This window comes from Gadus morhua, chromosome 7, assembly GCF_902167405.1.
Source record: "Gadus morhua chromosome 7, gadMor3.0, whole genome shotgun sequence".
Taxonomy (NCBI): Eukaryota; Metazoa; Chordata; class Actinopteri; order Gadiformes; family Gadidae; genus Gadus; species Gadus morhua.
Genome location: NC_044054.1, coordinates 16,582,984 through 16,705,918, shown reverse-complemented (window position 1 = coordinate 16,705,918; position 122,935 = coordinate 16,582,984). Strand labels below are relative to the sequence as shown.

General features: G+C 44.4%; 1 protein-coding gene and 1 long non-coding RNA gene across 2 annotated transcripts; one reads left to right on the top strand and one right to left on the bottom strand.

Annotated features, from left to right (window-relative positions):
- The first annotated feature begins 1,596 nt into the window (after positions 1-1,596).
- On the top strand, positions 1,597-120,658 carry jade2 (jade family PHD finger 2). The gene is made up of 14 exons (XM_030360219.1): positions 1,597-2,398; positions 23,494-23,557; positions 27,278-27,363; positions 50,052-50,203; positions 69,858-70,126; positions 73,581-73,792; positions 75,866-76,033; positions 79,468-79,584; positions 81,805-82,302; positions 82,658-82,822; positions 98,711-98,828; positions 110,470-110,601; positions 117,757-117,902; positions 118,476-120,658. Exons 1-14 carry the CDS (start codon positions 2,393-2,395, stop codon positions 119,304-119,306), a joined length of 2,964 nt encoding a protein of 987 aa, XP_030216079.1. The 5' UTR covers positions 1,597-2,392; the 3' UTR covers positions 119,307-120,658.
- LOC115546635 (uncharacterized) lies at positions 27,319-40,234 on the bottom strand. The gene is made up of 3 exons (XR_003977254.1): positions 40,146-40,234; positions 39,162-39,238; positions 27,319-27,404 (listed from the first exon to the last, which is right to left on the bottom strand). It is a non-coding gene; the product is annotated as an uncharacterized LOC115546635 (long non-coding RNA).
- Positions 120,659-122,935: the final 2,277 nt, after the last annotated feature.

The window sequence follows — 122,935 nt, the reverse complement described above, 5'->3', positions numbered from 1 at the left end:
TCTGTGTGTGTGTGTGATTGTGTGCGTGTGTTGGTAGTGGGGGAGGGGGGGAATCAAGACTTTATGGATTTGTAAATTTGAGTATGAGGAGATAAAGAGAGTCAGATTGTTGAACACACAGGCTTAGAGTTGCATGTGTGTTTGTTTCGGCAAGCGTGTGTGTGACTGCTTTTGTGTGTGTAGACGCACTTGCATTTCAGTATGCCTGTTGAAGTTCCAATAGTTCCACTTTCTTCTCTGAATGACCTTTGACCTTTACCTGCCTTGGTTCTCCGGTCTCTGGAGAGGTTCCAGTTCTTCTATTTTTGCAGGATTCCAACTCGAACATCTATTCAACTCTTCAGAATTCAAAAGGTCGGATACAAATAAATATCAGTCAAGGATTGGCTATAGTGAACTATATACGAAGACAAATAAAAAGTTGCATTAATTCATTAATGATATTTATTATTTATAAGCATTATAAAATGAATATGATATATACAATTATGTCCCAACATACAAAGGTCTATGTTGTTACTTTAGTTGCCTCTGTATCTTTCCTAAGCCTAACATTAATATGATATTAATATGATGTTGTGTTCAACTTTCAACTAAAGAATTATAGCTGATGTTAGAGGTCGGTTCACCATGTACAAAACACTGTGTGTGAGCTTGTGTGTAAGAACGTGTTGTTTATGTTAGTAAATTATGTATCTTTATCTTCTCTTGTTCATAAATTCGATTTTTATTATTTGGCATTGAAATGATTGATGCCAATTTGTCTAAATCGCTGTGTGCAAACTTCTCAGGTAAAAGGACTTTCATGAAGCAGATTGTTTAAACTTATGACCATAATGCAGCGTCCATGTTTCCCCCCTAAAAATATATATTTTCCACCCTCCTCTGAAATCTAAGTTCATAATACCCACATTGGTAAACAATCAATTACATCATAAATAAGAATGACTTATCGTTGCATTGAGCAGACATCCCACTCGAACACAGAAAGTCTGAGAGAACTTAACTAAACTATTTCGTCCCAAACAGGCAGAATACAACCCAAGTAACATTTTAGGGTTAGGGTTATAGCGAACTTAAAGTTAAGATAACTTAAAAAGTTATCTAAATTAATAATTAAAAAACTTTTTAGACCTTATATAGAATGTATACGATATTGACGATTATGTATAGGCCTACCTACCAACTATATCACACTCAGTTGTGTCTATGCTTCCCTGGGCCTATATATTTATTAAGATTCATTCAGCTTTCAAATTAGAAATCCAAAGTACACACGAAAACGGTCAAGTAGAAAGAAGATGGAAAGATGTTTATATTTCATTTTTAATGACCAACCGTTTTGTTATGTTATCATGGTCGTACTAGGCTACAACGATCTCTGTATTCTTACGTATAGTCCGCGTATGAATAAATAATAATAATAAAAAAATACTTTGAACCTAACAAACAATCCCATCAGATAAAGTACATGACTGAGATGTTTCTGTTACGTTTTCTTCCATCTTTAAAAAATGAAGAAGCTGTACGTGTTTAACTTTTTTCGCTGCAATACATTATGATATTATCCCCTTGTCGTCCTGTTCGAGGCGTCGTTCCCCTGTCTTCGTGAAGTAGGAAGCGCTCACACACTCAGCGCTGGGAATTAAAAGTACGCCATAAATATGGCGCCAAAAGAGTTCACAGGCTGATGATAGATCTAGTGAGGAAGCAGGACTGGTAGATGTAGTGAGGAAGCAGGACCGGTAGATCGAGTGAGGAAGCGGGACTGGTCTGGGGGTGTTCGTGCAGATAGCGGTGTTCAGGTCGGGCTCAGGAGCGACAGACCCAGCAACTAAAACAAGGCGCTGTGTTTTTTCGGAGGACCGTTGCGAAACTGGCTCGCAATCTTTTTCTGAGTCATCTCCCTGAAAGCATCTCTTCTTCTTCACCCTTCATCGGCACTGGGAGGAAACCAGTCGGGGCGCAGAGACCAGACCTGTCGGGTTCACACCATATTTGGACTGTTATGGAAATGCGACACGATTTCTGAACATCTTGCGCGCACCTCGCAACCTGCGAAATCGTAACGGACTACCGCCGCTTACCAGAGAAAATACCTTCTGGCCGTCTCTACTTTTCCCTAACCTCTGGATCAGGACTCTCCACGTCTCCGCAGATCGATGTGACGTGCTGTCACGGCGGACAGAGGGACGGTCCTGTCACCGCCGGGGAGTCAGGAGGGCTTCCACCGCCTAGCAGCGCTAGCAGGCGGGCACCGTGCATGTCAGGGTCCTGCTCTAAACTACATGTGGCCGGCTTCAAATGAGCTCCTAAACCCCCCGGACCCGCCCGCCGTCCACAGCCGAGGACGCTTCCCCGCTCCGCGCCGACTGAACGGGGTCACACATACATGAAGGTAAGGGCGAGGGTTTGTGTTTTTCAGACAAGTACAGTTGCTGTTAGCCCGCATGCTAGTTAGCAGGGGGAGTAGCATGCACGCACTTCTGAAACGGGTCGTCAGTCCCGGTGGTGTGACTCTCCACCAGCACCCGGTGCGTGTGTGTTCCTCCACCACCAGTGCCCGGTACATGTGGCCGGGTGCATGCGGCTCCATAGGGAGAACAGGTCTGAAGGAGAAGGTAGTTTGAAGGCGCAGGTTGAGATCCCAGGAAAACATTGTGTTTAGGGACCGGGGTGGAGGGTCACTTACAGTTTCAGTGTCACAGACGCAGCTTGGGAATTGGTGAATAACAGCGAACAGGGGCTCGTAAAGCCGAATGAAGGCTGCTCATCACTAATGCTGTTTATCTCTTACACTGTACATCACTAATACTGTACAACACAAATATTGTACATCACTACTGTACATCATTATACTAATTCACATTTCGACTATGTCCGAGTGCAGGAGGCGATCATCACAGTAGACTGTAGGATACATAAAATACCTCACGCAAACGCTCACGAAGTTATATGAAGGACCACTCGGAGATGAGCGTCATATTGAGCATGAATTGCAAAAACTTAACTCTGGAACTTTGAGGCTCATGAGTGTTTTCCAATGTGGCGCACGTGCATTCCGATTTATCCCCCGGCCAAGGGGAATAAATCGAGGACCTATTTCCTTTGGGAGGCTGATCACGCACACGCGTATAAAAGAATGAGAGCATCTCTCCCTCTCCGTTCCCTCTCTCCCGCTCCGTGCTGTGCTCACCGTGGAGGGGGGAGTGGCCGTTGTTTACCTCCTCATGGTTGCCTCTCCGAGCGCACGGGGCGGGACTCTCTATCGCTCACTTCTGCGCGCGGCTCATGCGCCCCTCACCTTTGCGTTTTTGAAAGGGGAGGGAGGAGGGGGGGTCCGTCCTATAACATGTATGATGCCTTATACCGTGGGTCACATCTCTGCTGCATGTAATATCATTTTGTAGTTATAATGAGCACCTGCAGTGCCAAGCCATTCATCTTGGGTATTTTCCCAAAGATATTCGCCTCCCCTATTATATTAGTTTATGATAAATAGTCAATAGGCATAGTCATTCACTATTTCTTGATCGTGCTTATAAATGAGACTAAACAGGCTCCAGTCTTGAATCAATTACGCCGGCAGTGTCTTGGGACTTGTTAACTGTTCCCAGTTGTGACAGCACACGCGCACACACACACACACACACACACACACACACAACACCCACACACACACACACACACACACACCACCACACACACACACACACACACACACACAACACACAGACCACAGACACAGAGCTCGGTATGAAGCCGGAGATGAGTCATGGTGTGTGTACTGGGCATAAGCGCTCAATTTCTGTGACTCAAATGTCTCCTCATTAAGTGTATATTTTTTCACTCTCTCTTTCTAAATCCCTTGCTGTGTCTGTATCTTCCTCTCTGCTACTACCGCCCTACAAGTGAGTAACTCATCCATCCATCTTTAAACTACACACATCTCCTCTTTCAGGCTATCTTCCTCTTTCTATGACCTCCATCAAAACAATCCCCCCTTCTCACTCTTTCAACCCCTTGTGGTATGAACCACATCTTCGGCTCTTAAAATCATCGGGTTTGGCGCGTTAAATATCTGTATGTTTGCTCTGTGGGTTCTGTTTTTGGCGCTAGGTGAGTGTGTGCACACGTTGGGCAGCGTGATTTATGTGTAGTGTTTGCGGAGGCAGGCGCGTGGCACTGACTCGCCCCTGAGAGGGCACATGTGCACACGCACACGTGTGTATGTTTGGGAGGGAGCGGGTGAAGAGAGCCAGTGGGCCGGTGTTGCCTCTTGCGTATGTACTGTGCTGAGCCCTGGGCCCTGATTGGCCGGAAAAAGGGGTAAGGAGCCTACGTCACACGTAGTATTGCATTAGCGGCTAGAGGGTGTAGGGCGGGGGGGAGGGGGGGGGGGGGTTGTGTGAGTGGCGGGGGTGGTGCTGGTTACTCATGAATGGACTGCTCCTACTGGACACACACACACACACACACACACACACACACACACACACACACACACACACACACACACACACACACACACACACACACACACACACACACACACACACACACACACACACACACACACACGCGCGCATAGTTGAATGTCTAATGGTCCATAGATGCATAAAAGATGCATGACGCATCCACACACTGCAGCCTCAATGTGCATGTGTTTGTGCATAACTCAGTGTATGTGCTCGAGAAATATGAGAGATCAGAAGCATTTTCCAACTGAGTGGAGGATTGCATGTGTTGCTGCCCTGCGGCGGGTTGGTTGCTTGGCTGTCATGTCACCAGCTTGTGCCACACACTATTCCGCTTACTAACTAGCTCACCAGCATGCTGGCCACAAGCCTGTTAATACTATAGCCCTGGCCCCTGGGCTTATGTTTAGAGAGGACTGTCTCAGGGTGACTGAAATGCCTCCCTTGTGTGTTTGATCCTTTTTAGTTTGTTAATTTCGTGGCTGTTCATTGGTTGTCTATTTTTTTTTTTTTATTCTGGTCCCTATAGACAAAATGTTGTGCTTGGGTAACCAACAGCACGATGAGTGCTGCGATGATAAGTACATTGGTGAAGAATCCAGTGGAATATATAGTGTTGTCTGTTTGTTATATCTGACTCTCACAATGTCACTCAATATATCATAGAACATGTAATGTGCCTTACTTCTGTAAAATCTAAGCACATAAAGATGCCAAGTCTTTCCATATGTTTTTGGTATTGTGAAGATGGACAACGGTGCAGATGGGTCTCTGTGAGGTCACTGTTTTGGCATTGGTTCCATAATCACAGTCTCGGATCAATGTTGATTGATCAAACCGGCAGATGTATATTCAGAACAGGAGGTTTCCTCATATGGAATTTGTAGATTAATCTAACAAAATAATATGTATTGATTATTCATTCATTCATTCTCTCAACATTGTTTCCTCATTTATGAAGAATAAAGCACTATCTGCTCATAGCCTCAGAGGCATGGACTTACTGGTTGCTTTTCTGTGTCAGATCATAATGATGAATTTTTTTTTTTTCAGACGAAGCAAATGCATTCACACCTTTTGATTCTGGCATCACCATGGATATTGATTTAGGATTGAAAACAAGTGATGTTATTGAGCTTTTCTATTGCTTGTTAGTATAGCATGGTCATGTAAGATTACACTCAAATGAAACCACAGACATACAGAATAAGAAGGGGAAACAAAGCCTGCAGGTGAACATTTTTGGAAGAGGAGACGGTACTGCAAAGTGAGTGAGGAGAGATATGAGGAGATTTAGGTAGGACAAGAGAAGGTGTGCGACGGTGAGAGAGAGATTGATAAACAAACAGGTGGCGCAGGGTCAACAGAAGTGAAGGGCAAATCCCTCGTTCCTCCACCTCCTCCGTTGGCTCATCTCTCTCTTCTCGCTCCTAGTAGCTAATGAACTCCTACCGCTAGATTAATCATCTATTCGTCTCTTACGCCTTCTCTTTCTGTCTCTATGTCTGTGTGTTCTTTATTTTGAGCCAACTCCGAGCCAAACGTCTTTCTCTCCTTGTCCTCTTTCCTTTTTTTTTATTATCTCCTTCCTTCATTTCTGTTTTCCATTGCTTTGTCCTCTTTCCTTCCCCTCTCCCTCTCTCACCTCCTTCCTTCTTCTCCCCCTCTCCTCTTCTCTGCAGGTTTATTGGCTGGGCTTCAATCTCTCCACGTTTGTCAGCAGATTTCCAGAGACCAGCAAAAAAATGGCTTGGTTAGGAAAAAAACAATTGGATCGCAGCCTCATCTTTTCTTGTTATTAATCCCTCTTTTCTGTGCCTCTTCCCTCTCTCTCTTCCTCCTTTAATGTAGTAGTAAGGGTTATTTATTATGTCTCTTGTTTCTCTCTCGCTCTTCTTCCCACAATGCAGCAGCAATAGTAGTGTTGTGGCAGCATCAATAAATATTCTGTTAATGTCCTGGAACAAGCAAGATGATAATGGAAATTGTGATTGCCCTGCCTCCTTTGTTTGGGCCACAGTCCTCTCTGAAACCAGGTGTGTGCATGTGTGCACTTCTTAGTTACTGCATCGTTTCCTGCAGCCTTCCTTTAGCCTACTGGCTCTTTTGTCATCGCTTCTTTACCTCCTCATCTTATCAGATCTTGTCCTATTGGATGAGTGATGGTATTTAAGTTATCATAATGTGTACTTGGCTCAGACTAACCAAACATGGCACCAGCCCCAGCTCTGTTGAAGCACAGCTTTTTAAAGGACGGTTTCTGATTGGTTCAAAAAGGTGCCGGATAATTTGGCTTGGCAAACAAACATTGCCTAGCGGTGGGGTCATAAATGTTTGGTGTTGTCCCAGTGGTTCAGCGGTTTCTTTGTTGTTCTTTGTCAACTCTTTACTATGGTAAGAAGTAGGGCTGCACAATATATAGGTTTTTTTATCGCGATGACGATATTGGCGTCCCACGATGACACGTAGTGTTCCCGCGATATTTTCGCCATATTTTTTTTTTACATATTTTTTTTTTTTTTTTAATTTAAATTTAAATTTTAAATAATGCATCCGCAAAAAAAAGAAAACGAAAGAAACGAGCCCCGCCCATGCAATAAACGCTCTACCTCCACTGCAAAGCAAACCAAGCGCTCCCTGTACACCTGTCTGCGACTGCGTGGGTCCGGCGCGAAGCGTGAAAACAGGGGGGCGTGGCCTGGCGGCAATTTGCCGCTGAGCACAGTGTGTGGCTCCTACCACAAGCGGGTGGTAGAAATTCGAAAGATTTTTTTTTCAATGAATAATCGTGGTAAATAATCGTGATATCAATATTGATCAAAATAATCGTGATAATCATTTTGGCAATAATCGTGCAGCCCAAGTAAGAAGCTCCGACTTTGTACATAGTCAACGTTGAAGAGTTGTTGTAACACAGAGACGTTGACGTCAGCAGAGTTGCCCGCACTGGGTGTACACAATCTATTGTACCACACGTATTGTACGGAGGCATGCTCTCCGATTCTGACTTTATACTAGAGGCCGGGTAAACTCCGGAGGGGCGTGTGACGTGTCGGACATTTGCGTTCACACATACAGTGCCGCCTCTTGGTATAATCCGGAGAATGTCCGCCTTACAATGTGAAAGGGCTCTGCTTACCATTACCACACATTGCAACACCTTGTGGATTCACCCTGACACTGTCAATGCCTTGCTCATTATGTGATGCGGTTATATTGTCAAATAAGATCAACGAGGAAGTCAGTCACAACCGAGCTCTCAATAACTATCCTCTTTAAAATTGTTATCAAGAAGCGATTCCTATTCAAATTCTTTCAAAATCATCTCCATCTCTTGGCTGTGACCACTCTACTGATGTGTGTAATAAAAATATTTTGCTATTGATGTGACAAAGGACATGCCGATACAGTGGCGAAACAAGGGGTGCAACCACATTTGTAACGGTGCCACCAAATGAAACCCTTGACCAGCGAACTGAATTGTTCAAATTCTTTTTTACTTGAACCGTTCCATTACTAGCTGGTACCAAATGCAAGCCATAGGCCAAGAGCTCCAAAGGCAAGTGAAGACAACTTGGGACTGAAAGACTGCTTTAGCCAACACTAAACCCCACTGCATTATATTTTTTTCTAAAATGTTCTTCGCACACAACCCAAATACTTAAATGTTCCGCCCAATACTGGCGTGAAACCATAACTAAATAGTCTAAATAGTTCAATGTTCTTTGGTCTGTGTCCACGCCGCGGTGCTGGTCAACTGATGGTTGAGTGAGCGTCCGTGACTAATTCGAAGTCGATGATGCCTATTTAACCTTTAGACAAACCCTGAACTTTTTCTTTACAGATTGACTAAACCAGGCATATATTTTTCAAGCAACTCATTTAGACTATCATTTTGTCAGTGATAAAGTGACACAAATGTTTTTTATTTAAGAGGTATCTTTTTTACTCGCAAACCTCTAATATAAATGAGCATGCAGGCTTCACATCGAGACTGCGGTAGGAACTTCATGTATTATCACCCGAAACCAAATCCCTGAAAATACAGATTATTTTCGTCTTTGTGTTTGTTTTGGCAAAATCTAAGCCGCTCTGGAAAATAAGCTGCAGCGACAGTTTTGGTTCTTAAAACCTGGATACAAGCCTGGCATACAACCTTATTTTCGAAAAATACAGTAGTTTGATTAAGTATTTAAACGTTTTAAATAAAATATTTTTATATATTTTTATTTTTAGAATATCTTTTTTTATTGAAATCAATTTACATTTAGGGAATTTAACAGAAGCTTTTATCCAAAGCGAATTACAATAAGTACATTTGTCATAAGAAATGAATTGTGTCGGCGACCCTTTTGTCAAAAGGGTCAAAACATCTTAAGGTTTCATTAAAGTGTGGTGAGATACTTGAACCTGGGGTCTAGGGCACTGCTCTCATCCAGGAACTGTTGAAGGGTCAGAACACCTTTCCTCTAGGCTGATGCTATCGCCGGTTTGGACGTCCTTCACAGTCTTGCTCTTTTGCACTTCATAAATGTCCGTATTATGTGTTTTTAGAGGAAGAATTACTGACACTGTTGGTTACTATTCAGTGCTCAGCCAGATTGGGAGTACCTGGATCAAATCTGCTGTCACAGTTACATTGTGCTCAGTCAGGGTGATTATGTCCTCTGTAATCTTTTTTTAGTCTTCTCTGTAAGTGCTGAGTACACAGCAGTTTGCTGCACCAGGTAGTGCTCCAGCATGTCATAACTTGAGTTCCTCCTTGTGGGCTCATCCGGAATTAACTTGTGAGACTGGAGATGAAGCGTCTCTTGTTTGCCTTGAGGATATCTGCTACAGTTGTGCCAAACGTGCCTAACCTTCCTCACTTTTCACCGATAGACAAGACATCTGGTTAAATCCCAGCTCCTTCTGTGGGGCCAGATTTATTGTATGGGCTGAACACTGTATCTGTGGTGACAAACCAGCCTCCTTAGTGCATTCACTGTGTTCCTGGCAACACCTGTCCCCGAGGGATGGTGACGTTTGTCCTACACAACTGCCATTCCGCCACTGCTTCCCTCAGCCCCTCTGCTTGATTCTCCCCTGTTTGAGCGTCATACATTGCTTGAGTTTGTAGAACTGGGTGTTATTTTCCCCACTGGTCTTTCATGTGATGAGCTGTGATCGTGATACAACTCCCTCTTGCTCTTGACGTCAACACATCTCTTGTCAAGGCTTTTAATTCGAGGTCCGTCTCAATCAGTGCTTTTGTAGTTGCTATACAGCGTGGGTAACACGTTTGTACTAGAACACCGTCCGTGTTTAATTGCTGTGATCCAGTCTTCTAAAACAGGCTACAAATTCTACGTCAAAAACCTTTTGCATTAGCTTTTTCATTGCCACTGTAAGTTTATTAGTACCTTTTTGAAGTTAATTGTAGCTTGAATAGAAGGTGGACTAAATGTGTTTCCTTCCACTTATTTATTTCCTTTGTGACGCGTATGTGACCTGGCATGTTGGATGTGTTACTGGAGGCGCTGTATCACACATGGCAAACGGTCATTTTCTTATCAACAACACACCCAGAATGACCAGCATAAATTGGCGCCTGACCGCTAATGGATTTCAGGGGCTGATACCCATGTTAGGGAGTAAAGACTGTACTTTATATATATAAATATATACTTTGTATATATATATATATATATTTTTTTTTTAAGTTCATAAAACAAAATACAACTTTTTGTTTTCATTAAACTTTCCTTTTAAACGGAAACCCAATCCCTGTACAATATCAATTAAGTTCCAAAATGCCAGAGATCTCTGTGACCCGTCTTGCCTTTTGAGCAGGAAATTTATGTGAATTCAGATAGATGGATAGATATAGACACATAATCTAGGTCTACTGCCATCCTTCAGCCTGATTAACCAAGGGATTGGACCGCGTCTTTAGTTGGAGAGAAGATGGCCTCTCTCGGCTATTTGTTTCTGCGTCTTGGCGACCCCTGGTTACATTTTGCATGGTCTTACCGTATCCTTTGGTGAGCTCTTCCTCCCCATGTTTACAGAGATCATTCACAGATATGCCTGGGCCTGGCTGCGTCACAGAGCACTTGATTTCCATTTTAGCTGCTCCCAGAGGTGTCCGGGGGGGGGGGGGCCTTATGGGAACACTGACGCTGATGACTCACCACTTCCCCACCATAGCTTCCCATCACTCAGGTGTGTGTGTGTGTGTGTGTATGTGTATGTGTGTGTGTGTGTGTGTGTGTGTGTGTGTGTGTTGTGTGTGTGTTTGTGTGTGTGTGTGGTGTGTGTGTGTGTGTGTGGAGTTGAAGGCTGCTGATCTAATAAAGTAGGACTATTGATTTTTTCGGTGCAGCACATACTCTAGACAACAACCCTTTTTCTTCATATCATGGTACTTTCTGTGTGTTTCTGACAAGGCCCAGGCTAGGATTGCACGGTCTGTGGCTCCCAGGGCAAACTTCATATCATCAGATGGATGTACTCCAAAATAATACCTTTTCTTGACACTGTAGCCCAATTCTTCCCAATATTTTTCCTGTGCACAGAAATGAATGTCCTGTATTGTTTTTAAGTCTGTTATGATTTTTGTTTGGCTGATATTTATCCGTGGAACTTCAACTATCTGTCCAATGTGCTTAAATAACATTTGTAGCATTCCCCAATCCTTGGATGTAGAATTTGATGTCTTAGGTACACAAAACATGCGTAGTCTGGACTCCAATGCTGCAACCAACGCTGCTTAATGATATAAATGGTCTTATTTTAGTTCCCAAAAGGAGGATTCAGACAAGCTTTGCACTCCATAGCATTTGGAGCATTTGCAGGATCTGGCCTGGCAAACTCGAAAGAGTTGCATGTACCAACAAAAAAAACACAACAATTATGAGAAAATACACACATTTTCTTGCATAAGGGCCATATGTTACTCTGCATAATACTCAAACGGAGATGTAACACGGTTGTTTGGGTCCACCAAAATATGACCTTGTTATACCCAGGAGTGCGTTTAAACACTCTTTTCACCTTGAGTGTTGTTAAAGAAAGGAAGAAGTTGATAAAACCTCCTCTCCTTCTTCTACCTATGTGGTGGATGGTGTGCCTGTTGCTGCTGCGATGAGGGGGCCATCAGACAGACCTTCATCTACTCTAGTGTCTGCTCTGATGTTCATATCTGCGGTAAATAGATTAGATCCTTAGATCTCTAATTAGATCCTAAATTAGTGTTTAATAGGGAATGCTATCGAAATCACCACTGTAAAATTCACGTGCCGACAAATTGGGGTGCAACGTGTTATATCCGAATTCACGGCATGTCAAACCTTGTTATATCGCAGTTTAAGTATATGTTTCCATGAGTAGCAATTGGGGATGATTATAAACGACATCATCCAGTTCTTCATATGATTGATGGCGGGGTACCCCTCTATGTTGAAGCAGTGTGCGTCTGTTTAGAAAAGGTATGTGGTAAATTGAAACACCCACGACACAAGCAAGTTTTGCTGGTGCTTTCATGTTTGAGTAGATTCCACTGGTATATCACACTGCCATGAGCCTCTGTTGAGGTATTTTTTTTTGTGCATTGCCTTTCTCTGCGACCCTCTGCCCTCGTCTCTTCATCCGTCCTTCTCTTTTCTTGGAAGAAAAACAATCTTTGTATCTTTCACTCTTGTTCCAACATCATACTGTTTCCGTGGGTGTCCAGCCATACATTTCTCATGACCCCTTATTTTATCCCTCCGTATCCCATCCCTTCCCCAGCGTCATTCCTCCTTACTTTGATCCCTCCCTCTGGGGGATTACTTTATTTGGCTATTACTCCATAGCCAAATGGGGCCCACCTCAACCTGAAGGATGGATGGATAGATAGAGGATAGATGGAGCGTCAGTCCTCCACTGTGTTAATCACTTCTCCACCAAGATGACTGAGTCATGAAGGGGAAGGCTAAGGGTTATCACTTATTTACTGATACTCTTTCAGCCACCCTTCTTTTCCTCTGTATTTCAGTTTAGTGGAAAATGCCAGGGAATCTTTGTTCTCGAAAATAATCCAGTAACGTATGCATCTTCGTTGTAGTCCAAAAGCATCACAATGTCAAGCTCTTTCTCGATCAGTGCGTCCCTCATTCCAAAATCGTCCAACAGATATGTTGTTTGGTTGTGATGTTGTGATCACTGGACACTTTGTGTAAAGAGGTTTCTTCTCGTCATCCTCCAGACATTTCTGCTGTTTTAAAGAAAACCGGGTCTGCAGAAAGCCCCAGCACTGTCTGCTCACCGCTCTGGTTGAATCATCTTGTTTTGATTTCGTTTATCTGTAATTCACTGCGATGCATTTTCTGGTGGAGACGGGGGATCGGGACGTGGATGGCCATGCCCTCTGCTCCGGGGTGAGGTCCAAGGGGATTCACCATTGTGAAGCCGTCAAATGCAATCTCTGCCTTACTGGCCAGCCCAATATTGTGATGTTCCAACATGGAGGAGGCACTAGTAGTTAGTTAGAGGAGTAAGCCGAGATAACCATCTAAAATATCTTACAATAAAATGCTATCATAAAGCTAGCATTACCCTGCCTGTCTTACCCAGATTCAGACTAGACCTTTCATTCTTTATTCCTCATTGTGCGTCCAGAAAGGGGGCTTCTTGGTTAGCATTTGCCCTCCGTTAGCCACTGCCATTGACCTGCAGAGTTATAGTAGCCTACGGTTCACGTGAGGGGAATACATTTATATTTACATTCCAAAATTTTGTCTACAGTACAAACACGAATTCAGATCTATTTTCTGCGCTGTGATTGTAAGGGTCCCTGTGATGCGCCGCTGTTTGCCCCCCGCATGACCCTCCGTGACGTAACCCTCTGGTTAAACCCTACCCCTATACCCAGCCAGAGGCTTCGGATAACATAATGCAAGGTAGCCTAGTAATCACAGTGTTTATTCTCCCTCACTCTGTTGAAGGAGCATGTCTGTGGCGTCCCCATAATGATAGTCACCCTGCCGTTTTCCTCAGGTAAACCGTGGCTTCTTGTGCCGACTGCTATCGAGATAAATGATCAATACCTATAACCGATAGCGATAATGATAGCTCTATGAATGTAGTTTATCACTGTGGATGCAAAAGGAGGACTGTGGGTAAGAGACGGAAATAGGCTGTTACCTTCACAATGTCCTACAACGTGAGTGACCATGGTGAATATGACAAAGATACCTGGTTGTTTTGTCGGCCTGAATAGTGTCTTGTTCTCACTTCCATCAACAGCGGGTTTTGTTCTTGATTTATTTGTCGTTTATTTGTCCTTCCTTACGCAGCTTTTCTCTCACACTGTCTGACAGTAACTTGCCGCTGTCTCACTCGCTCTCTCTCTTGTTTTAATGCAGCTCACGGCCATAATGAAAATACAGCAGAATCATTGTCATTTGGAAATGAGGTCACATAGGGTTATGAATCGAGATCGCGATTTTAACCAGATTAATCGTTCAGGCCTAGTAGCTACTGAAATGTTTTGCATTGAAATGCACTTCATGACGGTCTCCATCTCCACTGACGTCCAGATGTCTACTGAGATGCTGTTGCACTGCACACTTTGTTGTGTTGGTCATTATATTTCAACTGTTTTGGGGAGGATATTCTGCGTTGTCATTTGCAGATATGGTCTTTTGATAATTGCCGCCTGCATATTTATGGTCGCATTAAACTTTGTTATTGCTTCCTCACTATCTCCTTTACACTGGGTGGTTTTGAAAACTCGTGCTTCTGCAATTATATTTTCAGGGCCAAGTCTACGTAGCTATTATAAAATACCATAGTGATTATTATGCTCTACTTAAGGCCTATTACTGCTCCAACATTGACCTTTAATTAAAGTGGTTATTATTAGCATGTATGTTTAGAAGCAGGCTCATTTTATGTGCAGTAAAGGCAATACACATTAGAAAAGCGGTTCCCCTGTATGGTAATGAAGTTAACAGGGCCTGGTTCCGTTATACTCTATCTTTGTTTCTAAATGAAGCAGTCTGCCATCCTTCTGTCGTATTCATAATGGATCTACATTATTGAGTTCTGGAGAATCTGGAGTATTTCCTACCACTGATTACATGGAAAAGTGCCACTGGAAGTAATTCAAAACTTTAATAATTTTTGAATACCAACCCGCTGAATTCATATGATGGGATACACAGATATCTGAAATTATATTGGTTCAACCCTAATATTAATGGATAATGCCGTCACATTATTGGTCCGATTCCTGGTTGATTACAAAAACGATCATCACCAACATCCTACTTTAATTAAAGGTGACATTTTGACATGAAATTTCTAAAGGAGTAAATCATTTAGTTGATGCTTGTTTTATCTTAAAACTAAAAGTCTATACTATCTTTAATGATAGAATGAATGTTGTCCTTCCGAAGCTAAGCTCTGGAAAAGGATATACATGACTAGATCTTTGTTGATCATGCAATAAAATAGGCATTTTAATAAGATGGAATCTCAGACACAAAGATTCAATGCAATCAACCTCATAATCAGTTTTATGATGTAAAAAGAGCCGACTTGTTGAAGCTTCCTCAGCAGAACATCCAAAGCCGTGCAGCATCTCAGTCAGTGCGTTTACATGGGACAGCTAGATCGGATTAAGCCTTATACTGATTTTGCTACTCGAACGGACCCTGTCAATTATCCTAACATACATGGCCTTTAAGAGATCGGATAATGGCCGGAGCATGGCTGATTCCGCTACCCTAGGTGGCGCTGTAGCCCTTACAACAAGTTGTTATAGAGCCACTTCCGGTTGACCTCTACGTCCCAGCAACAACAAACATGGGCGGCATTCGAGAAAGTTCACCAGTTCACTTCGGGTCCACCGTCCATGTCATTTCTCAGACGATCCACTGTTCCGACCTCTGGGTCGTTTGCGGACTCCTCCGGCGGCAGAGCAGCGGGAGGAGTTCAGCCGCAGGAGTCTGCATACGACCGAGAGGTCGGAACAATGGAGCGTCGGAGAAATTACAAACCCGGAGTGAACTGACAGCTGTCCCGCGTACGGCAACAATCCCTTTCTCCTCCATGTAGCGTTTCAATCTGGACTCAGAGTCAAAGCCAAAATTCATTCGCATTTTAAAAGTCCGGTTGAGGTCTTATTCGTTTCTTTATCCGAAAATGACTGCATGTAAACGCACTGATTGTGGGAAGTATATGATATGTCACGGACCAGGTGGATCCCCAGTGCAGAATAAAAACAAAGCATTTGAAGCATCGAGAGGAGGCAGGGGGAAGATGAATTGGTAAATGGAGTGCGAAATATGGGGAAGTGTGTTGGGGAGAGAGACCAGGATGAGGGGAACGCGGGAATATAACGGAGACTAGAAGAGATGGATGATAATCAAGGCAGATTAATAGAAGTTGAGAGTGAGGGAGCAAAGGCAGCGAGCTAAAGGGTTGAAGAGGAGTTGGTTAGAGGGAGATGGATAGTGAGATTGAAAGAGAGAATACATGAAGAGGGACGTTGGAACAAGAAGGATGGGGAGAAGAAGTGAGACTACCTGATGATTCCAAGGCTTTTGCACACGCACGCCCCGAGCACACCTTCTAAAGAGAAAAACTCAGGATTTACACCACACACGGGTAAACAAATACAAACACATAAACCTCAGAGATGGGCTGTTATTAGGCAATTTATATGCAGGGCATCTGAATCAAACTGACTGACCTATGGCTCCTCAGTGAGTTCACAGCACAAGTGTGCATGTGAGTATGGGCTAAGGGCTGGATTTGTGTTGTCTTCTCCCAATCCATTGATGTCTCTTTGCATCAATCGTGTGTGTGTGTGTGTGTGTGTGTGTGTGTGTGTGTGTGTGTGTGTGTGTGTGTGTGTGTGTGTGTGTGTGTGTGTGTGTGTGTGTGTGTGTGTGTGTGTGTGTGTGTGTGTGTGTGTGTGTGTGTGTGTGTGTGTGTGTGTGACGTCAGCGAGTTTGTGGACGAGCAAGGAGAGCGAGCGCTAGTGTGTCAGTTTAGTGTAGTAATGAACGAGTCTGGTTGTGATAATAGAAGAATAAAGTACCCAGCCTATCACGAATCGGTGGCCGCTACAATCCAACCATATTCCAACCATATTCCAACCGCAGACCAACTGCCGGTCAAAATAAAGGGTGTTGCCCCTGAGAGGGCATCGGCCCTGGAGGGAACGTCTCACATGTGCTCCTCGACTACGGTCTGGGAGCCGACAGCAGGAAAGGTGTAACACTAACCATCTCATAGTTGGAGGCGGAGCGCAAGAGGGTATACGTGCTCCAATAGTGCATGTTAACAATAAAGCACATATAATTTAATGATTTTAGCTTGTGTGCGATTTATCGTGGGCAAGGTTCGGTTAACGGGCCAAATATTAACGGGTCCGGAGAGGTGCGGATTTCATTTTGATATTATCACGTGACGGGCCGCACACTTTGCGGGTAGGGTGGGGGCCCTACCCGCAATGGACCCATGCAGGACTCTGGCCTAGACTATTGGAAATAAACAAAATATTGGAAAGCAGTGTTGGTTGAGCCGCATTTGGGCACGGTGGTTGGGTCCGCACGAGAAAGTATCTTTAAAGGAATTGTCGCATGGTATATCCATAGATCTGGTAGGTCAAATGGTTTTTCACGTCAGCTGAGCTACGATGCTGTCCATGATGCTGACAATGTCCAGCACCAGATCCGCCTCGTCACCCGTGTTAATATCAAAAAGAAATCTGCATTCGCTGATACCCGCTAATATTTGTCCCGTTACCCGACCCGTGCCCGCGATAAATCACACACAAGCAAAAATCATTCAAATGAATGTGCTTTATTTTTATCTCGCACAATTGGAGCACGTATACCCGTCACACACACGTACGCACGGCCAGTGACATATTTACGAGGTGGGCCTACTTTCTCGTGCTCACAAGATACTTTCTCGCGGGCACCTCACGAGATACTCACGAGATACTTTCTCGTGAGCACCAGATACTTTCTTAAAAGATACCCCATGTCCCTTTTATGGGTTCGTACTTTTCTGAGGACTCAAAAACAACTACAAATAACTAGAGCTGTCAGTTAAACGCGTTATTAACGGCGTTAACGCAAACCTAATTTAACGGCGTTAAAAAATTTATCGCGCGATTAACGCAATTATTTTATAAAAAAAAACAAAAAAATATATATATATATTTTTTTTTCTTTGGCTCAAAACAAAGAAGCAGTAGCCTGACTGCTATGTTCAAATGACATTTGTTCAAAGCAGTCGTTTAATTGCACTATAGGCTCTTTTTTTGTATCGTCCTGTTTTGATCAGTGTATATGCCAATGTTGTTATCAATAAAAAATCATTTGCACAAGGCAAGCCGATGCACTTCACCATGTTGATAAGAGAATTAAAATGAGAAGAATTATGGGACAAAAAAATCAAGGGATATTTAGCATAGAAAAAGAATTTGCGATTAATCGCGATTAATTAGAGTTAACTATGACATTAATGCGATTAATCACGATTAAATATTTTAATCGCTTGACAGCTCTACAAATAACCAATGTTAGGGAAATCTGTTTATGTTTTGTAACGTTTCTGGTATTTCTTTTTTAAAAATATATCGGAATATTGGATTTTTTGATCACCAAATATTTTTTATCGGTCGGGCTCTAGTTTGTGTGTGTCGCTGACTGTAGACTATATCTCTAGTATTTGGCCAGTTTGTTAAGAGAGGATAATAATGACATAGTCAAGATGTCAATCAGCTAAGATTTTTGTTTTTTTGCTGTATCTTTTTATTGTCCGCGTACATAAGAGCACATTAACTTGGGTTAGTAGCTTTCTCCTATGGGGTCCTAAAACGAGCAAATCCACAGGTTTTGATTCAGTATTTCCACGCGAATCGAATGCTCACAGACCTAGAGACCGAGGCGCGTAGTTAGGATTCTGTCAGAAGATGGTGGCTTTGTTTAAGGCAGTGGGTTCATCCTGAATACTAGGTGCACAGCAACACTGCAATAAGTCAACGTTGATATTTAATTTTTTTAACTGATTGGAAACCAATCTTACCATTTAACTTCTGAATCAACGGGCACCATTCCTGGTTGTATGAAGAATAGTACGAGAATAGTGTTGATACTGTCCTGTCTCCCAAGACCTCCGTATGGATAAAGTACCTATTTTTTTTATTTCATGTTGACTATTTACTTCAAACAATATTTAGAAGAAGCAATAAACTAGTTGATTTATTGTCTAGGATTGGACCAAGAGAAATGCATTTATTTGAATCCTAATACAAAAACCCACCAGTACCATATTTGTTATCTCTGCTTGACAACGAAAGACGGATGAGACGGATTAACCGACACGTGGGTAGATAGATGGACATATATATAGATATTGGCATACATTACGCCTACACGTTTGCAGATTGACCTATCTAAGCAAGACAGAGAAACGTATACAAATCAAAAAGACTGAAGGACTGAGCCACATCCTAATGCAGAAAGAGGAACATTTAGATGGTCAAACTGGAATTGTGTCTTTAAAGAGCCAAGGTATGTGCTGAATGAGCCCATTTACCATGGTAGCAATCTGTCTACTGCATTGCCAGCTGTACAAGTGTTTCTATCGGAGTTGCAAATATTAGGCATATATGAAATATATAAAACAGATTAATGCTTAATCTTTGCTGGAGGAGCTGATTTAGGTATGTGCATTGTAACAGTCTCCAGATTTTAGAAACCTGAATGTGGAGAGGAGAAAATGAATTCCAATGTATTCAATCTCAGAGGTCCTGCACTAATGGATATCAAGGAAACTTGGCTAAGCATAGATGGCCATGCTGTTTACGCAGTTTGACTTTGCGCCTGCCCTCTCTGTCTTTACTGGTTTGCCTCTTCTTGCATTGTGAAACACAATTGGAAATATGGTTGTACTGAGGAGAATGATGTGCTCTAGCTCCTTTTTGATCAATTGTTATTGGGACATCATTTAGAATTCCATCTTGAGATGTTATTTTGCCTGTTTTGTTTGTTTAAACAACCCTGGATTTCTAGTCCTTCAGTGATTGTAGCAACATTTTTGGCAATGTCACACACAGCCATCTAATTTGCTCCCCAGTTAACTCCACTCTCCCAGCATGCACTGCTATTGTTTACTGCAGTCAGGATAATGATACATGCTTCAATGTGACATTAAACTAAAGTGGACAATGAAAGTGGCCCATACAAGCATCAACAGGCAGTTATCTTTTACACATTTTTTAGTTCTATGAGTTCTATCTTATAGGACAGGACCTGATGACTTTTGGTTTGGTTTTCGGTCAATCAACTTTGCGTGTATTGTATTTAGCTTTTGAGCTTTTGATAAACTTGATATGACTCTGAATCCGAGGTTAAATATCTGTTACGGTTAGCTTTAAGGTGAGGACAAATCAACAGTGTAAGGATAGGCTTATCTGTGTAAGACTGTTTTTCTCTCAAATCAAATGCGAATAGTGCTGGTCTAATGTCTGCTCCCTGCATAAAACCTGACCGGTGAGGAACTCTACACGACAACGATGGGAAAAATATGAATATTTATGCTGTTGTATTGAATAGTTCAATAGATTTAAGCTTTTTGTGAGTGTACTCCACAGTTCAACTTTTAAAAATGCAAGTCACTGTTTTGAACTACTGTAATAACAGTTTTCAGCCATGGCTGCTTTTTATGACAATTGACAGACAGTGCAGTTAATGAGATCCATGCATGAAGAAGACCAGAGGTCACTATCATCTATCTGTGGAGGCGTGGCTAGAGTGCCACATGCCATGAGCGCTGTTGGCCTTGTATGCGTCCATGTTGGTTCAACAAGCACTGCTCTGAAACACTTCATCTCCTTATATATGTCTCACTCACTCACTTTATTTCTTTGATTTGCAAATACACCATTATACCTTATTAATATACCACTTTTAAACCTTTGGTCTGGGCTAAATTAATATACCACTTTTAAACCTTTAGTCTGGGCTAATCTTGCATGTCCTCTTTCATCTTTCATAATACATGTCTCCTTCCTTTGATTAACACACACACACACACACACACACACACACCACACACACACACACCACACACACACACACACACACACACACACACACACACACACCACACACACACACACACCCACACACACAGTTTATCTTTCCTATTAATCTTTATATCCTTATCCGTCTCATCTCTTTTATCTTCTCTTGATTTAATTTCTCTCTTGATTTAGAGCGGAATAAGTCAGACAATGAAGGGCCACATCTCGTGACCAAGACCCTATCTGAACCTACTGTGTACACACTTTTACTAACAACCCCTGTCTCTGATCACTCTTTCTGTGAAAAAAGGAAGTAAAGACTAGACACTCATTTCATGGATGCATTGAGAGTGAGACCTAAGAACAGCACTTGAAGGGGGCAATTGGACCAGAAACGCAGAGCGACCTGCACATAGGCTTAACTGCAGACCCCAACTTAAATCATCAAAATTCTCAAATTCTTTAGGTTTTGAATCGTAGTTTTTGTGTATCTTTTGTTCATGTGGACCGAAAGCAGACATCAAGCTCAGAGCCAGCTGAGACGGATCAACAGAAATGGTAATGACCAGAACAGACAGCTCTGATGCAGTTTTAGAAGATGTAGGAGTGCACAATAAGATATTTTACTTTAGCTTTTAGCGATGGACATAAGCTAACAATTGAAAAAGCCATTCCTTAAATTATATTGTCGGACGCAATGTGGGTCCTAGTTTAGGGATGGGGATTCTGGTTTAGGGGTCCTGGTCTTGGTTTAGGGCTGGATGTCTTGGTTTAGGGTAGGGGGTCTTTGTTTAGGGCTGGGGGTCTTGGACTTGGTTAAGGGATGGGGGGCTTGGTTTATGGGTCCTGGTCCTGGTTTAGGGGTCCTGGTTTAGGTTTAGGGCTGGAGGTCGTGGTATAGGGGTGGTGGTCTTGGTTTAGGGGTAGGGGTGGGGGCCTTTGTTTAGGGGTGTGGGCCCTGGTTTAGTGTTGGGCGGGGGGGGGGGTCCCGGCTTAGGGTTTGGAGTCCCGGTTTAGGGTTGAGGGGTCTTGGTTTAGGGTTGGGGACTTTGGTTTAGGGTTGGGGGGTCTTGGTTTAGGGGTGGGGGTCCTAGTCCTGGATCAGGCTGGGGGTCCTGGTTTAGGGGTGGTGGGAGCGTCTTGGTTTAAGCCTGGGGGATTGGCAGTTTAGATATGGATTTAGTGGGCTGAGCGAGAGTTTTAACCCATGAGGCAGGGTTGTAGTGTTGTCTTTAGTACTGCACCACTGATCAACAGCTGTGGCGAGCGAAAGCTATTTAGTTGGAATACATAAAGCATGTTAGTCAAGAGAAGAGGGAACGTTGGCTAGGTGTAAAAGGGTTAAAGAACGTGAGCATCCGACATGTAAACAGCACATGACCACAGGATAGGATTCGAGTCGCAGCGAGGGATGTGTTTGGGGGAAATGAGTAGAATATGAATCGGGAGAGAGAAGAAGGAGGGCACCGAAACGGCAAGATGAATGTAGAGCGAGGGGAGCGTGAGAAGGCATAATAAAGAAAATTGAGAGAGAGAAAGATGGAGCGGTAAGAGTTATTGAGGAAGGTGGACCAGAAATAGAAGGACTCAGCGATGGACGCAGCGAGAGAGAGATGGAGACAGATGGTCTCCAGAGAGTGGTAAATGAATAGAGCAGAGGAAGGGCTGGAGAGGGAGGGATGGAGAGAGTTGTGTTCTCTCAGCACACGTCAGTGTGGAGAGTGTGCACATGAGGCAGACGGGTTCAGGGGAACAGGAAGAGCCGCGCATTAGAGGGAATAGCCCCCCTTTTATGGACCCATAAATCTCTGCTCCGCACGCCCAAGGCCACAACCCGCGTTGTGCTCTGGTCTAGTAGCACTTGGCCAGAGTCTAGCGGGCTCTCCTGCTCCAGGATGGACTCCCTGTCCAAGAGCCTGTCCTCATTTCTTCACTCTGACTCACTTAGGAATTCGTTCCTTTATTCGTTTTTTCTTTAGGATTAGTAAGATTGTTACCCAACTCTCATACAATGCCAAATCTCTGTCTCATCTTTTCACTTTCCAGACGCAATGCATTACTTTTAATAAAGCGATTTGACTGTTTGATAAATGCTGTTTATACAATGGTGAGGCTTGCCCCATCAACAATAGTAAGTTGCTCCCCTTGCCTCATAAAGGGTAAGAGGATTCTTACCTTGGCTTAAATTGAAGTGACCCCCCCCCCCCCTTTCAGCTGGGATTTGAACACTGAGATTTAAAGAAGAAAAAGCGTTCTGGACTGAGAGTTCTAGGAAGGATGTTATCCCCATGGTTACGACCCACGGCAACTTTCATACTTTTTAGTACCATCGTTGTCTATGAGCGTAATAATGAGCCTATGTATATGAAACGCTTCACACATCGTGGTGTCCTACTATGTGTCCGGAAAGCCTATACCCCTCTCGGACGCGAACATCAAAGTGAACCGCTGCCCAGACGGAGCTCCACACATCCACACACACCATGATTCTGTGCTTGTACGGGAAGCCTTACCCTCCACTGGACCCAACAGTCAGAAGGATCCACTGCCCAAACGGAGTTCCACACATCCACACACACACCTCGCCGCTTGTGTCCCTTTGTCGTGACGGCAGAGAGTGTACTGAAAGGTCATTGGACGTCACGAAAAAGAGTGCCAATTGAGTTCAGAGCAAAGGGGAAGTTTCACAAACTGTTTGGCCGAGACTTGCGTTCTCATTTTTTAGTAACCGCGACAAAATAGCATTGATTACCATGATGATGTAAGACATATTACCACATCATTTGAGAAGAACGGTTTTGCGTTCACAAGCTCCTTGATGTAGGTCCATAATGCTGCCCATTTAAAAAAGATGACTGGTAATGTGGGTTCCCTTCAAACAGACTTCTGATGCCAATGAACCTCTTTTTCTGCGCGGTAAATATTCTGTTTCTTCTTCCACAGATGGAGAGCGAAAGGAAGAAGAGGAAATACTCGACCAGCAGTAATGACTCTGACACCACTGACAGTAAGTTGGACAGAGAGCCAGACAGTGTTTTTGTTTATGTGAACGTATGCGGTGCTATGAGAACGTTTCATTTTGTAACGGCACAGAAAGAAAGCAGAGGAAAACCTACTATAAGGTCATTGTAAGAAAGGAATTTAGCAGGTTTATTGTTTCTGTATAGCCCTTAAAGGAAGGATGTTTCAACCTGGACCCTATTTTACGTTGATTTTGTGTCTAAGGCACTAATGGGACCTACATTTTTTAGATTGGTCCAGTATTACATGATTAAGATCAGAGTTCTACTTTGTATTGATCATGCTCTAAGAGAGTGAATAAGATGTATGTAATCAGGTAGGGCTGCCACTGGTTCATGGTCTTCTGAGAACTCTTCATTAGTTGATCGTCTTTTCCTTTTCATCAGCCTTAATCAGATTCTTAAACGGCTGAGCTTCTCTGAAGACACATGCTTTCATAGTTGGAGTTAACAATCTTTATTCTATATTTGGATTTGAGCATTGTGCAAAGTTTTGATGTAATTGAAAGACAGGGCTATAAGACAGCACTATTCACCCCAAAAAACGACACATGTGCGATTGTCGAAAAAAGATTGCCAAAAATAAAGATTAAGAATCAAATATTTATCATGAATGTCCCATTTGTCACCTAGTGTTCCGCAATTACTTAAGCTACCAACACCATGGGATTTGACGTATATTATAGTGTAATTAATCAAACTAAATCCTGCATATGCTCAAACACGTATGGTGTATCACACAGTGTTTAACACCATCATCTATAATCAGGTTGTGTGAAAAGCGACAGGAAGTTAAATGATTAGTTTCTTAGCTTTTCAGCAACCGGGGCAATATGGTACACAAAAGATTCTAGGAAACAAATCTTCATTAATTACACTGAAAAGGGAACCCATTGCTTCATTTAGCTTTATACTCTTTATTACAAACACACTGTAAAAATCTTTGATACTATCTCAACCAGGGAAGCACTGAACAAGGGGCTGGGTTGGGTGCAGACGGACGGTGTGTATCAAGTGGACGTGAAGAAAGCCATTGCCATTTGGGTTCTGTTTCCGAACGTCAAGCAAAAACAGTTGTTATTTGATGCGCTTCAAGAGGTCTAGGTTAACCCAGGTCATGGTTTGAATTGTTTTATTAGAGCGCAGCGTCAAGGTGAGTAACCAAGCGCCCCCAATGCCAAGGGCAGCATCAGAGGTATGTGAGGGATTGGGCCTGAATGCTCTGTAGAAATACATTGGCAACACTGCCAACGCCGAGCGCTCAGACAGAAGGACATCTGTGTACACATAATACTACATTTTGAATGGGTTATTGAAGAGGTTTGATGCTGTGCATGCTTATGCACATTAATATGAAGATGTGAGGTGGTTGAGTTTACTAGAAGGCCCATTGGGAAGCTGCACAAACACACAACCGTCTGTTTTTGTACATGTCCTTGTCGGATCGTGACACAAAGTGATGAGGAGAAAAGCTGAGAAATTGGATAATTTTAAGTTGGCTGTGAGCCTCCAGCAGACCACAGCAGCCGCTCCTGTGGGCGACTCACTGGTTCTCATCCGCTTTCTCATTGAAGCGCCCGCGGTAATTTTGGCTGCTCTGGGCTCAGGCAAGGCTTTTAATCAGCACATAAACCATGATTGTAACCTCTGACTGCAGCACAGGCGAGGTAACCGGCCGTTAGCTGGAGGCCGCGCAGCTGGCTCATGTCGTACACATGGCCGCCCCTCTACATACGTGAGCACAAGATATCAGTCACGCCCGTGGTTGGTCACATGTTTTGGGGTGGCGCGGTGACACTGGTCAGAGATGCTGCTTCTGAGAGGCGCCCGGCAGTAGGGATGGGGATTGAGATCGGTTTTGTAGGGACCCCGTTCAAAAGTTCTCCAAACCCTAAAATCTATCAGGCCTGAGCTTATCAATACTGTTATCGATTCTAGCGGTTCTTGAGATGAGTTTTGCCATTTAAATCAAATAATCGGTGCATATACATAGATCGATTGCCCTGTAAATGTATTGAATTCACGGCGAATTGCCTGCCAATCGCCGTTGGACTAAACAACAAGGATTTCAATTGCCTCACGCCCTTGTTCGCTTGGTCTCTAATTTGGTCAATGAGTTGATTGATGGGGTGGCTGAACGTTCAAAGCGGTCAAAGGATTAGCTTCATTTCAATAGAGACAAAGATAAGAAGGAGGCAAAATGCTGTTTACACTGAAAAAGTATTTCTTGGAAGGCGGAAACCCCCACACTTCCCTTGAATTTAGATTGCATCTTTTTACTCTTGTTCTGTCTCAGACTGTTCGTTCCGTTTAATGTGTTTCCATTTTTATTTTTTGTAGAGCAGGGTCAGAATGACATCAAAATAGGGATATAAACGACACACACACACACGCACGCACACACGCACACGCACACACACACAGTTTTTCTGTCTCTCTGGCCAACAGAGTGCAGGATTAATTTGACGTCTTTTGATTACATTCACTCTGTCTGTCAATTCACACCACTTTTCCTGCCCCTGCGGCAGCTTATGTGTGTGTGAGGGAGAGAGGCAGTGTGTGTGTAAGTAGGCATTTCTGTCAGTTATCCTTGAGAAAGGACTGAAGGTAGTTCTCACTCTGGGGCTATTATTTCAAGACCTTGTCATTAACTCATGTTGACTCTGTCGCTGGGTAATTTTATCTACTTCTGCATAAACACGTGCACGAAAATTCCCACAAAGAATCACAGCACACTGTGATGTTGTGTGCAATATGGAAGTTTAATAATGTGTGCAATTTTCTTATCGCTCCAGGGTTATATTCAATGCCAGCCCGCCGTAAGGCCAGTAGATGACAAGTTGACTGACGCAACACTGAATAAATACTGACTGTGGCTGGCGTACACATTGTCACTTGTGTAGTGGTTACCTATTGTGAGTGGCTGGGAGTTACACACGTGATCCCCGCAATGCGCTCAATATTACCACCTGGTTGACTAATAGGTTCACAGGCGAGGAATGTTAGTGGGCCCAAATGAGTTCAATTTTCAAATATATAAGTGCAGTGTCCTTAATAGTTAATGCATAATAACAGCAATGTACATCATTAATAGACACTCAGACACAGACACAGCAGCTGACGGAGCGACTAGGTGGGATTGATGCTGCATTATCCTGTTAATAGCCTTGAGGTCGTATATGAATGAGGTTGTTAAAGAGCACTTTAGAGTGACTGCTTAACAACATTTAGTTCATACTGTCATAGCCTATTAAAAACTTTACAGATATGGTGCTCCCCTTGCCTGTTAGGTTCTTTATAGATAACCAGTGCCTCTCCATAGCCTTTGTCTGGACCCACTGGCACAGATCAACAGCTCTATCAAAATGTCATGTAATGTCTTATAATGTATCTTGATTCTTCAAATGCATGTATTTTGTTTATAATTCTGCAAAGCTGTTCATATCAAGGCATGTTTTACTTGGGAAGGAGTAAAAATTGATGCTTGCAAAACTATAAAACTCAGTGACTCTCAAATCAATGTGTTGTCCAGTGTTGGGAAATGTAACTTATAAGAATGACCGCAAACTTTATATACTACATTACAACCTATGCCCATTGTTTCCAACCAACTACACGTTTTCTATCATGCTGGTATTCTAATAGTAATTTGTGGTGGTATTTCATGTCTCACTGACCTCTTTGCTGTGGGGGTGTTTCCCCAATAGGTCAGGTGATGTCTTGGTCCAGTTCATCCAAGAACACGGGCACCAACAGCACCTGGGTCCGCCTCCAGCACAAGAAGCCATCAGAGGTGAGGTTCCCTCTTCGTTTCTGAATCATGCCAAGGTTAACCTTGGAAAATAATTTCAGAAAGCTGCTATTGAGCCACGAACAAAAACCTGCAAATTTCTCTCAAGGTTACTCAACTTTTCACTTACTTTATAAAACCACATAATAATATTACATAGTATAATAATAATAATATAATCTAGTAGTAGTAACAATGCTAAATTAACCAGTTTAATAGTATTCTCCTTGGGACAGAACCCTAAAGAAACCAGAGGGTTACTTATGGTTTATAATATACAATTGCTGTGACCACAACCGCATCAAATGCCTTGTTTCAAATGTTATTCATTTGTATTGTGACGATTTATTTTCATTTGGGATAATGGCTGGGATGGCAGACCGATTGTTGGTTTTCGATAGAGCTGTCAAGCGATTAAAATATTTAATCGTGATTAATCGCATTAATGTCATAGTTAACTATTATTAATCGCGATTAATCGCAAATTCTTTTTCTATGCTAAATATCCCTTGATTTTTTTTGTCCCATAATTCTTCTCATTTTAATTCTCTTATCAACATGATGAAGTGCATCGGCTTGCCTTGTGCAAATGATTTTCTATTGATAACAACATTGGCATATACTGATCAAAACAGGACGATACAAAAAAAGAGCCTATAGTGCAAATAAACGACTGCTTTGAACAAATGTCATTTGAACATAGCAGTCAGGCTACTGCTTCTTTGTTTTGAGCCAAAATTTTTTTTTTATTTTTTTATTTTTTTAATAAAATAATTACGTTAATCGCGCGATAAAAATTTTAACGCCGTTAAATTTGGTTTGCGTTAACGCCGTTAATAACGCGTTTAACTGACAGCTCTAGTTTTCGAACGTCAGTAGGGCCTGGTGGCTGCTATTTGGGCTGAGGCTGAGGCCGGCATGATAGTGCCCACTCGAGCCTTCAGAGTTCTTGGTGGAACCATTCTGATGATGGAACAGGTTGGGGGTGTTTCCTGTTCTACAGACGTCTGGTCGCCTACATATATTGCATCTAATGCTAATCTGCTCCGTCAGACTTCAGGTAGCCGAACCATTTCTAACTGAAGTGGTATGACCTTTGTTATGTAAAATGTATTAGTCTTTGGCGACTCTGTTTCGCCTCTGCTCAATTGCTTCTGAGAAGCAGAACGCTCCTCCACACAGGGGCTCATCGTGAGTTGTTGTGAGTGGGAGGGGCCTGAAACGTAGGTCAACTCCCCCGGTCAGGGTCACTCATTCTGCAGACAAAATTACCTGAACGAGTACCGGGATTTCCATAGGGGGATTTCCCTCGGCTTATTTGTGGAGCACTGTGTGCACGCACGTCATCGCTATTATTATTATTATTAGGTTGGTAACGTGTTCAACCTGTTTGTGCCAGTGGGGGATTACCATTAAGCCAATATTGATCGTGTCACAAACCTTTTGAAAGGTATTGTATAGAATACCGGGCATAATCACCAGGGAGCAAAATCGCTGCGCGGCAAGATCGTTTGGACAGATTCTGGTCACACACCTTTTATATATAGGCCGCACTCGTGTGTGTATATAGGCCGCACAACTGCAATTTGTCTGAGAAATGTGTATATAGGCCGCGGCCTATATTCCCGTAATTACAGTAGGGGATGTTGTTCTTGGTGTCAAATGGTATTGTGTGTCCATTCATGTTTTCATAATTGGTCCCACTGGGGAGAGGCCCACCTCGGGCTGGAGGCGCCCTCAGGCTCTGGGCTGCGCTGAATGAAAGGCCTAGCCCTGGCAGCGGCCGTGTCACACCGTAGCCACCGAGCCGCGCGTGCGGTCGGCTTCTCTAATGTTTTACGAGTGGAAAGTCCTGATCCCACGGCGGAGGTCGTAAATCCGACCGGCGGAACAAAACACTGGAAATCCGATGCAAATGCGGCGACGCGCTCCACCACAGTTAAATCAGCCCAACGCCGAGACGGCACAGATAAGGTCGGCCGGAGTCTTAGGCTGTGGAACACCCAACAGGCCGCTGATAAATGATCCCTCAGAGGCTCAGTCACCCCCCCCGAAGGGGAGCGCGCTATGCTCTAAGGAGGAGAGGAACGCTGCTGTAATGCCGGGTTATGGCAGTTTTTGTGGTGTTTTTCTTTTCTGCCAAATAACAGATTCCTCCAGCTTCGGTCGGAGAAGCGTGTCTGTTTCCCATCTACAAGCCATCTACTTTCATTTCTGAGAGAGACTCAAAGGCCGTAGTTCCCACAAAGTAATTGACATAATTGAGGTTGTAAACAACTGTTGGCCTGTTGCTGGAAAGGAAATGCAATTCATCCATTGGATAACAAGAGGGCCTTTGCCATGAGTAGACTAACAAATCTTATGTCTCAGGTTTGATACCCTATACCACACACAAGGAATTACTTTTTGAGGATGATTTGGAATTAAAAGGTTCTAATAATCATGTCGCTCCTAGTGCTTGTTTGGAAATTCCCGAAACAGTTAAACTGAATCCAGAGTTAATGTTAAAGTAACCATGTAAACGTGACATGAATACAGATTAAGATAGGAATAAGATAAGAAAACACCTTTTTCTAATTAAGCCCCAAACGCCAGGTCATGGGCAGATGTCGGCATGGGTTGAGACCTGCTCTATGCAGCGCTGCCTGTAGTTAACCACGGGCTGCGGTTCAGACCGTAATTGGTAGCTGTATCTCCATGGACTGACCCTGTCGTCTCCTCTGTGAAGGAGCCCTGAGATGAGGAGCTCTTCTTTGAGACTTTCTCTTACTTGCACTTTGTGAAAAACCTAAACCTAGTTTTCAAAATTGGTATGAGGCTACTATTTTTCTCTTCCTAAAGTGGTCTTAATTTTAAGTCGTCTTTAGTTTTCTCTTAAGGTCGTTGTTTATTCTAAAGTTGTTTTCTGAGGCCGGCTTAATAGGTACACTAGAATTGTCTTCTTGTTCCAAAGTTGAGCTTGAGTCTTATTCCGGTGTTTCCCACAGAAATTATGGAGACTAATGGGGGGGGGGGGGGGGGGTGGGGGGGGGGGGGGGGGGGGGGGGGGGGGGGGGTTATGGAGCGATTGTTGACGGGGGGGTGGGTGGGTATGTAGCGATTTTTTTTTCCCAATGAGAGCGACACGAACTTCGTCTGAGCAAAAAAAAAAAAAAAAATTATAATAATAATAATATTCATGTGCACGCAGAGACTGTGGCGGCCGAAATTAGACTATGGCGGGGCGCCATAGTCTCGTCAATGTGTGGGAAACACTGTATTCTCAAGACATCTTCTTCCACAGTGGTGGAAGAAGATGTCTTTGTTGTTGGTTTTTCGAAAGCCTTCCGGTTTTTTTGCAGGTGTTTCTTCTGGTGTAGCGACGCCGACTAGCAGTTGTTATTTGTATCTACCTCACTAACAATCTTCAGTTCTGCTTTTAGCGGGGGGAATGCCAAGGGCAGGCGGTTGGAACGTGTCATTTAAGGACATGCGCCTGTTGAAAGGTGAAATCAAACCATGTTCAATGCGAGAAGGCGGTTAAAAAAAGCTCTGAAAGTGAAACGCGACAAAACTCTTGTGACTGTAATGACAGCGTTGCTTCTTTCCTTTTAACAAGCCTCTATTTAAGACTATGAAAGAATTCCCCTTCAGTCATCACTCCTCACAAGTGGCTTTAATCTTTCTTATTTTGTTTCCATTTGATTAAACTGTGGCAGAGTGTAATATTTGTATCTGTCTTATTTAGGCAGGGGAAATACGGGAATGTAAATGAAATGGAAAATTCCAACACAACATCGCACCAGGCATGTAAACGACCATGGGTCTGCATTTGTTTCATAGTTTGACGCAAATGTTGGTTTTTGATTTCATTAGTTGTCTTCATAGTGAAGGAGTTCCTTTCTTATCCTTCCCGTCTGAATGTTTCCTAATTTTCATACATTCCGATATTCACAAGGCCATAATAATGGGTACAAGCTAAGAAATCATTGTTATTTATTTAGATGAGGGTAAATCAGAACACATGAAAAAACACACTTTCCTCAATAAGAAAAACATTTCTGCTTAACATTTCCCTCCCGGTGAACAAGTGACAGTTGTCAAAACACTGAAAGGATACACTCTCACACCCTCCCAAGATAAGAACTGGATCAAGGCACAAATGCTTATGCACACACACAAACGCACACAGAAAGACAGCCGGACACAAACACACACACGGACAAGCAAACGCACACGCTGGAAGACAGGAAAATACATGCATGGCACGCACACACACTTATGCACACACAGACGCAGATACATGCACGTGTACTAAGAAAACCCCAGAAGACCGAAATTGTAAGGGGTTCATTTTGGTGAAGGCTGGCATCTACCACAGTCGCTGCAAAGCAGGTTTTGTTAAATATCCTTGTTTGTTTGTTTGAATCTCCCAGATTGATTTGCCGTGGATATGGATGGCTGAGGTGTAAATAACAAGTGGTGGCACCAGGCAGCGTAAAGGATTAACCTGCAGCATCCTGGTGTCATATAATCCATAAGGGGTGGTAGAGAGATACATGAAGTAGGCCTCTGGCTTCATGTTCAAGTTGCACTCAAGGCCATCCTGGGATCTTGTCAGTTAAATAGACATATATTGTCAGCCATAGAACCTTATATTTGATGCATATATGCATAGAAATATACATAGTAATAGCTATTGAGCAATATATTAGGAATGTAATGATCCCCATCAGAATTAAATCTGCGGAATGACTTGTGCGGTTTGGTGCACAAACATGCCTGGTCTGGACGCACAAATGTGCACGGTTGGATCCAGGAGCTTGAGCACAGCCATGTTATTGTTATCAACACTGATACTAAGCAGGACTATCGATGACGTCCGTCATTGGAGGTGCTGAGTGACGGAGTACATGAAGGGACAGCACGGAGTACAGAACGGAGAACATGAAGGGACAGAACGGAGAACATGAAGGGACAGGACAGAGTACAGAAAGGAGAACATGAAGGGACAGGACGGAGAACAGGACGGAGAACATGAAGGGACAGAACGGAGAACATGAAGGGACAGGACAGAGTACAGAAAGGAGAACATGAAGGGACAGGACGGAGTACAGAAAGGAGAACATGAAGGGACAGGACGGAGAACAGGACGGAGAACATGAAGGGACAGGACGGAGAACAGGACGGAGAACATGAAGGGACAGGACGGAGAACATGAAGGGACAGGACGGAGAACATGAAGAGACAGGACGGAGAACATGTAGGGACAGGACGGAGAACATGAAGGGACAGGACGGAGAACATGAAGAGACAGGACGGAGAACATGAAGGGACAGGACGGAGAACATGAAGGGATAGGACGGAGAACATGAAGGGACAGGACGGAGAACATGAAGGGACAGGACGGAGAACATGAAGGGATAGGACGGAGAACATGAAGGGACAGGACGGAGAACATGAAGGGACAGGACGGAGAACATGAAGGGACAGGACGGAGAACATGAAGGGACAGGACGGAGAACATGAAGGGACAGGACGGAGAACATGAAGGGACAGGACGGAGATGAAGGGATAGGACGGAGAACATGAAGGGATAGGACGGAGAACATGAAGGGATAGGACGGAGAACATGAGCTGTTTTATAGCGACACCATCCAGATTTAAAGCGGGTTGAACACCGTACTCGCCGCATGGTGTATACCACTATTAATTCAGAACCATCCCTTCCAGTGAGAGGACTCAAGGCACCGAGCTGCTCCCTGATGTATTCCGGATCTGCACAATCGCCATAACTCTGCCTAGCGCAAGGGGTGTGAAGCTGGTGGGGGGGGTGAACACTAAAGGCTCCTTTCCCACCAGGGACAAACCTGGATGGGGGGCCATCCGGTCTGAAGTGGGCTCTGATGATCATGGAATGTGGGGGACTCGAGAGGACCTCGTAGAGTTGGGAGGGCTAAGATTTGGTTTGATTGTATTGGGCCGGATTTGCTTCGTGTCCAGTGGTTTGAGACTGAGATCTTTGATTACAGAAGCAACAGCCAATGGCAAGTACGAGGAAAGTACGTATAAAATGTTGCATTCAGACATAAACCAATGGTTTTCATCCTTGTAATTTGAAATGGCTTGAACCGCTGCTCAATTATTAGATACTTTTGTCCTTTCGTCTAAACTGTCTAAACGCAAGCTTTGAACAGTGCTTCAAACGTTTGTTTCAGTAGAAATGATTATACCGTACCTAAGAGAGGCGTTGATAAATTCAGCAATATATACAGGTCATACTCAGAAAATGTGAATATTGTGCAAAAGTTCATTATTTCAGTAATTCAACTTAAAAGATCATACTAATACAGATTTGTCTGTGTGTGGTGGCTCTTGCTGCACTCAACCCTGCCTCAGTCCAGTCCTTGTGAAGCTCTCCAACACTTTTGAAAGGCCTTTTGCGCACAATCCTCTCCAGGCTGCGGTCATCCCTGCTGCTTGTGCACCTTTTTCTTCCACACTTTGCCCTTCCACTTAACTTTCTATTAATGTGCTTTGATACAGCACTTTGCGAACATTCAACTTCTTTTGCAATTACATTCTGAGGCTTTCCCTCCTTGTGGAGGGTGTCAATGATGGTTTTCTGCACAACTGTCAGGTCAGCAGTCTTCCCCACGATTGTAAATCCTACTGAAGCAGGCTGAGAGACCATTTAGGGTGCACTCACATTAGGCCATCTGGCCGTGGCCGTTAGCCGTTTTCACACCTAACCGTGCTGAACTGGCCCCATTGTTCTCTGGCCTGCACTCACACTAGGCCATCTGGCCGTGGCCGTTGGCCGTCGCAACTGTGGCCTGGCCACGGTAGGCTCTTGTACATACGTCATCACGTCGTAACACGTCATCACCAAGCGTCCGCTGCATGGACCATAATAAAGTCTGCCGCCAGTCAGAGTTTTAACAACAATAGACAACAACACAGAGAACACAGTTCGCACTTTGCTGAGTCTGTTGCTTATCGTCTGCCCAAATGGCTAACAGACACTGGACTTCTCTATGGGACCAACGTGAACCAACAGTTGAACCGCTTGACGCCATGTTTAACGTTTAATGGGAAAGAAGGCTCGTCGCCTTTATTATGTCCATGGTCGTCGCATGGACTATACGTCATCCAGCTCAGGTTGCGTAGCCGTGCGTGTGTGTGTGCGCGTTTCGACTCATTAGCATCTGCACCGTGGCGGCCCGTACCGTAGCAGCACACCTCTCCCAAGTGGCCAAGTTGGCCTGGCCTGGCCAGACTGGCCACACTCACACTGGCAGATTTGAGCACGGTTAGGTGTGAAAACGGCCACGGCCACGGCCAGATGGTCTAGTGTGAGTGCACCCTTAAAGGCTCAGGAACTCTTTTCAGGTGTTTTGAATTAATTAGCTGAATCGAATGTGACACTTTGAGCCTACAATATGGAACCTTTTCAGAATATTCTATTTTTCTGAGATTTTGAATTTGGGGTTTTCATAAATTGTAAGCAATGATCTTCAAAATTATAACAAATAAAGGCTTGGAATATCTCACCTTGCATGTAATGAGTCTACATAATATATTAGTTTGGCCTTTTAAGTTGAATTACTGAAATAAATGAACTTTTGCATGATATTCTAATTTGACCTGTATATATAATAATATTTGATAAAAATTAGAGCTGTCAGTTAAACGCGTTATTAACGACGTTAACGCAAACCAAATTTAACGGCGTTAATTTTTTTATCGCGCGATTAACGCAATTATTTTATATAAAAAAAATATTTATTTTTTTTCTTTTGGCTCAAAACAAAGAAGCAGTAGCCTGACAGCTATGTTCAAATGACATTTGTTCAAAGCAGTCGTTTAATTGCACTATAGGTTCTTTTTTTGTATCGTCCTGTTTTGATCAGTGTATATGCCAATGTTGTTATCAATAAAAAATCATTTGCACAAGGCAAGCCGATGCACTTCACCATGTTGATAAGAGAATTAAAATGAGAAGAATTATGGGACAAAAAAATCAAGGGATATTTAGCATAGAAAAAGAATTTGTGATTAATCGCGATTAATTAGAGTTAACTATGACATTAATGCGATTAATCACGATTAAATATTTTAATCGCTTGACAGCTCTAATAAAAATATACCTCTGTCCTCATCCATGTTACGTGATGAACCTCTGTGCTCATTCATGTTACGTGATGAACCTCTGTGCTCATTCATGTTACGTGATGAACCTCAGACGTTCCTGACAAATTTGGCGTGTTTTCTGAGAAGGTGCAGACAGTCTTTTTGTGTGTACCCCACATGTTCCCAGTCCCTAGTGTGGACCATCGACCCGACAGCTATGCACCTCTGACTGTCATGAAGTTTGTGCTGCCGAAGTCTGGCCTGACTTTAAAAGCGGTCATGGCTTTAAATAAGATATAACTCTCCATTCAGTCCTCAGCCGAAATGTTTCCTCAAGCTCCGATCGACAAATGGAAATGACTGAAAGCTTTGGTGTGTTTTCATTTTTACAGCCATATTCGGCAGTTGAAGACGTCGTATATATATATATATATTTATGTTAATATTTACTTGAGATTTAATAAAAAAAAATATATTATGATTATTGCAATATATAGGTCTACTGGTTTATTTTGTGTAATGTTTTTTTGACCTACAATAGAAGAGTATTAATAATGTATCTTACCAATAGAGCAAGGAGGAATGGAGCCTCTGGAGAAGTGATTTACGCATGATTTTCATGTTTTTGAAGTGTTGGTGCACTTGAACAAGTGCTTAATTAAAGGAGAGGCCCCAAAGTCATCAAGCTTATATTGGACTTTAGCCTGACAAAAGACCATGGTTTGAATCTGCATAATGCAGTGATATTAGAGTCTGAGATTTAAATGGATGAATACCTTGAAAACAATGTGACATTTAAGATAAATGTATAAATATAAATCTTTAGGTGATATATGTATACACCTTTGTTTTTTTTTAATATATGGTATGATTCTATTCTTTAATTTAATAAATTCATCTGGGGGTCATGATCTTTTATAGTATTGAACACCAAAATACATGACATGGTACATTACTATGAGCCCATAGAGTAAAAAACCAAGTGTGCAGAGCTTTACTGGAAGGTCCTAGTTCCCAGAAGTAGAAAGCCCATCATGTTTAACTCAAACGTACGTGACTCTCTCCTCGATTATTCATTAGTACAAACAGTTTTGAACTAGTGTGTCAAAAATTGTGGTTCATCAAGAAAAAGACAAAGGTACAATACTGTGTACATGCATATTTTGGAGTAAAGGGCTCAAAATGCTTCGGTGGGGTTTGACCAAAGCATACATGCACACACCAGGCATCAAACAGCAACCGGTGAACACAAAGTCTACGTTTTGTATACTATTGGAGTCTCCATATACCTTCAGCATATGAAGAGCTAGATTACCCAAGCTCTATGGCAGAGCGAAAACGTCTGCCAAAACCCTATACGATGCCTCGTTTGCCGTCCAAGGAGCTAAATTTGGAACGCACTACCGAAAGATGTCAACACCCAGGATAACCTTGATACACTCAAAGTGCACCTGGGCGAATTCCTGGGCAGAATACCTGATCAGCCCCCCACAACTGGCTACAGGACATCAAATCACAACTCCATTGTTAACTGGTTAAACCAGCCGGGTGGCCTTCGAGAGAAGTTGAAGACCCAGTAGGATCCTGCTGAACCATTCAATAAGGTTCAATAAGGTAAGGTACAAACTGAACATCTTTCAAAAGTAGAACAATTACCAGAGTTTGATGTTCAATTAAATCAAAGCAAAGGTAGGTCTGCTGTAATCTGCAACAAATACCTCTGGTTGTGTTGATATCATAGACCCCTGGTTGTGTTGATATGGCAGACCTCTGGTTGTGTCGATATCATAGGCCAATGGTTGTGTTGATATCATAGGCCTCTGGTTGTGTTGATATCATAGACCCAGGTTGTGTTGATATCATGGACCTCTGGTTGTGTTTATATGGCCGACCCCTGGTTGTGTTGATATGGCAGACCCCTGGTTGTGTTGATATGGCAGACCCCTGGTTGTGTTGATATGGCAGAACCCTGGTTGTGTTGATATCATAGACCGGTTGTGTTGCTATGGCAGACCCCTGGTTGTGTTGATATCATATACCTCTGGTTGTGTTGATATCATAGACCTCTGGTTGTGTTGATATCATAGACCTCTGGTTGTGTTGATATGGCAGACCCCTGGTCGGGTTGCATACATTCTGCAGAGGCCTCGAGCATGTAGTGACCTGAAGACAACTTCGAGTCTCATTGAACATCTCAACCAATCATGGTTTTTAAAACAGGTTTCCTCCTGCCCCCCTCTGCCCTCCATGCCGGGGTTGAGAGCGTAACTTGGTTCCCATGCGTTGAGCTTCTCTTTGGTCTTCTCCATAAACCCCTCAGCTTGACTCAAACAATCAAATGCACTTTATCAACAGTCAGAACCAAACAACCATAGTGCGTGGGGATACTTTTTACAGTACAAGTCTAGCCGAACTAGACTGCTACCGTTCTTAATAGTATGTATATCACTGCACATGTACAACGAGAGTGTCTGACGAGAGTCTGGAACATTGTTTCTTACATCGTCACCACAGCGACTATGCCTATGGTGTTGCAGAGTAACCCCTGCCAACAATTCATTGGTTTAACCGCATTCGAGCAGACAGTTTCCTCCGTGATGTTCCTAATGTTTGTATTTCTGCCAAGCTTTGAATAAACAACATTGTCTGCACTTGTACCCTGCTATGGAGTATGTCCATATAGCTGCTACAGGATTAATAATCAATCTACTATTGAGTCTTATTTAACCACAGACTGTACCGTAGACCAAAAAAACAGTATTGCGGTACACATTTGTTATAAATAATAAAAACGTTATTTCTCAAAATTTGAAGAACTTACAAAAAGGAAAGCAATTCTATAACCTAATATGATCCCGACATAATCCAGGAGCCTACAGTGATTGTATGTTTTTTCTTATTTAATAGTTATCTTGAAAAAAAGAAAGTCGCACAGGAAAGTTTATTTGGGTTTTGCTTCTGGAACCACAAGCTCCGCCCACTATAGTGCACATGTCACATAAGCTCCGCCCACTTTGCTAGTCTACGGTGTGCACACATCACATGAGCTCCCCCACTTTGCTACTCTATGGTGCACATGCCCCAGATCAGAGGGTGCATTTGGTCTTGTCACACTGATTGGGGTCTTGTGATCTCATCATCCGATGAGAACCACATCACCTTCATGTCTATGCTCTATTTTGAGCATAGAGCATCTTATTGTTCGATTTGATTCACTTTCAGCCCTGGCAACACCCATTATGTTTGTTTCTTTGGTTCTCTTTGACAGACATCACGTCTCCTCTATTTTTGCTGAACTGCTGTATCTATAATAATGTATAAACATTTGGCAATGGTCGATATTTTTTTGGGGCCTTTACAAACCATTTCAGAATCTGCCCTTTGGAGACATCACACGTAGTTAGTTTTTCTCCTCATAGTTTCATTTTTATTGTAATCAAATATAACAATGAATTTAAAAGTTGTTTCATGCGACCCCACTGCACCCTGGGAGGAAGGAAGTGGTGTTGGTGGAATCGGTTGAAATGTTTTTCTCTGTCCTCTTTAACACCTGCACTTTCACTGTCGTGTGTGTGTGCGTGTGTGTGTGTGTTTGTGTGTTTGTGTGTGTGTGTGTGTGTGTGTGTGTGTGTGTGTGTGTGTGTGTGTGTGTGTGTGTGTGTGTGTGTGTGTGTGCCTCAGTATCTTACCAGTATGACAGCTGCAGTACCTCATTAGAGGCTAGAAGACACAGCTGTGAAACTCCATGGCAACCAGTTGCAAACATCTGGAGAAATACATGGAGTTTATGTTTCACTGTCTCACTCACACAAACAGTGTGCCAACTTAGTGAAACACTAAGAATCCTGGGATTATTTTTTCTTTTCGTCATGCTTGTTGACAATTGCCAGCCGAGACATAATACACACACACGCACACGCACACACACGTCTGTTTGTCCATCTGTGGGATGGACGAGGGGGTTATGGAGAGGGGATAAAAGGGCAGAAGCATGGGTGTTTAATACTGTGCTCTTAGCCAGAGGGGGGATTTGACTGAGGGACGAACAATGGATAAATTGATTGATTTTCGGTATCTCAAACAACTGTTTGATCCACTCTGCTGCACACCAAGAATTCTATCAAAGGGGTTTCAATCACACAATTTCAATCAACAATCATGGCACATGCTTTTAACAGTGTGTACGCCAAGTATTTAAGTAAATCCAAATCATCAAATAGCGTACGATGGCATCACACACTTTTTTTTGTGTCAAACATCTTGGCTGATTTTGTTCACCAAGGAATCGGACTCGGCCTGTATCTTTGATTTCTTCTTCTTCTTTGTATTATTTGCAGCAGGCTATGCGTGTGGAACTGCATTGCTGCCTCAGTCCCGCGGGTTAAAATCAACGCACTACGTCTTTGCAAACCACAATGATGTAGGTTTTTATTTGATTATAGTGCGGTGAAGTGAATTCCAATCACAAGTAGTCTTCTTATGCCAGGTGTGAACTGAGGTTCAGAGAGCTGTCCACTACTCTGGCTCTCGCTCTTACATTCACTCTCGCTCTCTCACTCTCTCGCTCTCTATCGCTCTGTCTCTGTCTGACTCAGTGATCACCAAAGAAGCACTTGGGACTCCCAGCTGCCAGAGAAACAGAGAGTGATTAAAACAAGCATCGCCAAACTTACCTCCCTCATTGTGGTATTCTCTGAGCCGTGACAAACTCCACACATGTGGTACACTGCAAATTAAGGGAACAAACGCATCAACAATTTTTCCAATATGTTGTGTTCGAAGACTGCTGTTAAGTTTGTTTTGTGTACTAAGAATAAAACTTGAGTTCTCTGCTCCCCATGATAGGGGACATTACATGGCAAGTGGAACTCCACTCCACTGCTCACAAATGTCTCAGATGGTCTTGTTCCTCAAAGTGCAGCAGCTTCCAATAACGGCGCCCAGGAGTAAACCCGCAATGCCTTGTTTTTAAGCGTTAAAGCTGTAAACACAAGACCCTACACACTCGGCCTGAAAAACCAAGTACAATCTTATCGTAATTGCAGTGTTTGATTGTTAAAAAAAAAAAGAGAAGGAATATCTAGGTCACAGCCAGCATCACACCTCCCCTTCTGAGGCGGCTCACCAGATCCTCTACCGAAACGTGCTGTGTTGGCAAAGTCATTTGCATCAAGGTGTGTGTGTGTGTGTGTGTGTGTGTGTGTGTGTGTGTGTGTGTGTGTGTGTGGTGTGTGTGTGTGTGTGTGTGTGTGTGTGTGTGTGTGTGTGTGTGTGTGTGTGTGTGCATACTCGTGCATGTGTGTGCTGGTGCTTGCTCGTTAGTGTGAGTAGGGAGTGTTGAGTTTATCTTCCCTCGCTCTCGCTTGCTCACTCTCTTGCCCCAGTTTTAATTCAACCTTTATCCACAGAAGTGTTGCTGACTATGCACACTCCTTTTCCAGCGACACCCTGGTTCATATTTGTATAGTTACACACCTGGAAGCTGAATTGTGCGACTGCTCCAGCGACACGCTGTATTGCCTGCTTGCTTCACCTTTACCAAGGCCAAATGTGAATCCCTTACACATTTCCCATATTATGCTAAATGTATCCATGAAGAATGGCAAAACTATTTACAACCATTTAATTTCTTGTAATGTCTTTGGTTTAATATCTCGATCCACAAAATTCTTCAATGTGTCGTTTTTGGAACTCTTATGACCACATGTCCCGCTGTTGAAGGAAACCGATTTGGTTCTGATGTTTATTTGTATATCCCACCGTTTTGGATTGAAACTACTTGTGATATCACTACTTGTGATATCACCACCAAAGCTTTCAGGGTGGGGTAAAAGCTGTGTGGTCAAAGTTCTGAATTCAAAATGTAAAAGCAATTCCCCTTTTTTCTATGGATAATCATTTCAACAGCTTATTTTGATATACCTCTGTCACACATGCCTTTGACTATTGTCAGAGTTTATGATCATATTCGTTAGTAAAAAGCCTGCATGGTACCGTACGTGTGTATTGTTTCATGTGCATTTTATAATATTGCCTTTCTGTTCTGAATATTCTCTTCCTCTGTATCTATCTATGTGTCCATGCCAGACATTTGTGGGTACTTTGTAGCAATAGGCACGAGTATGACTTGTTAGAGGGAGTACTGTGTAAGAAAGGGTGGCAAGGTTGCCAGCCCCTTTCACACATGAATGCGCTAAAATTGCGAGTCTACGTTTACCAGTGAAATTACCAGTTTTTACGTTCACACAAGACCACTGGCAATGTGTGTCATAATTTCCAAGAAATTACGTGTTTCTATCGCTCCGAAATAACTGCAGTTTGAAAACAATATCCGTCCTATTCGTAAAGTTTTTACCATTCCTTTGATTAAACCTGTGTCATAACCCGATCTGGTGAGCTCTCCAATCCACTGTAAGGAAACATTTTACACTGATTTATATTTCTCCCATGTATGTATAACAAGAACGCTGTTTACACTGCAGAGCTGGCAATTAACGCATCACCTCCTTGAAAAATGTTATGATTGGCTAACACAGTTGTCAACAGAGCAAGCTGCTACATTTTTCAAGCTTATGCCGGTAATGTGACAGCATTGTTCTTCAGACATATGGTTGTGCAGGAACATTACCGGAAATGTTGCAAAGTCTTTAGCAGGGATATTTGTGGAATGGACCTTAAGTCATTTTGATACCGGCTCCCATTCACACTTGACCCACATGCCTGTAAATATCCAGCATGGGCTGAATGTGTGAAATGGGCTGAATGTGTGTTGTTCACCAACCCGCTTGCATCTCTTGATTCATAGTGATGATGCTGAAGCTGCCTAAAAATAACGCGCACGCGCACACCTCTCCCAGGCTCCTGTGGACCGCCAATCATTAGAGTGAGGCCTGCATCTGTGATGGTGCTAAAATTAGCTGACATCTGCTGTGACTCACTACTGAGAGCCGGGTCATCGAGCCACTTGGGGAACAAGTGTTGTTGTTATTCTTCCTCCTTTCCTCCTCTTCCCTCCTTCTGTTTCCTTCTCTTCTCTTTCCCTCATGCGTCATTGCCAGAATCAGTTGCTCTGATGTGGATAATGTCTGCTGTGTGTTTGTATAATGCATAAATCTGCCTAATAACCAGACGCATGTGCAATCCTTTCAGCGGGATCTTTCAGGCCTGTTCCAGCTATATTATTTATTATTTGAATGCTGAAGCACAGCTTGACTATGCCTCATTTCTGCCTGCCATGATATTCAGGCGGTGATGCCGGAGGATTTCACCTTGTTGTATTATAGATGGGCATGTCTGCAGACATGTGAGTGAATCATTTGTGAGTAGTATCAGCTTTGGCGCTGAAGCTCCTTTATCGCGGATAGACTCGGAAAGACCATATCAACAAAAGCCAAATATTCGTCTCAAGCGGAGATGAGAAGAGACTATGAGAGAGGGGTTAAAGAGCCAACCCCTGGACAAACGTCACTCCAGGCACAGCGTCATTGTGACCACAGTGTTTCCCACAGAAATTTTGGAGACTATGGGGCGGGGGGGGGGGGGGGCGGCGGCATTCAACCGGACATGCGCGGTGGTTTGCCTACTATAAGTATACTAACACTAACAAAGAACTAATTCCTTGGTATTGATTATGGACTTTGTATTTGTTGAGTTGTGGTGCACTATTGTTGCAGCTCACGTTGCATTCAGATGAAATAATAAATGATGGAATTATCTTTAGCCGTTCTTGGCGTATATTTCTGCAGATATACATTCTACACAACAGATGGCCAATCTCCTTTTTTCAGTGTACGCCTATTTAAACACAATGGCGTGGCCTAAATGTCACCTTCTCAATCGTTTCATAAGCTATACATTTGTATAAACCCCCCGTTTACACAATGGGAAAACACATGTTTTCATACGTTTTGCCCTTTCATTTAGGCTACACGAAAACAGAGTTTTTATCATGGGAAACGATCATTTATAAAAACTCAGAAACTCAGTTTTTATGTTTGCGTGTGCACTAGGTCAAACGGAGTTCTATGTTCTCAAACAGTATGCATCTAAAAATGCATCACCTCTGTGAGCATCATATGTTTACAGTTAGTTAACTTACTGATCATGGATGCTGTTAAGGTAGTGCTCATACGTTAATGCAAAATTCCGAATGTCGCGCTCTCTCTATTTTTTAGACAACTCAAGACCCTCTGCAACGTAAGCACACGCACGCTAAACTGATTGGCTTTCATCACGATTTGCCAGACTCTCATTTAAATAAAGTTCAAGGATTGCCAACTTGGATTCGGCTGCAGAAGGCTATTCGGCACAGTCGCAGGCAGACAGACGAACTTCGTGCTCTCATGCAATCCCAATGAGAGCGACACGAACTTCGTCTGAGCAAAAAAAACAAAAAACAAACAAAAAAAACAACAACTTCATGTGCACGCAGAGACTATGTCGGCCGAAATTAGACTATGGCGGGGCGCCATAGTCTCGTCAATGTGTGGGAAACACTGTGACCAGCTGCCACTTCCAGTTAACCTTTAAAAGAGAACTGATGGCATTCAGAGCATACTTGCTCTATCTGATGTTTCCAAGGAAATAAAAGCATGCTAGGTGTAATGTGATTCTATTCCACAAGATTTAATATGATCAAGACGAAAAATGTGTTACTAAAGAAAATAAAATCTATATTTTTTACCATGATCTCATGGTTAATATTAAACATTTACCATGCAAGTGGGCAGTCATTATTTATTTAAACGGCTGTGATGGCTAGTAGAGCTAATGATCTTACTAGACAGAGGAATTGAGCTGAATGTCAATACATCTACCACATGTTTGGATCTTCCTTGAACTGCTACACAAAGATATCAATAACAATGATAATCTGAGGATGTATACAAAATATGCCCAGCTTCCGACCCGAGTGGATCTCCGGTATAATCAAAACAATCTCCAACATCTCCATCATTATTCTTTTTTGTAATTCAATTTCATGTATTGGCCTAGTTGTGTGTACAAGCCTTTACACTGTCATCTTAAGGAGCATCTTGACGCTAATTGCCTGGAAGTCTTCAGAGTGGAGCAGCTGCTCACATAAAAGCGCTCCTCAGAGTCTTTTTCACCATGATTGGAGCCACTTTGCTTCCGCCTCGCCGGCCTACCCACAATGCCCTGTAAACGCTACCTTCCTTTGCATGATTGCGAAGGTAATGACTGGCGGAGAAGCTTTCTCTCTGGCTGCTCTTAACCTTTTTCGGCTGATGCCATCTAGGAAGGAGGCTGTTTGGTGGATAACCACCTGGAGAGTCAGGTGTGGGGCCCAGACAGAAAGCGGCCTTATCTTGTGACTGGTATCACAGCAAGCCCTGTGTGTGTGTGTGTGTGTGTGTGTGTGTGTGTGTGTGTGTGTGTGTGTGTGTGTGTGTGTGTGTGTGTGTGTGTGTGTGTGTGTGTGTGTGTGTGCTTAAGTGTGCGACGCGTTGTGGTCTGATGATGGTAATGTCAGTGTGTGTGTGCGTTGTGTCCTCTTCTCTGTTGTAGGTCTTATGGCATGGTATTGTCATAAGACAATGGTATTGTCAGGTTGGTGCGCACTGCGCACCAACCTTATTAATAGGCAGATAATAAATATAGGCTCGCCTCTTATGGTTCAGTGTTTATCCTGACCTATCACTCTCGCACATTAAAGTACATCTAATCGGTAACATTAGCGTTTATTCGACTCAAGAGTTACGCTCCACAAGGAATAGAAGGTACATTAGGACATGTGCGTTCACCCTGTAAATGGCACAGTACTCGAGAATATTAATCAGCGTTACTTTAACCGCAGAAGACTGGTTTGACATTTGGAGGGCTTCCAGAACTCTGAAAGCAGAGACGGCCCGGATAAGAAGACCATGCCTACTCCCAACCAGCTTTTATGAAGATGAGGAACTTTAAAAACATACACATACAGGAGCTCCTTTTTTTGTCTGTAGGTTTAAACGTCGGCTCGTCAGCAGTCCTCTGTTAAAGCAGAACTTCTTGGGGGATAAGGCTCAGAGCCTGGGCCAGGAACCACACACTGCAGAGATGGAGTTGAGCCTTGTTTCCTGTTTCTAGAAATTCTACGTTGACATTTATTTCATGAGTGGGCGAAGCTTTCAAAAAGGGATTTTAATAAGTGTATTTCCACAGTGGCCAGTCTGCACGGTTCTGACCTGATGCCTTGAGACAGTTTGTGTTCAACTACAGATGCTGCCTCCAGCAACATGACTGGTCAAAACAAAGATGAAGTGTACCGAAATGAAACGTCCCGTGTGCCCAGATTTCAGCTAGTCTGCATCAGACTAGGGGGATACTAGTATAAAGTCTCCTTCATGAGGCCAGTTGAATAACGATTAAAGGCTGTTGTTCCATACCACTATATCCACAGAGGAGGGCGATAATATGTGACGGTTTCAACAGCAGGAGATTCAGATCAATGATCACTCATCAATTTCAAGCCCCCCTCGACGGCCTGGTTACAAGCATCCATCTCCTGGCTGCTCTCCCTGGAGCTGAAGGGTAGCGGCACATCAGCCATCGAGCGTAATTCCTGCCGAGTGATGGATGCGTCATCTATCGACTGGTGCTCCTAAGACTTATAGATACTCCATTTTGCTTTTTTTTTTTTTTTTTTGCTTTTTTATTATACACAGATCTGCTCTTAATGATCTCCAACGCAGGCCAGTGTTTCTCCAATGCGACTTTTAATGTCGTCAGCCTGTCAGCTGGCATCCCTCTACGCGTCTTCGCTGTCGACCCAGATTGGACTTAATGAGGGGCCCGCGTCCGCACAGCTCATAACTCAGCACAACACAGCTGCTGACAGAAAAAGAAGTGTGAATGTGTGCTGATAGAATTTGTTTATGGAAGTGTGTGTGTGTGTGTGTGTGTGTGTGTGTGTGTGTGTGTGTGTGTGTGTGTGTGTGTGTGTGTGAGTGTGAGAGAGATACATTTATCATTCGACAAGACGTGTTTATGGGAGTATGTGAGATTGTACAATTGTGTGTTCTTCTTTTAAAGGTTGCTGAGTTGGTGGGATATAGGAATAGGGGATCTTCTTCATTTTTATTGGTCTGTCTGTTTGGCTGTTTGTATATCTGTTGGTCCTCTACTTATAAGTCTTTGGTTTAGGAAATGTGCTTGAATCCCACAGTGGCATGAATATAGGATTCATCATCACTTCTTAGTAATAAAGGTTATAACCTATTTTACCAGGATTTTACAAAAATGAGAGGGAGAGAGTTTTACAGTCTGACACCCTAAACTGGTGGTGTACAGAAGCCATCATTGTTGCTTCACCTGACTGTGTGAATGGCCCTCACTGCTCATACATCTCCTCTATTCCACGATCAATCTTTTGCATTGGGACTTCTTTTTTTGTCAAACCTGTCAGAAATGTTGAGTGGTATGAGGACGGGGTACTTGCCAAACATGAAGAGGCTTTGTCATCATAAAAAAATGCTTTGTGCTGCTCATTTTCTGGAATTAATGCGAAAAGTGTGATTTCCAAGATGAACACCATCTGATGACTGACAATAGCGGCAGAGGATATATGAAGTCAACATGATTAGCTTTGTCTATCCTTTGTCCATTTATGTCAAATTCTGTTGATTTTCCCCAAATTCCTCTAAACATGTTTTATTATTTGTTGACATGTTTGGAGGCAGGATGTATTGTATAGTAAAAGCCTCTGTCTTGTTGTTGCTGAGACCAGAAGGTTTGTTTAAATTAAGTGGCTCGCAAGGGGAGGATGAGACCCCCGTGTTAGACCAGGTTTAACATAATGACACCATGAACGCCTTGAAGGTGTATAAAAGAATAATGCATCTCAATGGAAATATAGGTTTTAAAATGAAGGGTCATGGTATCATAAGTGGCCTCGTACAATTTGGGCAGACGAGTTTGAGTGATTTTGCTCGGGCAGTGGAAACTCGCTCTGCTACCCGTTGCTGTGTTTCACACAGAGATAATTGAACTGATTGGTTGTGGAACTTTCTTTACCACCTGGAATCCACATCAACAACCAGGCAGCCACCTCTGGGATATAACTCATCTGGGTTGAGCCTCTCTCCTCCATCAAGGGTGTATCGCTGGTCCCACCGACTGCTGGCCTGGGGCCCGTTTCTGTTGTTTTATCATGTGGTTATGGAGAATGGCCATTTCAAGCTAGCTGAACACTACAGCGAGATGGCACGCACCTCTTTTTAGCGTCCACTGTGCATCCACAAAGTCGTTTTCAATGATGCAACATGACGTTATGTGGGCACGTTATTATTGATATCATTGCATATGTTTTGTCCAGCGCTAACGAACGCACGCTGTAGCTCACTCTTTATTTGTATTTAAACAGCAGCCAGGCAACTGAAGCTGGGTAACGTTATTTGCAATCATGACACACACGCACACGCACGCACACGCACACGCGCACACACCACACCGTCCTTGCCTGTCACTTTGCCTTTACAACACAACCATTTAACATACTCCTCGACCTCATTTTCATCCCTCGTCCCTTCCAGTATGTTGCCACCACTATCTAACCTTAGCACAGTGACGCATCACCTTGCTCTCTCTCGGCCTATTCATCCCTCTCTCTCCAGTTCATTTGACGGTGACATACAGCGTCGTACCATGCATTCACCCTTCGCCTCCCCTCATCCCTCCCTCCTGCATTACTAGCGTGTCCCTTCTTCATGTTGCTGCAGCACCTTGTGTGTGTCCTCCAGAAGGTGTCTTCGCCCTCGTTGTATCCATGGGAGGGCCTGTGTGTCGATGGTACATACGTGTGAGGACATTGTTACTATTATTACTATGAAATATTACCTGGCAAATCAAAGCCCTTCTATCTCTTGTCGGTTTCATCCCCTGTTTCTCGGTCGGTTTGTTTCAACTCGTTTGATTTGGCTCCACCCTGTTGGGTTGTGTGGAGGCCATCACAGGTTGGAGGAGGGTGTGGTGGAGGAACAGAGGTAGGATTAGCACTAGATGGAGACGCTGATGGACAGGGAGGTGTGGATGGATGGAGAAGGAAATTGAAGTACGGAGACATACAGATTGAGATCGAGGGCTAATAAAACATGGGACTGTGTTTGTCTAATTTGTGTGTAATTGTTTTAATACGAGTGTGTGTGTGTGTGTGTGTGTGTGTGTGTGTGTGTGTGTGTGTGTGTGTGTGTGTGTGTGTGTGTGTGTGTGTGTGTGTGTGTGTGTGTCCATACCTGTGTGCTTACACCTTAAGACACACATAAACACACAAACCTGCTATCAGTGCAGTCATACTTTTGCAGATGACCTTTTACTGCTGGCAGAAGAGGAAATGTGTTAGCTTACCAACACTTCAATCATAACCAGGTTTCTAGAATCCTCCGCTCTATCGTCAGGGGGTAACTGTTACAACCATGGCATGATTGGCTTGTTTTTTTCATAGCAGCAAGCCTTAACACTGCATTCAGAGGCCTTATGTCTCCCACTGGTAGAAGGAATGTCACAACAGCATGTCCTCTGACTTCAAAATAAACGCCTCTAATTCAATACAGCAGCACCTGTCTCTCCTTCTCCCTGTCTCTCCACCTCCCTGCCTGGTTCCCTCTCCCTACGTCCCTGTTCATTCACCTCCCTCTCTCCTCCTCCCTGCCTCTCCCCTCATCCCTCGTTCCATCTCCCTGTCTCCATACATCCCTGTTAATTGTCCACCTCCGTGCCTCTCCTCTCATTCCCTCTCCGTACCTCCCTGTTCAGCCACCATCCCTCTCTTCATCTGCCTGTTTCCCCCCCCTCTCCTCTCTCCTCACACCCCCAGGCTTCCCTCCTCTCCACTCGCCATTCCCCTACCTCCAATGTTTCCTCCTACTGCTCATCCAATCTATTTTCTCTCCTCGTGTACCCCCACCACCCTTTCACTTCTTCCCCATCGCCACCTCTCTCTCCACCCCTTCTCTCCACCTTTCGCCATCCTGTCCTTCACACGGTTGAGTGAAGGACGGGTCACACACACCTACAGATATTTACCATGAGGGATGTCTGTGGGGTTGAAACATGCAGATGACTCAGAAGAGTCTGGGAGTAATGGCTTTTTATTGCGTCAGTGGTTTAGAAAACAATTGCTCTGGGACTCTCCGTAAGCTATTATCTCTCGTATTGGCGCTATTATCTTATTCATCAATGCTGCACAAAGCACTCGTATGTTGTGTGGAAATTCTTGCTTGATGTTTCTTCACTCGGCTGATTATTATTCTGTTTACCCAAAGCAAAACAAAGGACTAATTTGGCATCTGAAATGTTTGCCTGGTATTATTGTTATCGCTCTAGTAAAATCCCAAAGAAAATGTAGAAAAGATCAAAATCAAAGTCTGAGATTAAGATGTTCTGTTATGATTGTGCTGGTTTGAAATGGGATATAACTCCTGCATGCAGTGTAAAGTCAACGAAGGAACCGGTAATACCTAGAGTGCAAGGTGCGCTAAGAACGAGGATACCCCGATCCTACCACCAAACGCCAGGACAGGCCTACATCATTCCTTCAGGGAGTCCTAACCGGGTCTCGTTTCTCTGCCTCGTCCCCCCAGGTGTTCCGCACCGACTTCATCACGGCCATGAAGCTGGCGGACTCGGCCCAGCTGGGCGACTTCTACGTGCTCTCGGACCCGTGGAGGCAGGAGTGGGAGAAGGGGGTCCAGGTCCCAGCCAACCTGGAGGCCATCCCCCAGCCCGTGGTCCGGTAAGCAGGAGACCACACACACACACACACACACACCACACACACACACACACACACACACACACACACACACACACACACACCACACACACAACACACACACACACACACACACACACACACACACACACACACACAGAGAGAGAGGGGTGTGCACGCTGATGCATCACCACACACAGCGGGGTGCACGCTGATGCACTCACACACACACAGGGGTATGCATTCTGATGCACTCACATATACAGGGGTATTCGCGATGAGGCATTTACAGACAGACTGGGAGAGCCCGGACACGGTGTTGTGGCCATCTTGCTGTGATCCAGCTGTGGTCAGGGTCCTTGTGGTTAGTCTGGCACTCGAGGAACTAATAAAAGGGTTCAGAGTCAGACGGCCTCTTAACGACTCTGAGGGCTGCACATGCACATGTACGCATTATATATGTGCACGTGTTTAACCAACTCATTACCCACACACACACACACACACACACACACACACACACACACACACACACACACACACACACACACACACACACACACACACACGTGAATTTTTAAACGTAAACAAAAGGCAGCCCATCCTGTTGTGCTTTTTGCAGTGATTCATGTCCTTTGTCCTGCCAAGGTTTTCAACTCTTACCACATCACACCGATGATATATGAACTAATACTTAACTTTTAAAAATACGTCTAATTGACTCTAGGGATTACTCAATGCTAGTCCCAGTTATCACCTGTTTAGCTTTTCTTTTTTAATGACACAAACACATATTCCATGCAATTCTCCCATCTAGCCCTGCATGAATTGTGAAAACCACCTACCTGATATACGGTAAAGACTTTAAATAGATGGTAGATAAGTCAGGAAGCAGCCAACTCTATCTGCATTGGGTCTGCCCATGTGTATCTGTTCAGCCGTAGTGTTGTCCACACATAAACATGCAACATGTTAATAGCGACATGTTAATAGCGGCATGTAAACACAGACGCACGCACGCACACTCAGCTGAGCGGTTGCGTAGGTGGGGGAAAGGAAGAGGAGAAAACTGTCAGAGATTGTAAGGATGGATGCGTATATGCCAATGCCATGAGTGCGATAGCATAATGACTGATAAACTGATGGGGAAATGAATAGACAGATGAGTAGACAGATGGGATGAACGAGGAGATAGAGGGGTGGGAATATGTGAGATTGTGACAGGTGCTGCTATCTTCTTATGCTTATCATCTTTCTCACTCTTTCTCTCTTGCGATCTTCCACTGCTATCCCTTGAACCTCTTTGGTCTGTGCTTTAAGTCTTAAACAAGTCTTTATCTTGCTTGTTTTTTTCCTTGGATAATTCTTGCTGTTTATCATCACTCCTCACAACCGTCTCTATTCCCCCTTATTTCTGAGCTCTTTCTATTCATAAAAGCTTTTTACATTTTTGGTGATTCTATGCTCAAAAATGTGAAAGAAATTATGACGTACAGAATTCACGCGACTAAATTTCAGAGAGTCACTCAAGATCCACCTGTATGCACACGGGCCTATCGCCTCTACTCTTCCAGGAGCTCATCGCTGTCATACTATAGGTTCTAACCATGTCTGGTGTCCAGCGCGCTCTCCGTCACTGCGCTCTGTCCACTGAGGTTGGACTGGCGCTCTCATGCTGGAGCGCTCTCATCCATCTCGTTGCTGCTCTGCTTCTGCATCGGTAACATTTACGGTCCCACAGAGGTTGAGTTTGTGCCTGTGTTCGCTGTGGCCCCTGGCTGCTCGTGGCTCCTATGATGTATGGTTACCTATTTTCAAATCAAATGATCAAATCAAAATCGTATCGTTTCCACTTATAATGAATGTGACCTGGTTCTTTTTTTTTTATAAAAAACAACGAGATGGAGATCACATTTCTGTGTATGTCCCGGTAGACAAACAGATTTATAGCTGCCGGAAACGGGAACATTAACAGGTCGTTTCTTCTCCATGTTTTCCGTCAGAAAGTAGCGCTGGAGAAAATTGAATCGAGATATTCTGTAAAAATGTGCGATACATTTGGATGGAAACTCATTCTATATCTCTCTGTCTCTGTCTCTTTGTCTCTGTCTGTCTCTTTCTGTCCCTCTGTCTCCCGCTCTCACTCTCTGTCTCTCACACTCTTTCTCTCCCTCTCTGTCAGTCTCTCACTCTGTCTCTCCCTCTCTGTGTCTCTGTCTCCCCCTCTCTCCCCCTCTCTGCCCCCCTCTGTCCGTCTATCTCTCCCTCCTCGCTCTCCCTCCTCTCAGCCTGAGGCTCAGACACAGTTTTCCTTGGCGGTGTGTGTTTTTATATGAATAATGACATCATCATCCAAAAATGGTTGGAGAGGAAAAAGGCTGCGGGGTCCGTCTGACTCAGACCACCCCAGTATCTCCCCCCAACCCTCTCTTGCTCTCTCTCCCTTCATTCATCCTTCTGTGATTCTCTTTCTTTGTATGTCCTATCATTCTTTCTACATCTCAAAAGTTTTCTGTCCCATAACCCCTGTCTCTCTCTCCCTAATCCTCTCTTCTCTCTTCCCTCTCTCTACTCCTGTCCATCTGTCTTCGGTGCCTCTATCCCTCACCTCTCTCTCTTTCTCTGTCTCACTCAAAATATGTTCTCTCTGAACTCCTTTCTCCCTCTCTCAAATTTCAAGTTGTCTTTATTGGCAGCCATATGATGCATTGTTATAGTGCCAAAGCATTGTATAACAGATTGTCATGCAATGATAATCTGTTCATATGTCTATCACTATAATTCCCTTACCCATTTATCGCTCTATCTCTCTATTGCTCTAACTGTTTTGCATTTTGTTTCTCTCTCTCTGTCTGTCTCTCTCTCTGTGTATCCCTTCTACCCTTTCCCTCTCCTCCCCTTCTCACTTTGTGAGTAAGACACAGCCAGAGTGTGCCTGATAGTCTCCCCCTTCTCCCTCCCCCTCTCTCTCTCTGTCTATCCCTCCCCCCGGCCCGTCTCTCCCAGGGCTGGCCAGGGCCAAAGGGAAGTTATTAGGATGTTGTGTAACGCTGGGTTTGTGCACACAGTGGATAAAGGCCCTGGCTGCTAGTCCACAGCCTCCGTCCCCAGTGAGGACTCAGGGATGGAAAATAATTACATACATGAGGAGTTCTCTCTCTCTCTCGCTCTCTCTGTGACATTATTCCATTGCAGAGGAAGAGGGCACTACCAGATTACCTAACCCAAAGAGCACCTGTCAAACCTCAGACGGAGGAAACGAGAGCTCGCTGACGAAGCGAACACTGGACAATGGACCTTTTTGAACGGGTTTACCCACACTGATATAACAGCTACGTGCTCTCTGAAGACTCTTTGGAACAGTCCTGTGTGCATGCGAGCGGAGGTTTGAGGGAAATTGAAGTCACGGGATATCTGTAGACCATAATTTATTAAAATGTATTTAGTGAATCTATTGTCATTGTTCTTAGGCATAGTAACCTTTTATCACACACCAACTCTTTCCAGCTCCCCTAACTGTTTTTCTTTTATTGAGATTATATTTTTTTATGATCAATTGGGACATTCGCACACTCTTCTCGCTCTCTCTCCTCTCCTGTCTCTCTCCTTTCTCTCTTTTCGCTCTCAACGAGACAGCCAAGATGGGGATTATTTGAATGTATTGGCTCATCGCTACCATCCATATGGCAGCAGGGTCAACAAACATGAAATCCTCCTTTTGTCTATTTTCATATTTATTTGATTACATTTTCCTCTCCTGTGTCCTCCTCATCACCTGGCAATGCTTCGTTTTTTCTTTCCTAGCATCGTGTCAAGCTTTTGGGATGCAAAACCGCAACACCAGCCACAACCTGACATTCTCTCTGTAAGGAAACAACGCTTCCTAAGCATTAGATGGAGGAGGGAATGATATTTCTGCTTAATCCTGAGCGGTGAGCTGTGTAGGGCTCCGTACAAAGCTCAGGACTTTGTGTCTTTGAGATCAGTTCTCCGTACTGCAGTATTACATTCTGGCACATGATGTTTGGTAACGCTCCAGCCTAAGGAGTTCTCTTGCAACTTAAATAAACAGATATGCTATTTCTTTATAGCATATCTGGTTTTTATCACTTTGAAAATTTTACCCTCCTGGCTATTGCAGCAGTTTTCTCCAGGTTTAGCTAACATCTATATTTTTGTTGTTGTTGCATTGTACAGCCCTCATAGACTTCCGACAATGACACACTGCTTGGCAAATAAACGCAAGTGGATAAAAGTTTATATTGAAATCATACAGCTAATTCAATGTGACGATATGTCTATATTCAAGTCAAGTCAACTCTATTTGTATAAACACAATGCAACACAATAGTCTCACTCTGGCTTGTTCCAGGCCTGGGGCTGCTACACTTGATATTGACTTATTTCTGAGCCAAATAAGGGAACAAAACCAAAAACCCCAGTAGGTTCTTTGTTTTATAACTGAACTCTGGTCCATGGAGACCATCATTCATGCTGATTGCAAACAGTAACCCAGAATGAGACGGGTTGAAACTGTATTACTCTCCAGTGATAAGGTTCAGCATGGACAGGGCCATCAGCGCTGAACCAGGGGCTGTATACTAAAGCAATCTGAAGAGCTTTGGTAAAACTGAAGAAAGATGGCATGCACACACACTACAGAAAATAATGGATAGAGGAGAGCCCAAGGCAGGGTTAGGAATGGTTTTTGAAATTGATATCTGACATGGAGTATACAGAATATACCGGTATATTTTGTTTTCTGCCAACTTCGTCTGTGCCGCGGTAGAGAACTTGACGGCAGGAAATGTTTGTGGTGTGCTTTTGTTTCAGAGTAACCATTCCAATCTTGAAAGGGAAGAGCAGAGAGCCTTTCAGATACAATGAGATCAGGTTGACTCTTGTTAGGTGAACTCTCATTTCATGAAGATGATCATATTAGAAACATCAGGCTGTATTGGTTAAACAGATTAGATCAATACATTGATATAAAGATTCCAACAATACATTTTTGTGTAAAAATAATAAAAATGTCTATGCTATTCACTTATGAAAATGCAATACTCTCTACTTCACTGTGCTCCACTCTCAGCTCTATTCCCAGTAGCTAATCGGATCATTAGCTGGCTCCCTGGTTTTTGTTTGCCCTACAATATGATGGAATGCAGTAATGTTAATTGTTTCTTAAAATAGCACTGCGTTGCCAAATGTCTGCAGAAATAATAAAACTAAAACTAGCATCTAAAATCTGAAACGATGAACTGCGACATTTGAAAGATGAAATGAGGACATGAGAGAAAAGTTGCATGAAAGTTCTGAGGCGCTCCAATATGTACATGCGTCTCCTGACACCACAGTGTTGCACGCAGTACAGAACAGCTCCTCGCACCGGTTTTGCATCGCATTCTCTGCGGGTTCTTCCGGAAAGCCCCACCATCAGATAAGATGAGTAAGAATCCTCCATGTCACAGATGTACAAGCAGGGCTTGAACACTAATAGTTTCCATTCGTAATGGACTTTAAAACCCTGCCCAACGGGCTGCTCTGCACATGCACTCGATGTATGCCTGATAACCAGCAACCCGGCCGCCTTTGATAACACCATGTCTCCACACGCTCAGTCATCATGGTGTGGTGGACGGGTTGTCTGGCCGTGCTGAAACGCCTACACTACTGTGTTGGTGAGCATGATGCACTCCACCGCTCTTACTGGGAGTGTTGTAACTAATATAACTGATTATCTGATGAGCACCCCAAAGGCATGCACGTACATGGAGTAACAAATGTACCGAATCACATTCAGCCCTTGTTGAATTGCTATGGCAGGGCAAACGCATGCCACGGTAATAATGTTGGAATTCCAATCCAATTGTTATCAGATACCAACGTCTAGAACCTGTCTGTTTGAGATACCCCCTTTTTTTTGATGATGTTCACTACGAAACTAAGTGGACGACTCGGGTTCAAAGGGTGCGCTAGCTGACCGCAGCAAGCTAACGCAGTGTTTTGGCTGCCTGCCAGATTGATGGCTAGTTGAATACACATTAGAAATGTCCTATTTAACTCTGAGGGTCACGACCCAAAAAGGCTCCGTGCCCAGGCCTATAGACTCTGAGAGAGAGAGTAATAATATGTTGTCATAAGAAATAACTTTTATCCTGAGGGCAGAGAGGGGGTTTGAGTTATGCGTTCTTGCGGGTGCTGAAAAGTGGATAGAACTAGGCAGTATATCCAGAGCAGTCTTGGATGTCCTTGTTTGTTGGCCAATTCATCAGGGCCATATTGTACAGCCTCACACATGTACACACGAGCACACGTATCTGGTACAGAAGATAATAGCAGGGTTGATTATCTGATTGACTGTGAAGCCAACTTGCTGAGGGTTGTTTTGGCTAGCCGAGGGACTTATCGACTGAGTTGCGTCTTTTAAGTTACCAGCTAAATGGTCCAACGGATGCCTGTCAGCCCAATCAATTGTGGGTTGAAAATCAGGATTTTTCTCCTTTTACAGAAAACCCACGAGATCAGCCAGGCGCTTCTGCTCTGGGTCAGTTGCTTCATGAACCACATCACAGGGGAAGCTCGCTTGGCTCTGTTACCGACAACAGTGAATGACTGGACGGACGGCTGAGCCATTAAAACCGTGTGGTGTAACAGTTGGTCCAAAACACACCATGCCGATTGGACTGTGTCACCGCGTCCGTCCTCAGACCGCACTCTAGGCAGGCGTCCCTCTCTGGCCGAGTGTCCTGACAGGCAAAAGGGCTGAGCTCAGTGAACGAAGCACACTAACTAGACCAGTGACTGGCTGGCTGGCCGGCCTGGCTCCCCTACCACAGAGACTGGGTCTGGGCCAGAACCCGAGTCGGCCGTTCACTTCCAAAGGGGTTGAGTCAGAAGCCTGCTAAACCCAGTCACCTCCTCAGGGGACGTTTGAGGAGAAACGTCTTCAGGGTGGGGAAGCCTAACAGCGCAAATATCAATTTCCAAAATCATTCAGACACCGTTTAAATACAAATCAGATTGTGAGAGAGTGTTGTCCCTAATATACATGTTTGGATCTTTAAGACACAATTGACATGTATTTGATGCATTTAAGTCCAATCATTTGGACCTGCACCATCATATTCCAGAAACAGCTTCAGTCCCCAGGCCAAGTGGATACTCTACTATACCAGTCAATGCTACTTTCAGAAGTCATCGTTTTGTTTATCACTGCATAGACCGGGGAGTGTCCTAATTTGATTGTAAGGTCACAAAGCTGTGCAGAAGTGACCGCTCTGTTCAGGTGAAGCCGGCTGACTCTAGTCTGGGCCTATTTGAATCAGCTTGTTATATCCTACAGGCTTTGATGGGCATACAAACAAGGATTTCTCTTTGATTTGTCTCTCTTGATCACATTTGTAGATTGGGGGGGGAGCAGGCAATTTGGAAAATACACATTGAGTGAGGCCTGCTCCTATCATAACTTGCATTGATAATCAACAGGCCCAATATACTATAATAGCTCTCCCCCCTCCTGTTCTGTTACGGTGAGTGTAACGTGTGATCTAAGTGCGCTTACTTTGAGAAAAGGAGGGATGAGGAGTTTGACACAGTAATCTTTGGGTTATTTCTTTTAGTTTCTGGTGACCAACGTTTACCGTCAGTCAGACCATTAAAGAAATACAATTAAAATTATAATTGGCACAGCCCTTATTAGAATATGTAGTTAACATCATAACTTTCTCTTGCCATGGCATCTACTACACTGCCTTCCTAGGAGCCGTTGCAATTTCTGGCCAATAACAGGAAAACAATTGATGTTTGCAAGTTTTCAACAGCAAAAAGCAAACCGTATTGTAATGTTACATGGGAAAACTGGGATGAGGTCCAACCAAGCCCAGACACTCAAGAAGCAGTACAGAGCCGAAGAATATACAAAAAAACTAGAGAACCAAAGTATGTGATGAGATTTTTAGTTTACCTGCTAGTTCCAGCCCTGATGGCTTTCTGGATAAATGGCCGTCCTGACACTATTTTTGGATGAGTGTTGTTTATGTGCGTCTTTGTTTAGCTGTGAATAAGTCTTTGTGAGACTGTGGCTTTGTGTGAGTCTGACTGTATTTACTGTAGTCTAGCCCACTACAGTACATACAATGCATCATTGTTGTTGCTCATTTGGGAATTGTCATTCCGTCTAAAGCAACATCTGTCTTCTCTACTTCTATTTCAGTTCTCTGCTCTCCCACCATTTACCTTTTTTAAGTGGCTGACCCATGCTCTCTTAAGGCTCTTTTCCATCACATGTTACTGCTGAACTATTCTCGGCTGTCCTCGTCTGTTTTAGTTTTCCATTTGAGAAAGGATTGATACTACCTGGTACCTGTGCCTTTTTCTCTGTATCACCTGTTGAGGTTCCAGGCGAGCGGAGGATACCAAAAAGTTATTTGAAAAAACACAGACTACAGATGGGTCGGAGAAAATCGTCTCTAGAATCATCCAACTGCGTATTCTCCGCACATCTTCCCCGGCTCTCTTTCTACCCGGTTGCCATCCCAAACGGCAGTAAAGCCATTGATTATAATGATGAGTTTGATGATGATTAGGGAGAGAATTTCATCCTGTTTGAAATGAAAACAAAGCATTAGCTCTGCCATCTGCTCTCCCTGCAGTCCTCCTCTTCCAGGTTTAATGGATGGGTGAAGGCATACTGGGGGGGGGGGGGGTTAGGGGGGGGGGGGTACTGGAGGAATTAATACAATGGATGGGTGGATGAATTGAACAGAGGTGTTGATGGATTCATACAAAGGATGGATGAGTGAAAGACGGCCAGATGGAATGAGGTCTTAAATGGATTCTGGAGACGTGCATAGCGCCAAGCAAAAAGTGTCTGATTGGATTTGAAGGAATGGAGCTGACCCTTGGCTGAGACCGCGGCTCGGCAAAACAACCCTCAAGCATTTTGATGGAGATGGTGGGTATTTCAAAAATTTTCAAAAATTCTCTCAGAAGGCAGTAAGAACTAAAAGGGGGGAAAGGGAACCAGGCATGAAGGAGGCAAACGGCTGAAAGATTAAATGGATGTATCATCCACTGAGGACCTGAAGGAGGCCCAGGGTGAGGAGTAAACAGATATGACTAAGTGGAACACTACCAGGACTAGTGCTCCCCTGGGAGTGAGAGGGACACGGAGATAGTTTAGTGTCTACCACACCGCACCAACTCACACATACATGAAAACAAATCTATGGATGCTGTTTGTGTAAATGTCTCGCTAATGGAGCGGTTTTATCTGTCAAGCTGATAGAATTACAGCTTTGGCTGACAAACCTTGCATGTCAATGAACCTCACTAGTGTGTTGCTAGCAGTTGTGCCGTGTCGGTGGGCAGTCACTCACATCTTTACAGACAATAATTATTTTAATAATAAAAGCAACAATTAGCCAAAATATTTGTCAAATTTTGGTTGATATGTGAATCACCACCAAAATAAGAAAAGGATTTGCATTGTTTGAACGGAGTAAGGCACATGTAGCGCAATTCTATTTTGGACGCAAACATTATGTTGCGTCTGTCCCGGCTAACTGAAGCATCTGTCGGGGGCTTTGAGCTGTACAACAAAAATAGAAGAACCGGCAAAACAGTTCCTTGAAAGCAGTTTAAATTGGTTATCAGTACAAGGTCCATGGTTTCTTTGCAAAATTAGAACTAAACAATTTTATATTAGCAAGGTCTACCAACCGATTTCTTAAGGTTTAAAACGTAATGGCTGTCGCTAGGGGTCTCTCAATAAAAACAATCCAAAAAGACATAGTTTAATGACATTGAACTAAAACAACTATGGGAGTTGTTGTCTACTCCACATTGCCATTGAATATCTACCGATGTGACTCATGCAGAAATTATGTTCATGGACGCTTTAATGTATTCAAGTTTTATTGACGTAATGTTCAGTCCCCATTTGATAACATTATGTCACCTCATTCTAATGAATTGGCCGAAAGTACCGTACGGTTACCTTGCTGACTAACCATTAGATGGGTCGACTCGACAGCCAAAACCGCTGTAGATAATGCCATGTGGCGAGTTAAATTGTGGAGCAGTTCACCTCTGTTAACCTTGGTGGAAACAGTCAAACTGATACAGATTCAGCTGACTTTTGGTTTCTGGTGGAAGCTCTCGCAGACAGCTCTCATTGATATTTAGGCTGTGTATTAGATTGGAGTTTTGGGGTATTTCTTGCAAGTTTATTTCAGAAATACATGGTGGCAATTTGCACATGATATGAGGTGCAATTCCATCCACCTGTTATTATGTTAATTTTTTATTGGCGCATAAAATATTCTAAAACTTTCATTTAGCCTTGAATCGTTCGTTTGAGGGAACGTTTGAGGGCTAAGAACTAAATTCCCACTCATAACTAAAGGCAATAAAACCAAAGTTAATATCCCCGAACTCTTTCATAAAAAAGGTTTGATCTGCCATCTTTTGAGCTGTAAGCACTTACAATTAATAATTCAGTATCTTATTTTTAATACATACTCTTCCTCTGAACATCATTCAGCGTTTGTGTGTTGGTGTGAACACTTCAATGATTCGGTATTTTATTTTTACTACAATTTTAAATGCATACTTTTCCTCTGTGTCATTCAGTGTTGTTGTGTCGGTGTGTATGTGTGTTGGTGTGTTGTGGTGGAGCAGGGCCAGGGGAACATGTTTTCTACAGGCCCTGTTGTCTGGATCAGCGGCCGTGGTGGTGAGAGGGGGTGGGGGGACCGGGTCTGTTTGTGGGCTTACTGGAAGTGTGTCAGACAGCTGAGGAATGCAGAGAATAGGGTGGGAATGTGATTTTGTATGTGCGTGTGTGTCTGCGTGTCTGTGTGCGTGTGTGTCTGCGTGTCTGTGTGTGTGTGTGTGTATGTGTGTGTAAGTGTTTTTTTGTCGCACAATAAAGGTCCATGGGTTTGAGCATTTTGGCAGATGTTGTACATATTGATATCAGCAATGCTCGGCACTTATTGTCCGCTTTTGACTAATAGCTTTGGGCTGAGGCCGGGGTCCAACAGGACTTGTTTCAGCTCCTAGACGGTATGAACGCAGACTGCATGTAAACCCAAAGGTGGCTACACTCTTAAGAAGACCATTGCATTTGTAGGTGCCCACTGCAACCAATAAGCATGCAGTACATACAAAGCAGTACAGAATGATCCAAAAAACCAATACTCCTCCCACGACTTTGACCTCCCCTGCGGTGTCTTCTTGCCTTACCTAGATGTGTTGGCAAGTTTGGATTTGATACTGAAAACCATAAATAACTGAGTAACCCTGGAGGTATTTCATTAAAATCCTAAAAAGTTTGATCTCCATGCCCTTTGTTTCCAGACCCAGGGTATGAGCCAAACTGCTGCTCGGTATCTCACGATTCTTCTTGCTGTTGTACTTTCGAAAATGTCTGGTATCGATCGACAAGAGATACCCACCTCATACACTCTAGTATTTGTGTATGGTTGGAAGAATACCCCACTGATACAATGAATCCTTTATCTTTTCATGGATTGAAATGGATTGGCTCCACTTATAGTTTATTTCCCTGTTAATTCAATCACTTCAACACTTTGTACTAAGCTAGCTGTCGGAGATCACATGTTGTGTCAATGTCTATCCAAAGTAGGTCAATACATTTACCTGCTGTTGGTTCTGAACCACACACCGGGAGAAAGCAATTGTGTAGTATGTGCTACACTGTCTGTAGTAGGCAGCCATGGATCTCGTGTGTGTGTGTGTGTGTGTGTGTGTGTGTGTGTGTGTGGTGTGTGTGTGTGTGTGTGTGTGTGTGTGTGTGTGTGTGTGTGTGTGTGTGTGTGCTGGTTAATCCCTACAGCTTGCTCTAGCAGAATAACAGTAGGGTTATCAGTTATTTCAACAGGTGTGGGGGGTGTGGGTGTGGGGGGGGGTGGTCAGCCGGTTTATGCCGGTTTATGTTTTGGTGGCAGGATTCCTGGTGGCAGTACTGTGCTGTGTTTGTTGTGCTCAGTGTGAGGGTAGGAGGGTCGGTGGGTGCAGAGCACACTGAGAGGAGCCATACCACCCATAATATTCTACCTTTCCTCCTTGGCCTCTCCCCCTCCCCCAGGCTTCAGACCTCCATTCCTCCACATCCTGCTTTTTACTACCAACTCCACCGAGTTTTTAATACTAACCACAGGCCAGGTGTGTGTGTGTGTGTGTGTGTGTGTGTGTTGGTTTCGAGGTGGGTGTGTAGGGGATGTGGTGGGCTAGGGTGTTGTTTCAGTGTGTGGGAGAGAGAGAGGGGAGCAGCAGGGGTCATTTGTAGTTAGAAGTTCACAAAATGAATTCACAATGTTGAATGAAAAGTGTGTTATATTATAGTGAACTCATGGATATTAAATAAGGTATCTTTTATGAAGATCTTCATACGAAAAAACTATAAAATATGGAAGCTACAAAAGCTAATAACCTAAATGTATAAAGTATTTGCATAAAGGTATAGGCTAGAAGGTGATTTCTACCACCCGGATGGGCATATAAAGCCATTGACATGTTCCAGATGTAACGTAGTGTTACCGTTAATAAACAATTTGGATAATGCCGGTACACAGAACTCCACAGACAAGATAAAATAGGTCCAGTCCTTTGTAGACATTTGAAGGTGGAAATAGTAGATACAGTACACATGCAGTATGAATGGAATGTTTTTTCTCAATGGATGGATTTTGCTAGTTTACCATCAACAGACCAATTCGCAAAGATATTAGTCCGGAACTCTCAGACCATTTTCAATCAGCGCAGCCATCTTGGTTGTTTATGACGCCACAACAGTGCTTTTCTGCGCAATCTTCGTATTAAGCACGCGCAATATACGATGCACAGCTGTTATTTGCCCGACCCGGGGCCAGTTCTTCTAGAAATTGTCCGAACAGAACAGTGGCCGGATTCATACCCCACAATATAATGAGCTCGCAGTTTCCTCTGGTTTCCAGGCAAAGATTTTGCTCCCAAGTCCTCAAATTGCATGCGTTTTTGGCCAATTATTTTTAACAAATCAAGCAGTAATCAACGACGGAGAACATTTTTCATTTTTGGCACGGCTAGGTCAGTTGCTATGCTGATTGGATCACAATCTCAATGTCCAGTTGATCAATCAGATTGCTGGGTCGGAGCTACCCGTAATGCTGGGCTAAATCTTGCGTTGCTGGGGAAAGTCTTCCCCAAGCCTTTGTTTGAACTCCCAAACGTGGTTAAGGCAGTTCTCTAATGCCCCTGGAGACGGTTCGTATTGAACCTTTTCTTGTTGGCAGGACATGACTGATCGGCGTGTCCGTCTTCCTGTCCGTCTGTCTGCCAGTACATTTGCCTTGCTTGGAGAAGAGCAGGGAGCCTCTTTGTTTTATTTCATTTTCTTGTCGTTTTTATTGTTTGTCTAACAGAATTTTGTTCCACATTGTATATTCAGGTGGAACTTGGGGTGAATGATGATGCAGCAGAAAGGAGAAATGATAATAAATGAGTCTTAAAAACCGGGATAAGCAAAACGTCTAATTGCTAGTGGGGAGACCCCTGGCGACACAGCTCTGTGGCCCAGAGCAGGGGGGCATCATTATAACACACTTGCTCTGGAGCTAGGATGCTAAGCGTGTGTGTGTGTATTTATCCGCAAAATGTGTTGACTTCAGGACGGAGATATTCATCTGCATATCAGCACTGATGCTGATTATGGAAACACAAAACGTTGAGCAAACCCCGCCTTGCTCTTCTGTTATCTCCCAACCGCTCTTGCACTCTTTATCTCACTCTTCCTGTCCCTCTGCCTTGCCTCACTTTGCTCTCATTTTCATATTTTTTCATATCTCTCTTTCTTTCTTTCTCTCTCTCCGTGTAGCAGCCGGGTCTCTCACTCTCTGATTGGATCCTCTACTGGATCATTCTCTTTCTAACGCGTTTTCACTGTTTCTGGCTGTGAGGGTGAGTTGAGAGGAGCGAAATGGTCGGGGTCAGCACCCTCTCATGATAAAGTGGAAGCAGCCGTGCGCTCCCTCCAGGTAGGGTCTCCTGCTGAACGCCGTGGCTCCAGCCTGGGTATGTCAGGTGGGTTGGGGCTCGTTGACCTGCTCCTGAACACCGTGGCTCCAGCAGCGGGGACACGGGTCCTAATTCTAGTCAAAAAGTGCAACTTTTGTAAAAATGTGTTTCTGCGCGTTCCGTAGCACCATACAACAAATAACGGGAAACCTTAACCTGCAAATAAGACTTTTGACTTTGTGCATCCTGACACCATGGGCATTATGTGTTTGACACCTGCCCTGTGCGAGCCGTCACCGGCCGCCATTTCTGTGGTTTGAAATTCCGATGCCAAGTGTAAAATGTACGACGGTTGCAATCATCAATCAAAAATGATTACTGACTTAGTAAGTAGATAAACACACCCCAACAAAAGGATTTAAGCACTATTATTTCGGTGTCATTTGTTACAAATGCCATTGCCATCGGTCAGCTATTGGTGAGTGAAATTTGCCAGGCTGATTGGAGTTGACTGTTCTTGCCTCAGTATGAGCCCGTTTAGATTTCAGAACGCTCCTGGGTCATTTCTGACCAATCAGGGCATCTCTTCTGTGATCCCGGAATCATCTTGCCTGTCAATCACGGGTGCATGAAATGGACCACAGTGAGGGTGGGGGCAGTGATGGTGGGGATGTTTTTTGGGTTGTTTAGTTTCAAAATCTGGCTCTTTTGTGCTCCTTTCTGCTCACTCACTATAACCACTATTACACAAAGCGCCTTTAAGAATAGAAAGCCTCTTAAGGCTTGAAAACGATGCTGATGAGTTTGCCAGTGTAGTCTGCCCGGAAAGAAAGTGTGACGATTCTCTGTCCCAAATGGTCCGGGAAACTTTCGACTGCTCCCGTGCACGTAGAAGATCAAGAGAGTGAAATGAAAAGATGTAGTGCAAACTTGGCCAAAGCTATTGGGTGTCAAACAAACCACTCATTCTGTCTGTCCCCACTACTCCTTTGTTTCTCTATCACCTCATATCATGCTCTGTCTGCCTCTCTCCTCTCGGCCCTTTCATCTCCAGTTTCTGCTTCTCACAACTAACCATTGGAAAATAGAGAATGAAGATACACTTTATTTTTTTACTTGAAGGTGAGAAAACTTAAGGCTGAGGCGACCATGTTGCTAGTGTAGATTTAAGTGTGCTTGTGTACCTCTGCTTTGTCCCGTAGCCTGTCTGCAAGGCTTGTATCCATGAGAACAAGCCTGGCATTCCAGGGCAGACTACACTAGCATTTTTAACCAGGGAAAAAAAAGCCAGCTCACTGTATCCAAATCTACAATACATTTGTAAAGGTTTCATTAACCCATAGTTTATACATGCACACGCACATAGGGCCCCCAGCTGAGGACATGTCAATACATTTATATTATAAATATTAAAACATATATTGTGGCAAGTTTTTGTAATGATCCAACCCTCCATTCTTGGTAAAAACTAGTGCTGTCAAGCGATTAAAATATTTGATCGTGATTAATCGCATTAATGCCATAGTTAACTCAAGATTAATCGCGAGCAATCGCGATTAATCGCAAATGTTTTTTCTATGCTAAATATCCCTTGATTTCTTTGTCCCATTCATTTCTCATTTTAATGCTCTTATCAACATGGAGAAGTGCATCGGCCTGCCTTGTGCAAATATTTTTTTATTGATAACAACATTGGCATATATTGATCAAAACAGGACGATACAAAAAAAAAGCCTATAGTGCAATTAAACGATGAACATACAAACATACTGCCTTGAACATAGCAGTCAGGCTACTGCTTCATTGTTTTGAGCCAAAGAAAAAAATTGAAAAAAAAATTGAAAAAAAAGAAGAATTGCGTTAATCGAGCGATAAAAAAAATTAACGCCGTTAAAATTTGTTTGCGTTAACGCCGTTAATAACGCGTTTAACTGACGGCACTAGTAAAAACATATTGTATATCGAAATTCATAAACTGATTAATGGTTACCCAGATAGACAGACGGACACACCCCTTTGTTGTCTGACTCATTTCTGTTAACTGGGTGAACTTGGGATGGGGGGCTAAACCCTCACACCAAAACCCCACACACTGGTGGGAAAGCTGGAGGGATTACATGGAAAAGCGGGAATTCTTGATCTCTTACTGACAAGAGGTATGTCAAGAATGAGGCAAAAAAAAAGATCCCCCTCACACACACACACACACACACACACAAGGGGCCAATTGTGGGACCATGGTGTGGCGCATAGAGTATCAAATTCTAATCCATAAGTGTGAAAGGAATGGTGTGTGCGTGTTTCTGTGCACACAAACCCACACACATGTACTTCTGTCCAAGGCGAGGGGATTTGTCTAGCCGCTTGCTTTTGGGAAATCCATTGTTGGTATGCAGGGAAACTTTTGCATTCATTTCACTGTGTGGGTGTGTGTGTGTGTGGGTGTGTGTGTGTGTGGGTGTGCGTGTGTGTGTGCGCGCGCGCGTCACACATCATTTTAAAAGTTGGTTAGGTATCAGAAATAAACACTAAGTCAATAATGCGATGTCATTGAAGATGGGTGCATGTTGTTTTGAGATATCAGTAGGGTAGAGCATATATCGTAAAGCTTGCAAGCCTATTAATGAGATGGATACTATCGCTCGTTTTAAGGGCCTCCTGCTCCTCTGCCGTCCATGGAGCATCCGTAATGTTTTACATAGTGCCTCAGAGTTAAATGGCTGTTTACACAAGAGGTTTCCGCTGGGCAGGCCGGCGAGGCCAGACCGAGCAGCTAAACGTCTCGGTGCCCAGCCGAGAAGGGAAAAAAAGGAAAGAAAAGGTCTTGGTGTCAGCGAGCGCTGGCCCGTCCAGCCCCCGGCTGTACAGTGTGCAGCGTTAGGAGGGTAGGAGGAAACAGAGATTTATGGGGCCGGGGGGGGGGGGCGGGGAGTCTGAATTATTAGGTCAGAACAGTAGTGTCAAAATAATGATCCGTCTGTGTTGGTCTGTCTGCAGGCTTTCCTGTCTGCGTCTCAGGCTTCATATCTCTCCACTTGTTTGTTTTTATTTGTGCCACACATAACCTCATTCAGTATGTTAATATTAGATTGTCACGCATTGTAATCCATTTGAACACTCAAAGAACACAGAGATTGTTGAATATGCTTGTTTGGTTTGCTTTGGTTGTGAACCTAATGATTTATTTATTTACTAGATACTTGACCTAGTTACAACTGGAGCTGCAGCACTGTCCCACTGATTTGTCAAGCAAGTACACACACAAACAACACACACACACACACACACACACACACACACACACACACACACACACACACACACACACACACACACACACACACACACACACACACAGTTGATGACACAAAGATGTGTTGAATATGTTGTGAAGAACAAGTTTTTAGTTTACTTATTTATCTCACGTCTCCTAATTGCCTCATCTTTATATCCTTTACATCCTTTCCTCTTATTTTGAGCCATACATTTGGGGTTGCTGTCTGGAATAGTTTCCGCATGGCTCACCAGAGTAACATCCCAGTAATAAACCCTTGTAAAAAACCATCTTATCCCACAGAGGGGATGTTGTTTGTTTGTTGTTGTTATTTTGTGGTTAATTTTATGAGGCCGGAGCCTTGCTGAGCTCTCCTAAGAAATATCAGGAGAGGGGGGCGGGGGGGCTGAGCACATGTGGATTCAGAACCTTCCCTCCAGAGCACATGTACACTCCTACCTGAAGCCTGGAGTTAGAAGGTACCTGATAGTTTACATCGTCTGTGAGGCCATACATTTGTGTTTAATCTCATTTTACCATATCGTCATTCGTATCAATATTTAAATCATTCAGAATTCATTTAGACGTCGACACCGAGTGTAACAAAATACCAACACTTGATTATTTGAGAGGCAATACAATAGCAAACGCGCTCGCTGGTAATCTTCTCAAAGTTTTTCAAAGTCTTCTCAAAGTGTTTTTGGAATTATTTTTATTTGAACAAGTCCCTTGTCTGGTTTATGTTCTTAAAATAAGCACGTTTTCAATGTTTGTTTCAAAGGTCTGTTTAAAGAGCTCTCTTCACATGATCAGCACATCGCCTTCCCCTTTTCATAAAAGGGTCAGAGGTGTGTGTGTGTGTGTGTGTGTGTGTGTGTGTGTGTGTGTGTGTGTGTGTGTGTGTGTGTGTGTGTGTGTGTGTGTGTGTGTGTGTGTGTGTGTGTGTTGGAGAGAACACACAATGTTACATGTGAGAGTGAGAATCTGTGTGTCTGTGTGTGAGAACGCACATTGTTCTGCGTGTGTGTGTGTGTGTCTCTTTGTGGAATTGAATTGCTTTCAGAAGGTCAAGCAAAGTTCCTGACCCCATTTCCGCATGTTGTTTGCAGTAATGCCCGAGGGTTCAGGGACCAAACTATCCGTCACCCTCCTCAAGCCCAAGACTCAATGTGCTTCAGTGGGGTTGTCAACGGTGTAACTTTAAATCATGTCTTCCCAGCAGCGGGGTCATGACCCTGAACGGACGTCCCTCCGATAATATGAACCTGGGATCTGCATGAACTCTGCCCTGCTGCAGACCCTGGTTGTCTTGATGTAGTGGTTGTATGCTCGGTAGACAACCACATCAGCAATGTTAAATGTGATATTATAGTTGCATCACAGAACAATCAGACGGACTGCCTGAAGCGCTGGTACTGGATGAACCGGAGACTTGTACTCATCTGAAGCAGGTTGCTTGTTGAGGAGGCCACAGTTTTCACATGTCTCTGCTGAGATGAAGCCCAATAGGTCATTTTCAAAGAACACGTTTTTGTTTCTATTTTAGTGCAAGTAAACCCTCTGCATTCAAACACTGAGATTCAAAAACAAGTGTTTTGGGCTGTACTTCTAGGAAGGAGGTGAGAGGTGTTGTCTCCATGGTTACGACCCAGGGCAAAATGATTGTGTCATGGTTATTTTAAGCTCGTACCGTCATTGAGATGTTGTAGTTGAAATGCACCGCACATTGTTGGTTACACTATAAGTATCCAAGAAACTTAAAGCATTCATATTTTGCACTTATTGTGTCTAATAATTTAATTTGGGGGTACTGCTAGATTAGGTTTGCATGCTTTAATGTTAAAAATGCAACTTATTATTCGCACACTGTTCATTGTTGCAGACCCGCTTTAAGCCTCTGTCAAAGAAGACCGGTTTTAGCTCCTGTCTCACACACGCAAATACATTGTGCGTGTCTGTTTTGAAGGCCTCTGTTTGATTACGAGTCCGAGTTCGATACCAAATCATAAATTCACTACACCAGAACATCAACAACATTGATAGAGCTGACTATGGGTCTTTGAGGCGTAGAACAGAAAAAGAGTCATTTCGCTTGAAAAGTAAGGATACAGCTGCCTAAAAATAATTAGGACAGTGAGGTTTCCTTATGCCACCGGACCATAATAATAAGTGTAGAAATTCAAAATAAACTATTTTGTTAAAATAACTCCCATGTTTGTTTTAAACAGAACAAATCCTCAACTAATAAAGTCTTCTAAACCCCTGCTGGCCGTTCATGTGCCTCTTCCATCGTTTAGCTTCACGTCGGATTTGACTATGGAGGTTAATTGTGATAAAGATGTCATCAATGATTCTTCTCTCTCTCTCTTTCTCCCCCAGTCTCCTCCCAGAGATGGGCGTGGCTTCTCCCTGCGGGCCGTCAGGGCGGACACACCCTCGGTTTGCCTGTGAGGAGGACGAGGAGGAGGAGGAGGAGGATGAGGAGGGGGACGAAGAGGAAGATGACGAGGAGGGCGAGGGCAGTGTCATGAAGGTGATGAGAACCCCCCTCCCGCCACCCCCTCCAGCCCAGCTGTACAGCCGGTATGACCTGGATGAGCTGGACGTGGCCTGGCTGGGTCTGGTGAACCAGGAGTTCAGACAGATGGGTACGTTTACCACACAGCAACCTGCGTCTTCAGTCGCTGAAGAACCATAGTGATAGATCTTGGCACTTGGATTGATGTTTTGTTGCCTTTTTTCGACTACGTGTTAGGAGGAAGTTCTCGGAACTAAACGCAGTCACTACCTTTTTTTAAATGTATGTTTTTTTCCTGTGGTTAATCTTTTTTTAGATCATAGATTTTATACAATCTGTACAATTTAGTGTTTTGAGAAATCGATGCTGAAGTCTATGGGTTTGGCGCATAGCTTGAGTAGCTTCTAGGGGTGTACGGCATACGATTAACATATTAATAGATCCTGCCTTACTAGATTATAAGCACTGGTGGGTTTTTGTTGAAAAAACCAAGTCGGTTATAATGGAGACCTTTTTTAAGAATGTATCCACACCTCAGAGGTTTGTCGGTCTCTGATATCTCCTCTCACTCCTAAAGCCACGTTAATTACTTCAGATATTAAGCACAAGAAGAGACTTGATCTTAGCAATTACCATTACCAGTGAAGTCCAGCACACACACACACACTCTCTCTATGGATCTCATTAATTGTGTGGCTGTTGTCTTCATATAGCCTGGCTGTGTTGGGATAGGGTGCTCTGGGCAGTGCAGTACGACTCCACCCCCCCCCCCCCCCCCCAATTGTGTGTGTGTGTGTGTGTGCGTGTGTGTGTGTGTGTGTGTGTGTGTGTGTGTGTGTGTGTGTGTGTGTGTGTGTGTGTGTGTGTGTGTGTGTGTGTGTGTGTGTGTGTGTGAGAGAGAGATAAAATGGCGTAAAGTAAACAAAATGTTGACCTCCTACCACCTTTTACCCCTGTTTCATTCTTCAGGGCTGAGATAATTCACCCACAAAACATGATGAAGAACAGGCTCTCCCTCTATATCTCTCTCTTTTTGTCTGTCTGCCTCTTTATCATCGTTGTTGCCCTTGAATTAAACACACATGTACAGACACACGTAAAATACATACTGTTGGCGCATCCACAGCCCAGTTTGTTTCTGTTCTTAGAACTATGAAGAAACTAAACGTTGAACATAGGTAAACAAAGAGATGTTTCTGTGTGTGTGACTCATTTTTTGAGATTATCCTTCACCTGCCTGTCCAATCAGAGACATCTTATTTTGCCTTTCCAAAGGCGTGCAGTTTGAAAGGTGTGTGTGTGTGTGTGTGTGTGTGTGTGTGTGTGTGTGTGTGTGTGTGTGTGTGTGTGTGTGTGTGTGTGTGTGTGTGTGTGTGTGTGTGTGTGTGTGTGTGTGTGTGTGTGTGTGTGTGTGTGTTCTTTGCCCTTTGTCGTTTTGTTCCCCTCAGACAAACAAAGTCAGATGAGCAAATACAAAGAGCCCTAGTCCTGGCCAGCACGCTTACTCACAGACTGTACACACACGCACGCGCACACACTTTCCATGTGTGCGTGCGTGTGCGCCCACACACTGGTGTACATGCAGATGCGCAGACACACCCGAGTTTGTAGAGGAGCTCTGTTTGAACAGGACACTCCCTCCTGCCTTGTTCTCTTCATTGTGTTTAGCGGTACATGATGTAAATGTCACAGCCAGTTAATGTCCAACTTGACTTCCTCAAATCTGTACTGTTTCCACAGTCTCCCAGCCACCAGCAGGCTGGAACTAACTCCCTATTCTTTAACATTGACACAAAATCTCACTAGATTATTTAATTAAGGTTTAAAAAAGGTTTTGGTGTGCAACTTGTGTGTTGTACTTTTTTATACTTAGAATAATGGCTGAACTCAACGTTCATGTGTAGACCCAACACCACCTTGACCCTGACATATTGAGGGTTAGGCCAGCGATACAGCTAGAGTGGAGGCCAAGAGGACCCAAACTCAAACCTTAAAACCCATTAAAGGTTGTATCAGCGATTCTAGGCCGAAACTTAAATGATCACTTTCATCTTCTCTTTCCTTACGATCCGCTAGCTGCCCGCCCAATAAGCAGCCCGTCAAAAAAACGTGTCTCTGTAGACAGCCTATGCTCCGAGATCATACTCAAAAACAAATGGTACTTCCAACCACAACCACTCAAACCAAAATAAATAGTATTCCAACCAATCATCGACAAGGGGTGGGTGCTGTGGGTCTTTGCGCAGCGTTCATGACGGTTTGTACTGGATGCACGGGACACGGAAGGGAGGGGCGAGTGGGCTCTGTTTGTTTGGGATCTCGCTCCAAATACCAACAGAAGTGTCGTCCCCCAACGTCGCTGATACAGCCTTTAAACATCCCTCCTGGCTCTCAAAAATGCAACACATCTCTCAGGTTACAGCCATCGTGCCTGTTGGTCAGAGGGTTTCCTCCCTCGCTGGCCTCCAGCTCAGTGCTCTCAACACAAGCTTTTGTTCTGCGCGTGCGCTTTGCATTATGAAAGCAAGTGTCACATAATGACAATAGTTTCTACTTACATATTCTGCATACTTTTCACCTGCGTTTTTCTACCATGATTAACCATTGGTGTCAACCTGGCACTTTGCTCTTGAAGGCAAATTGTGTGTAAAAGTGCAGCGGACTCAGCGCATTCAGACGTACAGAAAGATAGTAAAAGGCTGCTCATCTCCAGCAAGTTATTGGAGCAGTACTTGTTTATGTAAAACTCTGCGGTACATTTCCTCTGCCATTAAACTGTTTCCCGCTGTTAGCAATGTGCCTTCATCTGCAGTCATGTGTTTTAAAATAAACACTGGAAGCATTACAGATGACTTATCTGTAATCCACTGAGTCTAATCCCATGTGCTACCTTACACCTGGAGCAAGTGAGCTCTGCTCTTCCAGAGACCCGTTTGAAGCATACTTTTAGTGCCTTCACTGTTGGCCGCTCTTTGTTTTATGTGGAAGACATCTGATGTTCAACCCATCTCCTCCAGTATTCTACTGCCTCTGGCAATTGCTTTGAGTTCAGTCTTAATAGGTAGTGCTATTTCGGACCCATATCGAGATGGTGGAAGAGATGCGTTACATGCTATTTTACAATTACTCCCTTATCTATAATAGCCAGATGAGAATCCTTAGAGTGTCCTTTCTTGTTTTTGCTTGGAAGTAACAAACACTTGCATCACATTACATCAGAAGCTCTGTGTGTGTGTGTGTGTGTGTGTGTGTGTGTGTGTGTGTGTGTGTGTGTGTGTGTGTGTGTGTGTGTGTGTGTGTGTGTGTGTGTGTGTGTGTGTGTGTTTGTGTGTGTGTGCGCGTGTGCGTGTGCGTGCGTGCGTGCGGCTAGGTGTCATTGGCCTGCACCCCACATGATTAACAAACAGTGAAATGACCGCAAGCAGTAGGGACACTGCAGGACGTGATACGAAATGATCCACGCAGTAACACCAGCCACTGCATCCACTGCTGTGTGTACTGTATGTGCTGAACTGCAGTCGCCCCTGTTTGAACCTCGCTCAGCACCTTGTGAGCTCCCTGTGCTTCCCTCCGTTTGGCTGCAGCGCTGCCGGAGCTGGACGAGCTGACCATGGAGAGCGTGCTGGTGGAGCTGGAGAGCGTCTGCCAGGAGAAGATGCAGCAGGCCATCGAGACGGAGGAGGGCCTGGGCATCGAGTACGACGAGGACGTGGTGTGCGACGTGTGCCACTCCCCCGAGGGCGAGGACGGCAACGAGATGGTGTTCTGCGACAAGTGCAACATCTGCGTCCACCAGGTCAGCGGTGGCCCGCCTGTGTGTGCGTGTGTGTGTGTGTGTGTGTGCGGATGCGTTTGTGCGTTGTCTACATGCAGGATGTGTGGTTTCAGGGTTTACCGTGTCAGTATATATTCCGCACTCACTGGATGTCAGCATATGTCCTCCTCTTGCCACGTAGAGAATATAGAAATGTTGATCTTTCCTCGACAAATCAACAAATAGAAAGCAGAATGAATGTGGCAAAACAAAACCGAAATCAAAAGAAGGATGCAAAACCGGATGATACAATCCGTAAAACCATCTCTAAAAAGGTGGAGGGTTTTAAGAAGTCATTAGGAGATATGGTGAGGATTTAGCCAGCGTCATCTGGCTCACTGCAGAGCCCCTCAGGGCCCAATGTCGTCCTCCTGATTACCTTGTGTTCCCAATCAGAGCATACGGAAGCCTGCAAATCTGCCCGGCGCAGACCCATTTATTTTCATAATGAGCCAGGATTTCACAGCATCTCTCTGAAAGAAACAGTGTGATGAGAAGTCCTGTCTGGTCTTGCGGCAGGTCAATAAGCGCACAAAAGAGGTCCAGTCTGGATGTAAAGTAGGCTGCCTTAGAAAGGGGATTTTAAATGCCCAGAGAGAATGAAAAGGAAGGGTAACCCCTTTAGGTAAGGCAGTCTTGTGGCATCTTGTAAATATTGTTGGAGGGGTTTGATTTACATGCAGTCCCAGATATGACCTTAACAACAGCATGCCCAGTTAAAAGCCATTTAGTGAGTCTATGACTGTCTTAGACCTGAGCTTACATTGTGTCACATTGTGACATTATTGTCACAATGTGTGACAATGTTAATTAATTTGCCCCCTCAGCCTCTCTTCTCATTCCCTCGGCCTCTGCTTTTGACTGGCTGCTTTGACGTGAGTTCACACCGGTTGCTTTGACCTCATAACAGAATGGTAGGTGGGGCCTTCAGCTGCTGCTGGGCGGACACGGTTAAGAAGGAATCCCCCAACTTTTCAGAACTCATTATAAGTAGTGTAATAACAATATATAGTAGTGAATAACAATAGTATAGGAGTGGTGAATAATTGTTCATTTATTATAACTAATATGAATTATTCTACTCCTTACTACTCCTCTTTTGACGGAGTAATAAGGCAGGTTGTTCTATGAACCACTTATTTTATAACAATATTGTGATGGGATAGGATAGCTGCTACTACCTCCCACTACCACGACCACTACCACTACTACTAAAACCCTTCTATTATTCCTTCTCCTGCTCGCACCCGTGGCACGCTGCCTCTGCTCAGGGGCACATGTGATACAGGGAATTGAACCAGGAAGTGTTTAATTACCCCTCGCTCTCCCAAAATCCATTTACTATCCACCGAGTGATCAATCAATCCGGCTGGCAAGTGTCTTAGTTTGATCCGGTGTGGCGCTCCCATTAACGGTGAAGGAGACGGCGCTGGAGGGCCGTGGCTGTGGAGTCCGCGGTGTCCCAGCACTGGGTGTGACCCTCCCGCAGGACTGAGGTCCTGGGTGTCTGCTGTCGGGCTGGCTCCAGGGGTCTGGCGGTTTCAGCTGCCCTTTGATGCAGTTTGACCAGTTTGAGTGCCCCGAGGTTGAAGTACCGCCGTACATTCAAAGCGGCGTGTCTTCATTGGAACTTGCGTGGGTTGTGTTTCCGTTGAGCGCTCGAACACCAGCGCCGAGAGGGGATCTGAAAGACACTAACTTCCAACACACAACACTTACGTGATAATGCCGTTTAGCTATTCGAGGACTTATTCCAATAAAACCAATTAGAAATGAAATGTCTTTGTCGTGACAGCCCCATTTAAAATGTTACATGTTTATCCAGCGCCACTATTACATTGTTTGGGGAGAACCTTTTTATATATATAGACGTGAACCAAACCTTGAGCTTTGTGAACCGTTCCACCCCTAGTATTGCTACTCTGATCTTAGTGTTCCTCTCTTTTTATACAATAGTTAGAAAACCAATAGAATATAGTTGATGACCAACTAGTACAAACTAGATGAGTCCATCGTGCTGCATTGTTGGTAACCTCTGCCCCCCCCCCCCCCCAGGCCTGCTATGGGATCCTGAAGGTGCCCCAGGGGAACTGGCTGTGCCGGACCTGCGCTCTGGGTGTCCAGCCCAAGTGCCTCCTCTGCCCCAAGAGAGGGGGAGCGCTGAAGCCCACCCGCAGCGGGACCAAGTGGGTCCACGTCAGCTGTGCCTTATGGATCCCCGAGGTAAGATATACTAGTCCCTAATAGTCTAAAGACCAAATCGCACACCTTTCACCTATATGTGGGGCAAGCAATCATATTGCTGGAGGCCGCGATCTGTAAGTTCATAATTGTCTGTCAGCGAACACATTCTCTGCCAGCATTAGCAAACTTTTCCCGGAGCGACAACCATCGGAAACTACTGGTCCGGACGCTCATATTCTCGGTAATAGTGTTAAAATAAATACAGTGTAGGCTGGCTACTCTAGAATGCCCTTGTTGAAGTCCCCCTCTGAATGCTTCATCCAATGTCCTGTACCGAAACCTTCAGCTTTTTGTTGTCGGCCCAGGCTCGGTTACGTCCTCCCCAATAAGTTCTTCTATAGCGTAGCAGGACTGCTGGATCACAGACCACACACACTGACTGTGTGTGTATTCCAATCTGGGTTGGAATGCTTGTTTTGCATTAATGGCTTGATCATTGAACGTCCAATCAAAGCCACGAGATACTTTGGCCCATCCTTGGGATGCGGCAATTGGGAGAATGCAGATTGTATTACAGTATTTACATTTGAAAGTATTTTAGTTCAGTCGTAAATATGTATGAAAGTAATCGCAGTTAAACACAAGATTGTACTAACCGCTCTCAAGTGTGTTAAATGTGTGAAAGCTAATTCCATTTGCACACATTATCAACATGAAAGGGAGCTTATTGAAATCGGCACAAAACTAGTAAAACATGTACTGCATCTGCCAATGCACCTTAACTTGACTTAATGGTAGCGTAGTTAAATTATGGAAACCAGCCAGGGTAATTTAGATTTTCGATAGTATTCAGCCGAAAAATCCCATCCATCCCTTCAGGATGTACTAACTTCAGGTTGATCCTAAGCCACTCCTGCAAACCCTTGACTAGCTCGCTAGCTTTAGCAATAGGCCTGCCTAGCCTTTCTGAAGGCTCCAGTCATGCTCATTGAGTGCACGCGGGTAGGTGAGTAGACAGACAGGTAAGCCCTCCAATAATTTCCATTGGGACAATTGGATGGGCTACAGGTCTGCGACAGCCACCGACACCAGATTATTTTCATAATTTTCTCTGAACATTTTATGCACTGATTGTTCCGGTGTAAAGACAATTTCAACAAATACGACAAAAAGCTCTAAAGCACCGTTTTTTTATGCTGCCGTGCAAAAAGAATCCAAAATAATTTAAACAAAGAAAAAACAAAATACTGTGTGTGTGTGTGTGTGCGTGTGTGTGTGTGTGTGTGTGTGTGTGTGTGTGTGTGTGTGTGTGTGTGTGTGTGTGTGTGTGTGTGTGTGTGTGTGTGTATTCCCCACAGCAGAATACAGATTAATGAAGTAGCTGTTCGTGTCCCCTAACCTTTTTTTTTTCTCCAACTCTAATTACCTTCTGTCACCCTTGATTGGGCTAATTGTTTTCTGTTGCTACACACACTTTTGTTTCTCTTCAAGCCAACAAAATTATGAAACAATTTTCATGTGTGCAGGCTCCTGGGTATTTTTGTGTTGGTTGGTGTTCAATCCAAAGGTTGTTGTTGCCATAATGTATGTCTCCTTATGTGTGACTTTTCTATTTACATTAACATTTTGCATTGTGGTACTAGCTTGTGTTTTATTTGCACTGTATTTGTATTTGGTGTCTGGTGTGCTTGTGTGTTCGAATGTGTCACCTTTTCTGCTGTGCACGGAAGCAGCTGTCGTTTCTCTGCACGCACGCGGGCTTTTGAGGAGATGTAAATTGCCCGATGGCAGACAATGTAAATACACAAGGACACACTTAAACAGGAGGGCTCACAGTCGTGACGCAGCAGACATTAACGCACACACATGCCACCTGCGTTCACACAGTAATCCTGCACACAATTGTACAAAGATGTGTTTGTCTATTACAAGGTTGGCTGGTAAAGTGAGAACAAGGACTCACAGTTCAGCCCCCCTCCCCCCCAGAGACTCTCAAGCTTTGAGAGCTTTCGGTGACATAATGACAAAGTGTGTGTGTGAGTGTGACATTGAAAGCAACATCCGAACAAGGCCTGTGATTATGAAAAACGTTTTTTCACTTGGACACACACACGCACACACACACACACACACGCACACGCACACCTCAATTCAAGACATTTAAATTGTTTTTTGTTGCATCCACCATCTTGGTACCGAAAATGCGTCACAGGCATGTGGGCATGAAGAAAACACACACAGTCACACAGGGATGAGAGCAAACGAGACTGAGGAATACATTTGGCATCGTCCTATTGTACATATAATATCATGGCCCACCGACAGACAAAACACACTCTGCACGTTTGCGTGCTTTGGTGTGTCGAAATACTACATTATTTACCCATTTTGGTAGAAATGTTAATTTGTCAATAAATATATCATTAACATTCAATCCACCATGGTTCTCTTGCCATTGGAACGTTCTGGTCCCCAGTCCCCAAATAGCAGAGCCGTGTGTGTGCATTGGCGGGAAACGCACCCGGGGGTCGTTCCTGTGCATGAACAAAAGAGAGACTGCAGACACGAAAGAAAGGAGAGTGGACAGGAGAGAAGGAGGCAAGGGAAGGGGGGAGAGAGATGAAGAGGGAGGGAAAGAGTAACTGTCAAAAAGCAGGGTTGTCATGCTAGCAAATCCAAAATACAGAGGTGAGGGAGAAGGATGGAAAGAGATGGGCATGGTAATGAGGGCCTCAAGAAAAGAACATCTTTCCAGGAGGGGGAAGATCAATTAACTGCAGGATATGTAGACGGAGGGCCGGACAGACGGACGGAGGTTGAGGAAGGAGCAGTGTTGGAAAGGCAGCTGTGTTCTGTATGCTGGGGTTCAGAGAGGCAGGGCAGGCATTCAGCAGCCCATGTAGACCGGGCCAAAGCACCAGTTCTTAACCCTCTTTCTCCGAAGTGGGATCACTCTATGGTCTGACCAGACCCAGGGGTCCTCTTTAAAGCACACCTCATTTAGAGCCGACCATCGTGTTCTCTGTGCCTTATTCCTAGTCACGGGTCAGGATACTGGAGCCTGTCTTGGCTGACTATAGCTGGCTTTAGCCAGTTTAGCTGGACTATAGCCAACTATAATTTACTTTAGCTGACTATCTGACGATAGATGAACAAAGTTGGCTGACGGTATTTTACTAGAGCTGAGTCAAGCTGGCCAAAGCGGACTATAGCTGACTATGGCTGGCCTTGGCGGAATATACCATTCTCCCAGTCTCCACTCTGGTCCAGTGTATCCGAAATTGATCGAGAATTGCATTAGCACTGCCGGTGTTTGTGGTTTGATTCCCCCCAGCCCTGCTAAGGAACTAACGTACTCATGGTGTTGGTGTGATGTTTATGAACAAAGCTTCTACCAAACAGCCTATCTATTACATAGTGAGTGTAACATAATGTGGCCTATAGTGTTTGACGTGTGTTGTTCCTTCCTCAAGGTGAGTATAGGCTGCCCTGAGAGGATGGAGCCCATCACCAAGGTGTCCCTCATCCCCTCCAGCCGGTGGGCCTTGTCCTGCAGCTTGTGTCGAGAACACACAGGCACATGCATACAGGTGAGCACACACATGCGCGCACACGCATGCACACATGGTCATTGCTGGAATGAGATGACCACTGCCACACACAAGCCCAGAAGCCAACACACACTTGTGCACATGCATGTTTATCTATAGAAAAGAGGCTCTTGGTCAGAGGGCCACTTTTTAGTTTCACACAAACACAAACACACAAATGTCCTTTCTCGTTCACGCGCAAAGAAGTGTGTGTGTTGAGGTAACAGCGTGTTTGTGAGTGGTGGGGTACCGGCGTGTTTGCGTGAGTTGGGGTGGGTGTGTTAGTGTGTCTGTGTATGTCTGTGTGTGCCTCTGGCAGTGGGCTTCCTCTCGGCCACAGTATTGATGCTCCAGATTAGCAGGAGTGTGAATAAATCCTACGGTCAGAGCCTCAGCAGGCAGAGAGTCAGTCCACTGACTCTGTAGCCTTAGGCAGGCTGAGCTCCACCGGCTCCCACTCACTCTGCTCACATCCAGCCGTACAGGGAACATAACCTCGACCAAGGGTTAAATGGAGACTTACGGTCTTAGATGAAGAGCTGAATAAAATCATTTTTTCTGTGTATTTTTCATTTATTTAAGGGCATAATGTTTAATACATTTTTATGTCACTAATCTGTGAGAGAAGATAATTGATTTCATACCTTATGACAAATGGATGTTAAAGGTCTTGTAGGTAAGGGTTAAGGGCTATACCTGTTTAATAAATTGACCCCCTTCAGCTCTAAGTAAGTGAAAGGCTCTGTCTGTTATATGGGCTGGCCTCTAGATGAGTTCTAGGTGGTTGCTGACTCATTTATGACCCATCAGAGCCTTTCTTCGCTGATTAGGTTAGGGAACTCATCTTGTATGTCTATCACAAGCATGTAAATGACAAATCCAGGAACATTTGTTGAATAAGGGCAGAATGTAATTGATCTAATCATTGATTAACATTTTCATTTACCAATAGATAGCACAGCTATAACAACCTAAAACTGTGCTGTCTTTTCTTTATTAAATTAAGTGCAGCATTACAAAAAGAACAACTGCATCCAGTCTTGATTGTAAACCTACTTCAAACCAAATAATTACAGTTGTACACAGTAAAGAAACACTTTGTAGACGCCATTGAGTGTTGGATCGATGAGACGAATCTACAACATTATTTCGGTGTGCCCTGGTGACAGGAGAGTTGAAGCGGAAGCAAATCAATACGTGACACAGAGACACTTTGTGTTTACTGTCGACCAAACATGGGGACATCATAACACCTCAACGTTTCCTCAGAAAGGTGTTACTCAGCAGCAGGGTGTGAGTTAGTGTGAGAGTGTTGACCTTAATTCCTTGAACCATACCCGAAGCAAGAACATTATGCGTGTTAAGAAATGGTCACTTAACGGTGCTGGCTTAGAGTGAACTTAATTAATGCACACAGACACAGACAGACACACACAGCAGTCAATTAAGCTATCGATGTGTGGACTTCAGCTTTGACCCCAACTTTGACCCGTTTTCGATCACTGTCAAACAAACTCACTCACACTTAAACATTCAGAGCATATCATGCCACCCTTGGGAGATCAGCAGCGGTACGTTGACTGCATCAGTTGTCTGTGTGCTTTTACCTTACACTGCTATAAACCTTGACAGCGCAAGAAGAGATTCTTCTCAGACTAGATAAGAAACTAGAATACAACAGATGTACCCAGATTGTCTCTGGAGCTGGAGGCTTATTGTGTGTGTGTGTGTGTGTGTGTGTGTGTGTGTGTGTGTGTGTGTGTGTGTGTGTGTGTGTGTGTGTGTGTGTGTGTGTGTGTGTGTGTGTGTGTGTGTGTGTGTGTGTGTGGGTCTGTGAGAGAGGTAGAGGACAGACTGATAAAGAGAGGGCGAAATTAACGATGGCTCCAAGCCAGTATTTAAAATGGATTGTTTTTTTGCTGCGTTTTAATCTCATTGTTTTTTTAACAAGGCAGGAGACAGGCAACAGTGATGAGACCTCTCCCTTCTGTCCTTGAAGCTCATGCTTGGAGATCATCCTTTTTTAGCTTCTTTCTAGCCCCATTTAAGGAGTGTTTGAACAGATAAAACGGCAGGTTTGAGACCAAATCAAAGCACTCTATTGGCTTTTTGCTGCAGTTGGTGCTGGGTACTAGAGCTAGCCGAACCTCACCCTCACCTCTAGTTGAAGTTGCCAGTGACCGTCCAATGAGTGCTGAGTCCCCTCCCTCTGCCCGCCAGTGCTCCATGGCCTCCTGTATCGTGGCCTTCCATGTGACTTGCGCGTTCGACCACGGCCTGGAGATGAGGACCATCCTGGCGGAGAACGACGAGGTCCGCTTCAAGTCCTTCTGCCTGGAGCACAGCGCCAGCTCCTCGGCCACGCCCCCCACCACGCCGCTCGCCGCCGCGCACGCCAACGGCAGCCAGCAGCATCACACAGCCACCGCGCCCGCCGCCAACGGAGCGCACACGCCCACCACGCCGGACCGGTTCAGACCGGAGACCGCCCACCACCCGGGCGCAGGTCACGGCGGAGGCGGCGGCGTGGCCAACGGGCGCCACGGCGACCCGGAGCTGAGGCCCGGGCTGTCGGCCAGCGAGCGGGCGGAGCGGGAGCAGCTGGAGAGGGAGAAGGTGAGCCAGAGGAAGCAGAAGCTGCAGGAGCTGGAGGATGAGTTCTACCGCCTGGTGGACCCCAGAGAGGTGGCCCAAAGACTGGACCTGCCCCACAGCCAGGTAGGACCCCTGCTTAACATCTTATGTATAACATGAGCTCAGGGACATGACATAGACTGAAAATGATCTCAAGTAGATTTCATGGAATAGATGATCTAATATTATGAATCTTAAGACTGAATGTTTTGGTTAGCTTACCTACAATTTGGTCGAGCTAAGATGGGACTGATAATTGACCCATTACTGGCCTGGTTTTCATAACATATCACAACGAATGCTACAGGCTATCCGATCATATACTGCTCTAATATAAAACTAAACATCCTTTGGAACCTCTGAAAGGAAGTGAAACTACCGGATGTTACATATCGATAAGAAACCATACTTGTCTATGTGTGTGTGTGTGCGTGCGCAGGTGGACTTCCTGTATCAGTTCTGGAAGTTGCGAAGGAAGGCCAACTGCAACCGTCCCCTGGTGACCCTGAAGAGGGACGAGGTGGACAACCTGGCCCAGCAGGAGCAGGACGTCCTGTACCGCCGCCTCAACCTCTTCACCCACCTCCGTCAGGACCTGGAGAGGGTGAGTCTGCGTACCCCAGGGAGGGGGGGGGGTGTGTGTGTGTGTTTGGCCCAGGAGGGGTCACAACTGGGTGTGTTCACATGATACATACAGATCACAGGCCAAACTGTGGCATGGTCCCGCAGTATGGAAATCCAACCTAAATAATTGTTTCAGCCTTATTTAACAATCATTTCCACTCGATGTGTTTCCCCGCTGGCCGTGCGAGGACCGGAGAAATGGAGCAGATCGGTGAGGGAGCGAGAGTGCTAACTAGCAGTTAATGGGGGATTAATTATCAGTGGATAGAGCGGAGCTGTTCCTTAGGGTTTGCATACATTTTTAGTTGAGTCATTTCAGCAAACGAACACACAGACACACAAACGGACACATGCATATGTAATATTGACACAGTAGTGGTCCTGTGTGCTTAGCCAGGTAATTAGCTCCTAGCTGTTGGGGTTCGGCTGTAGTTGGCAGGGGGGAGTGAATGGTATATCTCTAATGTATGATACGACGGTCTCCCTTTGTTCTGATTTGGGTGCCTTGCTCCCTTCACACATCCGGGACAATTCACAGTTTAACTAATATCATTATGACCAGGGGTAGGTGTAATTCTCATCATTTAAAGTAAAAGTACTCTCCGGGTGCTCTGTTTGTTGGTTTTACTCAGTATTCCTACCTTTGCAGCCTTATTGTCTGTACTCACGTCTTGCCGGTTAAATATATTGTACTTGTTCTTGGCCCAGGGTCCTAAGTACCTTTCTCAAATCTTTCCCTCTCCTCTTCATTGAAAGTGGACTCCCAGTTGGGGGGGGTGTGGTATTGTTGATGTGTGATCATCGTTATCAATGTTCACCCCATGGAGGGGTGGGCAGGAAACACGTTAATAACACTGACCTGACTCCAGGTAGGCCTCGGTGACCTTTGGTGGATCAAAGGGGAAACCCTGATTGGTCAAAAGGCTTGTAAACGCTGTGGCTCCCAGAACGTGATTGACCTGGTTTGAGGATGGGGGGGAAAGGTGTGTGTGTGTGTGTGTGTGTGTGTGTGTGTGTGTGTGTGTGTGTGTGTGTGTGTGTGTGTGTGTGTGTGTGTGTGTGTGTGTGGTGTGGTGTGTGTGTGTGTGTGTGTGTGGGGGTGTCTTTGCACAGTACTTGGCTGTTAAGTACTGTGCAAATCTGTTAGCATAGTTGTCCCCGTCTCGGGGGTCTATCTGTATTGATTGCTCCAGTCCCAGCTAAACCTATAGGGAGTGACACTGTATTCTACGATTGGTCTATCCCCGTAGCTCACATTGGTGTACGGGTGCGTGTCGATGGCTGTTTATGAGGATGTGTGAACGAGAGCGTGTGTGTACAGGGATGTGTGTGTGTGTTGAAGGATTAGGTCTCTTCAAGTTTCCAGTTGGCTTTTTCAAACCTTCTGCCAAATGGAAACGCCACTTCAATTCAAACTAATTCAGGGAGCCTAGCCCGGTCAAACAAAGCCACACCATTCACTGCTGCTGTAGCCTCTTCCAACCCCCACTTTCAACACCAATTATTTCAATTGGATATTATCATATTATTATGAGCCGTCTTGTATAGTGTGTTAGTTTTTCATTACTTTAAAGCTTATTATAGTATTTTTTAAATTGTGAGGAAGCTGATTTCAATGGGGCTAAGTGGTGGATCAGACCAAAATGAACTGGCTGACAGTGACCTGGGTTGCTAGGGGCAACTGAGAAACCATTGCTCCCAGTCCCTGGTGCCAGTAGTTACATTGGCATGACCTCTATTCCTCTATTAGCGTTTGCTGTTATACTTGGACTTTGATTTACTATTGTACACTATGAAGCAGATTGACCATTGACTAATGTGCAAAAATCTGTTTTGACCGTATATTTTGAATCCCCACAGTTGTGTTCATGACAATTTAAGTCTACTGACATCTATCAAAAAGATTTGCAGCATATATTCTTGCATTATGCAGTTATGTAACGCTGAGTCTGTATCAGATGACGGTGCCCCTTCTGGGGCACTGTGGCCCCCCTGAAAGCATAAAGAGGATATTGATTGCAGATCGTGAGCCTGACTGCTGATTGATCATGGATCAGTCGTTTATTGGCTCAGGAAGTGTGGATGGCTGTCGATAGTGCAAGCTTCCCTCAAGCGCCTGTCTTTCAAACTCTTAGCTATCTATCTCTCCCTGTGTGTGTGTGTGTGTGTGTGTGTGTCTGTGTCTGTTTACATTTCACTATTAACGTGTGCGTTGACAACACTACGCATGAACAGATACACATTGGCAGACCCATATGTAGATAGAGTTGGCTGAATTATCTAGCAACTATTTAAAGGCTTAACCGTAAACCTGGGAAGTGATTTTCACAATTCATGCTTTCACGTTGATTTCTCAATGGGAGAAATGCATGGGATATTTCATAGTGTTTATCCAAGGCTTTCAAAGGCAAATGGTTCCTTTTCATGTTCTTTAAGATGTCCTGCTAGCATGGTCCCACCGCTATATACAGTTAGGTCTGGCGATGTCACTGACATGGACTTTATACCTGGGAAAAAAATCGTCTATCTAATGGCTGTTTGTACTCACGGTTGTATTCAACGACACAGTCAACATAATATTCAGCTTGTGCTTTCGTATGAACAGACAAATAAATTCAATGCAGTTATTGAATGGCGGGGGAGTGTTGGACATCAACATGTATTCTGTCAGACAGCAACCATGTGGTGTCACTGGGCGCCTCAGACACCCATATCCAACCTCTCCCTTACAATGTTTCTATGGTCAAACAAATATGTAGCATTGTGTTCGACCTTGTTACACACAGAACAGAACCACTTTTTCTATTAAAGTTTGATAGTGAGGAAGCCTACGTCTCCAGTGTAGTTGCCTTTTCATCTAAATGTTTAACCAAAGCAACAACAGCACGTGGTGACTCCACTGAAATAGTACAAGCATCAATTACAGATTGGGTTTCAATAGTAGTCTTGTATTCCTTGGTTGACCTATATTCACATTTAATGGGATATGCCGAGATATCTGTGTAAATGTTTGCAAATTTACACTTTACTTCCAACTTCATCATGTTGAGTTTGCTTGGTAAGCATTTTCTCTTGATTAGCTGCTCCGTTGGCTTCAGAGTAGGAGCAGCCTAGCTCCGGTTCATGTTTCATAACTTTCCTAAGATTCCCACTGTGTTCCTTATTTAAAACAGTAACAAATCAAATTGTAGTTGTCATAAAACACATTATATTATCAGCTGCTTCTGACTTGGTAGTCTACGCAGAGGTTCAACTTTCAGGTTACTTGCACACTTTTTGAATAAGCGACTAATCTGAAAACATTGGAAATCCCTGTATAGGTATTAGAAATGTATTCGCCTCATGTGAACAGGAGCTAGGCTACTATAACCCTCCAAGTCAATTGAAGCGGCTAACATAACTCAAATGCTAACCCAGCAGCTCCTCTTCTGGACGCACAATGAGGAACTTGGAATTGAACAACCTGTCTGAATCTTTAGACACGTGTGTGTGTGTGTGTGTGTGTGTGTGTGTGTGTGTGTGTGTGTGTGTGTGTGTGTGTGTGTGTGTGTGTGTGTGTGTGTGTGTGTGTGTGTGTGTGTGTGTGTCTGTGTCTGTGTGTTTTTGTGCCACACATGTTTTACAATAATCTCTGTTTTTCTGGAGAATTGCCTTTACACTCTTTAGTGTGTTGTCTGTGTTTGTATGCACTGACATGTCACGTAGCTAAGCTTACCGAGTCTAAATGGTTTGCTGTTGCTGTGGTGTGACTATGGATGTGTATGTGTATGTGTGTGTGTTTGGATTGGAGATTCTGGGGGCTGCTCCCCCCCCCTACCAGCCCCCCCCCAACCATAACCACAGTCTTTGAAGCTCTGCCAAAGGAAGCAATTTCACTCCACTGTCACCCCTGCTTCACTGGGCTCTGAGTTCACTACCCTCCTGCCCACCCCCCCCCCCCCCCCCCACCCCACCCATCTCCTCAACCCATCACCTCCACCCCGCCACTTTCACCACCAATCAGGAGGTAGCACAATGCAGACATGTGTGGCTCACCGATTGGGTGGTTTTTTTCCGTCCTTGCTTCCACAGTGTGTGTGTTTGCGATAATCATACTTGTGCATCTGTGCATCAGCAAAGGTGTTTGAGGTGTGTGTGGGCTATTGGGTTTGAATTACGGTTGGGTGATTCTTTTGATTTAATTGATGAATAAGCATTTTTGCCTTCCTGCGATATGTGAAATGGCTGAACCGCGAAAACTTGTTGTTGTTGTTTTAAAGTTCTAGACTCTACAGATTATTTTTTTCTTTTCTTGGCCCTAAAGAGCAGATGAACCCCCTGTTGCAGCTGGGATTAGAACACTATTAAAAAAATCATGTGATGCATATATGTACCGATCACTGGCTTCATACTATGAAGCATAACCAAAAAGAAGGAAAAAAAAAAGATTGTTGATGTGCTCCACACATCAACAATCACCATAGCATTATACTTGAAGTCTCCGGGAAGACTCACTCTCTTTCGGACGTGAACATCAAAATCAACGGCTTTCCATAACGGCATGTCGTGACGTCGAACAGGCACTTCGGCGTCATGAAAAAACGTTCCTTGCTTTTAAAGCAAGAATGCAACCTTCACAGCGTGATTTGGTGACATTTTGCTCTTGTTGGCATTCAATTAAGGCCTTATTTCAGTTACAGTGATAGACTGGCAAAGTTGGGATAATGCCATGTTCACAATCATATAAGACATACTGCCACGTTTATGGGGAACACACCCAATTGTATTCCAGCACCTGCGACAGAGACATGCAGATGAATGTCAGGTGTCGCACAAAGAGATGCAGTGGCCTGCTCAAGTCATCAAGCGCCTGCAGAGAAACAGGCAACCCTGGCAGCAGCATTGTCTTTCCTCTTGACGAGACAGGGCTCCGGTACCAGGTGACCATAGATGCGGAGACACATTACATCATAAAATATATGGTCCCCATTTATACAGTAGAATAAAGAAAGAGGTTCATTAAGACGCTGAAAACGATGGACCATATATTTGGGTCTGGTTAGTTTGTTTAGAGATTAACTGAAAATCAATGTTAATTAATGAAAACACCCAAGGGTTTGTTTTCTTCCCTAGTTTGAATGTAAGTCAGACACTGTAGGCACATCGATCTTTGTTTTCAGGAAACGAGGCCCACAGCTTGTCAAAACATCACACAAGCAAGATAGAGAGCTCCAGGGAACAGCGTATAGAGTAGGGATCGACCGATATGGATTTTTTAGGGCCGATACGATACAGATTTTTTTTCATCAGCCCTAGCCGATAACTGATACGCCGATACCGATTTTCTTGATCTGATATTTGTAGCCGCTACTACCCTGGAAATCCAGAGTTCTCGCTAAAGCACATTTTGAATTTGCTCAGAGAGTCACTCTGGGAACGAATATACTCATGTATATTCTGGGCCTCCCCTGGCCCAGAACATTAATCAATGACATTGATGTGTCAATATAGGCGGGCCAAAAGCGTTGCTGTTCTACCGACCGGATACGGCAAGAGTCTTATCTATTGGCTAGCTCCACTGGTCTGGATACGTCACCCCTTGTATTCTTCTGATTGGTCATAGTGTTATCCAATGTGTGTTATCCAGTGAGATTTTCAAATGCATGCTTGGTGCAGCCCCTCAAGTTGGGCCATTTTCATTACTCTTTGCCACACCCTACAGCTTTCTAGATGTGGGTCCGGATTTCCAGGCTAAGCCTCACTCAATTGATGTCATAAAAATGACACAATGATGATAACAAATGTTACAATGTCTTAATTAAAAAAAATTAACATTTATTGAACTATCTGTAAATCATGCCGGAAAAAATAAATAAAACGGCCGGTACCCAATGAGCAATCGGCCGATACCGATACACGTTAAAAACGCAAATATATAGATTATATTGGCCGGCCGATATATCGGTCGATCACTAGTATAAAGAGCTTTGAAAATCCTCTTAAAGGTGACAGAATAACGCTATAACACTAATAAGGCTAGGGGAAAGAGATCCATGATGACTTGTTGGCTGAGGGCTGAGCAGTAAGACACATCCGTGGGTGTTGCTCGGCTGCTGCAGAGTTTCAGAACATGTGATTGGTATGACATCCACCAAGCAAACATAGGTGTGTCGAAGGATAAGAGGGATGGGAAGTTAGCCCAAGGTACATGTGAGTGGAAGGAGGAGGACTGAAGGAAGATACTGGCAGGCAGGCATGCCTCTGATAAACACTGCTGCTGGTCTGCATTAACAGCCTCCATTCAGAGCCCTTTGAGCCTAAGAGGTAATATTGAAGATGGAATCGCTCGGTAGCTCGTTCAGCGCCTCAAGGTAAAGCATCAGGCCTCCCTGGAGGACGCCGTGTAATGTATATTCATCATCACTCATTACTATGGGAGATATGCCTCTTACACAAGGTAATGCATGTACTTCAGGTCAGAACACATGTACTTATTCAACAGGCATTATCTCTCTCTCTCTCTCTCGCTCGCTTCTCTCTGGCTCTCCCCACACGGAGCTGCACCCCGTGGCCTGGCGTGAAGCCACGGTTGGTGTTATGCAACAAGGAGGGTCAAAGAAGGGCCAGAGAGAGAGAGAGAGAACATTAGAGCGAGGAGGGCCAGGAGACTGGTCCTAATGCTTTATCATGCCTTATTTGATCAAAACCAAGACTTCGACATTATTTGAATATAAAAAAGATGAATTCATGACGGGTTGTTTGGGTATGGGTTTCAGGTTCTCGACATTCACATGCAAATTGTTTAGCGGGCCAGAATTCAACCTGTAAAAAAAGCCAATGAAAGAATCTCAATGCTGCCTGTTCCCATGAGCAACGTTCTGCTGGCCACCTGGCCGGCCTCACAGCCAAGGTGTTTCCTCTCGGGCATAACCCTCCAGCTTTGGCCTGTGGGCCAAACGCTCTCCATCAGAGGTCAGGGGTCGCCAGTGAGGCGAGGTAACCCTTCAGGTTGGGATTACTTCATGGGTCTCCTGTTTGAACCACCTGGCAAAGGGCTCTGCTTCAGGTCTGGTCGTCTGGCCTTGACTCTGAAACTGGTCGTCTCCCAGGTGTACCGTCATTGACCGGTCGCTGGTGGTGTGAGCGCAGTGTGAGGTCGGCGCTCCAGTAGCCCCCATCATAGTCCACTGGAAGTGCCTTGCATGTTAAGAACATAAACCATTGCAACAAACTATTTTGGATTTGAGTTTATATACATAAATATACTGGATTCAATGACATTTTAACATATTTCCAATACTACCTTGTTTGTCTATAGTGTTCATGCAGAATATCATGGTGATCCCAGTTCTCACTCACTTGGTTTTGCTCTCCGCAAGAGATAGTGTAAGAACACTAACGCCATAGCCCTGAAATAACTAATTATACTACATGTCTGATAGTGAAAGAAAAACTCCTGCTGTACCTGGCTGGTGAGTTTAGTGGTCTGGAGGGGCACTGCAGCTCCCTCTACACTTTTAAAGACAGACTACTTTTCCAGAACCCATTATTCGCCTCTTCAATAAAATATGGGATCCATAAACTAATTGAATCAATTCTGTTTATTAATTATGAATTATTCTGTTCCACCCTAATGTCATCAACATAACTTCCTTCTCTACCATCTGAACAACGTTAACGAGGTGACTCTTATTTGGCTGCGCCTGCAGGCTTAACCTTTTCACCGAATAAGATCACAGTGCATTACATCTCCACCGTTACAAAAGCCTCCCCCTGGCTCACTCCTCAGAATCCACTCAAATTCTAAGGATCTAAAGCTTATTCCTTCCATGCATGTGATCTCTTGCTAATAACCTATTCTACATGTAATTGCATTGCTCTGCAGAAGTGAGCTATCAAGACAGCTATCTTCAGCGGACTGGCCTGGAGAATTTGAGGCTTTATGTTATGCTGTGGCTTTTGATTTTATTATTAGTTATACCATTTATTGAAACATATCATAACAGACGGAATATGGCATGAAATACTGGCTCCAACGATATGTGGGGCAAAAAAAGGGATTGCATCTCGAGTAGTGTACTCAAGGAGCTGTTGCACCATTTGAAGATACATTGGAGGAAAGTCTTTAAGGGAAGGCCCACATCCAGTTTATAGTTTTCTTATTCACAGTAGCTCTAACACTTTCCTGAAAGATAGGATATTTCCAAAAGCAATGTTGTTTTGGTGTATTTTCTTTTTACGGTCCAGACCTCGGGCGCCCCCGAGGTCTTCCTTCTGTCCCCGTTCGTATTGGTTCCCCCAGTCTTAAACTTCATTCCTCAACAGTTCACAATGGTTGGCTCCATTGTGTTCTCTTACTCATCCACCCGTTCTGCTTCTTTGTCTCCCCCTCTTGCCTCACACCAGCGTCCAGCCACTCTCACTACTTTTTGACTTCTCTCCACCTGTCGCTGTGCCCCACCAACTTCCCTTACTCTCTCTCTGTGTATCTGTGTCTCTCCCTCCTTCTCTATCTCGCTCTTGCTCTTCCTTACTCTCTTCTTTTCCTCCCTGTGTGTGTGTGTGTGTGTGTGTGTGTGTGTGTGTGTGTGTGTGTGTGTGTGTGTGTGTGTGTGTGTGTGTGTGTGTGTGTGTGTGTGTGTGTGTGTGTGTGTGTGTGTGTGTGTGTGTGCACACGTGAGTATCCCTACTACCCCGCTGTCTCTCTGATACAGGCTCTGTGAGATTAAATAAATATGAGGCAGGAGCCACATAAATATTTATAGCTTCTAAGGCCGTATAATTTTGTGGAGGCAATGCAAGTCCTGACACTGTGTGTATGTGTGTGTGTAACTGTGTGCGTGCATGGTTTCACCCTCTTGGCCAATGCAGTGACTTGGGCCAGTATGTTAATGTGTTAGTAAATAAATAATATATTTGCTGATACATCTTAAACTTATATTAAGCCGTTACATTATAGTTACCATAGTGCCAATGATGGCACTGCTGGACCTCTGCATAGCTAACACACACTTGTGCACACCTATTCACATCCAAACACATTGCTTATGTGTATGTATGAGCCCTCACATGTTGGCTTGGTATTATATAATTATAATTTGACCTACATGTGTGTAGATCACATACAGCAGGCATTAAGAAGTGCATGAGGTCTTTCTTGTATAAAGAACGATAGTTGATCAATCTCAATGTCACTTTTAAGCATGCTAGAAGGTATGATGTTAAAATAAAAGGCAGCTCTGAGTGTGTATCTCTCCTTCCATCTTAACTGTACCTGACAGTAAGATGATCCAGATCACTCTACTACTGTATGCAGTGGGTGGGGACGGAGGGGGGCTTTTGCCCCATCTGTGTCGACTTGTATATATTTTCATACAATTGTCTACCACCTGCCAGCACGGTAGTTGCGCGCACACACACACACACACACACACACACACACACACACACACACACACACACACACACACACACACACACACACACACGCACACATGCGCACACACACACATGCGCACACACACATGCGCACACACACACGCGCACGCACACATGCGCACACACACACACACACACACACACAGAACGAGCACACACGCACAGAACGAACACACACGCACACACACAGAGAACGAACACACACACACGGAGAGAACACACACACACACACACACACACGCGCACACATGCGCACACACACACACACACACACAGAACGAACACACACACACACACACACACACACACCAGACCAACAGTTACTGGGTTGCCCAGTGATATGGCTGTTCAATAAGTAATGGCAGCAGCGTTATGAGGCCCTGGGTTGACCGGGGCCTTAATATTTAATGGTAAGAGCTCTCCAAAGCAGACCAAAGCCAGACCAGACACTGAGGGAAGTCACCTGTAAAACATCTACTGAACTGCAATCATAGCCACTAAGCTACATTATCACCTTTAAGAGTCACAGGGACGATTATATGAAGACATGCGTGTGTGTGTGTGTTTTTGTGACTGTATATGTACATGTATATACATTCATTCTCAATGAGGGCGTGAAGGAGCAGCAACTTTTTGTTGGATGGCAACTAGCAATTACAGGAGCCAATCATGTGTCTCAAACTATTGTGCACAGGAAGACTTGTGGACGAGACGCGCCGTCATTAAGTTCAGTCACTGAGGCAATTAATGCCCGTCCTGCATTTAAGGTAATTCCTCTTTAAATCAATAGAGGTAGGCTACACTGAACCATTAACATACAGCCTGTTTCATTAAACTGGGTTATAGGATTAACCAGCATGCATCTCTCTTGAGAGCGGGCTTCAATCACCTCGTCTGTGGGTGTTAGTTTTCAGGCTGCGTGAGGGGAGACTTGAAGCTGTACATGCTTCCTTCCCTACTTGGTTCTTTATGTTGTTTAATAGTTTAATTGTCGTTTTGGCTCAATTGATTCGTCCCAAAGATGCATTGATCCACTTGTTTCCGTATTGGCCAAACTCCTTAAATCAATCCTCCAAAATATTGAATGAAGAGTGAATGCAACGTTTGACTAACAGTTGCATGTGCTTGAGCTGTACACTGACATTTGTGAGCTTTTTTTGGAAATAAAATCAGGATGTGGGAAGCAGCTGGATTTTAAATCACCAAATGTCTTTCTAATCATCGTTTTAATTACCCTGAGATGTGATTTGAGCATGTTGGTACATGCGTGACTTGTGTGGTTCCCTGGATTGGTTTTTTGTCTGTTGTTTTCTGTCAATGTTGGAAACTAGGTTGGACATACTACTGTACATTGTGTTATTTGTGGCACTTCCAATAAAATACATTTGCAGAAAGCTAGCCTATTTAAGCGTCTTTGAGTACTTAGAAAAGCGCTATAAAAAACGGATCAATTATTATTATTATTATTTTATCCACTCCCTTGTTGATGAGTGTATTAAAAACTGTCCTACGGTGCATTTTGAACAGATAAAAAAATGGGTGATTAATCGCGACTTACGATGGAGTAAATGCAGTATATATATATCCAGCGTTGACCTTCAATAAGGAGTTGTAAGTACAAATTAAGCCTACACTCCCAAATTGCAAAGACAATGGCTTTAAAACAAACTCAAACCCCCACACACAGGAAAGGTAAGGTAAAGCGGACAATGCAGAGTTGGTCAGGCTTTTTGAAGCTATTTTGTGGTTGTGAACAGCTAGAATCACATCACTGCATCATCTTTTATGGTGCTGCAAGCAGTGCCCAGTGGACGTCTTCAGAGCACTGGGGCTCTTCTGGGCTGTTGCCAATGTTTACCACTAGAACAATATTGTTCTACTGGGCAGCTAACTGGGATGTGAAGAGGAGTGCCTTCATGAAGAAAGAGTTGCTTATTAAATATGAAGGCAGCCATGTTGCTGGATAAGCAGTGTGAATCTAATGAGCACATCATTCACCCACAGCTCAGATGTGTGTGTATGTTGTGAAGCATGCCAGGAGACATGGGTGCTGCATGCAGGCCTGGCTCTATTCACCGCACCGTGGTTAACACACTGTCAATAGCAGAGGCGCAGACAATTTAATCCCTTTCCCAGAGTCCTGTTGTGTTTGCTGACATGAAACACTTTGTCCAATAAAACCTGAGGCCGTAGCAGGCCAGGGGGCTTAGGAGTAATAGGATTTTGATAACCTGGATTTGATCTTTAAATATTTGCTATCTTGCACGGTATACATACTGCCTCTTATTTTAATTAAATTGTGTGTGTGTGTCCATGTGTGTCCATGTCCCTTTTTTTTTTTTTTTGGCTCTTAAATGAGTCTCTCTTTATCTCTATTTTCCTCTTTCTCTCTTAGGTTCTGTCTTCCTCACAAACCCCCCCCCCCCCCCACACAACACAACCAACCCCATCAGCCCAAAGCCCTAATGTGGGAGCTCTGATTGGATAGTAATGTTGCCATGGTATCCTAGCGGGTGCTGGGGATGTCAGTGGCACACAAATATACAAACTAATAAATCATAAAGTGTGTGGGGGGGGTGGGGGGTTGGCTGAGTTGAACCACTTTGTGCTTTTTACAGTATACTATGTGATGACTACCATGGTGTGTGTGCACATTTGAATTGCCGTGTGTGTGTGTGAGAGCGTGTGGATGTGAGAGAGTGTGTGTGTTTGGTTTGTGTGTGTGTGTGTGTGTGTGTGTGTGTGTGTGTGTGTGTGTGTGTGTGTGTGTGTGTGTGTGTGTGTGTGTGTGTGTGTGTGTGTGTGTGTGTGTGTGTGCTGGTGGATGTGATTCCCAGTTGGGGACCTGGAAGCTTAACTCCAGCGTTTCCAGCTGCTGGAGACACAGACCACCGTCTGCCTGCATGTCTGTCTGACCCACTTTCAACCCCCCCTCAACACCCTCTCTCTCTCCTTTTATCTCCCATGTCTCCTTCCCCCTTTCTCTTCCTGGTTGTCCCCTGTGCTTCTTTTGATTGGCTGGGCAGGGCTCCTTTGGCAGGCTGATGTTGTCAGTTGACAGCCATGGCATCTCTCCCTGCTCCCTCAGGCAAATTTCTCTTATTTTTTTATCCCCCGTTTTGTTCTTTTTATGGCCAACCTCCCTTCGTCACTCCCTGCCCTCCCCCCTTTTGTCTCTGTCTCATCCCCATGTTATCCATCGTCTTTGTCCTTTCTGATCCGTTTTCTGTTTGTTTGTTTTATTGTCTGCGTTAGACCTTTATGTCTACATACCAGCGTACAGTTTATCGGTCAGTCTCCATAGCTTAGTTATTCCAAAGAAATGTCTCATCTAGTAGCCAAAAGTTTGTAGGTCCATGTTTTATATTCAATGCTTTATGAATCACAAGCCTGTCTAGGTCTACATTTTGGATATCTTTTCTCGCTGGAGCTCTTTGTTATTGTCTGAGCCATGTATGCACTCTTCATCTCTTAGCCTGGAAAGCCTCCTGATTTAACCATAAAGCCCAGCTTATTGCTTTCATTCAGTGCAGTACTGCTGTACTGTGGTCTTAATTAGATGTCTGATCATGGCCCAGGTCTGGTCTGTTGTTTTTTCCCTGCAGACTAGACTATGGTATTATCACAAAGTCCCCATAGTAATATATTCAGTTAATTATGAAACATCTTTAACCACCTGATCTTTCACCAAGTCATTTGTTTCAGGCAAAGTCACGATACAGTCACTGGTAAAAGGTACCTAAAGATCTCCCTTCACCGTCCTAACGTCCCTTTGTTGATACTCTTGCATTTGGTATTCTAACAGATGTACACGTTATGGAGGAGGAACCTCAAACAAAAATCAGTTTTGGTTTCTTTAACCGTGTGGGTCTTCTATGATCTTGATCATTTTGTTAGGGTTAGAAAAAAGATCCAGCCTGGGGAGACCTTCTTGATGTTTCGAGTTCCCGTTGTGTTTCTATCTGTAGGTCAGCCTGGCTTCGACCCGTTGAAAGCCTTTCCAAAAGTGTCAAAGGGTTAGGACCAATCAGCTCTGGTGAGGGAGGTTCAGTCCATGACGTAGCGAGGAGCGCCACAGCCCACAGAATAAGCTAACAAAATGGCGGCGACCAAGTTTTTCTATCCAAAATTGACTGGATAACGATTTTAAAAGACGAACAGAGATCTGCACAGAAGGCTTTTCTCAGCGGTGACACACTCAGCCACGCCTTGTGCGGTCAGAGGAGCATCTGCTGTCATCAACAACTAATTAGCACAGGTGTCTGGCACAAGAGTTGTGTCTCTGTGTGTCTGCTGGTGTCTGTGTGAGTGTGTCTGGGTTTATCCGTGAATAGACAAAACCTCATGAAGCCATTTAGATGTATGGGTCAATGGATGCAATGATCTTTTGCAAAAAAAAGCAATTGATGTCATTGACTGAATAAGGGACAATATAAATCAATCGATGGATATGTACTAACTAACTGACTATTTATTGACCATATGTCAGCAGCATGTTTCAATATGCGTTGATGGCTGGATGGATGGTTTGATTATAAGAGCAATTACTGATGGATGGATGAGTAAATGGCTCAGTAACAGTGGAAATGATGAAGACTATTAAGGGGAGGAGTGTGATTTGTAATATGATTTGAATCAATCTATGAATAGCGTTAGTCACTGTTCATAGATTAAGATGATTTTAAATAGAACTATCTGTAGATGATGATAAAATAACATTCTGAGGGCCAGATTCTAGATGGATTCTAGAGGGTTAAAGAAAACTGGCTGATCCGTGTGTGTGTGTGTGTGTGTGTGTGTGTGTGTGTGTGTGTGTGTGTGTGTGTGTGTGTGTGTGTGTGTGTGTGTGTGTGTGTGTGTGTGTGTGTGTGTGTGTGTGTGTGTGTGTGTGTGTGTGTGTGTGTTGAAAATAAACTGCTTAAACACAATGGACTTCCGGCACAAAACAAATGACACAAACTCAAAGATTTATCACACTGTTCCAGTGGGGTTGGTAAACCTGTGTCTCTTTAAGATGAGGTAGAAAAAATTTGACTTGTTACAGGAGCAAAGTCTACCTGCCACCAGATAGGTAGCAAGCCCATAGGATAAACACATTAATAATCACAGAAATGCACAATGTCTCCTCATCCACATTTTATTTAATGCATTTTTTCTCTAAGAAATTAATTGTACAAGAAAAGTAGCAATGTAAGCGTATCGTTTATTGAGCATTTTCCTGCACATTCTTTCCCCCATGCACTTTTTTTCAAACACTGCTCAATAAATATACTATTACATGGCTACTTGTTCTATTTACTATTTCACCGATTTTTAAATCATTGTGTGTGCAGTATTATGTGCTTTTTAACTATTGATTTATGCAGCACAACTCTGTGTGTTCTTGATGCTCATCCTGTTTCAACATAAAAGCCATATTTACACACACTTTTAATAGGAGGGGCAGGACTGGGTTTATGATGTCTGCTTGTGTTCATCACTATTAAAGTACAGTGTAGGACACCATTTTTATTGATCCTCTTAAAAGGAAGGTGTATGTGGGCGGGCGTGCACATGTGTTGTGCACATGTGTTGTGCACATGTGTGCACAACACCCTGGAATGGGGTACGTCCTCTAGGTTAATATTAATGTCTTATCCTTTCTATTTTTCCCACTGTTGTCCCCTTGTGTCTGTCTGAGTCTGTATTTCTGTGGTCTTTCCACCTTCTGCTTCGTCTCTCATACTTCCCATCATCGCTGTTTGCGCCGCGATTGCCCATCTGTATGTCTGCAGGGCTCAATACTGGTTAAAAAAATTTAAGAATATAATTATCCAGACCTCGATACACCATTATCAAGGTCCCGGGGGGCATTGAACAAGACTGAACCCTTTCCATCTCTCCAGCCACTGCCGCCAATGCTGTGGCCCATCATCACTCTTCTGAACAAATGCACTAATGAATAGTTCTTATGAATAGTCATTATCATAGCAATTCAAATGACAGAGACGGACATCAAAACATGTGATTATGCGCAACTTGGCTTCAACTTCAGAGATTTTGATGGTGACATCATATTAAAGGTGTGTCCTTACTTCTCAGTGCATGCTAAAAAGTTTTTGTTCGATATAATGAATAGTTTCTGTCCGGGGTTGAAGATATCTAACAACACTTTTGTAATTCAAAAATAAATTTATTTTAAGATGAATATTTATCCTCATCAAATCCTAATACTTCTTCTCGCTCTGCAGCTGTTTGGTTGCTCCTGGGTGGCAGAAGAAGGGTTTGGGGCTTAGTCACCTAAGGCAGGTCAAGGGGGGGCTCTTCCAGACGGTGATGAAGAGCTTACTCTGAGCCGAAGCACGGGTTAATACGGGGCTTCTAGATCCCCCCCCCTCACCTGCGTGTGTGGGTCCGAGCGTAAGTGTTCATGCTGACCCAGTGTGTGTTTCTCCCTGCCGGGCCCGTTCAGGTGAGGAACCTGTGCTACATGGTGAGCCGGCGGGAGAAGATGAAGCACAGCCTGTGTGACCTGCAGGAGAAGATCCTGCACCTGCACATCCAGCTGCTGGAGGACGAGGTGGCCGGAGGTAGGCCAGGAGAGGCTGTGTGCATGGCTGGATGTGTCTTAACCTTGTTATGTATGGTTACCTTGTTGTGTGGTTGCATGTACGCAAGCGGGCTGAAGATAAATTTGCAAACAATCGTTTGCAAATTTATCTAGCAAACAATCGTTTGTGAGCCCATTTGTAAGTCGGCCACACTTGTTTATCTTTTGCAGGTAATTTTGCAGGGCTAATTCCATAAAGTTAATTGCTTAGCCTTTTGTTTAGCTACGGATGTGTATATATAACGGAGCAGGCAGGTTGGTGCGACTGAGTGTGGGCGTCTGTGTGGGTGTGCCATCCCCAGCTGGTGTTCAATTTGCCGTGTTCATCACTTCTGAAGCTGAATCTTCACAGCCTAGTGTACCTACCTACACACATATATCCACACACACACACACACACACACACACACACACACACACACACACACACACACACACAGGCGTATACACTCAGGCACACACACAGGCACACACACACATAGGCACACACAAACACACTCAGGCACAAACCCTCAGGCGCACACACACACGTACACACACACTCAGGCGCAAACACACACACTCAGGCGTACACACTCAGGCGGACACACACACACACAGCCTCTGACTCGGCAGTTTGCTGCTATCAGGTAGTGGGCGCTGAAGCAGGGACTAAACAGCCATATCTATTCACACTCTCACAGGAGTTGGATTAGGGTGTGTGTGTGTGTGTGTGTGTGTGTGTGTGTGTGTGTGTGTACATGCATGCTGAGTGTGAGGAATGAGGCTGTCCGCTTTAATGACCAGACACATTTTTCAAATCGTATACATTTCTCTTTCAACCCCCCTTACCATCTTTTCTTGTCCCTTTCTCTCTTTTTCTCTCTCAATCCCCATCGTATTCTGTCCTCCTCCTTATCCCTCTTTCCCTTGTAGATGACATTGTATCCATCATTCATCTAAAGAAGTGTATTCTTTAGTTCAAATCCACTTTTATCAGGTACTTCACACAATGCTTAAAGTAATGGACAACAGGATCAACCATTGGAAATCACACCAACAGATCACATGTGTCCACACACACACCAACAGATCACATGTGTTCACACACACACACACACACACACACACACACACACACACACACACACACACACACACACACACACACCAACAGATCACATGTGTCCACACACACCAACGCATCACATGTGTCCATACACACACACACACACAGGCCAACAGATCACATTTGTCAACACACACCAACAGATCACATGTATCCACACACACCAACAGATCACATGTTTCCACACACACACACACCAACAGATCACATGTGTTCACACACACACCAACAGATCACATGTATCCAAAGACCGACATATCAGAGGGATGTGTCCACACACACCAACAGATCAATTGTGACCACACACACCAGATCACAGAGGGATGTGACCAGTGACCACACAAACCAACATATCAGAGGAATGTGTCCAGACACAAAACAGATCACAGAGGGATCTGACCAAACAAACCAACATATCACAGAAGGATGTAACCACATGAACCAACATATCACAGAAGGATGTGACCACACACACACACCAACATATCACAGAAGGATGTGACCACACACATCAACATATCACAGAAGGATGTGACCACACACACACACCAACATATCACAGAAGGATGTGACCACACATCAACATATCACAAAAGGATGTGACCACACATACACACACCAACATATCACAGAAGGATGTGACCACACACATAAACATAACACAGAAGGATGTGACCACACACACCAACATATCACAGAAGGATGTGACCACACACACACCAACATACCACAGAAGGATGTGACCACACACACCAACATATCACAGAAGGATGTGACCATACACACCAACATATCACAGAGGTTTGTGACCACACACACCAACACATTCTGTCAAGAAAGTATCGAAATATATATTAGCGATCACATGATTGTCCAGTTAATCGCAAATAGATCACACGTTTTTAATACTCTTGTCAACATGGGAGTGGAAAAAATATGCCTGCTTTAGGCAAACGTAACAGCATGAAGTGTAAACCTTTCTTCCATTAACACCAAACAACTGACTGAAAGAATCCAGGGACCAATACAGCTGAAGCATTTACCAATATGTTCAAATCACAACTCATGGCACACCCAAGACCAAAAAACAATCTCAAGAAACACTCATTTCAAGAAGTACATTGGTCCACTAAATGCCCCATTACTTAAGTACAGATCAAAGATTACTTGCACTTCTCAATCAATTTTAAGATTTAGTTCAAGCCGGTTGCTTCAACAATTATCATTTCACGTTTGCAATTTATGTAATTTTGATTCAACAGTGACAAATTGACACATTGGGCCCAACAGGGCTTAACATTATTTTTTTATTATAGATTTATTTAAAGATAAATATAAAAAGTCAATAACATGATTACGAGGGTCTGCAGCAGAATGACTGCAGTAAACGTTATAATTACATATTCTTTTCATCAATGGAAACAATATTCTTCTTGAGGTAGTGCACTTGTTCAAAGGCCTCTGTGATTGTCGGATTCAAAAGAAAATGAAGATGTGCAATCTTGAGAATTTTCAAGTGACGAATAGAAGTGATTACTATTATGAAAACAAGATATGACTTGACATCATGAGTGGGCTAACTGTTAGCTACCACCATCACGCCAATGAGACTAGTCACAAATTACTGAGAGAGGCTTGATTTTACCAAGCAGATTTGCCCCTAATTAATCTGTTTAGGAAATCTCACAAAAGTTTCTAAAGTAGTCTGGCGGCTTTGCAGAAAGTCTCACTTTTTCTGGGCTCATTTAAAATAGGATTTTGCTATTTAAAAAAAAATCCTATTCTAAGTATCTTCCCCAGGGCTGAAAGTTGATGTAGCATGTCAAATGACTCTTATTATAATATAAAACAGATTTCTCTGCGTTATAAAAATTATTTTAGTAGTTGTTTGCAACATTTCCATTTAACCGTCAGGGAATTTAGTCATCGGGATCCTCCCTAGTGCTAAAAGTGAACTTCTTAGAGTGTTGTGTGTAAGCAATATGAAACACTAGCTTCTCAATCCTTTTGTTTAGCATGTGTTTAGATTGAGCTAAACAACGTTGGACACACATACACAAGCACAGATATGGGAGGAGAAGGGGGAAAAGGGGAGAATGAATGACTTCTATTGTTCCAGCAGAGGTCTTCATTTACATTCTGGCTCCAATCCATGTGTGCCAACCTGACAATGGTTAGTGCTAAGCTTGTGTGTGTGTGTGTGTGTGTGTGTGTGTGTGTGTGTGTGTCTGTGTGTGTGTGTGTGTGTGTGTGTGTGTGTGTGTGTGTGTGTGTGTGTGTGTGTGTGTGTGTGTGTGTGTGTGTGTGTGTGTGTGTGTGTGTGTGAACTAGGGGACATGTAGGGGTAATGGGTCGGGAAGTGACTTCAAAGTGAGAAAGAAAGTAAAGTAGGGAGCAGACAAGTGAAAGAAAGAAGGGAAAGTGAAAGATAAACGGGATGGGTGGGGAAATGGGTGAGTGGAGGTAAAGAGAGTCAAAAGATGGAGTCAAGGGTATGTTGAAGGAGAGGGGCTGAGAGAAAAGCTTTCTCATGCTTCACCAACAAGCACAGGTAAGAGAATGGGGACACTGTGTATTTGTGCGAACGATGCAGACACGCACACACTTGTGCACACATATATTTAAGTCACACACACATACACACACACACATTGATGTCCACACACAAACATCCCTCACAGTTCGCTGCTCCCAAAAGTGTGGGAATTAATCACCCACTTCAAACAGACTAATCCCCAGGCACTGGCAGCTCTAAACGAGGGATGGGATGGGGGGCTGAGGGCAGTACCAGGCACTCAGCACCGCAGAGATGCTGGAAATTTGACAGCAGAGGAGAGCGGTTTGGGGCGGGGGTATTTTAGTCTGTCTTACCTGTACCGGAAATACTTTGCTATAAGTTGTGGTGCTTCAGGTTATGCAGCAGAGAGCTAGCCAGAGAGCTAGCCAGAGAGCTAGCCAAAGAGCTAGCCAAAGAGCTAGCCCGTAGCCTGACCCCATATCCTTACCAAAATGGGACAAGTCATCAAAGCTCTACCGGTCATATCCATGTCATAACCACCGCAATGACACATATACTTTATTATGTTTCAACTCATTTTATATTTGAACCAAATCGGTTTCAGCTGTGTGTTTAGTTCAACATGTTGTTGAAGAGGAATAATAAGGAATTGACTGTCAAAACCTTTTATTGGGTGACAGCAGAAACCACTTCACAACCTCCAGAAAACATTCTTGCCCTCCCCAATCGCACATGCCATAGCATCAAACCAGACTTCCCTCTGTGTTTATTGTGCACATATGTCCTGTTAGAAGACGTTTGATGGGAGGAGACAAACAGTGCCCAGGCAGGATAGTGCAACGGAAGTGGGGTTCTGTGTTTATCATTCACTCTGACACTGTTCACCTGCACGCTGTTCACCTGGACGCTGTTCACCTGGACGCTGTTCACCTGGACGCTGTTCACCTGGACGCTGTTCACCTGGACATTGTTCACTCTGACACTGTTCACCTGCACGCTGTTCACCTGGACGCTGTTCACCTGGACGCTGTTCACCTGGACGCTGTTCACCTGGACGCTGTTCACCTGGACATTGTTCACTCTGACACTGTTCACCTGGACACTGTTCACCTGGACACTGTTCACCTGGACACTGTTCACTCTGACACTGTTCACCTGGACGCTGTTCACCTGGACGCTGTTCACCTGGACGCTGTTCACCTGGACGCTGTTCACCTGGACGCTGTTCACCTGGACATTGTTCACTCTGACACTGTTCACCTGGACACTGTTCACTCTGACACTGTTCACCTGGACGCTGTTCACCTGGACGCTGTTCACCTGGACGCTGTTCATCTGGACGCTGTTCACCTGCACTCTGTTCACCTGGACACTGTTCACCTGCAAGCCGTTCACCTGTTCACTGTTCACCTGGACGCTGTTCACCTGGACATTGTTCACTCTGACACTGTTCACTCTGACACCGTTCACTCTGACACTGTTCACTCTGACACTGTCACTCTGACACTGTTCACCTGGACACTGTTCACTCTGACACTGTCACTCTGACACTGTTCACCTGGAAACTGTTCACTCTGACACTGTTCACCTGGACACTGTTCACTCTGACACTGTTCACCTGGACACTGTTCACTCTGACACTGTTCACTCTGACACTGTTCACTCTGACACTGTTCACTCTGACACTGTCACTCTGACACTGTTCACTCTGACACTGTTCACTCTGACACTGTTCACCCTGACGTCATGTTCACCTGGACGCTGTTCACCTGGACGCTGTTCATCTGGACGCTGTTCACCTGCACTCTGTTCACCTGGACACTGTTCACCTGCAAGCCGTTCACCTGTTCACTGTTCACCTGGACGCTGTTCACCTGGACATTGTTCACTCTGACACTGTTCACTCTGACACCGTTCACTCTGACACTGTTCACTCTGACACTGTCACTCTGACACTGTTCACCTGGACACTGTTCACTCTGACACTGTCACTCTGACACTGTTCACCTGGAAACTGTTCACTCTGACACTGTTCACCTGGACACTGTTCACTCTGACACTGTTCACCTGGACACTGTTCACTCTGACACTGTTCACTCTGACACTGTTCACTCTGACACTGTTCACTCTGACACTGTCACTCTGACACTGTTCACTCTGACACTGTTCACTCTGACACTGTTCACCCTGACACTGTCACTCTGACACTGTTCACTCCGACACTGTTCACCTGGACGCTGTTCACCTGGACACTGTTCACCTGGACATTGTTCACTCTGACACTGACACTCTGACACTGTTCACTCCGACACTGTTCACCTGGACACTGTTCCCTCTGACCTGACCTTGTCATTCAGTAAGTAGGTGGGACACTTCTACGGGTAGACTGTACTTCTGAGGGTAAACAGTTATGCACTATCCCAATTGATTAAGGTGTTTTCATAGCACTTCAGCTGTTAAAGTGTCCCATTCTACTACAAGTGAGAGCAACAATTCCGCTAACTTCCATACAAATATTTGAACTGTTCGATCATTTCAGATGAAGATTCAGATTACAATAGTTAGAATTATACAACATTATGATATAATCTCATATTGTTGATTTAGTTTAGTGAATCATATTTTAGATAAAAAATGTATGTTATTCAGTGAATGGGTACTTGGTTAATGCAGAGGGTACATAGCAGTACCAAATATACATTGCTGCAGAAGTGCAGTGCGTTAAGTTATAACTAAAACCAATAATGCGCAGCTATCTAATATGAAGTTCATTTCAGGCTCTGGTTCTGGGTTTAATATCGGAAACGTTTATGTGCGAAGATGCACTCAGTAATAGCTGTGGGCCCTCGGTGGCAGCATGGGGAACAGATTTTCTTGGGAAACACAATGATTTAGAATGATTTAGTTATTAGACATAATAAGTTATCTGTGAATATATCCAGTGCGAGGCCCCATTAAGACCTCAAAACGGCAAGCTAATGTTCACACACATGTGTTACACCTGCCACTGCGGCTCTATGAACTGTGGATGGCCTTAAGGACCTGGACCTACGTCTCGGGTTCACAGGTACAGTGTGCACCCCAAGAGACAGCTGGTGTCCCTGATGACTGATGGGTCTACTTATGTAAGCCAATTTAACTGTGGCGGACGTCCCTTCAGAACCCTCTCAGTCAGAGTGATGGGACACTCTGATCTTCTCACAGTCTTGACTCACCATCTTAAGGAGTCCCTGATGCATCACCATGTACCCTCATTAAAGGAAAACCTCGGGATTTTCCTCATTGATGGAAAGAATCCCTACAGAGAAAGTCAACTTGTTTCTTTCGATTCCGCTTCATCACTGTCTGTCTGTGATCGTGTCTCGCTCAATGAGAAGTCCCCCCAGGGGGGAGTTGTTGCAGGAAGAGAACAGTGGGAACGTGAGTGAGAGCAGCAGAGAGAAGAGTTTGTTGTTTGACTACAGTAAGCGTAGTTCAGTGTTTTATAAACGTTCGGGTAAAGGCTAGTTCGATTCTAATGACATGGAAATACCCCGCAACAACATGGTTCAGGGGCGGGAATCAGACCGGATCGAGCTAAAGCTGAATACACAAGTTTACGTCACTGTAGGGATCCTTTTAATAATGACTTTATTACTGAATATAATCTGAGCCTGTCAGTGGCATAAACAAGCACTTTTAGAAGACTTACATTGACGGGCAGCTATTACCCAACATGATTATATTGCAGGCTGTTTTCACAGATTAGTGCTGTTGCGTTCTTGATCAATGCTGTACCAATCTCAAAAATTGTTGTCTGCATTTGCCGTTGCAGCCAAAATAAATGCAGCATAGGGTCCAGGTTGACAAATAAGGCAGTTTCCCCTAAGTTGGTATGCTAGGGCCTATTTTCTGCACATTTGAGTTTATGTGCCTTTAATTGAAAAACAGCTTGTAGTCAAAATACTCTTACTTATGCCAATAGACAACATAGCAAAGCGTGCGTGTGTAAGGACACACATACGCATGTGTGGAGGGTCAAATCACTTCACCATGCAGACGTGGTCTCCATCAGGTGTTTAGTCCATGTTCAATCCAGCCATCCATTATTTTCACTGCGATCGCCGGGTCTTGACACTCTTTAGGTCTCAGTAAGCAGCGTATGGATCCATATCTCCGCGCTCTCTGACCGTGTTCAAATTCCGAATGTATTGTGTATAACTGTAGGCCTACATCTTCTCTTCATGATGCTCGGTGCGGCAGTTTTACCTATGGCCGACTCATAATTTACCTCATCAGATCAATACCCCCGAATGTTTACCAACGTTTTAAAAAAGTCAAGGCGGTCTCACTGTACTAGACGACTGCATTCCAAAACTTGCATTCAGTTTGATGTGCATGAAAGGTGGGTTAAAGCCGTATTATGAGGGGTCAAACACTAGAACAGGGCTCCTTAGCTTTGGCCACCTGCTCAGGGAGGGGTTGACAATCTAAGAAGCTTTTCCAATTGGACTGAATAGGTTGTTTGATCAGCAATTGCATCAATAGCATCATCACAAGATCATGCTTTCATAGCCTGCGTAAGATGAGACATATTTCATTCCTATGAAAAATATTATAATGTATTTACAATGCATTGAAGATTTAATATCAGCTCCATCCCAATGAGTAAACTCTGAGAGGCCTTCCATACGCATGCACGCCCACCAACACTGTGACTGAGTGTGTATAAGTGTCAGGTCTCTTTAAGTTCCAGTCAAGCATGTCCTACTCCATGCTAAAGCGAGTATGAGTACATTTTACTGTCGGCTATTGCAGATCTCCCTAGCCATTCGCACACACACTGACACATAGTCACACTCTGATACACACGCATTCTGACACACACGCATGCAAACTGACACACACGCACACACTCGCAGAAACTCTAACACAAAACACACACTCAAGCACAATGAAAAGCACGCACACTGACGCAAACACACTGACACACAAGCAAATACACTGACACACACACACACAAGCACACTTGTCACACCACAAACATGCATTCTGACACACCACACTCTAACACAAAACACACATGCACACACTCACTATAAGACAGACACAAACACTCCGACATACATACAGGCAGTCTGACACACATACACACGTACTCCGAACCACACGCATATGCACCCTGCATGCACACACACACATTTTCTACCTCACACACACACATAGTCCAAAACGCATACTTTGTTTATGCACAGTTTACCATAATTTATGCATGAATTTATGCATTTGCAAACATAAAAATACAAGCTATGACAGATCCCCCTAAACACTCAGGAACATTCAAATACCCAGACGGACACAAACATATTACGTATGCACAAAGAGTCTTATAGCCATACATACAAACACAGTCGCATATCAATAGATACACACATAGTCGCACATCAATATACTCACTCAATCACTCACTCACACAGCAGGTACACACACACACACGCACACATACACATGCAACTCGACTTTCAAATGGCTCCATGCATTAACCAAAGAAGCACTTGCATGCATGCACAGTTAAACATGACTCCCGCATGGATTAATGTATGTACACACATAAACGCATGACTACACAACAGCTTGGATCACTTACCCACCGGCACCAAGGTCCCGCCCCATGTCGCACTCGCTCACCCCAGGGTGTGAGCCATCACTCTGCTCACCACCCCCCCAAACCCCCAAACACACCAAGGTGCCCGTGCATGTCCGTTCGGGCAGCGCGCGACCCTGCACTGTTTCCCATGAACCTTAAACGGACGAGGCGGTGGTGAGATGGCATATTGGTGTGGCCTGGTCATATTTCTGTTCAAATGTATTTTGACTTGTTATCCACACAGTTTATCACAATTATCACTATCAGTTATATTTATTGATCATTAATCTCGAGTTGGTTCTACAAGCCAATGTTTACCTGCACCCTGGTACATAGTTTGCTTTTGATAACATGAAGATGTGTAGTTGTTTAGTTCATGTTGTCGACTTTCTACGAAAAGGGTGATAGCCTATTTAGTTATTGAACAGGGAAACAAACGTGTCCAAAACACACCCACTCATCATTCCCCTCATCTCAAAACAGCCACTCAAATATTTAACTATTGGATCAAAAAGTTAAACTCCAGTATAATTAAAACCTCTGAATACATAGGATATTTTGGTGAGAGGACGGAGCAAAAGCTTGTGGGTGTGGGTATATGATATGTTCTCATGTTGGCTGTGTTTGTGTGTGTTTGCATGAGATGTTCCCATAGTGTGTGTGTGGGTTTACATATACAGGAATGTTCTCATAGGGGGCACTATGTGTGTTTGTGTGTGTGTGTGGGGGGGGGGTTACCCGATGTCAGTTGTGTTATTTATATATGGATGGTTGGTGTGTGTGTGTGTGTGTGTGTGTGTATGTTGGCTCTGGCATCCTCTTCCAAAGCCCAAGTCACGCAGTGTTTGTATTGAATTCTGTAACACAATCGCAGATACTTTTGTCAATATTGCATGGATAAGTGCAAGTTATGCGTTGACATCACTGTGCGTGTGCGTGTGTGTGTGTGTGTGTGTGTGTGAGTGTTTTCATACATGTGTGTGCCTATATTTACAGTTACATTTATTTACAATGCCTTTGTATGTGCAGGTCTACTTGCTGAAAGACAGAGTGACTGACAATGTTGTATGAAAACAAACACACACCAAATCCTCAAAGCCGAGATCAAAGCCTTGTTTGATCTCTGGGTTAAACCTTAAATTAGGTTGTGTTTCCGCACTACAACACCGTTGTAACAACAACCTGTTGCACTAAATACAATGTTAGGCATGTTTCATACTCAGTGGGACATGTCATAGCAGTGGCATAATAATAGTCTAGATATAGGTAGAATATTTCTATAGTTTTTAAAGTTATTATGACTTCTAGGATTCCTGTGAATCATTGATGAACACAAACCAATCAACCCCTCACCCATTGTCTCTGAAAAGGGGTTAAGTAAAATAATAAATCACTTATGCATCCCCCTTTTCTCTAAGCCTTCAACATAGTTCATTGGTCTCCAGTATGCACAATATTTGTCACTAAATCAATCACTTTTTAAGTGATTGATTTACATTGTATTTAATAACCATGCAATGTGACACCAAAGCCACATTATGTATGGCCTTCGTATGTAATTATTCCTAGTGCATCAGAGCAGAACTAGGGAGTGTGAGATAATATTGAGCTGTCCGCTCTCCTTCTTCTAACTCTGTTGCTTGTCAAAGGGGAGATGCTAACGCTAATCATGTGGTCAGTAGGGGGAACCGTGTGGGTTGTGTTAAACTATCATCATAAGGTGTTCTGATAAGGTTACAGTGGTGTATAATTAGTTTAATTGAGTGTCTCTGATCAAAGGGAAAATTGCAATGATAGTTGTATGTCATTAAATGACACAGTATGGTTCAAAGCTCCAGTTAACTTCCTGTAGAGGCTGTATGGCCCAGTCTGGCAAGTACACAGCCTCACAGTAGAAGGACAATAGCTTAGCGTCACTCAAGCTGAGTGGGACGATGATGGAGAAGGTTCTGTTATTTAAATAAAGTACCACTAATTATTACTCGGCTCTTAGAGACCTTCTGCAGTGGGAGAGAAAACGGGAACATGAATGTTTATCTGGATTTCTACACATTCAACGCAATGACAAAAGTACAATACGGTTGTTTGATTAGCCTTTCTGTGTGCATTTCTTTGCATTTTGTATGTTTGTGTGCATTCAGGAAAGTGTTACCCTTCCAAGATATCATGCACATGGATCCTCTATCAACCTCGTCAAACAATAATCTATTCACATTCTGCATTTAATCCTTCCTTACTCACTAGGAGCAGTGGTCTGCCACATAGTTGTGTGTGTGTTTCTGTGTGTGTCTGTGTGCGTGTGCACACACACACACAGGGTGGGTTTTCTGTGCTGGTCCAACGTCCTGACCACATCTTCTGTGTTGCAGAGAAAAACCCAAAGGGGGAGAAGAGGAGACCAGTCGGAGTGAAGGAGAAAGGAAAGGAGAGGAGGAGGAGGAGTCCTGAGAAGAAGAAGGAGAGATGGAAGTCTGGCAACAGCACCCTACTCAAAGAGCTAGGTAGCGTTCTTTTTGTGTGTGTGTGTGTGTGTGTGTGTGTGTGTGTGTGTGTGTGTGTGTGTGTGTGTGTGTGTGTGTGTGTGTGTGTGTGTGTGTGTGTGTGTGTGTGTGTGTGTGTGTGTGTGTCGGGGCTCTCTAACAGGAGTGGGGTGCGTCATCGGCTCCCAGCAGATGCCTGGACCAGTGGCTGGATGTGACACATGTTGGCCCTCCCATCAGTGTATATCACAACTACATACAGAGGGCAGAGTCCACCAGCGCAGAGAGGACCGAAACACACACTAAGGGACATAAAGCAAAGTTAAACATGAGAGATAAAACCAAGTTGAGGAGATGGACACGCACCGAGGGGACCCAGCCAGGCTCTGGAAAGAGAGAGAGAGCGAAAGGGGCGCTATAGGGGACAGATGCAGAGATGAAGGCAAGAGGGGTGACGGATGGAGATACATAGAGAGGGCTTTACAGAAAGGGGGAGTTGACGGGGTAGGAACGTTTAGGGAGGATTGAAAGATGTAGAGGAAGCCAGATAAGGTGATGAAACGGTTGACATGCAGACATGACGGGAGGGAGTGATGGATAGACGAGAAGTGAAGAGGAGGAGATGCTCTCACTGTCAACGCGAGCGAGGTCGACAACTGTGATGACAAAATTGAGAGAGATGGAGCACACACTTTGGGGGTCGTGCTGGCAGCACAAACATTTATTCAACATAAAGGCTGAAGGGGAGTGTTAAATATGTTTTAGGAGCCTCCGAAGCCATGGCCATTACTGTGTGTGTGTGTGTGTGTGTGTGTGTGTGTGTGTGTGTGTGTGTGTGTGTGTGTGTGTGTGTGTGTGTGTGTGTGTGTGTGTGTGTGCACGTGTGGGGAGGGGCGCAACAGCCTTTTGATAAGACAATATAGATTGTATAAAATAATTTCCCTCATGAGATTTGTCTTTTCCAAAAAGCTTCCTTCTCCCTGGAACTCTGTAATCCTGCTTTTGTCCTAAGCGATAGCATGTGGTACGGGTTAGTGAGTGCAAAAGAAAAATCATGTAGATTGATGCAAACAATAAAAACAGACAAGAAAAACACAAGACAGTGAAAACATTAAAGGAGAAAATGAGAGTTTCTGTGTAGCCTGAAGTGAGATTATTCGTTGTGGTTCTGTGTGGTTGCATCAGACATCGAGACGACCTCCGAGGGTGCGTGTGGACCCGGGATGAGGGTTTGAACACAGCGCCGTACCTCCAGCGCCACAAGGTGTTTGTGGCTCCGCTCAGGAAAGGGCTTTCATGATGGCTTGCCTTGTAGACCCAGGCTGGTGCGTGGGCGGAAACACGGTCTGGTCTGATCTCCACGTGCATCTATATCTGGGGGCTGATGAATATTCATACTGCACCGGGCCGCCAACACGCTGTGGGCTGCTCAGAGACATGCCTTGTTCACTCGTAGGGCTAATGAAAAGGGTCTGACGGAATGGGCTCATTTTGTGTGTGTGTGTGTGTGTGTGTGTGTGTGTGTGTGTGAGTGAAGGTGTGCGTGCAGCCATCTGTTCCCTGTCAGGTCTGCTACTGACCCTGAGGCTTGGGTCTCCATGTTGAATCAGAGAAGTATGTTCTTCTGCTCATCAGGTCCTGGAGGAACCCGTTACCTGGGTGATTTAAAGATGCCTAACAGGGACTTTTATCGCTGTTGTCATCTCTTTGAAAGTTTCTTAATGGAAAACACCAAATTCCCCTTTTCTATGACTCATTCTGTGCGTTTCGCTTCAGTGTTCCTCGCGGACGAGTTGGTGGATGAAGGGGTCTGGTTGGCAGGCGTCGCAGCCTGTCCGTCCCAGGGGAGTTCATGGGTTCATGTCAGCAACGTCGAGTGCTTCCACCACACCCTTTGGCTAGCCCTGTGACTGAATGAATTGTAGCGTGAGGTGTGTTCCTGCATGGTTCGCAGGGAGGACAGGGGCCCAGGGTGGACAACGGTACACCAGACCCGCTTGTAAACAAGTGACGCAAGCTATTTCTTCATTACCTGAAATGAAAAGATTTATTGTCAGTTAATTTTAAGCTTTTCTTCTACAGTTCAAATAGGGGGGATGTTCGTGAAGGCGTTACCGTCTGTCTTTAATAAGATGAGTCTCTGTATGTCTGTCTGCATGCATGTCCTTCGACCGTCTAAACAACCGTTCACCCCATTGAAGTTTGGAAGAGTTGTTCTCCAGAATGTGGAAGGCAGCAACAGCAGAGACCAAGCGATCGTTCCAGACAGTCTGTACGGGCACTGCACTGGCGGGTGTATTGCTGAGGACCCGAGGGACTGCAGTGTTGAGTGTGACGTTCTGAACAGGCAATGAACAGGCACTGCACTGGCGGGTGTTTTGCTGAGGACCCAAGGACGTGCAGTGACGAGTGATAAGATGTTTGGATAAGGGATTTCTCGAGAAAGCTGTAAACTGCAATACCGGAGGCCCTGCCATTGGCCCGGTCTGGACACACACCTTTACTTCAGCACCTCCGACCGCTCTGTAGCTACACAGCCCAATACCTTCACCCTGCACTGTGTGTTTTTAGAACCTGTTGGTCATAGCCAGCATTCAGTCTTTCTTTATAGAGATTTATGCCACAGTAGCTCTTCCTCGGGATGGACCAGACGTGCTCGTCTTTGCTCCACACGTGCATCAATAGGCCTTGGCCCATCAGCCTGTCGCCCAATCACCGGTTGTCCTTCCTTGGACAGCGTTTGGCAGGTACTAACCGCTGCACTGAAAACACCACAAGACTGGCCGTTTAAGAGATGCTCTGACCAAATCGTCCAGCCAAAACAATTTGGCCCTTGTCAAAGTCGCTCAGATCCTCACACACTTTTTCCTGCTTGAAGAACCGACTGCTCACCTGCTACCTAATATATCTAAGCCCTTGACAGAGGCCATTTTACGAGATGATCGATGTTATTCACTTAATGTTAGTCCCTGAAGTGTCCCTTCAGCAACGGATGTTATGGCTGCGACCAGAAGCGGGGGTTTAAATGTGGAGTTGTACTCCCTGCCCGTGTGCTTCCAGGATCTTTCTCCATCCGTCGGATGGTCTCGGAGCAAACAGCAAGAACCAATCCCAGAACTCCAATAGGAATTTGTTAAAAAAATGTAGGGCTTACGCTAGAACTTCACTGGGCCCTCTGCATTCCGACAGCTAGCGCTCTCCTGACCCCCGCTAAACCCAGGCCCGTCCATCAGACTGCAAGATAGTGCTCTCCTGACCCGCACCCAGCCCAGGCCCGTCTATCTGAACGCAAGATAGTGATTCATCACCATCCAGGGAACAGCATGTGTGTTGCAACCAAGGAAAGGAGATTATATTATGCAGTTCAGCAATGTCTCATTCTGGGCGTTGGTGTGACCTCCCGCTTTGGTCATGAGCTGTTGTTGCTCCTTGACATGTCCTCCTCACCCCAACACTTACCCTGGAGCTACACTGAGCGTCCAAGCATTGCGTTGTGCAGCGCAGCGTAGCCTATCGACCTCCTCCACCCACCACGTCTGTAGCACGACAGGAGCCACACATCTGGTGTTCAGGACACAATGTTCTGTGTTTTTTAAGACCCCGGGTTAATGTTTATATTGTCTATGTCCAGAGGAAATCAGCCATGAATTTTGGTCGGCCCGCCTCCTCCAGTGGTGAAGGCACTTTCCCTAAGTTGGCACTAGGCCGACTCAGTTGCAGCAGGACTTTCTGAGGACCCCAGCTTCCATAGTCGGAGAGTAGACCTGCTTCTAAAAACCGCACGACAGGACAAAGCATTGATCAACCCTAAGAGAAATCACTGAGGCTCTATTGTGGGTGACGGTCATAAAAGGAATAAACATTGCTACCTGTTTTACCAACCTTTTATTATTAGAAGGTCAACCTTTATTTTTTTTCACTTGGTTTCAAGATTGAAATAGCTGCCAAATACTTTGGTTTTTGAGGTAGCATCCTAGGACAACTCAACATAAACACACTGAGCTACTCACTACCACCCATTCCACTTCCAACATACCTGGGAGTCTCGTGTGTATTGCGAATAAAAAACACCCCAACCCCTCGTCTCATGTAGCAATATTAATATTGTCATGGTAATCATCCTTAATCCCTGGGGTTTATGGCCTGGAGAAGGGTTCTAGAACTCCTTGACTCTGAGATTAGTTTGATTCCCATTATTTAACTGACAGTTATGTCATGTATGTCATGCAGAATGGCACATTGTTAGATCCATAAGATTTACAATATAGGATACTTATTTTCCATGTTCAATGTTGGAGACCTTTCATCATATTACAGAGGAATATAACGCAATGTATTTCTGTTTTAATAGAATAGCATTATTTACTACTCAAAAGTCATTACCCCAGTACCCTGCTATATAACAGCGGCAGACACGTACACGTATACAACACTGTTATGTTATTATATTTGAGTTACAAAACCTACTTTCTCCAGATAGATTCCAGAGAGCCTTTTTGTGGCTGGTTTGCTGATCTGTTATTCTATTGAGTGGCCATCATTATTGGACTTGTCAAGTTGTCTGGTTCAGTATATTTCTCTTTCGGATTTTGAGTCTTATTTTTTCTGTCTGGTGGATATCATTATTTTTCAGGGTGATGTCTTATTCTACCTTATCTATTTCTGCTCTCCTCTCGTCCTCTGCGCCATCTTTTACCCCCTTATATTATCCTCTCCCTTCAGTGGGGTTGCTAAGGAGATGGTTGGCACTTGACAACAATTGTGAGACTTTGGTGAGGGTTTCTAACCTAGCAACAGCACACACATACTTTCTCTCGCTCGCTGGCACACACACGCACACACACACACACACACACACACACACACACACACACACACACACACACACACACACACACACACACACACACACACACACACACACACACACACACGCATGCGCACACACACAGACTCGGTCTGGGCAGTGCCCTTCCTTGCTGCCAGCGCATTCCTTTGCCTGCAGCACCTTAGCAGCGCTAGCTTGTGAGCTGCCTAGCCTAGGTTAGCGGTGCCGGTGTCATTCTCAGCTATCTGGTCCCAACTTGTAGTCTTAACAGCACAACGAAACCAGGCTGGGGCAAAGTCCAACCTATTGCTTTCACTCGGTTGAACCTTGTGTAGCGTTTAATGTATCGGGGAATTAGCTCATCAGAGGGTTAGCAATTTGCATCTCTGTCCAATGCTAACTATCACAAAACGATTGCACTAGTTGTACGCTGGTGATATATCTAGCATAAAAAACACAACTCTATTGCTTCTCAATGGTTAAATCTATCTTTCCTCCAAAACAGAGGAGGAAGCTTTCCCCCAAAGCTAGTTACATGCGGCTGGAGTCCTGAGGCTGTCTAATAATAATCACTGCTGGGATATTGACTCTGCAGTCCGCCCTGTGGCGTATTAAAACTCTATTCATGAGAGTTAGTGAACCGTGCACCTTGGTGATGCACCACTGTCGTTGTTGGACAGCCATCATTTACAAATTGTATTTATTTATTAACTCAACTATTTTGCGTCCAAGAAATTAATTCCCCTTCCATTTCCCCTCTCTCATTCTCGTCTCACTCTCGTTCTCTCACTCTTTCTCTCTTTTGGTTATCCTTTCTCTTTCTCTCTCTCTCTCTCCCTCTCTCTCTCTCTCTCTCTCGCTCTCGCTCTCTCTATCATTTTCTTTCGTTTTATCGCACTCTCACTCTCGTTCTTGCTGGTACTCTTGTTCCTTCTCCTTCTTTTTTTCACTCACACATATTTCCTGCTGTGTTCTCAGTAGTCCAGCAGTGACCTGGTGCGTCATGGAAATAGCAGCGTGTGTGTGTGTGCGTGTGTGTATGAGCACTTTCAGTCTATAGCCTCTTTAGTCTTAGAGCTACAATTTATTAGCGGTCTAAGTTTGTGGTATGGTTGTCCAACTGTCTAGTCGTGTAGGCCAATTTCCCAGAACTAACCTAAAGATATAGAGAGTGGTAGAGAAAGCTTGTCCCAATCATACTATTATTGCAATATTACATATGGGAATAACCACAATATGCCTCACAGATGAGTTAATAGTATCATGGGCTTATTCCAATATTGTAGCCATGTTCATAATGTTTTGTATCGCTGACCTCCGCTTGCTTTGTTTGAATATATCTTGAGGATGAACTTGAACTCAAAGTGAGCGGTTTAATAATGGTCTGAGAGATTATAAGAACATGCGAGTTGTGGAGCGCTCTCTGATCTGTCTTTTAAACGCACACATACATTCTTACATACACACACGGAGCCTGTCAGCTGTCATTTTGAATCATCGTCTTCTGTACAAAGCTTGAGCGTGTGTGTGCGCGTGTGTGCGTGTGTGTGCGTGTGTGTGTGTGTGTGTGTGTGTGTGTGTGTGTGTGTGTGTGTGTGTGTGTGTGTGTGTGTGTGTGTGTGTGTGTGTGTGTGTGTGTGTGTGTGTGTGTGTGTGTGGGAGGGCTTGAAAGGAAAGCTCAAGTGGAAGAGAAATGTGTGAGAGAGAGTTGAGAAAGAGAGTGACAGATATTTCAACTGTAAAAATAACATTTCATTCTCAGTAGTTCATTATGGATGAGGTGTCTGGAAAGTGATGTCTGGTTGTCTTTGTAATGTAAATGTCATGGTGTTTGAACCCTGGCTGTCCAGAATGTTGATGTATATTTTATTTCTGGTAGACATGGGAGCAATGGGCATAACGTCCAGCAGTGGTAGGCCTGAAGGTCTTCAGGGTCCAGATGTAAGAAATCTGCTGATGATTTTAGCCTTGGTAACATAATGAAATATGGTTGGATGGTTGGTTGATTTGATCTGTATCTTGAAATAAAAAAGCATTTTATCATTCAGTATGAAGCATGTTCTATTTTCCTTTGCACAGCAGAGCAGATTGTACGGTAGAACCTCAGTATTCTTTAACTAAGTACAAAGTATGTGTGTTATATAATGTTCTGTTTCTGACCCTTAGATAGAATTCGATCTATTGTTTTAATTATAAAATGTAAATGTAAATGGTGGCTACTCTGCAAACGATTCTGGTAAAATACTGACGTGCAGGCCTTTAATTTTATTAACGTTCTTCCTCCACTTCTTCCTTCCATCAAGTAACTCTCTTTTACTCCTCCGTTTTGCTCCACTTCACTGATGCAGGTTTGCCAAAGTCCTTCCCATTGGACAACTCTCTGTTTGACAGCTGGCTGGCCCAATCGGTTCAGATCACAGCGGACGACATGCTCAGCGGGTGGGCCATGAGCTCCCAGCACCAAGACAAGAGCGCCAGCCTGCTCTCTGACCAGGTATGGACCGATGAACGATGAACTCAAAACAAACTGCAAATTCCAATGTTAAGAGCCCCTCTTGGCCGGCCCTCGCTGTCCCCGCTGGAATGCACTCTGGCGGTCTATTGATTGCAATGAAATAACGTATCGAGCGTCTGTCTGAATTTAAAACTAAAGTGCATCCAATATACTTCTGGTTATAGACTGGTAAAGACTTGTTCAACTAGAACGACAGTGACAATTAGTTTTTGTTGAACGTGCCAGCCTTTCTTCCCCCTTAGGAGATGTTCTCCTTCCTCCGCTGATTTTAACCCCTTTAATGCTCCTTATACTCTTTATTTTTTTCCCAATCCTTCCTTTGGGTTTGGTCTCTTTGTCCTCCTCCCCCCCCTGCCACCTCCCACCTCTGCTCCTCCCCTCGTCTGATCTTCACCCGCACTTTTTCTCTCTCTCTCTCTCTCGCTCTCGCTCTCTCTCTCTCTCTCTCTCTCGCTCTCTCTCTCGCTCTCTCTCTCGCTCTCCCCCTCTCTCTCTCTCTCTCTCTCCCCCCCTCTCCCCCTCTCCCCCTCTCCCCCTCTCCCCCTCTCCCAGCTCCTGCAGGGCGAGGAGAGCCTGCTGAACCTGATGATGGAGAACTCCATGCACTCTGCCTGGAAGACCCCCCAGCTGGGCCGCAAGCCCCGCTCCCGCAGCCTGCCCCGCCCCGCCGCGCCCACCCTGCCCCACAGCCCGCGCTCCGCCGCCGCCGCCGCCACCGCCACGGCCGGCCCCACGGGCGCCACCGGCCTCCCCGCCGCCGAGAGCCCCCGGGGCGCCGCCCTGGGCGAGGAGAAGCCCAGCCCCGCCCGGAGGGGGGAGAGGTCCCGCAGCGCGTCCTCCAAGACGCCCCATCACCCCCACCCCCAGCAGAGCCGGAGCGTGGAGCCCCAGAGGGACCCCCCGCCGCAGCCCCCCATCTCCAAGATGGACTCGTGTCACATCTCGGAGGAGCTCGAGCGGGGGCCGCGGGAGGGCCTGCAGGCCAGCGACGGGACCGGGCCCGGGGCCACCGCCGCCGCGCCGGCCCCCGGCCTCACCTCCGCCTTCACCCCGTCCAAGTCCTCCAGCGCCGGGACCCCGGGGCCCGGCGCGGCCTCCCTCCCGCCGCGTGCGGGGGCCCTGCGGCTCCGCCTCTCCCGCCAGAGTAAATCCAGGGGGAGGGGGGGCGGGGCGGTGTTCGTGGCGAGGGTGGGGTCCAGGGAGAAGGCAGCGCCCCTCCCAGCGAAGGAGTCGTCCCGGTTGAACTCTGCCGAGACCGACGGGTTCTTCTCTGACGGCGATCAGAGCGACTCGGAGACGCGACCCGCCGACCGCAAGCTCCAGCTGGCCAAGTTGCATTCTGGGAGCGAAGACCTGCTGAGAAGGAGCGTGCTGGCGTCATAAGGGACAGAGACACTCCCGTACCGACCTGGACACACATTCACACTGGGCAGCAGCCGGACGCTGACGCATCAAGGAGTCCAGGTTTAGACCCTCGATCTTATCCCCCGGCCACAGGCATACGACCGAGGGGAAACCTTCGATGATCCATACCTTCTTTCTTTCTTTCCAGCCTGTTCTAAGCCGTTCATGAGAAGCTACGTTTCAGACAAATAGGAAATGGTGACTTTGTTCATTTTTATTATTTCAACTTTTGCCCCCTTTTTACCTTTCCCAGTGTCTAAAGTATGCATCTTTCTAGAAGCCTCCTGTGTTACCCGGTAACTGAGTTTGGATCTGAACACTTTCGGGGGGGGACTAAGTGTTCCTTAAGCTGGCCTTTTTTTTCTTACCTTTGTGGAATCTTTGTCTTCTTGGATGTGTTGATCCTGACGGCGTGTGGGTTCAGAGCTGAGCTCCGCTGAGAGGATCTGTGAGAGACAGCGGCGTTTACCGGGCCTTTTAGCTTGAACAAAACCCCAACTTATCATCTAGACTCATTCAGTGATGGACCTGTTTGCTACTCGTGGTGATTGCTATGTAGCCTTTATTCTCAATAGACACAGAGGACCTTCAATATTTATTATCCAAAGTCCTTTATGGCAAAATCAACTTGGAAAATAACTCCCATCCCCAAATCAACTGGGTAGAAAACTGGCTTGGCCCCAATCCTGTCAATTAAAACCGTCTCACACACACAGAAACACACACACACACACACACACACACACACACACACACACACACACACACACACACACACACACACACACACACACACACAGAAACACACACACACACACACACAGAAACACACACACAGACACACACACACTTGACCCAGATACTCCCATGAGCCAGCCCCTTTGCTCTCTTTTCCAGCAGTTATGTTTCTTATGCACTCAGTCCCCGTCCCCTCGGCTGGGGTTCCAGGGATTCATGCTTTGTCCTCCTGAATCACGGGGGGGAACACACATTCAAACTCTGTGCCTTTCGTCGCCGCGAGTCCCCACAGCCCCCCACGCCCCAACACACAAAACAAAGCAACCTTTTCAATCAATCAAACAATCAATCTTCACGTGAGTCAATCAGTCCTTATTCAATCTGATTCGCTCCAATCAAACTGGTAGGAGCCCTGACGGGTCGCCGCGGCGACAGTCTCCTTAATGATTGTTTAGTGCCTAAAATAAGGGAGTAAGAGCAGCGTTCGTCATTGATCAGCACACACACACACACACACACACACACACACACACACACACACACACACACACACACACACACACACACACACACACACACACACACACACACACACCTCTCTATAAGTGCAAAGTGCTGCCTTCTTTTTTTTGGTCTCCCCCGCCCCATTGCAGAAGTAGGTTACTGGCATCCAGAGCCTTTGGAAGAGAGCGTTTGCACTACAATGGCCGCATCGATTCACATTTCCTAGAACTCGACGTGTCGGCAGCGACCACAGAAACAATGCTGTCAAACGGAGTCAACCCAAAACAGCCTGTAGGGTCTTGAGCACGATCAGATGGACTTCATCAAGGGTAGATCTATATCTCAATACATCATGTCTTAAAGGCTAGATGAGAGACGGAGAAAGGACACACGAGTGTATCTATGGCCGTCATAAGATTGTAATCCAGTAGGCTAATACACACTCAATGTGCCGCTGGCACCAGTCACCAGTTACTTAGCAACAGCCATGGTGCAGGATTTTGGAACCAGTAGGTTTGGAAACTGCATGGCCTGGTAGTGAACCGTTCTGTCTTTGAATGTCCTATCCGAGAACCAACCCCAGTACCCCATATCATCCACAGAGGCCTGAGCTTACCTTCTGAACTTCAGTTGCTTGTACATTTTTTTGAATTTCCGATTAGTTGTGTTTTTGTTTTCTTAAAGAGGTGTATTTTGTACTTAAGCAGTCTAAGGTATCTTCTCAGGGGTTGAACTTGTTTTAAAATTAATAAATGGTGGAAGAGTTTATTGAAAATAGAAAGATAAAGATGATACATATATACATATTTTATACTATATATATGTATATATATATATATGTATATATATATATATATATATATATATATATATATATATAAATAAATCAATGTGTGCGTGTGTTTAAACTTTACTAATTTGGCACACTTCACTTTGAATTCCAACACAACTACTACTGAGCATGTCAATTCTCTTAGTACAATCCTGACAACTGTCAGCCCTTAAACAGTCTTCTTGAAGAACCGGTGATGTTTTACTCTGCGCTGCGTTCCAGGCGGGCGGGGTTAACAAGAACCGCCAAATGAATTTTGTCTGCGAGGTGGTGGTGAACAAAATCAGCACTGGCTTGACATTAGCTGTTACTTTGTTAAGTATAGTGATAGCTGATGTGTATTTTAACATCCAACCCCCCTCACCTGATACCGGATTCAGCTAAATCAAGCAGAAAAAACTGCCATTTGATTCAGGTCTGTAGACAAAAGTGTATCGTAGACACAGTCTTCTTCCTCTAATCATCTGGAGTGGTGGCTTCCCTGTTTGGTTGTGTTCAGAAACAACCTCCACATAGTACAGATCTGCGGGATAAGGCAGCACAATTCACAAAAACACTTTTTCTTATTTTCACAAAGTTTAATTGGGCGACTGCAACTGCTCGTGCTGTCCAAACCTTTGCCATTGAAACCTGTTTAGACCGGTTCACTTCTCATTGAAACGCGTTTAGACCGGTTCACTTCTCCTTGAAACCTGTTTAGACCGGTTCACTTCTCATTGATCCAACGTCGGCTCATGTTCCGTCAGAAGCTCGGGCATCAGTCGTACTTGGTGATCGGTGTGCCCTCCTAACCTTTAGGGGGTGCTGCTCCACTATAATGTCCACTCCACCATCGTCATTCCCCCATCCTGGACTCTTCCAGACCACCCTCCCCCAGTGGGCCCCACACTGGCCCCCACACTGGCCCAGAGCTTCACTGAACTATTAATTAATCACACTGCAGACATACACACAAAAATACAACTTTACGGACATAAAATGCCGCCGCTTATGACTCAATGACACACACATGCACACAGAGCTGGAATAACAGGGTTGTCATGTAGAAGATTATTTATTAAAAAAACGTTGCACCTTTGTTGACCAGTGGGTGCCAGTCCGCTCTGCAGCAGAAGAACACGGAACACAACTGTCCTGTCCCACCGCAGACACCTAGTCTGAGCTTACCTACAGGGGCCAATCACACGATGAGCTCGTCACAGTTTACGTCTTCCTTTCTCCTCCGAGGATGAAGACCTGATATAGGAAGTGGACAGCTTACTGGGTTTACTTCAGCGGTTCCACCCCATATGAATGGAAACCATCATAAGACACACACACACACACACACACCACAAAAATAATACTTATACTCGTGGTTTGGAGACAGATTTAAGGTGGAGTTGGTGGGAGTCAATCCCCCAACAGAATACTCCACCGTGTGGTTTAGTAGTTTAGATTTTTTGTTTCGGTGTTGCTTAGACAGTGATATGTAAACCTGGTTTCAATATTCAATGTTCAGAGTAGCCTGACTTTGTAGACGGTGTTATTAGAA

Excerpts from the sequence above, each read along its gene's own strand:
- jade2 (XM_030360219.1), top strand. Across the intron at positions 23,558-27,277 it reads TGACTCTGACACCACTGACA|GTCAGGTGATGTCTTGGTCC; the intron begins GTAAGTTGGACA and ends TTTCCCCAATAG. Across the intron at positions 73,793-75,865 it reads GCAACATCTGCGTCCACCAG|GCCTGCTATGGGATCCTGAA; the intron begins GTCAGCGGTGGC and ends CCCCCCCCCCAG.